The 135546-nt window shown below is 54.1% G+C and overlaps 8 protein-coding genes across 20 annotated transcripts in view; 5 read left to right on the top strand and 3 right to left on the bottom strand.

The window, feature by feature from the left end:
• The first annotated feature begins 9709 nt into the window (after positions 1-9709).
• On the top strand, positions 9710-21043 carry FURIN (furin, paired basic amino acid cleaving enzyme). Of its 2 annotated transcripts, none has more exons than XM_032391997.1 (16): positions 9710-9796; positions 14223-14556; positions 14957-15055; positions 15170-15265; positions 15613-15741; positions 15852-15928; positions 16200-16288; positions 16797-16969; positions 17387-17599; positions 18034-18134; positions 18217-18320; positions 18409-18526; positions 18620-18799; positions 19221-19345; positions 19463-19573; positions 19776-21043. In XM_032391997.1, exons 2-16 carry the CDS (start codon positions 14383-14385, stop codon positions 20363-20365), a joined length of 2379 nt encoding a protein of 792 aa, XP_032247888.1. In that variant the 5' UTR covers positions 9710-9796; positions 14223-14382; the 3' UTR covers positions 20366-21043. The 2 variants fall into 2 exon arrangements, with proteins under 2 accessions (XP_032247888.1, XP_032247887.1); XM_032391996.1 differs by lacking the exon at positions 9710-9796 and adding an exon at positions 10528-10621.
• Positions 21044-22825: 1782 nt separating this feature from the next.
• On the top strand, positions 22826-32472 carry FES (FES proto-oncogene, tyrosine kinase). Of its 3 annotated transcripts, none has more exons than XM_032391998.1 (19): positions 22826-22969; positions 23476-23691; positions 23911-24084; positions 25396-25492; positions 25621-25804; positions 27149-27286; positions 27361-27480; positions 27575-27697; positions 27894-28080; positions 28202-28285; positions 28860-29069; positions 29396-29518; positions 29924-29977; positions 30444-30562; positions 30829-30923; positions 31005-31128; positions 31343-31500; positions 31597-31719; positions 32116-32472. In XM_032391998.1, exons 2-19 carry the CDS (start codon positions 23485-23487, stop codon positions 32256-32258), a joined length of 2463 nt encoding a protein of 820 aa, XP_032247889.1. In that variant the 5' UTR covers positions 22826-22969; positions 23476-23484; the 3' UTR covers positions 32259-32472. The 3 variants fall into 3 exon arrangements, with proteins under 3 accessions (XP_032247889.1, XP_032247890.1, XP_032247891.1); XM_032391999.1 differs by having other exon boundaries at positions 25621-25795; XM_032392000.1 differs by lacking the exon at positions 29924-29977.
• A 10057-nt stretch (positions 32473-42529) lies between these two features.
• MAN2A2 (mannosidase alpha class 2A member 2) lies at positions 42530-60647 on the top strand. 3 transcript variants are annotated; one of them, XM_032391983.1, is made up of 24 exons: positions 42530-42608; positions 42877-44050; positions 44605-44862; positions 44934-45078; positions 45198-45369; positions 45792-45919; positions 46133-46306; positions 46726-46912; positions 48961-49138; positions 49442-49644; positions 49834-50016; positions 50192-50306; positions 50538-50605; positions 50750-50915; positions 51492-51728; positions 51959-52081; positions 52402-52516; positions 52768-52901; positions 53052-53193; positions 55231-55364; positions 55626-55700; positions 57140-57334; positions 57497-57607; positions 58092-60647. In XM_032391983.1, exons 2-24 carry the CDS (start codon positions 43919-43921, stop codon positions 58242-58244), a joined length of 3528 nt encoding a protein of 1175 aa, XP_032247874.1. In that variant the 5' UTR covers positions 42530-42608; positions 42877-43918; the 3' UTR covers positions 58245-60647. The 3 variants fall into 3 exon arrangements, with proteins under 3 accessions (XP_032247874.1, XP_032247872.1, XP_032247873.1); XM_032391981.1 differs by lacking the exon at positions 55626-55700 and having other exon boundaries at positions 42877-43079; positions 43903-44050; XM_032391982.1 differs by lacking the exons at positions 49834-50016; positions 55626-55700.
• Positions 60648-66857: 6210 nt separating this feature from the next.
• On the bottom strand, positions 66858-68486 carry HDDC3 (HD domain containing 3). The gene is made up of 4 exons (XM_032391954.1): positions 68349-68486; positions 68001-68056; positions 67650-67890; positions 66858-67333 (listed from the first exon to the last, which is right to left on the bottom strand). The coding sequence occupies exons 1-4, from the start codon at positions 68458-68460 to the stop codon at positions 67203-67205; spliced, it is 540 nt and encodes a 179-aa protein (XP_032247845.1). The 5' UTR covers positions 68461-68486; the 3' UTR covers positions 66858-67202.
• A 2706-nt stretch (positions 68487-71192) lies between these two features.
• Positions 71193-84348, top strand: UNC45A (unc-45 myosin chaperone A). Of its 2 annotated transcripts, none has more exons than XM_032392030.1 (20): positions 71193-71366; positions 71548-71709; positions 71948-71984; positions 72284-72459; positions 74397-74489; positions 74824-74991; positions 76201-76369; positions 76672-76842; positions 78104-78275; positions 78866-79166; positions 79983-80077; positions 80276-80417; positions 80763-80903; positions 81067-81194; positions 81295-81361; positions 81782-81895; positions 82105-82220; positions 83023-83140; positions 83247-83402; positions 83550-84348. In XM_032392030.1, the coding sequence occupies exons 1-20, from the start codon at positions 71316-71318 to the stop codon at positions 83805-83807; spliced, it is 2835 nt and encodes a 944-aa protein (XP_032247921.1). In that variant the 5' UTR covers positions 71193-71315; the 3' UTR covers positions 83808-84348. The 2 variants fall into 2 exon arrangements, with proteins under 2 accessions (XP_032247921.1, XP_032247922.1); XM_032392031.1 differs by having other exon boundaries at positions 71194-71321; positions 83550-84347.
• Positions 84349-84493: 145 nt separating this feature from the next.
• Positions 84494-91799, top strand: RCCD1 (RCC1 domain containing 1). 3 transcript variants are annotated; one of them, XM_032392034.1, is made up of 9 exons: positions 84494-84944; positions 85605-85613; positions 86149-86335; positions 86420-86798; positions 86923-87044; positions 89366-89464; positions 89836-89991; positions 90496-90525; positions 91074-91799. In XM_032392034.1, the coding sequence occupies exons 3-9, from the start codon at positions 86161-86163 to the stop codon at positions 91223-91225; spliced, it is 1113 nt and encodes a 370-aa protein (XP_032247925.1). In that variant the 5' UTR covers positions 84494-84944; positions 85605-85613; positions 86149-86160; the 3' UTR covers positions 91226-91799. The 3 variants fall into 3 exon arrangements, with proteins under 3 accessions (XP_032247925.1, XP_032247924.1, XP_032247923.1); XM_032392033.1 differs by lacking the exon at positions 85605-85613; XM_032392032.1 differs by lacking the exon at positions 84494-84944 and having other exon boundaries at positions 84974-85613.
• A 15278-nt stretch (positions 91800-107077) lies between these two features.
• PRC1 (protein regulator of cytokinesis 1) lies at positions 107078-130090 on the bottom strand. 4 transcript variants are annotated; one of them, XM_032392108.1, is made up of 15 exons: positions 129751-130090; positions 122626-122758; positions 122275-122397; positions 119617-119850; positions 119365-119535; positions 118743-118892; positions 117868-118015; positions 116737-116873; positions 114753-114848; positions 113340-113486; positions 113034-113144; positions 110698-110808; positions 109986-110162; positions 109626-109667; positions 107078-108149 (listed from the first exon to the last, which is right to left on the bottom strand). In XM_032392108.1, the coding sequence occupies exons 1-15, from the start codon at positions 129759-129761 to the stop codon at positions 108078-108080; spliced, it is 1863 nt and encodes a 620-aa protein (XP_032247999.1). In that variant the 5' UTR covers positions 129762-130090; the 3' UTR covers positions 107078-108077. The 4 variants fall into 4 exon arrangements, with proteins under 4 accessions (XP_032247999.1, XP_032248001.1, XP_032248000.1 ...); XM_032392111.1 differs by having other exon boundaries at positions 108067-108149; positions 110063-110162; XM_032392110.1 differs by lacking the exon at positions 109626-109667 and having other exon boundaries at positions 110063-110162.
• A 3663-nt stretch (positions 130091-133753) lies between these two features.
• Positions 133754-135546, bottom strand: part of VPS33B (VPS33B late endosome and lysosome associated) — an 18674-nt gene continuing 16881 nt past the window's right edge. For both annotated transcript variants that reach the window (XM_032392077.1, XM_032392075.1), the window contains exons 19-23: positions 135500-135546; positions 134882-134983; positions 134631-134706; positions 134428-134544; positions 133754-134133 (exon numbers count right to left, since the gene is read on the bottom strand). The exon at positions 135500-135546 is cut by the window's right edge and continues 27 nt beyond it. In XM_032392077.1, coding sequence (XP_032247968.1) covers positions 134054-134133; positions 134428-134544; positions 134631-134706; positions 134882-134983; positions 135500-135546 — 422 coding nt within the window. In that variant the 3' untranslated portion in view covers positions 133754-134053. The remainder of the gene's footprint in view (positions 134134-134427; positions 134545-134630; positions 134707-134881; positions 134984-135499) is intronic.

Below are 135546 nucleotides of genomic sequence, written 5' to 3' on the forward strand. Positions count from 1 at the left end.
ACATACCGTAGGCAGTGAAGGTGATGTTCGAACAAAATCCTGAGCGAGATGACCAGTCTAGGGCACATGGGTGTTTTGCAAGAGAAGTCCAGGTAGAATGGCCAGTGCAAAGGTCCTGAGGTAGGAGTGCTTTTGGAGAGACTGAGAAATAGCAGGGAGGCCAGTGTGCTGGAGCCAAATGAGCCAGGTGGAGAACTATGGGAGATGAGATGGGGTCAGGAAGGCCCAGGGGTAGAGTAGATGGTGCTTGCAGATGTATGGCTTTGGTAAGGCAAGAAGCCAAATTTTTTAAATAGGAAAGGGTTAGACTCTAGCAGAAGCTCCAACCCAGATAAAAAGAATACCCAGATCCAATCATGGCGAACCAAGTAAAGACCACACTGGGAACTGACGATGGGACCAGCATTTCTGGAACTCCAACAGTGCCTGGCACGTCACGTGGAGCCAAAGAGACAGGGCAACTTAGTTTTATAAACAATTGTATTGACATAGGAAAATGGAAACCAAATTATTATGTAATTTGGTAAGAGGCTTCACAGAAAGGGCTGGGCTTCCTTGGGCCTAGGGGGGGCCGGGGGAGGGTGTCAGTGTTCTCAGGCCTGGATCTGAGGAAGGGTGCAAAGGTGGGCGTGGAATGGTACCCTCCCTCCCCGGCTGCCTTGGGCCTGGGCGTGCCTCCCAGGACCCTCGCCAAGAGAGAGTTTTTGGCAGACAGCGGGAATACCTAGACATGGAGAGGGCCCAGGCATTCATTATGTGAACCTTCCAGTGAATCAGCCCCAGCAGCCTGCTTGGCCCTGAGGGTCCTGATCCTTCAGGGCTAAACCCCCACCCACCCTGGGGCGGCCATTGAGGAGGGGACTTCACTGGGTCATCCTCTTCATCATCAAACTATTGCTGCCCATTGCCAGGAAGCCTTTGCAGCTCAGACATGCCCTGTGACCTGATCCCTAGGCTTGGGCGGAGGCTTGGGCGGAGGCTTGGGCGGAGGCTTGGGCAGAGGCTTCTGGCTCCGGGCCTACCTGACCACCTTCTCTCTTGGACCCGGAGCTACGGGGAGCAAGGTCAGGCCCAGGACAGGGAAAGAACAAACAGGTAGTGTGGCAGGAGAAGGGGTAGGAGGTGAAGTGAGGCAGGGCAGGAGTCGGGGTAAATAGTAGGCCATGGGGAGGTGATGGCCATAGAGTCTGCACTTTTTTTTTTTTCTTTCTGCACTTTTATCTTAAACACTGCCTAGCCCCTGCCCGGCCCCAGCCCAGCAGAGCTGGCCAGGGACTCCACGGGAACATGTAGAGCTCCCAGTCCTCCGCCAGGACCTGACAACATGTCATTGTTACAGTCACGGACATAGATCGTTTTCTTCTAAAAGGTATTTTTGGCTTGTGTTGATTTGCTTTGATACTGAGAGAGAGGAGGCAGGATCACAGGCTCAGCACACTTTTTTACCCAGGACTTCAGGGAGAGGGTCCCTTGGGAGTCCAGGTCCCACCAGGGACTATGACCCCCATGTTCCCCTTTTGCCCTCTGCTCTAGCCCCATATATCCTGCCTAGCGCAGCCCAGCAGGGCCTGGCCAAGGTGCGCAATTATGGCCAGAATCTGATGTCAAAGAGCTTAGTAAGGTCCCTGCCTCAGCCCCCAGCCTTTAGAGTGGTCACTGGGGTCAGTGACATGGGTTCACCACTTCCTGTACATGTATGTGACCCTGAGCAAGTTATTTCATCCCTGTAAAACCAAACAGTCTCATCTTTAAAATGGGCAGTGCTTCCTTCATAAAGGATTACATATGGCCCCGCATGTAAAGGATTCAGCACGGTGAACACACAGCAAGTCCTCAGTGAGTGTTGGCCATTACGATTATTTTCATCATCGTTACTGTCGGCCTGACCACCTTACAATCTACCGTTGACACGGGATTTCACTGCCCGAGTGTGCGTTTGTGTTTGTGCTTGTGTTGGCATCAAGCAGTCCTTGTTAATCGCTGCTGGCTAGCAAGAACGGAACAGAGGCGGATTTAATGCGTAAATGATGCGCTGAAGCCAAGCGAAGGCCAAATGATGTAACAGCCCACTGTGTAAACAGAAGTATTGCAGTAATTCAAATAGAGAAAAGTAGTGGGAGCACTGAGTCATTCGCAGCACACGGCAGCATCCGTAGGCATCTCAAACCCAAAAGGAGCGCCGTTCTCATTGGTCAGTCCCACGTCCCCACAAGCGGCGATTGGTTTCAGCCAAACAACATCATCCTTCCCTTTAGACAAATGTTCATTTTGAATTGTATTGAGTTTGTAGTTTTGATTGTATTTATTATGTGAGTTTCTCCAGAATGTATTGCTAAGTAAAAAACAAATTGTTGGGCGCCTGGGTGGCTCAGTCGTTAAGCGTCTGCCTTCGGCTCAGGTCATGATCTCAGGGTCCTGAGATCGAGCCCCATGTCGGGCTCCCTGCTCCGCGGGAAGCCTGCTTCTCCCTCTCCCACTTCCCCTGCTTGTGTTCCCTCTCTCGCTGTGTCTCTCTCTGTCAAATAAATAAATAAAATCTTTAAAAAAAAAACAAACTGTTATATGCCACCTTTTGATAAGAAGGGGATAGTACAAGAATATACATGGAGAGAAAGATGAATGTGTATGTGTATATATATATATATATATACATATATATATATTTTTTTCTTTCTGGAAGGATAAATCAGATCTAGTAAAAACTGGTGCTCAGGTGTAGTGGGGGGCCGTATAGAGGGGGCAGAGGTGGGATCCCTTTCTGTGTATTTTTCTGTATAGTGTTGACCTTTGGATCATTCTGGATGGATGGCTGCATAAGAAGTGTGACAAGGAATGTACACCTAATAGAACAAAAATAATGTACCTCAATCAGCATTGGGGAGGCTGCAGGGGTCTCTCTCCCGTAAAGGGAATGTACAAGGCTCGGATTAGAGGCACACTGTCGATGATAAAGGGCCCTATTGCTTCCCAGGAGAACTATCTTCCTAGAATACTATCTGGAAGTATTCCTTATGTCTAAACAATGAGAAGGTCAGGAAGATTAGCCCTGGCAGGACTCTCTGAAGAGCGAGCCCAGAAAGCACGATGCTGTGGCCGGTGCTGGGAGATGGGGTGTAGCCACCTGTCCCCCATGTGGCCAGCCCGCCAGGTGCCCCTTCGAGAGCCCTGCCCTCTAGTGTGCCTGAAATGGCTCCTACAGCCCTGCAGGCAGGCATCAGGATGTGGGGTGGCTGCTGTCGGCAAGGCCCCACCAGCCCCAACCAGCCTGGTCCATTTGCCCCAGCGGGCTGCCCCCATATTCTGCGAGTCATGCTGTGAACAAGACAGGAAGACTGCCTGCAGGTCTCTGACCTCAGAGAGAAGAGGGCGAAGGAGCAGGTAGCTTGCAGAATGGGTACAAGTCACCTCACGGGCCACCCAGGGCCCAGGCCACCCCAAAGGCCGCCTCGAGCACAGACAGCAGTGCGAGGAGGCTAGCAACTCTCCTGTCCAGGAAAGAAAAAAAAGTCTGACAGCCCCAGAAGAGCTGCAGTGAGGGCAGAGAATTTGTGCCTGAGAGCCTGGTTTTAGGCCAGTGTGGAAGCATCAGGAAGCATTCCTGCCTTGGAAGGAAGGAGGAGGCCGCTTAATCAGAGAGGCCATCAATTCCGGCCAGGTGCCGGGCTGAGCACTTCACAGGTATCAGCTGATGCTCGGGGTAGATTTTTATCCCATTTTCCAGAGGAGGGAACTGGGGCCCCAGGAGGTGACGTAATTTGCCCAGGGGGCCTTCAGAGCGGGATCTGGACGGACAACCAGCACACCTGGAAGGCCTCCCGCAAGGTGTGCGGGGGGGGGGCAGGGGGGGTCAGCGGCGCAGCAGGACGCACGTTCAGAAACGGCAACACGGACTCCTGGGAGGATGCGGCCAAGCGGGCCTTGTCCAGAGTCAAAGGTGAATCACAGCCAAGCAGCCTGCGCCACGACGCCTGAGGGAGCTGGCTTGTGATTCAGCCTCTGCTAGAGGCAGAGAGCTGAGCGGTTTAAGTATGTGGGCTTTCCATTATGGGTCCCCAGGTTCATACCGTGGGTCTCCCTCTTCCGAACCGTGACTGCCAGCAAGCCGTCCGGACCTCAGTTTCCGAATCTATAAAATGGGGATACTGACGGAACCTGCCTCAGGGGTGTTCTGAGCCATAAATGAAGCCACGAGCACAAGCCCGGTCACAGAACCAGCGAACGAGCGCCCTGTGACTTCCAGGCGTTCACTGAAAGCAACCCTGTTGCCCAGTCACTTGCTAGGACGCCCACATACGGGTGGTTTTGGAGGACATCCCCGAGCCCCCCGAGCAGCCCCCGCGGCAGTGGGATGACTCCAGAGCCGGCAGCCCTGGCCAACTCTTGGCCTGCAGAGGTGCTGGTTTCTCTAGGTGATGAGTGACACCCCATCCTTCCAGGCTTGCTCAGGAGCCCACAAACCCGCTGACCAAGTTATGAAAGTCACTCAGCTTCCCCAAGGCAGACCCCTAGCCCACAGGGGACATGGGAGGGTTGCTAACGGTGCTTCCCGCGCAGGGCTTTTGTGGGGCTCCCACTCTTGCCCCCTACATGTCTTCTGCCCACCGTAGTCAGAGAACCTTGCAAAGAGGTAAATTAGTAACAGTTCCCCAAAACTGTCCAGTGCTCTGGGAATTCATTTCAACACCCTGACTGACCTGCCACCGTGCTCCACAACCTGGCCTTGACCTACCCTCCCATTTCATCTCTTCCGCTCTGGCTGCCCCCACCCCACCAAGAAGTGTCTGCTTCCCAAGCACACGAGCTCACGCCCAGGCCCGTGACCTCCCAGTTTCCCTGGCCTGGGACGCCCTCTCTCCAGATCTCCACATCACTGCCTGCTTCTTGAGCCTGGGCTCCAATATCACCTCCTCCAAGAAGCCTTCCCTGATCACCCTAGGGACAGCGGCCGTCGCCCTCCCCCAGGCACTACCGAATTGCCGTCTTTATGATTTGTGTTCCAGAGAACTTACGGTGATCTGGACTCCTCTTGGAACCTGGCTTACCTACCCGCCGCTGTCTGCCTCCCTTACCACAACTGGAGCGCTGGAGGAGGTCCTGCGCCCAGCAGGTGCTCGGTCAATGTCTAAGGAACGAACGTATGAAACGCTTGGTGCACAATCAACCCTCCACAAACAGGGTTTCATGGTCCCAATACCTTAGCCTCACCCGAGTCCTCCCCTCGCTCCCCGGCCTCACTCACGGGTTCTTGAGAACCTTGGTTGGATGTCTCCATCAGCTAAAAAGCTCTCGAAGCCCCTCATTGTTTGCAATGACTCTCCCTCCTGGGCATCTCCAGCACCCCGCCCTGCCAGGTGCACCCCCTCGGGCACTAGGGCTGGTGCCTTTAATGGGCAGGTGGCCCCCGTAAGGGCTCTCTGCTCCCTGGGTGTTCCATGCCCCACTGAGCAGTAGCGCCCACCCTCCTCCTGTATTAATTGACTTTCTCCCCAGCAATGTTTGTTTTAGGGATTAAAGTTAGTGGAGGAGCCTGTAAGGTCCAGAATCATCTGTTCCCTTCCTGGCAGCCAGCACCACATTTGTCATTTCATTTCCCCAAGCCCCTGATAATACGGTTCCAGACACGTTGGTTTGATAGCATCCTCCAAGAGCAGAACTCCTGCGCTTCCCCTGAGCGGGGGGACCGGCTCTCACCGGCTTCACTCTGGCTCTCCCTCCTTTCTTAGGTCAGCCTTGAGGCCTGTGATCGTCTTCTTTTTTTTTTCTGTTTTCTTCTTAAGTACCACATTGATCTTAAGGACCCTCAATTTATCTGTCATGGTCAAGAAGCAGGCTAGTGCATGTTAGTAAATTTTCAAAATAATGCCTTTCAAGCACTAAAACTTGAAACAAATACATTTTAAAAACAGGTGAATCGAGATATGATTGACACACTCTAAACTGCGCGTGTTTAAAGGGTACAACTTGATCCATTTTGACGTCTGTACACACCCATGAAACCCTCCGCACAATCCAGCTAATGAAGTCTGCCCCGTCACTCTTGAAAGTTTCCTCCGGCCCCTCCTGGCCCCTGCTCCCCAAGCAGCTACCAGTCTGCTTTCTAAACACGTATTTACGGCAAAGCTGTCTCCCCGACCCTAGGAAACAGTGTGATCACCGTGGTTGTTCTTACCTGGATTCGGCGTTATCGCGAATGTTACCGAAGAGATGCCGTAGAAACACCTAGGACTGTTTGCCCTGGACACTAAATGGCCCCATTGTTGTGCTGCTATGACAGGCGGTTTGGGGCCTGGCAGTTTTCTCCCTTGTTGCCAACTGTCTCCGCACATAGACAACTCCTGCTGTCTCGCACCCGGGCTCACCAGCCGCCTCCAGCACCATTCGCCTTCCTCACTCTGGACCAGTGGCTCTCTGCTGGGGGAGACTCTGCCCCCCCCACCCCGGGGGACATTAGGCAATGTCTGGGGGATGTTTTTTTGGTTGTCACGATGGGGCGGTGGTGCTCCTGGCACCTAGTGTTTAGAGACCAGGGATAGTGCTAAACATCCTACGATACACAGGACAGTCCCCACAAAAAAAGAATGATCCGGTGGCCCAAGTGTCAATAGTGCTGACGTTGAGAAACCCCATTCTGGATGATGACACACTGATTGGAAAACTCAACAAGAAGTCATGAAAATGGACTGAGGGAGAAGGAAGGGCAGGGGTCTGTTGGAGCTGCAAGGGCACGGCAGGGTGCAGATTTTCGGGGACACTGGTGTCCTCACAGGCACCTCCTTCCAACCCTAGCAGAGGTGGTCGCTGGCTTCCCGAGGACAAGCTCTAAGGGACGCGGCACTGAGGCACCGGGACCCCGCATGCAGCAGGTGCTCAATGAATGTCAGCCAGGCTAGACTGCACTCAACGCACCTGTCAGGTGCCCAGCTGTGGGTAACACTGGCGGGGCACTGAGGGCGAGGAAGAAGACACGAAGTGGGCAGAGAGAAGCCATTAAGCCGGTAATGACCTGGGGACGTGGCAGACCCACCCCAATAACTAGGAAAATGAGGAGAGCTGGCCGTGCTGGGTTCAGATGTCAGCACTTCTGGCTCCTCCCCCCACCCACAGACACCCTGTTGGCCTGTCATATAAAGGAGGTTTTCCCAAAGTGGTTTAGCCAGAACTGGAGAGGCCCTGCCCCGTGACCAGATAGGAGGAGCCTGGCTGTCGCCCCCGGCGGGCGGCGGAGGCGCTCGGGATGGACCCCAGGTGTTCAGGCGCTAGCTGGTGAAGTATGGGCGTGCTTTACTCAATTTTGCATGACTTCAAGGTTTAATTATTTTATTAGAAAAGTTACTGTAGACATTCCTGAAAATGCAGCTAAGCAAAAAGGAAGAAAACAAAAAAAGCTCTCAAAATACCACCCTTTCAGAGAAAGTACCAGTTATTTTGTCAGGGGCCCTAACATGCACGCACGAATGGGTCTGATTAAAACCAGGTGTGGGTGCTGCTGTGGAGGGCTCTGAGGTGCCCGAGAGCGGGGAGGAGATTTGGGGAGAAGAGGACCCCCCCCCCGGGAGCACTCAGGGGACATGGGAGTGTCTGGGTGAACGTAGCCACAGGACGGTGGTTGCCCTCAGGAGCCTTGCAGATTCGCCCCACTTTGAAGATAAAGAGCGGCCTGGCTGGCTGGATCCTTCCTCCCAGAGCCTTGCTGGGAAGGTGGGAACCCCCTTCACAGCCCCTTCGTCTGTCGGGCTTTACGCGGCAGGCCCTGCTTCCCCCACCCCCACCCCCCCAAGGCTTCCTACTCCAGGCTTCTGTCATGTGGTCCCACCATCTTATCAACTGCTGTGTAAAACTGATAAACGGATCCAGAGACCCTTGGGCTCTTAAGGCCCTAAGGCAGTGTGTGTGTGTGTGTGTGGGGGGGGTGACACCTGGGCTTCAGGGGCCGCTTAGCTCCCTTAGGCGTTAAGGCCTCAGGTAAATGTTTGGGCATGATCCAAAGAACAATACATGCCCCCAGGACTTGTTTCAGGGGAGATAAAGGAAGAAGTTGGCTAACGATCACCAGCTGTGGCAAGGTGGGATTCTCTCCGGAGGGGCCTCGTCTCAAGGAGAGTGGCTTCCAAATTCATTTTAGCAAAGAGGACTGTTGCAAAATACGATTGTATGTGAAACTCCCAAACTGGAGAGGGACGAAGGTAAAGATGCTCTGGGCAAAGTAAGGACAGGTGCTCACTTGCTCAGTCCTCGCCCCCCTCCTCCCCTCAAGTGATGCACCGCTGAGCAACACAGCTGAAAAGAGTTCCACCTCCTGCCCAAGGCGGGATTGGAGAGGCAGGCCCTGCCGGGGTGGCAGCCCTCTGAGACAGGGCCAGCCCCTCCTCCTCCTGAGACCCGCCGCAGCGCCCCTGGGGCCAGCCTCCGGGATGGGTGGGGCACCTCCAGGCGGCCAGGATTGCTCTCTCTCTGCGGTGACCTTTCTTGCAAGGCCAGAGGACAAGTGGGAAGGGCACTAGGGAACTCCGAGCCTAGGTGGGGCTAGCCCAGTCCAAATTTCCTCTCAATGGGGTTCTCTAGCTCATAGACTAGGGAAGAACCATGACTCACTTCCTGCCTCAGTCTGACTGCACAAGCATTGTTCTCCCAAATGCTGCTCTGCCGCTGGTGGGACTACCCCAGGGTGGCCCCAGGAGTCTCAGCTCCTTGGGAGGGAAGTTCCCACCCCGAGCGGGAGCGAACCCAGACTTAGCCCCCAGCCCGACTTTCGGAACCCCACACTGCAACCCGAGTTTCCAGTTTCCGCGGCATCTGAAAGGGTTCCCAGTGGTACCTCATGGCATTCGTTGAGGATCCTCCCCGCTTTACTGAGGAGTAAATGGAGGCTCTCAGAAGGAAGTAACTTGTCCAAGGGGGCGGGGTATGCAACAGTGCCCCGGGGATCTGGACCCGGGCTTGCCAGTTGACTTGCCACCCAGTGACCTTAGGGATATTACTTGACCTCTCTGGGCCTCAGTTTCCTCTTCTGTAAAATGTAGACATAAATGCTACATGAAAGGTGCCAAAGGAAAATGTATTGTACCCACCTGGTGGGGTTTGTGGGGAGAGAGAAGTCAGTTAACACATGGAAAAGAGCCGAGAATAGCACCTGGCCTATAGAGAGCACTGGGCAGCGTTCGGTTTTGTCATTACCCCCTGTGTTGAGGACACCATAGGATAATACTGTCCTGCCAGGTAACCTCACAGGGAGCAGGAAGGGATGGGCAGAGACTGCTCCATGACCTTGGAATAACCCAGCCCGGGGAGCTCTTGGCCACATTTCCCCTCTTTTCTTTCTTAGCTCAAGCAGTGGCGGCCTCAGCCAAGTAGCACAGACGTTTTCTAGGGCAGGGACCTAGGGAGGGAGAGGAGCCCGTTGGTATATTGCAAGTAGCTTGGATTCGGACTCTGCCAGGGCCCAGATCTCGCCCAGGCTCTGAGGCCTGCTAGTTGGGGGACCTCGGGCAAATTATTTAACTTTGTGCTCCTCAGTTTCCTTATCTGTAAAATGGGATTAATAATGTCGGCCCAGAGGGATTATGTGGATTAAATAATGTACTTAAGAAGGAGGTAATGTAAAGTGACTGTCCCAGTGCCTCGCCCGCGGTTGGTGTTTTTTTAAAAAAAAAAAAAAAAAAAAGTAAAAGGCGTGGGCTGCTGGTTCAGCTTCTCCACCTGTCTATATAGACGCAAACAGTCGTGACTCCCCTAACAGTAGGCCCGGGAAGGTGCGCCTCGCCTCGCTGAAGTCTGACCTCAGGGGGAGCTACCCCAGGTCGGTCACCCCGGGACACTTAACTGGGTCATGCCCAAATTCCTGGCTCAGGAATGGAGCAGTCGTGGGGGGTTGGGGACGAGAGGGCCGGCTCCCTCACAGTCCAGCCGACACTGAGCTCCGAGTGCCTCCTTGAGCCCTTGTGTGCCCAAGCCGAGGGTTCCGAGTTCGGGTCTCCACCGCCGCCTGCCCCGGGAGCTTGGGGCGCGCAGAGCGGGGGGCGGGGGCGCGGGCAGCGGGGCCGTGGGGGGGGGTGTGGGGACGCGCCGGGCGGCCGCCTGGGCTTTGGGATCTCCGGCCCCACTTTCTACCTGCCCCTACCGGGCGCCGGAGGCAGCGGGCGCCCCAGAAGGCCGCAGGGCCTGGGCTCGGGGCCCGGCGCTCTGGGTGCGCGCGGCTCCGGCTCCGAACGCCGGCCGGGGCGCAGGCGGCATGGGCGGCGGGGCGGCGGGGCGGCGGCGGCGGGGCGGCGGGCCGGGAGCGCGGAGGTGGCGCCGCGAGGGGGAGGGGCGCGGCGGCGGAGGAGGAGGAGCCCGGGCCGCCGCAGCCGCTGACAGCGACGGGAGTAAACAAGCAGCGTCGCCGGGGCCCGGCCGCTGCCCCCGCCCGCGCTGGAGCCCGAGCCCAGGCCGAGCCCTGCCCCTGGTCGCGGGCCGCGCCGAGGACCGCCCGCCGCGCCTCCCCGCCTCCGCGCGGTGACGCTGCTGCTGGGCGCGGGGACGGCGCCGAGCCCAGGCCCCCGCCGCCGGGCTCTCCGCTCGGCCGAGGGGCGCCCGAGCCGCCGCGGCGCTCGCCTGGAAAAGTTACCCGCCGGGGCTCCCTCGGGTAAGCGGGAGGGCGCGGGGCCCGGGGAGAGCCGGCCGGACTGGGCCGCTGTGCCCCGGGAGCGGGCCCCGGCGCCCCGGCGGGGGAGGGTCGGGGCCGTCCCGACCCGGGCCCCCCCAGGCCCCGGCCGCTGCGCCCGGCGTTCGGAACTGGCCCGGGGGCCGGCCGGAGGGTGGAGCCGCGGGGGGCAGGAAGGGCGCCCTGCAGCCCACCTGAGCGCGCCGGGCCCGCCTCGGCCCCCGGCCCCCTGCCCGTGCCGGTACTTTTCCGCTTGGGGCCGGGGCGAGCCCTCTGACCTCAGGAAGCGTCTGCGGGGGCCCCCGCTGGGGGCGGGATGGGGAGAGAATTCCAGAGGCGCCGGGTGCTCCCGCCTCCCCGCCGGCCGCCGGGGGCCGCCGCCGGCTCGCCCACTCCGCGGCCGGGGAGGGGAGGAACGGCTGGTCGCCGGGCGGAGGGGATCATTCCCCGGCCCGGCCTCGCCCCCGGCCGCACACCTGGGCGACGGAGCCGCAGGTGCGGGCTCTGCGGGCTCCGGGAGGCTGGCTCAGGTGGGTGCTGGGGCTGCCTCCCGCCGAGGCCTGGCGCAGGCCCCTGCTGCCCCCGTGGGGTGGCTGGGCTGCGGGGCTGCCTGCTCGCCAGACAGGTCTGACAGCAGTCACTTGTCTGGTGTGTACCTGCTCCCCGCGTGGCCCGGGGAGGGGGTGCAGACCCTCTGCCGCGAGAGGGTGTCGGAATTCTATTTTGGACTCGGGAAGCGTGAGGGGAACCCGGGTGATGTGGCCTAGTGAGGGCTGGGCAGCTGCTGGCCAGGTGTGGAGGGAGCGCAGGGGACTGGCCAAGCTTGACGCGTCTGGACCAGAGCAACCCAAATTGTACTGTTTCCTATATGGGGCTTTCACGTGAGATTTGATTTTTTTTTTTTTTTTAAAAAAGGATTATGTGGCTTTAAAGAAAAGTTTGAAAATCTCATATCTAGCAGTTTTTACCACCAAGGAAACTGAGGCCCAGAGAGAGGAAGTAACTTGTTTGAGATCACACAGCAAATGAGCAGTAGAGCATAGACTGGAAATCAGAATTTCAGGGGAGCCTCTCAGTTCCCGTAACAGGACCTGGCTTGGTGTCTCTGCTAGAAAGAGGGACTGGATCCTGTACACACCAGACCCTCAGTGCCTGGGAAACAGCGTCCGGACCTGGGGGTAGGTTCAGTTTGAGGCCTCAGAGCGGTGTCCGAGGTTCCTGGGACCTCTGGAGAAAGGGCTTTGCCTAAGAACACAGCCAGGAAGAGCACTCCCAGCACTCTGTGGCCACAGCCCAGAGCTCAGTCCCATGTGAGGGGGCATCGCAGGAGGCTAGAAATACAGCCAGCCTGGGGGGGGGGGGGGGGGGTAGCGGAAGTGGGGGTCAGGGGGGGGGGGACAAAGGCGGGGGGGGGGGGGGGGGGGGGGGTGTTTAAGCGGAACTGGGACTCAGAGGGTGAGTCAGAGTCTGGGATGGGGGTGGGGAGAAGCCCATTCATTCATTGTTCTCAGAGCCTGCTCTTTTGGGAGGGAGGGAGGTGGGAAATCTTCCCTCCCTCCAGGATGCTGAGGTGGGGCTGGGGGGGTGGTCTTCGGGGCTCTGTGGAAGCCATATCCACAGCTCACCATGGCTAGGGATGCTGGGCAGAGGGAGGCAGGCCCTTTCTTGGGGGATAGTTGGGTTGTGCCGGAAGCCTGCTTGCTTTTTGGGTGCTGCAGGGTAATTAACTAGTTGGTTAATCACCTTTAAGGCGAAGCAGCTGCAGCTCCATTCACAATGTGCTGGAACCCAGGCTAGACCCAGATGAGCCCGTCTTGATTTGGGGGCTTTGGCGGGGCTCACAGCACTGTGGTCCGGGGCAGCTTTACTTGCCATCTGGACCCAAGAGGGGGCTATTGCAGTGGGCAGAAGAGCAGAAGAGGCCTTGTTCCTACGTGGCTCTGCCCTCAGGGCCCCACATCCTCTGTTAAATGAGGGGCGTGGGGTCTCTTCACACCCTAGGGCCTATGTTTGGCCACCCAGCCATTGCTAAGACTGGCTTTCTGGAACTTGGATGCCCAAGGCATCATGGGCCTGTCCTGGAGCCCCGTGGACTCTGCCCCATCCAGGGTGAGGAGGAGCCGTATTGTGGATGCCTCCTGCCATCAGCTGTCAGGTTATTTTGGTGTAAACTGAAAATACCCTGGGAATTGTGTGTTGAGTCCCTCCCAGGCTGCAGGGTGGGACTGCAGTAGGAGCGGCCAGCAAGGCTGGTTGTGGCTGAGGGTAGCCCCTGGAGGGGCAAGGTTTCCCAGGGGCGAACCCGCCTGCCCAGCTCCCCACGGCCTGGGTGAGCTGGGGAGCTTCATTTCAGCCGTCTGGCAGAGTGGCCTCCTTTGGGGCTGGGAGTGGTGGGGGCATCCGGGGCCCTGTGGGCAGGCCCTCTGCTCAGTGAGCTTGGCACTGAGGCAGGATACCTCCAACAGCCCCACTGGGGCCTCCCCCAGCTTCTCCCCACCCCAGGGGCTTGGCTTCTGGCTAGTCAGGGGCCCTCTGTGGGGACAGTTATGTGGCCCCGAGCAGAGAGGTCCCGCTGTCTGTTTGCTGAAGGAGGAAAAACAACACGCAGACTATTGATTCAGCCTCACCTTGGTGCTCCTGGCTCAGCAGCCAGTGTTTGCCCTGGCTGCCTGGGCTCGGATTACGCAAGGCTGGTGGGCGTGGAGTGCAAGGGGGCTGCCGGGGGCCTCTGCGCCCAGGACCTGCGCAGGGCAGGGCTGGGTGGCCCCAGTGTTCCCCAGGAAACAGCCTCAAAAGAGTCTGGGCCCCTGACTTTGCTGACGGACACTGGTCTGGGGTCTGCCCGTGGAGGGAGGTGAAGCCACTGGGATCCCCTGTGCTCAGCCCCCGAAGCCCCATCCCTCCTAAGGTCACCCGCTGTTTCTTCCCAGAGGGCTGTGGGTCTTCGTGCAGGTAATTCCCTGTGGCTAGGTCTGCTTTGCTGAACCAGGAACCCCTGGTGAGCTGGGTAGACACCACCCATTAAAAAACTTTGAAAAGCCAACATTTTATAAAATATACCTAGGTAATTTGGAAAATATACAGTGGCACAAAGAAGAAAATAACAGTTATTCATAATCGTCACCATCTTGAGAGAATCGTTGGTTAACGTTTTAGCATGTGTCCTTCCAGATTTTATTTTGTGGTTATATATAAATACACACTTATAAATAGTTCTTTAAAAACAAAATGGGGTCATGTATACATACTGCTTTATAACCCATCTCTTTTTCACTTTGATTGCGGTGAACATTTATTCTGTTGTTGTTTCTGATTTTGGATGACTCAAGCCTGATACTCTTCATCCCACTTCCGTATTCTTGTGTGGAGAGAGGCTTGGGAGCTGTGTGTGTGTGTGTGTGTGTGTGTGTGTGTGTAGGGGGGGTCCATCTGGCTGGCTGGCTGACCTTGGAGGGGCTGGATTCTCACCCGTCTCCCCCGGGGGCCCTTTTCAGGCCTAGATTGAGCCATGGGGGTGGCTTTTGCACATGGCGGGGGCGGGGGGACTGACTGTCTACCCTTCTTCCTCCCTTGTTCCCCTCAGAGCCGGCGGCCCTCCTCCCCTCCCAGCCCTGCCCTGCTCGGCCCCATGCCCCCGCCAGTCAGCCCCGGGCCACAGGCAGTGAGCAGGCACGTGGGAGCCGAGGCCCTGTGACCAGGCCAAGGAGACGGGGGCTCCGGGGTCCCGGCCACCGGCCCCCCCCATGGAGCTGAGGCCCTGGTTGCTATGGGTGGTAGCGGCGGGAGCCTTGGTCCTGCTGGCAGCCGACGCCCGTGCCCAGAAGGTCTACACCAACACGTGGGCCGTGCACGTTCCCGGAGGCCCGGCCGTGGCTGACAGCCTGGCGCGCAAGCACGGCTTCCTCAACTTGGGCCAGGTAGGTGCGCCGACTGCCGGCTGGCCTAGGCGCGGGTCATGGCCAGGGGTGGGCTCAGCGAGGGCAGGGGTTCGGGCACCGGGACCGGGACTGTGGGCTTATCTTCTCAGGGCCATCTGGGTAGGAGGCATGTTCTGGGTGGCTCTAGGGGGATGGGAGCCGTGGCTGGTCCCGCCCTTGGGCTTCCAACAGAGGTTGTTCAGGGGAGCAGACTCTGCCCGGGAGGGTGCGTCCCTCTCCGTCCCCTGCACCCCCTGGCCGGGGCCTGGGCAGGGAGCAGATGCCCCACCACCCCCTGGCGTCGTGCGCCTCCCCTTGCAGCCGGCTGTCCACCCCCGTCCGCTGCCTCCCGGGGACTGCCAGATGGAAAGCCCAGCCCAGGCTCCCTGCTCTGTTGCAGATCTTCGGGGACTATTACCACTTCTGGCATCGAGCGGTGACAAAGCGGTCCCTGTCGCCTCACCGCCTGCGACACAGCCGGCTGCAGAGGGAGCCTCAAGTGAGTGCGGCCCCAGCCCCTCCGGCTGCCACCCTTCCCTTGCCGCTCTCTGGAGCCGCTTGAGCCCCCCCGCCCCGCGCCCCACGCCCACACCGGCCCCCCTCACTCCTGCAGGTGCAGTGGCTGGAGCAGCAGGTGGTAAAGCGAAGGACCAAACGAGATGTGTACCAGGAGCCCACGGACCCCAAGTTTCCCCAGCAGTGGTACCTGGTACGTTGCCGCCTCGGGTCGTGGGTACTCCTCCCCGGCGGCACCCATCTGGCCACTGAGGGCTCCCGCGGGACGCTGAGGCTGATGTGCAGGCCTCCCCTCCTTCTTCTTCTTTCTCTCTGCCCAGCACTCCCTCCCCGCCCCTTCCCGCGAAGCCTGGGGGCTGCCCTTCCAGAGTTCTGGGCACTCCCACGGAGCCCAGGCAGCCAGGGATGGCATTGCGGGCGCGGGGGCAGGTGGAGAAAGAGGTTTCAGGGGTGGTGAAGGGATTCTTCAGGGTACCCCTGACCTCACACGGCCAACCACATCTCGTAAGTGCTGGGGTGATGGGGCGGGTGTCTCTGCAGTCCGGCGTCACCCAGCGGGACCTGAACGTGAAGGAGGCCTGGGCTCAGGGCTACACGGGGCACGGCATTGTGGTCTCCATTCTGGACGATGGCATCGAGAAGAACCACCCAGACTTGGCAGGCAATTATGTGAGGAGGTGGGGGAGGGAGGCAGCCGTCCCCGGTGAGGGGTGTCTCAGGGCAGTCCTGTTCTGCTGGTGTGCTCAGACTGTTCCTGACGATGGCCATGTCCTCTCCAGGATCCCGGGGCCAGCTTCGACGTCAACGACCAGGACCCTGACCCCCAGCCTCGGTACACACAGATGAATGACAACAGGTAAGCGACGGCAGGGCCCCGGCCCCTGCCTGCCTTCTCCTCCCTTCCACTGAGGAAGCAGGGTCGAGCCCGGGCTAAGACCCATTCCCCCAGTGGGCTGACGTTTCCATGGTCTTGCTGCAGTTCTGGTCAGAGCAGGGGTGGCCACAGAGCGGAGAGCGTGGGAGGGGACAGAGGTCGTGGCAGGAGGGGCGTGCCGGCCCGTCCCGCCCCTCAGGCTGCGCCCGCCGTGCTCTGTCCGCCGCTAACGCTGTGCTCTTGGCCCCGGCAGGCATGGCACACGGTGCGCGGGCGAGGTGGCCGCCGTGGCCAACAACGGTGTCTGCGGTGTGGGCGTGGCCTACAACGCCCGCATCGGAGGTGGGTGTGGGCCTTGGCCACCCTGTCCGTGGGGAGGGCCCTGCGGGTGGGATTCTCTCCCATCCGGCCAGTGCCTGTCACTTGCCCACCGTGGATCCGTGGATCCGTTTGGCCACGTGGCTGTTCCTTAGAGGCTTCTCGACAGCTCAGAACTGAGCCCCCTGTGCTGCGGGGCAGGGCAGGGCTTCTTAGCAGGAGCCTCCCTGAATCCCCACCAGCCCCACTGCGTCCTTACAGGGCAGGCCTTGATCGCCACACTCCCTAGGGAACCCAGAGGCTCCTTCTAAGCCAGGCTCTGTGGTTGAGGGCAGGGTGTGTTCTCTTTTTCCCTTCGGGCTCTTGGCCTGGAGAGGCAGAGAGGCCCGGGGGCTAGGGGCTCAGGGCTTCCCAGCACCGGCCTCTGCCTTCCCCTGCGCATCCTCCGGGTGCAGGGCTGGGTGTGCTTTGGGGGTGCCCCTGGCGGCTAGACCCACGCAGCATCCCTCTCCTCACCCCCCTCCGCGGCCAGGGGTGCGCATGCTGGACGGCGAGGTGACGGACGCGGTGGAGGCTCGCTCACTGGGCCTGAACCCCAACCACATCCACATCTACAGCGCTAGCTGGGGCCCCGAGGACGACGGCAAGACCGTGGATGGACCCGCCCGCCTCGCCGAGGAGGCCTTCTTCCGGGGGGTTAGCCAGGTGCGGTGGGGGTCCCTGCGCAGCCCCGCGGGCCAGGCCGGGTGCTGTCTGCTCCCTAGTTTTTTTCCCCATGTTTTTCTGTTCCTGTTCGTTTATTCTCATGTTACACCTTAGTTTATACAAGGCTTATTTATTAAAATGCTAATGGACCAGACAGATAGCAAAAGAGAAAAATAAGTGGAAATCACCCATCGTTCCAGCCCCCGCAGTCACCGGTCTGGGCAGTTCGGTGGCAGCCCGGGTCTGTTGTTCGGCGCAGACAGACAGACTTGCACAAGCGCCCGACCCAGCAGGGGTCTCACGGGGTGCGGAGCAGGGCGGCGTGTGCGGACGAGGGGCCCTGTCCCCCGGCAGCACCCTCCCGCCAGGCCCCCCCAGGCCCCGTCTGCGAGTGACCCCAGCCCGCTCTGTCCGCAGGGCCGCGGGGGGCTGGGCTCCATCTTCGTGTGGGCCTCGGGGAACGGGGGCCGGGAGCACGACAGCTGCAACTGTGACGGCTACACGAACAGCATCTACACGCTGTCCATCAGCAGCGCCACGCAGCTCGGCAACGTGCCCTGGTACAGCGAGGCGTGCTCGTCCACACTGGCCACCACGTACAGCAGCGGCAACCAGAACGAGAAGCAGATCGTGAGTCCTGCCCGGGGGGGGGGAGGTGGGGCCTGCCTGCTGGCTCTGCTCAGGGCCCCCTTCCCGGACCACGTGTGGCTGGGGGATCGGTGGCTCAGTCGTCGTGGGACGGGAGCCGGGGCGCTCTGAGACTGGGAATGGGGCCACGGGGCTGTGCGAAGCCCCTGAGAAGCGTAGACTCTCTGAAGATGCGCACGGCTCTGAACGGTCTCCAGCCTGGAGCTCAGCCCCTCGTGCCTTGGGAAACAGGCCCCGGGAGGGCCAGGCGTTAGCCTGTTCACAGCTAGTGAGCGAGGCAGCAGCTGGGCCTGAGGTGTCCTGGCCCCGGCTCCCCTGCCATCCGTTGGTGCTCTGGGCCTGTGGGCAGGGGGCGGGCAGGTGGCCCCTCTAGTCCCTGCACTCATCACGGGCCCAACGCACCGTCCTCCCGGCAGGTGACCACGGACTTGCGGCAGAAGTGCACCGAGTCTCACACGGGCACCTCGGCCTCGGCCCCCTTGGCAGCCGGCATCATCGCTCTCACCCTGGAAGCCAAGTAAGCAACCTCGCCCCCCCCAGTGCCCCCTGCAGGGCAGCCCTCGGCCTGAGCCCCGGGCCTCACTCTCCGCCCTTTGCAGTAAGAACCTCACCTGGCGGGACATGCAGCACCTGGTGGTACAGACCTCAAAGCCCGCCCACCTCAATGCTAACGATTGGGCCACCAACGGTGTGGGCCGGAAAGGTGAGGACAGGGTGGCCCAGTGCGCGGGCTGGGGGCGAGTAGGGGGCCCTCTGCCTCCCAGATGACCCTGCCTCCCCTGCCCCCGCAGTGAGCCATTCATACGGCTACGGGCTGTTGGACGCGGGTGCTATGGTGACCCTGGCCCAGAACTGGACGATGGTGCCCCCCCAGCGGAAATGCATCATCGACATCCTCACCGAACCCAAGTGAGGCCTGGCCCGGGGCTGGTGCCGGGGCGGGGGGGGGCCGGGGTGTTGGGGGGGGGTCAGGCCGGCAGACTGTCCCTGCTGTCTGCACAGGGACATCGGGAAGCGGCTGGAGGTGCGGAAGACGGTGACCGCCTGCCTGGGGGAGCCCAGCCACATCACACGGCTAGAGCACGCGCAGGCCCGCCTCACCCTGTCCTACAATCGCCGTGGCGACCTGGCCATCCACCTGGTCAGCCCCATGGGCACCCGCTCCACCTTGCTGGCCGCCAGGTGCCTGCCCTCTCCCCTGCCCAGCTTGTCCCGTTCCTCACACTCGCACACGTTCACCCTCCTGGACTTGTCACAGGGTCTTAGTGGCCACCACGTTCTTCTCGGTGCGGGTGCTATTGGCACTTGAGGAGGGATGGTTCTGTCCTAAGGGACTGTCCCGCATCGAAGGAATCCCTGGCTTCTAGTCGTTACATGCCAGTAGTGCGCCTTCCCGTGTGTAGCAAGCACCTTGCACATTTCCACCAACCTTCTGGTGGAGAACATCTGGCCTACTGGCAAACAACAGCTACAGGCATTTCCGGCCCAGTGGGGTTGGCGCTGCACTGGGGGAGGGTGTGTGCTCCATGTGTTGGGGCCCTGGTGTCCCCTGGCTGGGGTCTCCCGGAGGCCTCCAACAGCCATGGGCACCCTTCTCCCGCAGGCCGCACGACTACTCCGCAGATGGGTTTAACGACTGGGCCTTCATGACAACCCATTCCTGGGATGAGGACCCCTCTGGCGAGTGGGTCCTGGAGATTGAAAACACCAGCGAAGCCAACAACTACGGTACTGGGGATGTTTGAGGACTGAGGGGGCAGCAGAGACGGGAGCCGGCGGGCCCTGGGATTCCAGGAGCGGTGCTAGTGCTCCCTAACTCTTGCCTCCTCCCCCACCCCGGGATAGGGACACTGACCAAGTTCACCCTCGTGCTGTATGGCACGGCCCCCGAGGGGTCGCACCCGCCTCCCGAGAGCAGCGGCTGCAAGACCCTCACGACCAGCCAGGCCTGTGTGGGTCAGTAGTGGTTGCTGCTGGGGTCTGGGGGCCTGGGGTTTGGGGGGGTGGGTGCGCCCAGAGGGGACCTGTGCTGAAGCCCAGGGCTAGGAGGAAAGGGGGTTTGAAGAGACCTCGGGGCGGCCGCGGTTACAGGGCTGGAGGTGGCTGGGGGCCGCCACGCCTCCTGAGCTGACGCGCACCTCCTCCCCCACTCCGGCAGTCTGCGAGGAAGGCTTCTCCCTGCTCCAGAAGAGCTGTGTGCAGCGCTGCCCGCCGGGCTTCACCCCCCAAGTCGTCGATACTCACTACAGCACGGACAACGACGTGGAGATCATCCGGGCCAGCGTCTGCGCCCCCTGCCACAGCTCGTGCGCCACCTGCCAGGGGCTGGCCCCCACAGACTGCCTCAGCTGCCCCAGCCACGCCTCCCTGGACCCTGTGGAGCAGACGTGCTCCCGGCAGAGCCAGAGCAGCCGCGAGTCGCCCCAGCAGCGGCCGCCGCCGCCACCCGCCGAGGTGGACACGGAGCCCCGGCCGCGCGCAGGGCTGCCGCCCTCACACCTGCCCGAGGTGGTGGCCGGCCTCAGCTGCGCCTTCATCGTGCTGGTCTTCGTCACTGTCTTCCTGGTCCTGCAGCTGCGCTCCGGCTTCAGCTTCCGGGGGGTGAAGGTGTACACCATGGACCGCGGCCTCATCTCCTACAAGGGGCTGCCCCCCGAAGCCTGGCAGGAAGAGTGCCCATCCGACTCAGAAGAGGACGAGGGCCGGGGCGAGAGGACCGCCTTTATCAAAGACCAGAGCGCCCTTTGACGAGCGCCTACTGCCTGCCCCTTCAAGCCCATCCCCTCCTTGGGCACTTTTTAATTCACCAAAGTATTTTTTTATCTTGGGACTGGGTTTGGACCCCAGCTGAGAGGCAAGAGGGGCAGAGACTGCTTCCCACCCCACCTTCGGGCCACTTGGCTGCCTGAGGTGGGGCCCCAGGACCAGCTGGGGAGCCGGGGAGGGCCTCACCCCCACCTCCAGCACCCCTTCCGTGTGGAGAAAGGAGTGGAACCTTTAGGGCAGCTTTCCAAGGTCCAGGCCCCAGCCGGGGTTTTCTGCGGAGTGAAGAGGGTCAGCCCTTCTCTTTGGGGATTCCTGACCCGGGCTGCAGCTCTCTCCCTACCCTGTTCCCTCTAAAGCAATAACGGTCCCCATCCAGGCAGCAGGGAGGCTGGCCTAGGGGGTATTTGAAGGAGGAGGCCACCTCTCCAAGGGCTTTTGTATCCCCGACCTTGTCTCCCACGTCTGGTGAGCCTCTTGAGGCAGTGGCGATTAAAGGAAGGGACCAAGGCCAGGCAGGTGCTTTAGGGTGGGCATGTGAGCACACGCGCGTGGGTGTCCCCTTGCCCACCTCCACCACCGCTGGCTGCCCGCCGAGCCCCGTGCTGGTGTCCTGACCACCCTACCTTTTCGGGCCCCCTCCCCTCCCCTCCCCTCCCCTCCCCTCCCCTCCCGCCAGGGCCCAAGTCCCTGTTTTCTGAGCCCGGGGCTGCCTGGGCTGTTGGCACTCACAGTCCCGGAGCCCCTGGGTGGGTGGTGGGGAGGGACGGTGGCCCAGCCGGCCTCTCCCGCCTCCCACCCGATGCTGCTTTCCCCTGTGGGGATCTCAGGGGCTGTTTGAGGATATATTTTCACTTTGTGATTATTTCACTTTAGATGCTGATTTTGGGTTTTTTTGGTTTTTTTGGTTTTTTTGTATTTGTAATGGGGGTAGCAGCTGGACCACCCACCTTCCCACACCCACTGTCCATTCTGCTGTTCCCCCGGCTACGCTGGCCCTGAGGTGCGGGGGGCTGCAGCATGTTGCTGAGGAGTGAGGAGGAGTTGAGCCCCAAGTCCTGAAGAGGCAGGCGGGCAAGCCAGGTGGGCCCTAGGAAAGGGGATCGTGGTGGGAGGGGCAGGCTGTCATCCGTGTTTCAGATGGGGCTCATCGTGCCAAGGGCTCATGGGTCACTGGTTCTCCAAGTGCCAGGGGCGGGCAGGTGGTGGCACTGAGCCCCCTCCAACACTGTGCCCTTGTGGAGAAAGCACTGACCTGTTCTGCCCCCTTAAGTCCCCCTCTTCTGACGTGCCTTTCGCACCCCTCCCATTAGGACAATCAGTCCCCTCCCATCTGGGAGCCCTCTTTTCTTTCTCTCCCCTAGCCCTTCCTGGCACCCAGCCACCTGCCCAGGGGTGTCCCCTCCTCTCCCATCCCCCCACCCTTGTGGCCAGCCTGGCTGATTTTGTAAGATACTGGGTTGCTGCCCAGTGATTTTTTTTTTCTTGTAATTTAAACAGGCCCAGCATTGTTGGTTCTATTTAATGGACACGAGATAATGTTAGAGGTTTTAAAGTGATTAAACGTGCAGACTATGCAAACCAGGCCTGGTCTCCAGTGTGGTGATGTCGTTCTTCCTAGGACCCTGGGACTGCATCCGGGATGGGGGCGGGGATTGGGGCCAGTTCATGTCCTGCTTGCCTCTAGGTGGGCCCAAGTCAGGGCTCCAAAGGCCGTCTCCCACGGAGTTCTAGGGCCTCCCTGGGGGAGCAGTGGGCTGTGGAAGGAGGCAGCAGCTGGGGACAAGCCCCAGGCTGTGGGACATGGGAACCCCAAGAGTAGGACAAGCAGAGGGCTTGCACCCCCACAGGCCTGGTCTCCAGCAGGGTGGTGTTCCCCCCCTCCCCTGCTCAGGATCTCCCTTGGCTGTAGGGCTGAGGTCTATGGTGGAGCCGGACTGAACCAAGATAGATGGTTTTTGCTGGCCCGTGTCCCGTCAGGAAACTCCGTACCTGTCCACTCCCCCATCCCAGCCAGCACCCCCTCCCCTGGCTTCCCTTGGGACAGGAAGCCCCTGCCTCGGGTAGGGGAGTGGTGGCCGGTTCCCCAGGACCTGCGCCTGAGAAGGAGGCCTCTCCTCGGCGATATTTACTTGGAAATTTTATTCAAACGTTGGCTGGCGCCTGAGCTCTCCTAGGGGAATCCGATGGGGTGGGGAGGCCTGGAGCAGGCTTCCCCCTTCCCCTTCTGGGCCGCCCGGGCCGGGCGCCAGGCCCCCACCGCGCGGCGGCCGCTTCCCCGCGCTCCCGGGCGCTGCCCAGGCCCTGGGGGCGCCGGCAGGCGGCTCTCCGCGCGGCCATTCTTCCCCGGCCCCCTCCTCCCTTCCGTTTCCGCGGCCGCGCGGCGCGCTGGGCAGGGGGGCCGGCAGGCGTCGGGGGCGCCGGCCCTCCCGCCCGCCCCTTCCCCTCGCCGGGCCCGCCCCGGCCGGCCAACTGAAACCGCGGCAGGAGGAAGCCGAATCAGGAACTGGCCAGGGTCGCCCCGGCCGCAGTCGGGCCGGAGTCGTCCCCGAGGCGTCCTCGGCAGCCCCGGAGCAGCTGCCCGCGCGGGTAACTCCTGCCCCGAGGCCCAGGCGGCGCGGGCGGGCGCGCGCGCGCGGGGGTGGAGGGGCGCGCGGGGGGGAGGGGCGCGGGGGGGTGGGGGCGGGGGGGCAGCGGCGGCCAGGGGTGCCGAGAGGGGGACAGTCCCCCCGCCCCCCACGGTGGGGTGCGCGTGGCAGGGCAGGGGCCCGGCTCAGGCTGTGGCTGCCTGAAGCCCGGCGGAGGGTCCCGGGCACGCCGAGCCCCTGGCAAGGGAAGGGTGCCCGGTGGGAGGGCCTGGGGAGGGAGGGGTCCCCTGGCGCCAGGCCTTGGCCCGAGACACGGGAAGCAATGAGGGCCCGTCCCAGGCCAAGTTGCCCGTTTTGGACCTCGGGCTGCATTTCAGCAGGACAGGACCCCACCTCCTGTCTGTCTGCAGCTCCTCTTCGCCCCACAGCCCCCAGCCTCCCCGGCTGGCCCCTCCGTCTCTGGCCGCTGCCTTACCCAGGGCTGGGCTGCCCTGTCTCTGTCCCCAGGACGGCACCATGGGCTTCTCCTCCGAGCTGTGCAGCCCCCAGGGCCACGGGGCAGTGCAGCAGATGCAAGAGGCCGAGCTGCGGCTGCTGGAGGGCATGAGGAAGTGGATGGCCCAGCGCGTCAAGAGCGACCGGGAGTATGCGGGGCTGCTGCATCACATGTCCCTACAGGACGGTGGGGGCCGGGGCATGAGCCCCAGTAGCCCCATCAGCCAGGTGGGGCTCCTGCGGCACCCTAGGCCTCCTCATCCCCTTCCTGCCTTCGACTGAGGAATTCCTCTGGGTGACGGTTCTGTCCGTCCGCCCGCCCCCTTCCTTTCCTGGAGCCCACTGGGCAGGGCTGGGCAGGGCTGGGCAGGGTTGGGGAGTCGGCAGGCCCGGGCTGGGGAGCCATTGTGCCCCCACTCCCTGTCTCGCCCGTCCTGCGTCGCACAGTCCTGGGCAGAGCTCACCAGCCAGACGGAGGGCCTGAGCCGGTTGCTGAGGCAGCACGCGGAGGACCTGAACTCAGGGCCCCTGAGCAAGCTGGGCCTGCTGATCCGGGAGCGGCAGCAGCTGCGCAAGACCTACAGCGAGCAGTGGCAGCAGCTGCAGCAGGAGCTCACCAAGGTGGGTCGGGGGCCCTGGGCTCCCCCTGGCCCCTGCTGCCCAAAGGCTGACTCTAAGGGGCTGCTTTTGCACAAGAGCCCCTGGATTCACTGGGGGAAGTGCAAGTCCCTGACCGCAGGCCTGCCCTAGCTTCCGTCCCGCCTCCCTGCCCTTAGGCCCCTGTGGCAAGGCCTCTCCGTGCATGCTCTGCGCCCTGACCGTGCGCCCCAGTAAAGCGCGGGGAGTAAAGGGGAGCGATCCAGCTGGCGGCTGCAGGGCGCGCAGGATCAGTGACCCCCTCCCGCCCGGCGCCGGCGGGCTCTGGGGCCTGGGGGAGGAGTGGCTCCTCGAACGGCAGCGGTGTGGCCCCCTGACACAGAGGTGTGAAGTCGGCCCGCCTGCGTCTGAGCCCCGCCCTGCTGCTCCGTCTAGAGGCCGGGCGGTCAGAGCTGTTGGGCTGAGCCTGCCCGGTGCAGTGTGCCGGTCTGCACCCCCCCGCACCACACCCCTCCACCTGCGCCACCCCAGCCTTCCCACGGACCCACAGCGGCCCCTGGTGGCCACTGGCCACCCGCCGGCGCTCTCCCCAGAAGCGCATCTAATTCCGGGTCGGCCTGCTTTTATGGGGTACTTCTCCTAGAACCCAGCCATGCCCGTTTCTTCGTTTCCTGTTACCTGGGGCTGTTACAGAGCTAGAGCGGCAGAGCTGAGTGATTTCAGCAGAGACTGTATGAGCCTAAAGTGTTTACCATCTGGCCCTTCAAGAGAAAGGTTCATCTCGTCTTTCAATTAAGTTGTTATACAGACGGGGAAACTAAGGTTTAGAAGACAGGGACGGAACTTACCCCAAGGATCCCAGTGCATACACAGGGGAACTGGGATAAGAACTTTGCTGTTGACCATCCATTGTTCCTGCCACCCAGAACGTAATTTGCAGGACTTGCTGCAAAGTGATAATGCAGGGCCTGTTGTCAAAAAATTATGAAAGAGTTTCAAGATGTCATCAACAGAGCGTTAAACCAAGCCCAGGCCATACGTGCCCGCAGCTGGGGCCTCCCTGCCACCAGATACCACTCTAGGTCAAGGAGGGCCAGGTGTGGCCTGCCCGGCCCCCTCTCTGCCTCGCGCAGGGGCCTGTCCTCAAGCCAGCTCCTCTGACCTAGCTTCAGCGGCAGAGGTTGGGCCCCAGAGGCGTCCGGGGCCTTCCCGGAGGACAGACTTAGATGCGAGGCCTGCCAAGACCGTGGGCCGCGTGCAGGGCTTCGCCTCGGGCGGAACTCTCCTGTGCCCCGGGGACCCGCTAGCCCACGCCGGCCCCTCCTCTCTCCCCAGACGCACAGCCAGGACATCGAGAAACTGAAGAGCCAGTACCGGGTCCTGGCGCGGGACAGCGCCCAGGCCAGGCGCAAGTACCAGGAGGCCAGCAAAGGTGCGCGGCTTCCCTTCCTGGGAGAGAAAAATCCCGAGCCGGTCCTGCCCTGTGCACCGGTGCCCAGGGGGTGGGGCCCGCCCGGGGCCTCTGAGCCGTCCCCCACCAGCCCTGTCCTCCCCCGGCAGACAAGGACCGTGACAAGGCCAAGGACAAGTACGTGCGCAGCCTGTGGAAGCTCTTCGCTCACCACAACCGCTACGTGCTGGGCGTGCGGGCCGCGCAGCTCCATCACCAGCACCACCACCAGCTCATGCTGCCCGGCCTGCTCCAGTCGCTGCAGGACCTGCACCAGGACATGGCGTGCGTCCTGTAAGCCCGCGGCCGCGGCCCGCCCCCCCAGCACCCCGCGGCCCTGCCGCCAGGCCCGGGCAACCTAGTCCCTGAGCGGGCGAGCGGGAAAGGCCGCGTAGTCACGGGGGAGCGGGCCCTGGGCCGGGGCGTGGAGCCCGTCAGCGTCTGTCCGGGCCATGCTATTCCAGAATTCCTGCTGCAGGGTTTTCTTCTTGTGTGGAGCACCAGTGTGGGCTCTGGGGTACAGCAGGGACAGCGGAGACGACAGCGCCTGTCCTCTAGGGTTATTCGTGGTATCGGAGAGAGATGAGAGCAGCTACGATGGGTAGCATGTGAGAAAAATCAGACAAGGAAAGGCGATGGGGAGGCAGGGGCGCAGGGCGGGCAGGGAGGAGGGACAGCTCTCAGTAGAGTGCTCTGGGAAGGCCTCAGAGGTACCAGAGCAAATGGGGGGGCGGTGTTCGGAGAAAGACCATTCCAGAAAGAGGGAAGAGCAGGTGCACAGGCCCCGGGGTGGGAGAGCGGAGGGTGCCTGGAATCCAGGAGCAGCGGGACGGCGAGTGCAGCCCAGGCAGAGGGCGGGGAGGGCGGAGCGGGAGCGAGGCCGCTCGGGTCCAGGGCTTGGGGCGCTGCTGGTGACGGAGGGGCCGGCAGGCCGTTGTGAGGACTCGGGCGCCGCTGTGTTGAGAAGACACTCCAGGGGGCCGGGCCGGGGCGGCTGCGGGAGCGCGGACCGCTGGGCCAGTGGTGGTTCCTGGGCGCGCTCCCACGGTGGAGCTGGGGCCGCTTCTCTACGGACCGGAAGTGAGGTGTGAGGTGGAGCCAGGGACGATGGAGCTCCTGCTAACTTACGTGGACAGGAAGGAGAGAGACGGGTTCAGGAGACAGGCGTTGACGTTTCAACTCACGGAGTTAGGGTGTCTAAGGGACGTCCGGGGGGACGCTGGCGTATGTGCGTGGCCGCGTGAGGCTGCAGCTCGGGGAGGGCCTGGGACTGGACACGTAGGTGTAGGACCAGCAGCACATGGGAGCCCAGAGCCCCCGCCGTGGGGCTGGCTGCCCGGGACAGGTGCACCCATGCTCCCATTCACCGAGCCGTCCGCGCACACCACACGCTCTGCACACCAGCTCTCACCGGGTCCTTGTCACCATGCCCAGCATCCCCATCATACGCACCAGGAAGCAGAGATAAGGGAGACATTGAGTAACTTGCCTGTGGTCATTTGGCTGGTAAATGATGAGGGGGAGAGGAAGGGTCAACCCCCCGGGGCGGACTCCTCCAAACCCAGCGTCAGGGGCCCCGTGCTGCCCAGCCCGGCCCAGCCCGAGGCCCCACTGACCAGGGCTCCTGTCCGGGGGCAGGAAGGAGATCCTGCAGGAGTACCTGGAGATTAGCAGCCTGGTGCAGGACGAGGTGGTGGCTATTCACCTGGAGATGACTGCCGCTGTCGCCCGCATCCAGCCCGAGACCGAGTACCAAGCCTTCCTGCGACAGTATGGGTAAGCCCCTCCTTGATCCTGCCGGGCACCAGGGCTTCTGGCCTGTTCGCTGACGGGGCACCGTCCCCCTGAAGGTCCGCACCCGACATCCCGCCCTGTGTCACCTTCGACGAGTCACTGCTTGAGGAGGGCGAACTGCTGGAGCCAGGGGAGCTGCAGCTGAACGAGCTGACCGTGGAGAGCGTGCAGCACACGTGCGTGCTGGCTGGGCGCTGGGCCGGGGCGGCCGGGGGCGCGGCCGTGCGTCTGCGGGGCACGGCTCGGACACCGCTCTTCCTCCGGGCACAGGCTGACCTCGGTGACAGACGAACTGGCTGTGGCCACCGAGACGGTGCTTAGCCGGCAGGAGGCGGTCACTCAGCTGCAGCACGATCTCCGGAACGAGGAGCAGAACACCCATCCCCGGGAGCGGTGAGCGGGTTCGCCCACAGCAGCCTCCTGGCCCGCCCCCCCCCCCCCCGCCCGCTGGCCCGCCAGCTGTGGGCTGCGCCCCTCTCCCCGCCCCGCCCCCCCCCCCCGGCCCCGCCTGCAGGGTGCAGCTGCTGACCGCCAGCTGTGGGCTGAGCCCCTCTCCCCCCCCCCCCCCCCCCGCCCGCCCCGCCTGCAGGGTGCAGCTGCTGGCCAAGAAGCAGGTGTTACAAGAGGCGCTGCAGGGGCTGCGGGTCGCTCTGTGCAGCCAGGCCAAGCTGCAGGCCCAGCAGGAGCTGCTGCGCGCCAAGCTGGAGCAGCTGGGCCCTGGGGAGCCCCCACCCGTGCTGCTCCTGCAGGACGACCGCCACTCCACGTCGTCCTCGGTGAGCTGCCTGCCACTGCCCGCCGCCACCAGCCTCGCCTGCCCGCCCGGGGCGCGCTCCTCATTTTTGCCCTCCCCCTCCCCAAGCCTGGCCACCCGCTGACGTCTGTCCCTGGCCTCAGGAGCAGGAGCGAGAAGGGGGAAGGACACCCACCCTGGAGATCCTTAAGAGCCACATCTCGGGAATCTTCCGCCCCAAGTTCTCGGTGAGTGGAGCCCAGCCTGGGCCTGCATCTCTGCCCTTCTCTAAGCGGGGGGCCAGGCCAGGGGTCTCCGACACGTACCCGCTAAGCCCTTCCCACCAGGGTGTTTGGGGTTCATCACTGCGTTGCCCTAGAGAGGCGGCTCTGCCCAGAGGGGACCGCTTTTATCGGGGAGTCCCCGTCTTCCCTGGGATTCCAGATTGCATATGTCCCCAGGTCTTTGCCAGTCAGCCCCTCCTTCCCCTCCACCCCAACGTGTGCTGCAACCTTGTTGTTCCCCCCCCCGCCCCCCCCCCCCGACTCCGGAGGGAGGAGTTGGGCGGCGGGGGCCCGGAGGAGAAGGCAGAAGCCCGGTTTGAGATCGGCCAGCCTGGGCTCCCCCTCCCAGCTCTGCCTGGAGCGAGCCCGGCTCAGTCTGGTGCCTGCTCGGGGGCGCTAACGCCACGCAGGTGGTCCGTGAGCACGAGGGGCTTATGTGAGAGAGACCCCCCCAGCTGACCCCGTCTGTCCCGGTGGCCTCCCCTGGCAAACTGGCTGAATGACCCTTCCTCGCTTCCCCTGCCCCTGCGCCCGCCAGCTCCCCCCGCCCCTGCAGCTCGTGCCAGAGGTGCAGAAGCCGCTGCACGAGCAGCTCTGGTACCACGGGGCCGTTCCCCGGGCAGAAGTGGCCGAGCTGCTGACGCACTCCGGGGACTTCCTGGTGCGGGAGAGCCAGGGCAAGCAGGAGTACGTGCTGTCCGCGCTGTGGGACGGCCAGCCCCGGCACTTCATCATCCAGTCGGCGGACGTGAGTGGGGCCTGCCCTCGGGCCTTCCCTGCCTCGCCCCCCGCCCCCCGCCCCCCCAGCAGGGGAATGGCCGCGGGAGGGGAGGAAGTTGCTGCGACATCCCACGCTTGCTTGGTGGAGCTGCAAGGGGCCCCGGAGAGCACCCAGTCCGTGCAGCGAGCCAGAGGCACAGTCTTCAGCGCGGTCCTCCCCCGAGGAGGGCTCCAGGCCGTGGCGCGGCCTCAGAGAGCGCCTGCCCTGCCCGCTCTGCCTCCCGTCTCTCCTCTCCCAGGGCTCAGGCCCCCCAGCAGAGGAGGCCGTTGACCCTGGGTTCCCCTGCCCCGCAGAACCTGTACCGACTGGAGGGGGACGGCTTTCCCAGCATCCCCTTGCTCATCGACCACCTGCTGCGCTCCCAGCAGCCCCTCACCAAGAAGAGCGGTATTGTCCTGAACAGGGCGGTGCCCAAGGTGAGCTGCGCCCAGCCCCGCGCACGCGCTAAGCCGCGCAGCGTCGGAGCAGGAGGGGATCCCCGGTTCCTGTCTCCGTGCAGCCTGCAGCGTGATTCCTCACGCCTCAGGGGGCCAGCTTCCCTCTAGGTTTGGACTCTCAAGGCCACGCCCGTTCCGTGGGACGCACACACATATGCACATACACGCAGAGCTGATACTCCCTCAGTTAGGGGCCCCTGCCTGGTCCCCAAAGTCATCTAAGTGTGATCCTGATACTGTCCAACCCCCATTTTTCAGACCAGCAAACCGAGGTGCTGAGAAATGAAAAACATAGCATTGGTGGGGGATGTCTGGTCCCCTGCAGGGCCCAGCACCCATTCCCCTCACTGACTTCCGACCCCCCCCATCCTCTCCCTCCGCCAGGACAAGTGGGTGCTAAACCACGAGGACCTGGTGTTGGGTGAGCAGATTGGGCGGGTGAGTCGAGTGCCCTGCCAGCCCCCTGGCTGCCTGATTTTCCCTCCCCCACTTCCGCCAGCATCCCCGACGCCCCCTCACGCGACCCAGGCCCTTTCTCCTCAGGTTGCTCTCATGTGCGTGGGGTGATACGCTTTGTTCACATGAGCTATAAAATACCTGCTAAAGAAAAAAGTCACTTTCTTAAGAATCAGAATGGTTTTTCAACCCAAGTGAAAGAGATTTGGGGGTTTTCTGTGTCACTTCTCCCCGTGAATGTGGCAAGTCTGAGGTAACCTTCTCTGCCTATCCCGTGTGTACCCCCTTGGCTCCCCACCCAGGGGGTAAACTCCTGCGGAGCATGGCTGAGCAGTCCGAGCGTGGGGGCAGTGAAGGGTGGGTGGCGACAAGATGAGGACAAATCCCCGGGAGTGAGGAAGAGGACCATGGTCCAGGGACGACTGGTAGGAGCCCGAGACCCTTTCAGGGGAACTTTGGCGAAGTGTTCAGTGGACGTCTGAGGGCCGACAACACTCTGGTGGCGGTGAAGTCTTGTCGAGAGACACTCCCACCTGACCTCAAGGCCAAGTTTCTACAGGAAGCGAGGTGGGTGATAAAGTAACAATCCCACAGTTGCACATACAAAGGGTCCCTCTGTGCGTGGCATGAGGTAAAGTGCTTGACTTAATTCTCACGCCCCCGCCCCCCGCACCGTGCAGGTGGTACCCCCCACTTAGTGCCGAGGGGTAGAGGCTCAGTGACCCACCCAAGGTCACATGTCCAGGTCTGCTGGTCTCAGAGGCCATGCTCTCCTCTTCTGCTGCCTTCTCCCATCCTCCCTCGGTCTCCCTGGGGTTCCCGGGGCTCTCCAGGATCCTGAAGCAGTACAGCCACCCCAACATCGTGCGTCTCATTGGCGTCTGCACCCAGAAGCAGCCCATCTACATCGTCATGGAGCTCGTGCAGGGTGAGCAAGGAAGCTGGTCTGCAGGGGTGGGGAGGAGGCTGCTGCCTAAGGTTCACCCCGGCTTCCCCTGCCCACCCCCAGGGGGCGACTTCCTGACCTTCCTGCGGACTGAGGGCGCCCGCCTGAGGATGAAGACCCTGCTGCAGATGGTGGGGGACGCGGCTGCGGGCATGGAGTACCTGGAGAGCAAGTGCTGTATCCACCGGTGAGTGAGGGGCGCCCACTGCAGCCCCACCACCACCACCTGGCGCACCCCGCCGCTCCCCTCAGGGCAGGCACATGCTGCAGACCTGCTGGTTGCCTGTCCCCGTGGACCAGGAGTCCCAGGGGTGGGGGGAGCAGCTTTGTTCATGGCTGTGCCTGGAGCGCCGGCCTGGGCAGGTGCGGCTACCGCATGGACGCTCTCCTGCCCTACCCAGGGACCTGGCTGCTCGGAACTGCCTGGTGACGGAGAAGAACGTCCTGAAGATCAGTGACTTCGGGATGTCCCGGGAGGAAGCCGATGGGATCTATGCAGCCTCAGGGGGCCTCAGACAAGTCCCCGTGAAGTGGACGGCCCCGGAGGCTCTTAACTACGGTACCTGGGCCTTACCCACTCCGGCTGTCCCCAGGCCAGGGCCCTCACTCTGGCCAGCGGACGTGGCCAGCCCACTCACGCCTCTTCTCCCTGCAGGACGCTACTCCTCTGAGAGCGACGTGTGGAGCTTCGGGATCTTGCTCTGGGAGACCTTCAGCCTGGGGGCCTCCCCCTACCCCAACCTCAGCAATCAGCAGACCCGGGAGTTTGTGGAAAAGGGTAAGGCCGAGCCACACCGCCTTCCCAGGGCTCCGGCCGGGCCCCCCCAGGCCCCTGACCGCCCACGGGCGCAGAGCGAGAGTCCTCCCGTAGCTGCCGCTGAGCGAGCCCCCGTGTGTGCCAGGCCAGCATATCTCATTCACTCTTCACAACAAGGGAGGGAGGGCTTAATACATCCCTTTTAGAGCCGGAACAAGCAGCCTTGCAGAGGTCACCCAGCTGGCACACGGTGGGACCGAGATTCGAGCCTCTGTGTCCTTGGGGCCCTCGAAGAGTGGCGCCCCGAGAACAGTGCCTCTTAATAAGCAGCTCCCATTGCTCCAGGAATGGCCCCGGGGGCTGCCGGGTCCCCCCGCCCGCCCTCACAGCCCGTGTGTGCGGTGCCTGTGCCCACAGGGGGCCGCCTGCCCTGCCCCGAGCTGTGCCCCGACGCCGTGTTCAGGCTCATGGAGCAGTGCTGGGCCTACGAGCCCGGGCAGCGGCCCAGCTTCAGCGCCATCTCCCAGGAGCTGCAGAGCATCCGGAAGCGGCATCGGTGAGGCCGGGCCCCCTTCTCAAGCCAGTGGCCTCTGCAGGCAAGAGTGTACGTCCACGCAGTGTGGCTCACACGGCCGGATGGCTCCTCCCCGTCCTGGACCCCGGCCACTGGCGTCCATGCTGCCGGCGGCCATGCGGCTCTGCTCGGCCGGGCCTTCCTCTTCCGGGCGGAAGTAATAAAAACCACTTGTGCCCATTGAGTGCTCTTGGCATGTGCGCTCCTCCGGACAGCAGGTCTGCGGAGGAGTCGGGGGCCCACGCTGTGGCCGTGGGAAGGGGGAGGACGGGCAGTGCTCGCGGGGCGGAACGGACCTGATCCGGCAGCCCCTGGAAGCGAGACGCGGGGAAGAGGGAGACGGCGTGCGGGCTTCTGGCACCCAGAGAGGGTCACGGGCAGAGGAGCAGAGCTGCGGGAGGAGTGGGGAGGTGGGAGACGTTGCGTTTGAGGGGCCTGTGGGGATGTAGGTGTGACACAGAAGTCCAGAAGCCCAGATGGAGGCAAAGGCCGGCCACTGGCGTTGGGAAGTCCTTAGCGGACAAACGTTAGGTGTGTGCTGCAGTCATTAGGAGATTCAGGAGAGAGGGGCAGGGAGTCAGGGAAAGTGAGTTTCCCTAAAAGGGGACTGGGGTGACTGAAGAGAAAGAACATGCTCCCCAGGGAGTTCATCCATCAAGACAAGTCTACTGAGCAACAGGACAGCAGAGCGCGGAGCCCTCACCTCCTCCTCTAAGTCTGTAAAGGCCCCCTGAAATCTATAAAATCATCAGAAACCTTCCCAGCAGCTCCAGAGAAGGGCAAGAAGACAAAGAGGTATGAACAAACTGAAAAACCGAAACCAGGAAAGATCTCTCGCACCAAAGAACAAAGCAACAAGAACTTTGAGGTAAAATGGCCATCCCTCAAGAAAGCTAAGGAAGTAGATCACATCTACTTCCTTAGTAGGAAGGAGATCAAAACACTATAACTTGCGTGAACAAGAGGAAATCAAGTTAGAGTGTGATTAAGAAAAAATACTAAAAAGTCTTTATAATTGAAAGTGATAAAAAGCAGAACCAAGGAACTTTTGCTTCTGGGTAGGATGTGGTAGGTCTCCACGGGCCACTGCTCCCGTTGCAACAGCTAGGAGGAAACGAGACGAAATCATCTTTTTAATTTTTTAAAAAAAATTTTAAAGATCTTATTTATTTTTGAGAGACAGGGCGAGTGAGCACAGGCAGGGGAAGAGACAGGCAAAAGGAGAGGGAGAAGTAGACTCCCCGCTGAGCAGGGAGCCCGATGCAGGGCTCGATCCCAGGACCGTGGGATCATGACCCGAGCCAAAGGTGGATGCTTAATGACTAAGCCACCCAGGTGCCCTGAAAGTCATCATTTTTAAAGAGAATGAAGAGTGGTGGAAGGAATAGGACCAGATGAACAAAATTTCCAGGGGGAAAGAGACCTTCCAAGGTGAGCTGATGATGGGTGGTTACTTTCTTCTCAGACATTCGTTGATCTGGGCCATCTCCAATGACCAGCATTGCCCTGAGCAGGGAGACTCTACTGAGGAGAAGAGAAATGAACAGTCTGTGGTTCTTGCAGGGACTGTCGTGGGTTGGGCACTAGAGGAGGCTGGAATGCCAAGCCAGTTTTCACCACAGAAGATTTGCTGAGTTCTGGAGCACTGTGGGCAGCTGAGTACTGGGTGGGCTGGAAAGGCAAGTCCCACAGTCTTGCAGTGTTTAGAGGGAGAGGGGCTGAAACAAAAACTGGTCTCCCCCCTCAAGATATTGGCCAGATTTTGAACCTGGTGGTCTTGGAGGCTGAAGAGCTAACCTCAAAATCTCAAAAGAGAGGGACGCCTCGGTGGCTCAGTCGGTTAAGCGTCTGCCTTCAGCTCAGGTCATGATCCCAGAGTCCTGGGATCGAGTCCCACATCAGGCTCCCTGCTCAGTGGGAAGCCTGCTTCTCCCTCTGCCTGCTCTGCCTGCCAGTCCCCCTGCTTGTGCTCTCTCTCTGACAAAAAAAAAAAATTAAAAAAAAAAAAAAAAGTCTCAAAAGAGAACTTGAAGGACTAGAGAGATATAGGCTGGCCAGGCTTTCAAACCCAAATCCAAGAGGGCCACTCCTAAGGGACAGGGACAATCCAGAAAAGGATTGAGTTTTACTGGAACTATAGCTCTGCCCCAACTCAGCTCAATACTTGATTACATCGAGGTGAGTGGCTTCCCTGGGATGGGGGATAAGGGAGAGGAATAACATAGTCTGTAGTCCTACCCTTTTTTTTTTTAAAGGTTATTATATATATATATATATTTTTTTTTTTTTTAAGATTTTATTTATTTGACAGAGAGAGACACAGTGAGAGAGGGAGCACAGCAGGAGGAGAGGGAGAGGGAGAAGCAGGCTTCCCGCCGAGCAGGGAGCCCAATGTGGGGCTCGATCCCAGGACCCTGGGATCATGACCTGAGCTGAAAGCAGACGCTTAACGACTGAGCCACCCAGGCGCCCCATAAAAGTTATTATATATTTTTTATTTTATTTTTTAAAGATTTTATTTATTCATAAGTGACAGAGAGAGAGAGAGGCAGGGAGAAGCAGGCTCCCCGCTGAGCAGGGAGCCCGATGCGGGACGCGATCCCAGGACCCTGGGATCATGACCTGAGCCGAACGCAGACGCTTAACCATCTGAGCCACCCAGGCGCCCTATATTTTTTATTTTAATTCCAGTATAGTTAACATAGTGTTAAATTAGTTTCAGGTGTACAATATAGTGATTTAACAATTCTGTATATTACTCAGTGCTCATCAATATACCCTTCTTTTATACACAACATGCAACCTACAATCAGAAATTATAAAACATGCACAAAAGGGGATAGAAAATGGGGCCAATAAACAGGAGAAAAAAGGAACAATAGAAGCAGACCCACCGATGATCCAGATATTGGAGTTGGCAGACAAGAACTTAAAAATAACGATGATTAATGTATTAACTGCATGAAAAGACAAATAGGAGCAAATATAGAGAATTTTAGCAGGACTGAATCTATTTAAAAAGAACCAAAGGAGCAGGTAGAACTGAAAATTGCCATCTCTGGCATTATGTGCTCCTTGCATGAATTTTATAAAGGCTCAAAGGACTAAAACATAAAGTCACAACCATAGGAATTGGACACAGAAGACAGAATAGAAGGTATCTAAACTGAGGTATAGGGAGAGAAAAAAAATAAAAGAATGGAGAAAGCAGGGGTACCTGGGTGGCTCAGTCGGTTAAGCATCTGACTCCTGATTTCAGCTCAGGTCATGAACTCAGGGTCCAGGGATAGAGCCCTGCATTGGGTTCCATGCTCAGTGGGGAGTCTGCTTAAGGATTCTTTCTCCCTCTCCGTCTGCACCCCCCCCCACTTTCTCTCTCTCTCTCTCAAATTTAAAAAAAAAAAAAAAAAAGACTGGAGAAAGCAGAGCCTAAAAAACACATGAGATTCCAGTATATGAGTGATGGATATTCCAGAAGGAGAACAAGGTTAGGACCAGAATAAACCGGAAATGACCCAAATGTCTCTATAGGAATAAGGAAGAACAGACCACAGGTGCTTGCACCAACATTGACAAACCTCAAAGACATGTTGAGGAAAGAAGCCAGATGTGAAAGAGTACCTTTTTAGGATTCCATTTTATGAAGTTCAAGAACAGGCAAAACTAAGCTATAGAGAAGTCAAACTCGTGGTTTGGTCTGAGGCGTACCGATGGGAAGAGGTGTGAATGCAGGGTCACAGCCCCACCCAAGTGTCCTTACAACTCTGCACATCTCTACGTAGGCTGTGTAGGCGAGACTTGAGGCATCTGACTTGAGTCTTGACAGAATGCACTACAATTCCTCCTGGAGCAGGGGGCCCTAAGCAGCCGGGTGAGGAGCCTCCCCATCTGTGGGAGACCACCATGAGGCCATTCCTCATCCCATTCCTCTAGTTTTAGTTGAGTACAGGGCTATTCACCTGCCCCCCACTCCTCGTAGAGAGCAGCCTGAGGCCGTGCAACTGCTTGGCTGTAGCTTAGAGTTGGCTCCTTGGCCACAGAGTGACCTACCCCCATACCTCCTGTCCCGGTCCCTCCAGTTCAATGTCGTCCTGTGGAACTAGGGGTGTGAGAAGTTGGCACCATGGCCATGGCACCATGCTGGGCTTGCTTTTGCTGTCTGTGAATAAAAAGCTGTCTGGATGCACTGGGCCTTGTCGTCTCCTTCCTGGCTGAGTCTATGATGTGAGGCGGTCTATGGGCCTTGTGACAGCAATAGTGACCCTTGTGGCCCTGTTAGCCACCACACTGCCCTCAGGGACTACCTGACCACGTGACCAATCTGGCACTTTCTGTGGGGCCGATAAGGCCACAATCTCACTTTGGAGAAGAGACAGGCTTCTACGGACTGTGAGGTCAAGTATGGGAGAGAATTCTGCCTCACTTAGTGTCCACGTCGTGCCGACGTGTTTGGTGACATCAGAGACAGGTGGTCTTTGGCCATCATCCCTGATCCCAAATAAGTTCCATCAGTGTTCTTTTTTTTAAGATTTTGTTTTTAAGTAGTATCTACCTCCAGCATGGGGCTCAAACTCACAACCCCCAGATCAAGGGTCACAGGCTCTAGCGACCGAGCTGGCCGGGAGCCCCATCCATTGGTGCTTAGAGTTAGAAGCCAAAGAGGGAGTTTCTTGCAGAGCTGAAGAAAGCACACAGCAATTACTGCTCACTCTCTTCCTGTTACTACGGATGGAACACTCCCTAGTGATCAAGGGCAGTCAGCCACTCCAAAATCCGCTGGGATCCACTTACAGTGAGTGAGAAAGGAGGAAATGAGAGAGAGATTTGAACAAAAGTCCAATGAAACCATAGAAGCATGGCTCATCTGACTAGCCAATGAGGATGCTATGCAAGTTCCACAGGCTGACAAGGAATGGAAGTCATGCGGGTGCTTCACAATTGACCCCAAACTCCAAGCCCCCCTGGCTACAACCGTCCCGGCCAATGTCATGGATGTGAGGGAGGACAATATAAAGATAAATCAGGGCTTGTGCAGGGGGTCTTCACAGCTATAATGAAATGGTGGCCTATCCAAGATGAATTCCTGTCATCCAATGAGCACCCTCAGATAGTACTAGAAGAGGCTACCCCTTCCTTTTAGTGCCCTGGAAACCTGGATTCATAATGGAGATCGTGAGTGCCCAGAAAACAAAATAGTCACCCAAAGTCGGCTGGAACATATGCTCAACACCACCAGGCTGTGGGAGAAATGGAGCCTTCTCTTGCTTTCTGAGGATGTCTCCGGGAAACTATTCAGCTACCGCATGATAATTTTTCCAGAATGGAAGCCTTGGCAAAGGCCAAGATAATGTACCCCAGGCCAAGGTAGGGGAGAGAAACCAGGCCATTTGGACCTGGCTATTGTGCCAGGGGTTCCCGAAAGAGGAAAGTGATAATCTTACTGTGACAAAAAAATTATCTCTGGTTATCATGCCACGGGACGGCCATGGGACTTAAAGATGTGGGCTGTAACTGGGCCAGCTTTGGTGTGTCCTGTGAGCAAACAGGAGAGACGCCAAGAAAGCCCTGACCTCCCCACTGAGGTTTGTGCTGTTCAGACTGTGGTTTGACCCAATGCTTTCTGCACTATCCTTGACCCCCTTCATAGACAAACTGGGGCTAGGTTGGAGGCCAAGGTCCTTTCGTCCCCAGGGGAGACCAGAGGCCCTATGCAGTGGCCAAGGTGAATTAGAAAACTGAGAGCAACGAAAATTCCCAAAGCCTCGCAGGCCTCCTGTGGGCCTCTGTGATACTGGGACATACTCTCAGGCATGGCCAAAAGCTTCCCTCACTAGATTTGGACAAACTGGACGCTGGATTGCCGTAGTTTTGGGGTGAGTCCTTTTGAGCCAACACCCACCCAGGTGGTTGTAACTAATACTGTTGAATATATTATGGGAGTGGATGTTTTGAGTATGTGTGTTAACGTCTCTTGATTGTAAGGGATGTTCCCGATGGGGAAATGTCACAATCAGGATCATGGTCATTAGGATAGGGACCAGGGGTCACCTCCTCTAATGGAGCCAAGTGGTTACCCCGAAGCAGAGCGGGATACGGGGATGAAGGAGGGAACTACTGTCTCGATGAAGGAACTAGTAGATTTAAGGGGGCTCAACGACCTGATATCTCCTTGTAATAGCCCTAAGTGGCCACTAACAAAGGCCAATTGCCTGTGGTGCATCACAGATTATTACAAGTCACAGAGCTCATGGCACAGACTGAAGACACCTGGGATGTGGTGGTGGACATTGTTTGCTAATGCCTTTGTTAGCATCCCATTACATCCAAAGGATGAAAATCATCTTGCCTTCATTGGCTTGGGTTGCAATACACCTTTACAGTGATGCCACAGGACTAGCCGAATTCCCCTGTGATTTGCCACCAGTCCTAACTCCTGTAGGAAGAGCACTATGACAACAGATTGCGTGGAACACATGTTCCTGTTCACAACCCATGGAAAGCATGGTGGTTATCTTGTGTGTCCACTTGGCTGAGCCATGGTGCCCAGATCATGGTCAAACATTATTGTGGATGTTGCTGTGAAGGCTTTTTTAGTTGCAATTGACATTTAAATTGATGGTCTTTGAGTAAAGCAAATTTCCCTCCATAACGGGGGTAGACCTTATCCAATCAGCCGAAACCCTGCAGAAAACAAGAGACTGACCTCCCCCAGTCAAGAGGGAATTCTGCAGCAGATGGTCTTTGGACTTGAACGGCAACATTGGCTCTTCCCTGGGTCTCCAGGGTCTCAGCCTTCAGAACTGAAGTGTAGCATTAGCTCCTCTCTGGGTCTCCAGCCTGCTGGTCTACCCTCTAGATTTTTGACTTGCCAGCTTCCATTATTGCGTGAGCTTATTCCTTCAAACACACAGACACATCCATACATCCTATTGGTTCTTCTCTGGAGAATCTTGGCTAATACAGGCTACCCATGGAAAAGGACCCTTTGACCATGAACATCAGTGGAACCAACAAGCTGGTTAGACCTGCACCACCCAGGTAAGAACTACAGCCACCTGGATCCATTATCACACAGGACGTGGCCGCACAGCTATAACCCAGGGCCTGGCTAATATGCCCGGACTACTGCTATACAGTGGAGTGATGGAACTCTGGGGCATGTAGTCTGGGGCACCGAACCTGGCTGGTCATGACAAATAGACAAGATGCGTCTCCTACTTCCTGCTCAATGGTACTGCTGGGCAATGACTGTTCTCGGCAGCTTTTTTCCAGAGATGGACAATTCCTGTCTGCACGGTAGATGTGGGCCCTACCATTTAAAGACTCCTAAATGGGCCGTGTTGCACATTTGGGTTCTCCAAACACATCCAATCAGTGGTGCTTTCATAGCCAAGAACACTGGGCAGTGGGTAACTACCTGTGGCATTCCCCGGACATTGCATGCCCTGTATCACTGACAGGTAGCAGGTGCCAACAAAAAATGGAATGTACTCTTAAAGGAAAAACTAAAAAAGATAAGTAGATGACTGAAGCTCAGCTCCCAATGGAGCCCACCCTTGAGACGAGGCGGTGTGAATTCCGAACGTGGCAATTCCAGGAAAGGGCGGTTCTCACTCAGATAGTGTTTAACTATAAGGTTGAGAGGGAGAAAAGAGGCCTCAACTGGTCTCCTTTACTCTTTCTTTTCCCCTCTCATCCCTGCCTCCAGGAAACCAGGCTCCTGGGACCTACAGCAGCGAAGAAGAGCCGGGGGTGGGAGATCCTAACCTGGTGTTTCTCCTACTGCCCTTGTTATGGCTGAGGACATTAGGCCTATACCGGCCTGCCAAACACAAACCAGTCTAAAGTCTGTAGTACAAGTGGTGATGGACAGTTCTTTTGCTCCCCGAACTTTGTGCTGGCCAGTCAAGGCAGCATATTGATGGCTTCTAACACCTCTCGCTGCTCTCGAATTAATGAATTAGGACAGGTGGAGTGATCTATCTCTCGGCTCTAAGGTTGATCCCCGGTGGCATCTGGGATATTCGTGGTTTGGCTCCGAGTAGGGAGCCTGGCTGTGGTCGGTCCTCCACGTGGGCCTGATCACCCTACTGGGAGGCACAGTTGCGGGCACTCTCATCTGATGTTAAGACAAATAGAAAGGATTTGGTCCAAGCTCCCATCAGTACAACTAACTCTCTGATGGAGTGGCTATGCTCCTGAAAAGAATTCTTAGCTGGAGAAATGAAAGGTTGGGGTGGCAGGAAGTAGAGTCATAGGAAGCAGCTCCGACACAGCACCCTGATGCCCTTGTCCAGCTGCCGATAGGCCACGAAGGTGAGGCTCGACCACAGAACCACCCAAGTCTTGGCAGAACGCATTATGATTCCCCCTGGAGCCAGAGGACAGAAGCAGCCTGACAGTGTGGGGACACTGCCCCCAGGCCCTCTCCCAGCCCTCCTCCTAGTTCATCTGAGTGCCAGGCTTTCCACCCGGCCCCTCCCTCCACTTCGAGGGCAGCTGCAGGCCGTGAAAGTGTCCGATTGTTGTTGAGTTGGCTCCTTAGCCACAGAGAGACCTACCACCTCGCTGCCTATCATCTGGTCCCTCCGGTTCACTCTGGTCCTCTGGGGAAAGCTGACACCATGCTGGTTTTGCTTTTGCTGTCTGCGTGAGTAGAAAGCTATCTGGATCCATGGGGGCTTGTCGACAAGTCTCCTTACTGGCTGAGGCTACAGAAATGTGGCAGGCCCACCTAGCAGCTTCTGTAGGGACCCTCGTTAGCCACCATGCTGCGCTTAGGGACTGCTTGACCTCTTGACAGAGGGGAACATTTTGGGGTTGATGGGAATGTTCCATTTTGATCTGAGTGGTGATTATCCTTGTGCATACATTCATCAAAACTAAGCTGTACACTTAAGACTTGTGCCATAGACTGTGAATTATATGTCAATTAAAAAAAAAAATCACCAGGGAACAAACAGGAGGTCTTGAAAATTATGATCGCGGGCGCCTGGGTGGCTCAGTTGGTTAGGCGACTGCCTTCGGCTCAGGTCATGATCCTGGAGTCCCGGGATCAAGTCCGCATCGGGCTCCCTGCTCAGCGGGGGGTCTGCTTCTCCCTCTGACCCTCCTCCCTCTCATATGCTCTCTCTCTCTCTCATTCTCGCTCTCTCAAATAAATAAAATCTTAAAAAAAAAAAAAAAGAAAATTATGATCGCCAAAATGAAAAATTCAACAGAAAGGTTGGAAGATAAATTTCCCAGAACACAGGGCAAAAGACAGAGACACAGGGGACCATAAACCTAGCCTAGGTCTAACACCATAATACCAGGCCTTTCGTTCGTAAATAAACTTAGAAGAATGTTTGTGGTGATAAAAGAGATGGGAGTTAAAACAATGAGATGACAGTTTAAATCTGGTTAATCAAATAAAAAACTGTGTAAGCAATATTCAACAGTTTGTCATTGATAGCACAATCCTTTGGGGGAGCAATAGAACGCCAAGTATACTCAGTCACATCGGTCTTTATCTTTAAAGCCCAGGTAACCTCACTGTCGCCAATCTGTCCTAAGGTAATACTATAAAAAGAAAAATGTGGAATTCATGGAGATGTTCACTGCGGTATGGTTTATGATGCTGCAAAATTATGAACCACACAGATGCCCAGGGAAAGGAGAACCACCACGAAAATGATGTCTTATTGACGGGGTGGCAAGCACGGAAAGGGATCGTGATCACTGCAGGCACCCACGGGAGGCAGCACCCCTTGGGCTGGGGAGCGTAGCCGCATCAAGTTAAGGCGACCCGGAGCGGACCAGGGCGGGCCCGGAAAATGGGCTTCACCGTTCGGCAGCTGAAATGGAGGAGGAATGTTTGTACTACTGCTTGGCAATGCGCTTACGCTAGTAAGAGCCAGAAAGATAAAGTTGCGCGCCCCTCGCGGAGGTTCCGCAGCGCGCCGAGGCCGGGCCCGGGCTGCGGCTGCGCACTGCGGCCCTGCTGCCGGCGCCCCGGGGCGGTGGCGGGGAGCGCGCGGGAGGTGCCAGGCCGGCGGGAGGGGGCGGGGCGGGGAGGGGCGGGGCTGGCGCGGAGGGGGCGCGGCGCGGCTGTCTCCGCCCCCCGCGCTGGTCAGCCGGGCGGCCGCGGGAGGCGGGAGGGCAGGCGCGGCGGAGCATGCGGGCGGCCCTGGCCCCGCGGGAGCGCGGCTGCGGCGCGCGGAGCGGGCGGCGACGGCTGGGCTGACGCCCGCCTTCGCCTGCGTCGCTGCCTCCGCGCGGGCCGCCGGCCCCGGGGATGTGAGGGGCGCAGCTCGGCCGGCGGGGCCCGGAGCGGCGCGGAGGCCGGCCGCGGACGGTAACGCGCCGGGCGGACCCGGGGGAGGGCTCCGGCTGCGCCCCGGGCCGCGGCCGGGGTGGGCGGCAGTAGCGCGAGCGGCGCTTCGGGTCGGAGGCGGCCCGCGCTTCCGCACCCGGCCGTTGTCTTTGCGGTCCCCGGGGCCGGGAGGGTCGGCGAGGGCCGCGGCCGGGAGGGCCGGGAGGGGGCTGGGCCGGCCGGCGGGCGGGCCACCGAAGACCCGGTGGCAGGTGCCTACCCACCCTGTGACCCAGCTCTCTCCCCGCAGCTCCACCCACTTTGGCCTAGACCCAGCCTCCAAGGGCTAAAAATATTGCCCGGAGGCTTCTGAGCGGAATCAGATCGTGCTAAGTAGGGCACGACGCACAGAGGCGACAGAGCTCCTCGGCCCCAGGGCGGGAGCCAGTCTCCGGAGCGGCGGTTCCGCCCACGCTCGGCCCAGCAGCTAGCGGCCTCCCTCCACCCGAGCAGGCAAGTGGGGGCCCCGCGGGCGGTGGCAGGGGGCACTGGTCCTCTGAAGTTGCCCCACAGCGGAGCAGCTGTGCCCAGCCTCTCCCTAGCCAGGGGACCTTGGGCACCAACCACTGCTGGCTTCCCAGGGGGTCCGCCAGGTGCTCTAGAAGCGAAGGCTGAAAGTTACCCACTGCAGGAATCGGAACTAGCCGGGAGAAGACGCAGGGCCCGCTGGATGTTAGAAACAAGCTGCTCTTGCAGCTTTGTAAACTCCTTCTGTTTTTCTTAATGAGAGAGGTGCTGTGCCAGGCACTCTCTGGTGAGCATCGGTCTGATCCAAGAGGAAGAAAGGTTTCCCTCTCCGTTTCCTTAAATTCAAACTAAATCCCAGTTTAGTCCTCTGAAACTAGAAGCACGTGGCCAAGCAGGCTGGACACCCACCTCCTTTGACTGGCTGTGTCCTTCCTGTAGGCAAGCTCTACGGGAAGCTAGTCATAATCAGGAGGTTGTGTGGTGCACTCTGGAGTCAGAGCTGGGACGTTTGTTATCCAGTCGTGTTACCCTGGGAAGGAGCATCCTCTGCATCCTAGGGGCTGAGCTGCCACCGGGACCAGGCAGGACGTGCTTCAGATGTGCTCCTCGCGCTTTCCAGTGTCTCAGCCAAGAGAGGAGGCTCCACAGCCAATGTTGGGATTTGGTGCTTAGGAACTCGCTTTTCTTCGGAGTCAGGCAAATAGGTGTTCCTTGAGAGTAGCACTCGGGAACTCTTTGGGGCATTTGGTGGAAAGACCGACAAAGGGATTTTGCCTGCTGGAGCCGCATATGGTGTCCCTCCTGCCAGGTGTGTGGAGGCCAGCATGAAGCTGAAAAAGCAGGTGACAGTATGTGGGGCCGCTATCTTCTGTGTGGCCGTCTTCTCGCTCTACCTCATGCTGGACCGAGTGCAGCATGATCCCACCCGTCACCAGAATGGCGGGAACTTCCCCCGGGTGAGTCATGGCTGCTTACTAATCTCTTCATATACAAGTCCTCTGAGCTCGGGTCGAGAGTCAGTGTCAGCCCAGGACAGGAACACTTCTTCCCGATCGGCAGATTTTCTAGACACGCGAAGATAAAAACAAGGATAGCAAAAAAGGAAGAAGGAAGGAGAAACATGTACTGCCGCTCTGTCCTCCTGAATTCTTGGCAGACATTGCTAATGGATTGCAGCATTCTTTCCCACTAAGCCCGGATGCAGTCCTTGTCAGCACAGTGCTCCAGACGGGCCACACCGGTTGTGGAGAATAGGCAAGCGAGGTGAAATCTTCGCCCTTCTGGGAGTCAGGGCGTGAGGGTACTCCCCAGCCAAGTGGACTGGGGTCCTCTGTAGTAATTTGCAGATCTCCCCTCATCTGGCCAGAGCCATCCAGGCCCGTAGGCTCCTGGTTCTGCCTGCACTTGGGGAGGGAAGGATCACAGTCAGGCCTCGGGTGGTGGGCCCCATGCAGAGAGCCTCCCTGTGGCACCAGGAGCCGTGGGTGATTGCTTTCTGGTGTTTTGGCAGAGCCAAATTTCTGTGCTGCAGAACCGCATCGAGCAGCTGGAGCAGCTGTTGGAGGAGAACCATGAGATCATCAGCCACATCAAGGACTCGGTGCTGGAGCTGACAGCCAATGCGGAGGGCCCGCCCGCCCTGCTGCCCTTCCACACGGCCAATGGCTCCTGGGTGGTGCCCCCAGAGCCCCGGCCCAGCTTCTTCTCCATCTCCCCTCAAGACTGCCAGTTTGCTCTGGGGGGCCGGGGCCAGAAGCCAGAGCTGCAGGTACGGGGTCAGCGGGGGTGGGGAGCCCTGGTGGTTGTGGATGGGCACTGAGCTGCTCCCTGGCCTGGCAGATGCTGACCATATCAGAGGAGTTGCCCTTCGACAACGTGGATGGCGGCGTGTGGAAGCAAGGCTTCGACATCTCCTACGGCCCGCACGACTGGGACACTGAAGCCCTGCAGGTGTTTGTGGTGCCTCACTCCCACAATGACCCGGGTGAGGACCCAGCAGAGCCCTGGGAGCTGGGCTGTGCAGGGGGCTTTCCGGTGGCAGAGGTAAGCGAGGGGCCGACGAAGATGCTGGCGTCCTTAGGGGACCCTGTGTTGGCTCCCCAGGCTGGATCAAGACCTTTGACAAGTACTACACGGAGCAAACCCAGCACATCCTCAACAGCATGGTGTCCAAGCTGCAGGAGGACCCCCGGCGGCGCTTCCTCTGGGCAGAAGTCTCCTTCTTTGCCAAGTGGTGGGACAACATCAATGCCCAAAAGAAAGCAGCAGTCCGCAGGCCAGTGCCCACTGGGGAGGCCCTACCCTCTGGGCCCCGGGATGAGTGCCAGAGCAGCTGGAGGCCAAGCTGTGGGTGCCAGGGTGGCAGGGAGAGGAAGGGGGAGCAGGGCAGGGAGGAGTGATAGTAGAGGGGCCGAGGCTAAGAAGACAGTCACTGGTGTTGGGAGAAATCAGAGTCAGAGCAAAGAAGGAGCACGGGGCCTGGCCCCGGGAAGCGCAGATGGAGGTCCAGAGAGAGGCAGGGCCAGGACAGCATGGAGGTTGTATGTGGGGAGAGGAGGGTGCACATTTGTTCTGTTGGTCCTGGGGTTGGGTGAGCGGGCTTGGTGAGGCCAGCGTGCACAGGTCCTGGCATCTTCTGGTTGGCAGGACTGGGCAGAGCATCCCTGCCCCGTGCTGAATGTGCGTCCTTCACTCCAGGCTGGTGGGAAACGGGCAGCTGGAGATTGTGACAGGAGGCTGGGTGATGCCGGACGAGGCCAACTCCCATTACTTTGCGCTCATTGACCAGCTCATTGAGGGACACCAGTGGTTGGAGAGAAACCTCGGTGAGTCTGGGCTCAGGAATGAGAGTCTGCTCCCATAGCTGGGCCTAGGGGACAGCAGGGGCCTGTGAGGCGCAGGGGTGGGGGTAGGGGATTCCTTTGTAAGCTGATTCCACCAGCCTGGGCCTGGCGTGATGGCAAGAAGAAAGCTGGGTCCCCAGGACAGGAGGCCCGGTCCTGAAGTGTTCAGGACCTCCGGCTCCCGTGTCCTCTCAGGTGCGACCCCACGCTCTGGCTGGGCAGTGGACCCCTTTGGACACAGCTCCACCATTCCTTACCTGCTGCGCCGTGCCAACCTGACCAGCATGCTGATCCAGAGGGTGCATTACGCCATCAAGAAGCACTTTGCTTCCACCCACAGTCTGGAGTTCATGTGGAGGCAGACCTGGGGTAAGACCAGGTAGGGTGGAGGGGGGGCGGGGTTACAGTTCTCCCTGGGGAAGGACAGGGGGATGAGAAATAAGACCCGGTGTCCTTTGGAGCACGCCAATGAGCACTAGTGCAGACAGCCAGAGTGCTCTCCTCCTTCAGGGGAGGTCAAGGGTCACGCTGATCTCTGGCCTCTGCGGGGCCTGCTCTCTGTCCTGAGGGTCTGAGTGTCCCACCCCCTGGAGGAGCTGTGGGCTCCAGAGCCCTCCCTGTGTCCCGAGCCTCGGCCCGCACATCTTCTGCAGCCTGAGGTCTGGTTCGGGCCTCACCTTATGTCAGAGCTTCCCGTAGCTGGAGCAGATCCCCGCCCTGCTGCCACCCCCACGGCCAGCTCCAGAGGCTGCCTGCTGGTGGCCGACCGCCCGCTGTGTCTTCTCCAGACTCGGACTCCGACACGGACATCTTCTGCCACATGATGCCCTTCTATAGCTATGACGTGCCCCACACCTGTGGCCCGGATCCCAAGGTCTGCTGCCAGTTTGACTTCAAACGCTTGCCGGGTGGACGCATCAACTGCCCCTGGAAGGTGCCACCCCGGGCAGTCACAGAGGCAAACGTGGCCGAGAGGTACTTGTCCCCGGCCTGCGCTGGGCCATTTCACTGCAGGGAGGAGCCGGGAGACCTGGCCTCGCTCCAGGCTCCGCTGCACGGGGGTGCTTTGGGTCGTACCTCTGTAGAATGGGGGGTGGGCACAGGTGGTGAGTTCAGGTCCACAGCCGCTAAGGTGCAGCGCCTTTTCTGAGCCTCCCTGGAAAACTAGAGCTGCCCTAGGGAACCCCCTTTGCCAGAATGGTTTTATTTTCCCAAATGAGTATGTTGCCCAGCCAGAGCTGGTTGACTGAGTCAGAAGCGAACAGTTCTCAAAATAGGTAAAGTTCCTTGCCCTGTGGCCTAATGTGCCTTCATTTAGCGCGGGCATCCTGCCTCAGCCCAAAGCTGGCCAGGATCCCCAGCGCTCGTGGACCTGGAATCCCACTCATCCTGCCCAAGGGCCCCCAGCCTCAGAGAAAGCCCACCTGCCCTCTTGAGGGTCGTTAGGGACCCCTAAAGATGTCTCCGTTGCTGAAGTCAGCGCCCCCTCCCTGGGAAAGGGCAGGTTAAGAGTGACCTAGAACAGTGGGTTGGCCGGAACCGACCGGCCTTGAGAATATAACAAGTTGAACTGGTTTTCATGTTGCAGTAACTCTGATTTCCATGATGTTCCAGAGGTGAAACATGTGACCAAAGGGAAAGAAAGTGGTCTTTTGTTTCTGAAACCCAGAAATCTGAATGCCGATTCTAAGCAAGAATCTGGGGCTGTTAAGGCCTGGTTATTTCCCAGAGCGCATCTGTGACCTACAGATGCCAGCCCAGGTTTGCAGAGAGCAAGTCACGAGAGTAACTACGTTTTCTCCTTTGAAAGGCTTAGTAGGCTGAGAAATTAGGGGAAAATGGTGTTCAAGGAGTCCTCTCTCGAGAGCAAAGTAGAAAAGTACCAGCTGGATCAGCACAGTTAAGTAGATCAGTGGCTGGTTGAACCATGGTACCCGCAATGTGCCAATTATTAGGTGGGTCTGAAAAGAGAAAGGGGCTTTAATGAGAGGCTGCAAGGCTCTGTTTTTCTATTGATTTTATGAGTAACTTGACTGAAAAAGAAAATGATGAATGTGTGTTTATAGTTTCTGCTATAAGCCAGGCACAGTTCTAAGTGTTTAATATATATTAATTCGCTTAGTCTGTTTTAAATTTCCTAACATCATGATGGTAGGTACTGATATTCTAATTTTATAAAAACTGAGGCCCAGAGAGGTTAAGTAACTTGCCTAGGGTCACTCAGCCTAGTCCATGTGGAGCTGGCATGGTCTGGCTCTGATTCTAGGCTCTTTGGTGGTGTGCTGTGTTGCTCCCTGGTGGGCAAAGTGAAGCTGGAGTGTCAGGATCGGGATCCTACAAGATCTCAACAGGTTGTGTGTGATGTGGGTCGAATCTAACCAGATGAGATTTACTAGATATAAACGTAAGGTTCCCCGCTTAGCCTCAGAAAACAGCATAGAAAAGTTCAGGATGAGAAGGAACTTGAACCGCAGGCACGGGAAACATGCACGCTGGCTGACGTCAGCCCCGTGGGGTGACCGTAGGGCTGCCAGAGACGCCCCTGTTGATGCGCCCGCACGCCGGTGGCCCGCCTGGACGCCTGCATCCGGTGCCGGGCCCTGCGCTCTGAGGGACACAGGCACAGGGTGCTGGGGAACCGCTGGAGATGGAGGGACCCAGGCGACAGAGGAGCTGGGCTTGCGGAGCCTGAAGGGAAGGCACAGAGGACGTCTTGCATACGTCTGAAGGAGAACCCCAGGGGAGGGGAGTGCTGTGTTCTGCGTGGTGTCCAAGGGCGGCCCTGGAGTCCGGGACCTGTAGCCGGAAACTGCAGCCCAGCCTAGGAAGACCTCCCCTGTTGTCAGAACTGTCCAGAGAACACGGGGCTCCCAGGGACAGGTTTCCCACTCCGGGAGGTGCCCGCCGCAGGCCCCGTGACTCCTCGCTGGGTGTGTTCAGGGGCCCTCTGAGGTTGGCTCGGCTCGGTTCCTCTTCCGCCCAGACTCCACTTGGGCCCGTGCCCTCTCCCCCCACCCCTGCAGGGCCACGCTGCTCCTGGACCAGTACCGGAAGAAGTCCCGGCTGTTCCGAAGCAATGTCCTCCTGGTGCCACTGGGGGACGACTTCCGATACGACAAGCCCCAGGAGTGGGATGCCCAGTTCTTCAACTACCAGCGGCTCTTTGACTTCCTCAACAGCAAGCCCGACCTCCACGTGCAGGTGGGAGGGGGCACCGAGCTGGGGGGTGGGTGGGGGGTCCCTCCGCAGTGCTGCAGCCTGGCCTGGCAGGTTACCAGCTCCAGGGCAGGAGTTTGTGCCCGACTCTTGGGCAGGGGTCTCCCTTTTATGTCAGAATTCCTTCCTGGGCCCCCCGCGTCTGCGTGCGGGCCAGCAGGGTAGGACGTGCCATGACTGCCTGTGCGTAGGCAGAGTCCGTACTCCTGGCGCCCAGCTGCAGCACTCGGGGCCACAACTCCTAGAAACTCTGGAACTGATGGGAGCGGGTTTGGGGGGTCTCCACAGGCCCAGTTTGGCACCCTCTCTGACTATTTTGACGCTCTGTACAAGAGGACCGGGGTGGAGCCAGGGGCCCGGCCTCCAGGGTTCCCTGTGCTGAGCGGGGATTTCTTCTCCTATGCGGACCGGGAGGACCATTACTGGACCGGCTATTACACGTCCCGGCCCTTCTACAAGAGCCTGGACCGGGTCCTGGAAGCCCACCTGCGGTGAGACTCAACCCCCTTCCGGGCCGGAGGGAGGAGAATAAGCCTTTGGGGTTTAATGAGGAGCTGGATCGGCTCAGAATGCACTGGAAGGGCCGGCAGAGATGTGGTGGGAAGAAGGGGGCGGGGCTTGCTGAGCGGCCGGCCTGGGAGTCGTGTGGGCGGGAGGCTGACCAACCCCTCTCTGGGCAGGGGGGCGGAGATACTCTACAGCCTCGCTGTAGCTCACGCCCGCCGCTCTGGACTGGCGAGCCGGTACCCGCTCTCCAACTTCGCCCTCCTGACGGAAGCCCGGCGCACTCTGGGCCTCTTCCAGCACCACGATGCCATCACCGGCACGGCCAAGGAGGCCGTCGTGGCAGACTATGGCGTCAGGTGGGGGCTCTCCTCCTCCGCGTCGGATCCACGCCCCGGCCCGCTGTCCTAAAGAAAGGCCAAGCTGGGCAGTCAGTGGGCAGGCCTGCCGAGGGCTCTTCCTGCTGGAGAGGCGGACGGTCTGTTGGTGGCTGTCTTCTTCATGCCCACCCCCTGCCCCCTCTCCCCCCCCCAGGCTCCTGCGCTCCCTTGTCAACCTGAAGCAGGTCATCATCAATGCAGCTCACTATCTGGTGCTGGGGGACAAAGAGACCTACCACTTCGATGCCGAGGCACCCTTCCTCCAAATGGTGAGCCCCACTTCTCGATCCGCTCGGGGCGCTCTCGGGAGCGTGCAGTCCCGTCCAAGAGCTGCAGTACGAGGGTGTTGCTCTTCTTTTCCCACCTGCCCTGGAGTGAAAGATCGGTGCCCAGTGCGGCTGGTGGTCCACAGCCAAGACAGGCAGGGGCTGGGGAGGAGGCAAGGCTCTGAGCTAGGCCAACCGCAGGACGGTTCTTCCTTCCCACCCATTTAATCCCAGGATGACACCCGCTTAAATCACGACGCCCTGCCGGAGCGCACAGTGATCCAGCTGGATTCCTCACCCAGGTGAGCCAGACCAGGCCAGGCGCGGAGGCGAAGTCACTCTGGCTCCCAACACCATCTCCCACCCACACCTGCCCAAGCACCGCAGGACTCGGCGTGGGTGCCCGGGAGCAGTGGCCTCCGAGGTGAGCCTGCCTCTCCCCGCAGGTATGTGGTGCTCTTCAATCCCCTGGAACAGGAGCGGCTCAGCGTGGTGTCCCTGCTGGTCAGCTCGCCCCGGGTGCGTGTCCTTTCAGAGGAGGGTCAGCCCCTGGCTGTGCAGATAAGCGCACACTGGAGCTCTGCCACCAACGTGGTCACTGATGTCTACCAGGTGAGCGGGGGCCCCCAGGGTGGCCCCAGCCCTCGGTGCTGACCCGGGGCCTCTCTCTGCCTGTGACACCAGCCTCCCACCCTCCCGCTTCCTGCCCAGCTTGGGGACAGGGGTCCTGGGGAGGGGGTTGCCCAGAGGACAGTCACTCCTGGGACTTGAGTCTGTTCTCGAAAGGAAGGCGAAGTTTGGTAGGTAGGAGAGTACTAGAAATGGGGGCTAGGTTGCCCTGCCATTCCTTCATTCAGCAAGCGTTTACAGAAAGTTTAACGTGCGCTTCCCGCTTCGTAGTTGCTCAGGTATCAGGTGAGACTCCTGAAAGTGACCAGAGGCAAACGATGTCACCTCCACTTTCAGAGGCGGGGGGGGGGGGGGGGGGGGGAGGGGCGGCGCGTACCGAGGCCCCAGGAGGTATCAGCATTTGCTTGGACTTTCTCAGTGAGGAAGTGAATGCCCCAGGCTTAGAATCCCAGGCCCGCGTCCAGAACGGATGCCCACGCCGCCGTGGGCCGCGCTGCCTCACCCCTCCTTCCTTCCCTCCCTCCCTCGCCCCTCCCTCCCTCGCCCCTCCCGCGGCAGGTGTCTGTGCCCATGCGCCTGCCGGCCCTGGGCCTCGGCGTGCTGCAGCTGCAGCTGGGCCTGGATGGGCACCGCACCCTGCCGTCCTCCGTGCGCGTCTACTTGCACGGCCGGCAGCTGGCCGTCAGCAGGCAGGACGCGTTCCCTCTGCGCATCATCGACTCGGGCGCCAGTGACTTCGCCCTCAGCAACCGCTACATGCAGGTCTGGTTCTCAGGCCTCACCGGGCTCCTCAAGGTAAAGGGCCAGGGCAGGGGGCTGGGGAGGGCGTGCCTGGCGGTGGGCCGGAGCTGAGCTGCCGCCTGACTGGCGGGGTGGGGGGCCGCGGAGTGGGCCGTCTTGGCTCCCGGGGGGCACAGCATGGGGAAGCTGGGCTGGCTCCTCGGGGAAGCTCGTCCGTGCCCTCCCAGGGGGCAGGCCTGACATGCTGGTGTGGGGCCAGGGGTCAGGGCTGTGTTTTTTGGCAGAGCATCCGAAGGGTGGACGAGGAGCAGGAGCAGCGGGTGGACGTGGAGTTCCTCATCTATGGCACCCGTGCATCCAAAGACAAGAGTGGAGCCTACCTCTTCCTGCCTGATGGGGAGGCCCAGGTACTGTAAAGACGCCTCAAAAACTCAGCAGGCCCTGGGAGGCCCTGCTAACGGAGGGTCCGAGGAGCCCTGTGAACTGAGGCAGTGGGGAGGGGCACGGGCCTTCTCCCAGGGCCATCCCTGCCTGCCGGGGGCTCTGCCCGCGCTGCCTCTGGGAGGTGGGGTAGGCTGAGGAGCGTCAGCTGGGGCCTTGGGCCAGCTCAGCCTGGGGTCTCCGGCTGGAGCCTGCTGGGAACGGGTATTTCTGCCAACGCTGGGCGGGTACCTCCCCACTCCGCCTTCCGTGCTGTGGCTTCAGCTGCCGCCTCCTCTGTCCCCAGCCCTACGTCCCCAAGGATCCCCCCGTGCTGCGTGTCACCGAAGGCCCTTTCTTCTCCGAGGTGGTTGCCTACTACGAGCATGTCCGCCAGGTGGTCCGGCTTTATAATCTGCCAGGTGAGCCCGCTTGATGAGGAAGGTCAGAGTAAAGGTCAGGGCTGCACGGGGCTATGCCACGCTCTTCCTTCTGCCCGTTCTCTGCTCATGTGTCTGTTCCCAGCAAACGGATCATCTGAGACGGGGATGACGTTAATTCTCTTGCAGTGAAGGTCCTCCAGAAATGCTGGGAGTTGCCGGGGGCTTGTGCGCGGCCTCCCCCAGCGCATCTCTCAGGCCTCTCCATGCTCTTCCTTTGTCCTTCTGCCCAGGGGTGGAGGGGCTGTCTCTGGACATGTCATCCCTGGTGGACATCCGCGACTACGTCAACAAGGAGCTGGCCCTGCGCATCCACACAGACATTGACAGCCAGGGTGCCTTTTTCACGGACCTCAATGGCTTTCAGGTGATTCCCGGGGCCCTGGGAATCACCAGTGTGCCCTGATGGAGGAAGAGGAATCCGAGGCGAGAGTGATCAGGGACTCCTTCAGACTGGGAACGCCTGGGGCCCAGATGGTGCCCGGACGCCCTTGATCTGCTGGCTTTGCTGTCCCAGGTGCAGCCCCGGCGCTACCTGAAGAAGCTGCCCCTGCAAGCCAACTTCTACCCCATGCCAGTCATGGCCTACATCCAGGACGCACACAGCCGCCTCACGCTGCACACCGCCCAGGCCCTGGGGGTCTCCAGCCTGCACGATGGTGAGTGGGGAGCGGCAGCTAGGGGGCTATGGGGAGGGTGGAGGACGAGGCAGAAGCCCATCTGTGTCCCAGGGCCTCTCCTCTCAGCGGGCGCCACCCCTTTCCAGTCCGCGTCACCTCCGTGCTTGGAGAACGTTAACAGCTCCTGTCACACACGGCATGGCAGGAAGGCAGACGTGTGCTGTCACCCTGTCCCCTAGTGGAGGCAGCCATGGAGGTGACCTGGGGGTGGGGGTCCTGTTGGGTCCCTTTAAGAAGCACCAGGTTATTGAACAGTGATTCTTAGCTGAGCTGTGCAGCCCCCGTCTCCTGGCCAGGGCTGGAAGTAGGGACGGTCGAAAAGTGCATCTGATGTTATAATGAAATATTTAACAGGGGTGCCTGGGTGGTTCATTCCGTTAAGCGTCTGACTCTTGATCTCTGTTCAGGTTGTGATCTCGGGGTTGTGAGATCGAGCCCCATGTTGGGGTCCACGCTGGGCATGGAACCTGCTTGAGATTCTCTCTCTCCCTCTCCCCAACCTTTTACTCTTTTGCTCTAAAAAAAAAAAAATTTTTTTTTAATTAAAAAAGATTTAGCAAAGGAGAAAAATATATAGTGTTTTCCTACTAACGGTTATTGAAAGAGAGAATGGTGTTGCGTTCTTAATTGAAACAAAGCCATGAGGAGTGCTGGGCTGGAGCTGGGCATGCTGGGCAAGCTGAGGTGGCTCCGTGTGCTCAGGGTAAAGGGAGCAGTTTGCACTTGGCCTCTGAGGCCTTCAGATCGTCCACGTTTGGGTTGGAGCCTTTGTGCGGGCTGAGCTGAGAGCACTTGGTCCGGGCTGTGCTGGGGGCCGGTGGCCGGGGCACTGGAGGCCTGACCCCCTGCTGAAGGAGCGTGTCCCTGCTGCCCCTTCGCCCAGGGTCGCCCTGCTGTCAGACTTTGCCCGCCTGTCTGTGCTGTTGGCTGCTAGCTGAGCCCGGTGTCCCCCCCCCCCCTTGGTTCTCTCTGCCCTTTAGGGAAACAGGGTGCTCAGATTATTGTTTGTTGTTTTGTTTTGTTTTTTAAAGATTGTATTCATTTACTTGAGAGAGAGAGAGCAAGACAGCACGAGCAGGGGGCAGAGGGAGAGGGAGACGCAGACCCCCCCCCCCCCCCCAGTAGGGAGCCCAACATGGGGCTCGATCCCAGGACAAGATCACGGCCTGAGCCAAAGGCAGACGCTCAACCGACTGAGCCACCCGGGCGCCCCAGGAGTATTGTTTTATACTCCTGGGGTCATTTTAGGACTTCCGGATATCTTTCCAAAAAAGGTTGCTCAGGGTAGACACACTTAGGAACTACCGAAGTCAGAATCGGGCTGGGGAGAGGGATAGGGCCACTGAGTAGACTTCCTCGAGAGATTCTTAAAAAAACAGGTGCTGGGAAAAATCCTCACCCCGACATATGTCAGCTTTGCGGTGAGCCCCTTCCCCAAGCGTATTTTACAAAGAAACCCTAGGCGATCATCTGCCATCTCTTCCCCCCTGGGCACCGCTCAGTGATACCTCATGTGAGCTTGTGTCTGATCTGCCATCTGCCTGCCGTCCGCGCTCCCCTTGTGACGGATGCGGCGGCCAAGCTGGAGTCCGTCCCAGTGTAGAGCAGGGGCGGCCGGGCATATTTGTCACAGCAAAGTCTGCCCGAGCTGCGTGGCCTCAGGCTTCTGCAGCGAGCGCTGGGCCTCCCAGAGCAGTTCTGTGTTGGCTTGCTTACTTGGTGCAAGTGGCCAGTCCAGATGTGGTCCCCAGCCTGAGCTCCCGGCCCTGCCCCTGGTCCTGAGGCACAGCGCCCGCCTGCCCGCTCTGGGCCTGTTGCTCGCTCGTCTGTGACTCTGGCCCTTCGCTCAGCCCCCTTCCAGCCTAGGTCCCCTGGCGCGTCCTCTCCCGAGTGACTGCTTCCGGCGAGTTCACCGGGCGTTTCCCTCGGGGCCTGTGGTGGGGATTCTTCTTCCAAAGCCCGACATCTGCTTGGGGATGGGGGTCGCAGGCCGGGGCTCACAGTTGACGTCCCCAGGCCAGCTGGAGGTGATCCTGGACCGACGGCTGATGCAGGACGACAACCGGGGTCTGGGCCAAGGGCTCAAGGACAACAAGAGAACCTGCAACCATTTCCGCCTCCTGTTGGAGCGGCGAACCCTGGGCAGTGAGGTAAATTCTGGGCCTCCCTCCCCAGGAGCCAGGTCAGGCTGGTCCCTTGGGCGGCAGGGCTAGAGGCGGGCGAGGGGTAGTGAGTGTAGGGCTCTTCGGGGGTGTGGGGAGTGAGTGTGACGCTCTGCTGCTCCATCCCAGCCGGGCACCTCCGTCTCCCACAGCACCTCCCGCCATCCTCTGCGCCCCCCACCCCCACCGCGTCCTCTAACCCTCCTGCTCCGGCCGCATTCATCTCACGGCTTTCTTTGCCCCCACCAGCCTGGCTTTTTCTCCAAACTGGCAGCCATGTTTAGGGACTTGGTCTTTCAGGGCAGCAGGAGCGGTCACCTCGAGGTAAGGGCCAGCGATGGGGTGTGGAACTAGCGTTAGTGAGTCGTAACCGGCGTTGGAGCCTGCGGGTGACAGGGCCTGCCACTCAGTCCCCCGAGTCTGCGGCTCCGTCCTCACTCGCCAAGGAGATCCTGAGCACTTGCTGTGCTTTGGGCCTGAGAGGGACACAAACATCTGCGTTACTCTGCCCTCTAGGACTTCGCTCAGGGGAGGGGGGGGCCAAGCTCTGTGTGCAGAACTAAGGTAGAAATATGCCCCCTGGTGCTGAGGAGGGAGAGAATGCCGTGAGCTGGGGGACAGAGGACCGCTTCTGGAGGACGGGTCGGCCAAGCACAGCTGTGGTGAATCGGGGTCCGATCTAATCCCATGAACCGAGGCACAGGCGGAAGGCAAGAGAGACGGTGTGAACGGGGAACAGCAGTGAGTTCGCTCAGCTAGACTAGAGCTGCTTGTCCAGTGTGGTAGCTTCTAGCCACGTGTGGATATTTAAATGAATCAAAACTAAATACAGTACCAAATTCAGCTCTTCATTCGTACCAGCCACGTTTCAAGTGTCCCACGGCCACAAGTGGCTAGCAGCCACTCTACCGTCCAGCGCAGGTATAGTGTTTCTGTCTTTGCAGAAAGTTCTAGTGGCTGTGGCTGGGCTAGCATGAAGTTGGGGGTGGTTTGGGGCAGACTGCAGTGGGCCTGGAACAGCTGGTGGGAGACTTTCTGGACTTTATGTTGGAGGCCAGGGAGGGACCAGAGCAGGAAGGCTCTGCCCTGAGCATGTCGCTCTGACAGCAGGAGCAGGGTGGATCTTCAGGGAGATTGGAGGCCAGTGATGGTTTAAAGCAGGAAATGTCAGTGGCTCGAAGTGAGCCACGGGAGGGAGAGGTTGTGGGTGGAGGTGAGGACACTGCTGAGCGGGGGACAGAGGTCAGGGGAGGGGGAAGTGAGAGATTCTGGGCGATTGGAAGGAGGGTGGTGGTAGGGACAGAAGTCCAGAATATGGACAAGTGGTGATCTGAGAGAAAGTCCAGGTCAGCCCCCTAAACAGCAGTCCTCGGTGGACACAACTGTGGGGACCCCTGGGCCCAAGGACCAGGGCCGGTGCTGTGGACATGGGGCCATACGTGGAACCGCAGGATCACTCTGGGTACCCCCTGCGTCCTTGTGAAGCACACGTCTGTCTGACTCCCATTCTCCTCCCTCCCTCTGAGAATCTGCGAGACGGGAGATGGTGCTCAGAGTATGGGGTGTGTGCTTGTGGTAACGTCATAGAAGCAAAAACCCTCAAAAGTCGTAAATAGTCCTAAGTTGTGTGAGATGGAAAGTGGCCACGTGTGTGTGAAGGGTCCTGGAGCCTCCCAGACACGTCGGGGAAGCTCTTTCCAGAGGAACTGACCCGGGCGCGCGCTTACCCTCCCCCTCCCCCGCATCTCGGGCCCACCTTGCAGGTCCAGGACGGCCGCTCCACCAGCTACCCGTCCCTCCTCAGCCACCTGACCTCCATGTACCTGAACACCCCAGTGCTTGCCCTGCCCGTAGCCAAGAGGCAGCTCCCGGGCCCCAGTCTGCGCTCGTTCCATCCCCTGGCCTCCTCTCTGCCCTGTGACTTCCACCTGCTCAACCTTCGTACGCTGCAGGCCGAGGTGAGTGTCCCGCCCCACTCCGCACCCCAGGGCCAGGCTCCAGCCTTTCCGCACCCGGACTCCTCCCGGGCCCAGTACTGCCTGCTGGGTAGCCGTGCTCTTCCACCTGGGAGCCCTGAGTGCCCCGGCCCCCCCACCGCCCCTTGTGTGTCTGTCACCCAGGATGACGCCTTGCCTTCGGCGGAAACTGCGCTCATCTTACACCGCAAGGGGTTCGACTGCGGCCTTGAGGCCAAGAACTTGGGCTTCAACTGCACCACAAGCCAAGGCAAGGTGAGCGCGGCCCAGGTATGGGCAGGAAAACGGGAAGGCTGCCGTGAGGGGGGCAGTGAGGGTGGGACTGGGGGTGGGGGTCCCTCCAGGGCGTTTTGGAGAGAAAGGGAGAAGCTGTTGACGGGAGAAAAGCAAGCGAGGCCTGGTGGGGGCACGTTCTGGGGCAGGGCATCCAGCCGGAGACGTGGGCTCCGTGAGCAGAGGCCGCTGTCAGACGAGGTGGGAAACCCCAGAAAGAAAACCCCAAAAGCCACCACGCTGCTATTCGGTAAGCTCTATTCATGGCTTAAGCCGGTGCTGATAGGCACCTCCGCGTGCCACGGCCCGTGCGGGCACCAGCGGGTCCAGCGTGGACCCAGACGTGGTCCTCAAGGTCCCACGTGCAGGGAGGCACCATGTCGCCTCCGTGAGGCTCTTCAAGAGGTGACCGGGCGTATAGAGGAAGAGCGCCCAGCACAGCCCCGTACTGTGTTCCTCTCCACAGGCGGCCCTGGGGAGCCTCTTCCACGGCCTGGACGTGGGTTTCCTGCAGCCGACCTCCCTGACGTTACTGTACCCTCTGGCCTCACCCTCCAACAGCACTGACGTCTATCTGGAGCCCATGGAGATCGCCACCTTCCGCCTCCGCTTGGGCTAGGGCTTCCTGTGGCCTGAAGAGAAAGTTCATCCACAGAGACTGCCTCTTACACAAGGTCGGGTGGGACAAACCGGACGGGTATCCTGTCCCGATCTACCTCTCAGAACTGTGACACGCGGGGCTCCGCCCTCATTTTCTGTTTATCGTTGCTTCTGTGTCCGGTGGCAGCCCCAAGCCCCGTGTCGGGTAGACAGGGCAGACACTAGTGAGATCGTGACAAGAGGGCCCTGGGTCAGAGTGCGCGGTGCCGGCCTCAGCTTTGGGTTATGAGTGGCGCCCAGTGGGGCACAGGCTCAAGCACCCATCGTTGTCCCATAATGGGATGGAGGAGAAGCAGGGTCAGAACAGGTAGGGGAGGCTGAGTGGGTAGCAGCCCAGCGCCGGGGTCACTGGAGGCAGGACCTGGCTCTAGGGGGACCCTCTGGTTACGGAGGGACTGCTTGTCCGGATGTGACCAGCAGGAGCTGAGTGACGGCTGGGAGGAGGGGGATGGGGACCCAGAGTTAGCACTGGGGCAGCAGAGGAATCCCTGCTTTCTGTGACGGTTCCGCTATAAGAGCTCCCTGGCCTGCACGCCCCGGCTCGGGGCTGTGGGGTGGCAGGAAGGACTCGCGAGAGACCATGTCATGGCCAGAGCTCAGAGGACGCTTCAGATACCAAACCTCCCCCCCACCTCATCACGGGCACTTGGTCTGTGTGTGTTGATGTGTGGGATGGTGGCAGGGACGTGGGGGTCCTCCATCCTCCCTGACCCCTCTTTGGTTCCCGTACTCTGGACACCACTGTCCTCGGGAGCTCCTTCCCATCCTGGGGGCATTTGGTCTGGCACACCTCCTTTCCGTGGAGAGAAAGTGGAGCCTCCAAGCGCCCATAAGTGCGAGCAATTTGAGAAGGCTTTCAGCTCCATCCCTACATAGGGGGGTTCATCCTTCTACAGAAGTGTTTGACTCCTGGCACGGGGACTGGGGATACATAGCGTACATTAGGGAGTACGGGTGCTCATCAGCCTTCATTTCAGCTTCGATTAATAGAGAAAAGTTTCTGATCGTCTCTATAGATGCTGAAACGATATTTGGTAAAGTTTAAGATCTATCCCTTATTAAAAATCTTAGTTAAGATTACAAAGAGACGTCCTCATCTAGATAAAAAATCTCTATCACAAACCAGCAGTTAATGACATTCTAAAGAACCACAAGCATTCCCATACAAGTCGGAAACTAGGACACTCGTTAGCAGTGTCACCCCCGCAGGAGAGCAGGGGAAGGAGAGGAAGTTACAACTGTCATTATTTGCAGACGATAGCACGGCCGACCTATAAAATCTAAGAGAGTCAGCGGGAGACCTACTAAGATCATTCTGTAAGCGGGCACAGACGACAGACATGATGCTCCTGGAAAGATTTCGATTCTCTCTGAATCAACCCATAAATTCAGTGTATTCCAGCATGGTTGGATACTTTGGGAATTTGATAAGTTCTCAAGTTCATGTGGAAGAGTAAATATGTGAGAATATTAAATTCTGATGCTGGTGAGTCGGGGGGGGGGGAGCGCTGAGGGGGTGAAGGACTGCCCAGGAGTGGCCCCTGTGACGTGGGGTGGGCTCGGACAGACAGGCTCGTGGAACAAAAGGCAGAGTCCAGAAGCAGACCCCCAGGTAGACAGGAACGTAGTAGGATAAAAGGAGTATTTGAAGTGGGGGAAAAAGATGGATTGTTTAATAAATAGGAGTTTAAGACAACTGGCCCTCAAAGTAAGAGTTAGATCTGTAACTCACAGTTGCCACAAAAATTAGTTCGAGGGAAGAAACCAAAAAAGTTCCAACTACAAAATTACTGAAGGAAATACAGGAGATTATTATATCTCTGGTGTGGAAGGCTCTGTTTTAAACATAACACGAAACCTAAAAGCTCTAATAAGGGAAAAGATAAACAGATTTTACCACCCCAAAATATTGAAAGTTTGTGTATGATGGAAAACGTCATGGTTACAACACAAATGACAGATTGGGAGAAAATGTTTGCTGCACTTCCAATATTGATGAGTTAATTACTCCAGGAGAAAAGCTTGCTTTGGGGTCCTTGGAGAGGGTCCCCCGGGCCTGCTCAGTCACTCCCCGAACAAGAGTTCTTCCAGATCATCCAGGGCTGTTGTTGCCAGCGTCGGGCCAGGGCACATGGAAGCCTGTCTAAATCGTTGTGGAAGAAATAAGATTACCAATGTGAGGTGCTCAGCACAGAGTGCCCGGTACCTAGAGGAGCTCAATAAATAGGAACTGTAATCTTATTAGTAAAGGACGCTAAGCAGTTATATCACAGTAGGTGGTATTTGCTAGTATCATGTGACTTGTAATCAAATGATAAGGGAGACTCTGTGAACCGCGCCCCCCCCCCCCCCCGGAAATGAGCAGAATAAAGGCTCTTACCTTTGGAGGTCTTAGATGTACCATGGAATTATTCATCTGCCAGGAACAATGTTTAATCCTGCACACTGGCCTTTTAAAACTACTCCAGGCAGCGGTGTTCAAGATGTGGTCCAGAATCACCAGGAGTGTTTGTTTCAGGCCCAGCTTTTTGGCCTGTCCTGGCGAGGGCTGCCCCTCAGCCTGGATGTGGGGATGAGGGGCCCATGGAGCAGAGACCGAGCCTCGTTGAGACAGCCCTATAACGAGAACCAGAGACAGACCTTCCAGTTGTGTGTGGGAGGGAAAGCCAATTCCGGGGCACCATCTACTGAACCCATTTCTGGGGGTAGCAGTCAAAGAATCTGCATTTTTAACAAGCTTCCAGGCGATTCTTTTGCACACGGTAGTTTGGAAATGGGCCTATGATTTTAAGGCAAGCAGCAGCCCTTTACCACGGAGCCCTGGCACTGAGGCCTCCATTCTGAGGGTTATAATCATAATTAGAACCAGGACATGACACAGAGGCAACTTCAACCCCTGGCACTAGAATTCTCTTCCTCCCTGCACCCCTCCAGCCACTTAGAACTACCCCATTTCCACAAAGAAAGGAACTCTGGGAAGGCGGACTGAAACCAAGCACCATGTCCTCCTGTGCAGGGTGAGCCAGGCACGGACTGTGCTCTGACTCAGCTTCCCTGGGGAGTGGGCAGAGAGACCCGCAGAAAGAACAGCGTCTCAGCGGAAGCTCACCTGCCTCCCCCACCATCACAGCAGTCGGCTACCTGCACTCACGCCCTCATGGAGGAGGAGAAGCACAGTCCGGGTGGTGGGAACGAGGCTCACCGCCCAAAATCGAGATCTCTGTTTTTCACTAACAAAAATGTGTACACATAAACACTTCGAGGGGCAGGTCTCATAGCAAGAACAGGTGAGGGAGGAGGAGGCCAGATCCTTCAAGACAAACCCTGATTTTACTTAGGGTCTGTGGGAAATCAATTCAGAACTTCTTAACGGTTACCAGGACCAAGTGGATCTGCAGAGAGTCTCTGTCCAGTCTGGGTCCTGACTTTGGACCCTCCCCCAACTGAGGATAAGCCTGAACTGAAAGTGAACTCTGTGGGCACAGGAGACCTGGAGGGGTGGGAGATGAGGACTTCCCAGCCCTTGGAACATGAGAGGGTTGAAGATTTAAAACCCAGCACGGAGTGTGGAAGCCTCGAGGAGCTCTCCGGGGGGGGGGGGGGGGGGGGGGGGGGGGGGTCCGGGGGGGGGGGGGGGGGGGGGGGGGGGGGGGGGGGGGGGGGGGGGGGGGGGCGACGGGTTTCCCTATGGGCGCGCTGAAGGACTTGCATTGAAACCAGGGGCGTGAGCACACCTGCACTGTTACCTCAACTCCTGATGCCTCGGAATGGGGAGTGAGAGAAATGCAAAAGCACAGTCCTCCTAAGACCGGAGGAACTCTCCTTTTGACCCAGCACTGAGAACAGCGACGGCCCTGAGCAGATGGGAAGCTGCACAGCTCAAGGGAAAGAGCAGTGGAGGGGAGCCGTGCCAGGCTGTCGGAGTCCATGTGGGACACACAGGTAACCGAGAATGACCGAGGAATGCCGAGAGGCCAGAACCAGGCCAAGTGAGGAGGACAGGACGAGAAAGCAGAGGCTGCGAGGAAAAACATGACAAAATGTAAACAGCCCCAAATGATAGTTTATTGAAATAGAGTCGACATGTGGGAGAAACACTGGATTTGGTGCAGACGACAAAGAGGGATTTGGAAAACAGAGCTGAGGAATCACTTGAAGATACCACAGAGCTAAAAGGAAAATATAAAAGGTTAAGAAATATGGCAGACAGGGGCGCCTGTGTGGCTCATTTGGTTGAGCAACTCTCAGTTTTGGCTCAGGTCATGGTCTCAGGGTCCTGAGATCGAGCCCTGTGTCAGGCTCTGCATTCGGGGGGGAACCTGCTTGAGAGTCTGTCTCCCTCTGCCCCTCCCCCACTGTAGTGTTTTCTCTCTCTCAAATAAATATGTAAAATCCTAAAAGAAAAAAAAAAGAAATATGGCAGATAGACTTGGAAGCATTGACAATGTTTAGTAGCACTTTTAGGAGAGACTAGTGAGTAGGGAAGAGGAAACCATCAAAAGGATAGTGGGTGCGGTTCTTCAGAAATGAAGAAAGATATGTATGAGTCCTTGGAATGAAAGTGCTCAGGAAGTTCCAAGAAAGGGATGTTTAAAAAAATCCTCCCTTACATATATTGCAAATAAAACCTTAAAAATCAACCAGAAAGAGACTCCAAAAGGAAAGACCATCAAAATGACAGCAGACTTCTAGTTAGCATCAATAGATAACCTGGAGTCCATGAAATAATACAATCAGACTTTGAGAACATAACTGCCAACTCTGGATCTGGTGTTAGCTATGCTCCCATTCAGAGTGAGGGAGAAATGGCATTCCAAACATGCAAAGGCTAAGAGTTTGCAGTGTACCAAACTTAAGTGGAGGAACAAAGGTGTTCTTCAGAAAAAAAAAATCCAGGGTGCATAAACCAATGGTGGGTAGACCTAATAAGTATTGGCTATAAGCTATAATACAGCTTTAAAAGAGGCAAGAATGAATATTCCAGATAGCAACAATGTTAGGTATTATTCCTGGGGTCCTTGTTCAGAAGAAATAAAAGCACACCTCATGATTCATATGCACAAAGAAATGGATGACGATGTTCACTGGAGCGTTACGTGGTGTGGTGAAAAGCTGGAAACAAAACCTGTCAGAAAGGGCAATGCATAGTGGCACCTGACTGGCTCAGTTGGTAGAGCATAGGACTATTGATCTTGGGGTTGTGGGTTCAGGCCCCACATCGGGCACAGAGCTTGTTTAAATAAAAAAAAAATTTTTTTAAAGGAATGCATAGGGACGCCTGGATGGCTCAGTCAGTTAAGCATCTGCCGCCTTCAACTCAGGTCATGATCCCAGGATCTTGGGATCAAACCTCACATCAGGCTCCCTGCTCAGTGTGGAGTGTGCTGCTCCCCCTGCTTGTGCGCTCACACGCTCTCTCTCTCTCTCTGACAAATAATAAATAAAAAAGGGAATGTGTAAAGAAAATACTGTCCATTCATATAATGAAATACTAGAAAGTAGTTTAAAGGAGTGAGCTAAACATTCATGTGCATTGACAGGGATAAATCTCAAAAGCATTGCTAAAGGAAAAGAAAGTTACAGGGGTGCCTGGCTGGCTCAGTCGGTAAAGCATGCAACTCTTGATCTCAGGGTTGCAAGTTTGAGTCCCACGTTAGGTGTAGAGATGACAAATTAAAAAAAAAAAGTTAGAGTGATACATACTTACGACAAAATACTCCAAAACAAGTACTATAAGGCCAGTCTTTTCAACAAATGGTGTTGAAAGAAGTTCTACTAGGGGTAAAATGCTATCAAACAGCATCGCCCACTACAGAAAAATCGATTGAAAAGAGTCAATGTGGCAAGCTAAATTATTAAGAAGCGGCCACAGCCACCCCACCTTCAGCAACCAGCACCCTGATCAGTCAGCAGCCATCAAGGACACAAGATCCTCCACCAGCAAAAAGATTACAACTCACTGAAAGCTCAGATGATGATTAGCAGTTCTTTGGCAATAAAGTATTTTTATTTTTTATTTATTTTTTTAAAGATTTTATTTATTTATCTGAGAGAGAGAATGGGAGACAGAGAGCATGAGAGGGGGAGGATCAGAGGGAGAAGCAGAATCCCCACTGAGCAGGGAGCCCGATGTGGGACTCGATCCAGGGACTCCAGGATCATGACCTGAGCCCAAGGCAGTTGCTTAACCAATTGAGCCACCCAGGTGCCCTGGCAATAAAGTATTTTTAAATTAAGGTACACTGTTTTCTTTTCTTTTTTTTTTTTTAAAGATTTTATTTATTTGTTTGAGAGAGAATGAGAGACAGAGAGCATGAGAGGGAGGAGGGTCAGAGGGAGAAGCAGACTCCCTGCCAAGCAGGGAGCCCGATGCGGGACTCGATCCCGGGACTCCAGGATCATGACCTGAGCAGAAGGCAGTTGCTTAACGAACTGAGCCACCCAGGCGCCCAAGGTACACTGTTTTCTTAAAGACCATGCTACTGCACACTTAATATACTACAGTACATGTGTAAACATAACATACACACTGGGAAACCAGAAGTTTCATTTGACCCGCTTTATTGTGATATTCCCTTTATTGTCGTGGTCTGGGACTGAACCCGCAATATTTTCGAGTTATGCCCGTAATCTCAAATGGCTTAGGGGAAAAAGTTACTGTACTTCCAACTTTTAAGTTTCTGATTGTTTAAAAATATATATTGAGTTAAGGGCCCCTGGGTGGCTCAGTCGGTTAGGTGTCCTACTCTCAGTTTTGGCTCGGGTCATGATCTCATGGGTTGTGAGACTGAGCCCGGCCTCAGGCTCCCCTCTCATTGGGGAGTCAGCTTAGATATGCTCTCCCTCTGTCCCTTCTCCTGCTTGTGCTCTCTCTCTCTCTCTCAAATAAAATCTTAAATATTTTTTTTTTAAGATTTTATTTATTTATTTGACAGAGAGAGACACAGCGAGAGAAGGAACACAAGCAGGGGGAGTGGGAGAGGGAGAAGCAGGCTTCCCACGGAGCAGGGAGCCTGATGCGGGGCTCGATCCCAGGACCCCGGGACCACGACCCGAGCTGAAGGCAGACGCTCAACAACTGAACTACCCAGGCGCCCCTCTCAAAATCTTAAAAAAAAAACTTGAAAAAAAATTTTAAAGGCCTAATAGTGTGGCAAAAAGGGGAATTATGGTCCTGATTCTGTCACTGTTCCACCTGTTTGACCATTAACAAGTCTTCTCACCTCCCTGAGCTTCATATTTTGTCTCTGTAAAATGAGAATAGCCCGGCCCTGCGCTACTGCCTTGTCCGGTTAGTATACAGAACAGATGAAGTAACTAACACCTGTGAAGAGGTTTTTTTATACAACATCAAGCGCCCTGTGTGACAATTTACCCCTGCATTCTGTAAGTAACAGGATTTTCATTAAATGTCCTGAAACCTTAATTTTAAGCCACTTAAAAGCTGCAGATATATATATTTTATTTGATATTAAATAGATATTATATATATATATAAACTGCAGGTTTATCATATATACATTTATTAATAGTATAATAATAAATATACTATCTGTTAATATATAAAGTATATTACTATGCTATTAATAAATTATTGATTTATTATCGTTTATATATAAGTATATATGTAAATATATGTATTCAAGTGTAAGGAATAAAGTTTTTAAAAGTCCTGTAATCCTACCTCCCCGCAATAATTTATTAAACTAAAACCAGAATTCTCCAAAACATACCACATCCTGGCCAGCCTTAAGAGGACTACACTGAACTTTGAACTTTGCTGATCCATTTACCTGGGACTATCCTGAAACTCGTTTCCTTTTAAAGTCGCCTTCTTGCGGCCCTTCGCCATTTTTTCCTGCAGAAACTGCGCTGGGGTCTTCTTTGGGTAAATAACCACCGTGGTCTAGCACGAAATGGTCTTTGACTTAATTTCCTCGCCAATAAGCCTCAGCGGCTCGGCGGCGACCAGAAACCCGTCACCTGCAGACCCCTGCGCACGGACGCCACCTAGCGGCCGGCCGCTCCTCCCAGACCCCGCCCACACAGGCCTCCGGGGGCGGGGCCGCCCCGCGGCCACTTCCGAAGGCGCCCGGAAGTTCTTGTCACTTAGCAACCAAAGGACCCGGCGGCGTGATAGGGCTGAGGTCTGGGACGGCCTGCAGACGGCGACGAGTTTTCGGGGCGGTCTGGGGTGAGGGACGCGCAGTACCCCCACCGGCCCCGTCCTGTTGCTGCTGGCATGCAGGTGGCATTCCTTTCCAAAACATCTGTCATCCCGTCCAACTTTCTTAAAGAGGAAGACTACCATTTCTTGAACACCTATGTGTCAGGCTCCGTCTGAGACGGGACCTAGTCTCACCCTAGTAATCACACAGCCTATTTCACTGATAAGGAAGCCAGGCTCGGGGCGGGGGCCGGGGGGGTGGGTCCGAGGCCCTCAACGTGAGCGACCTGTCCCTGGGGGCACGCAGTCGGTACCCTGCCCTGCCGAAGGGCAGGTATCCCGCCTACCTGCTCCCCACTTGGCAGGCTGAGGAAGGAGCAGCAAGAACTTAAAGCTTTACCCAAAATGCTTTATTTTTCCATAATGACTTATGAACTAGTGTTTCCAGAATGCCCGAGTCCCCGAGGGGCCACGGTTCACTCATACAGAATAGCAAACAGACCCAAGGCCTGGAGAAAGGGCAGTAAGTGCATTAGGATTGGACGGGCTGCCTCTGATTTCCACAATCCAGGGCTCAGCTTAGTCGGCAGGACACATTCAGAGTGAGAAGAGACAAGTATTTTTTGGCCTCTCGTATCTGGGCTGAACCAGTCAGGGAGGGAGATGGAGAGGCAAGGAAAGGCTGGAATAGGAATCCTTTCTGGCCTGGCCAAGGCTGGAGTCTGGGCCCCTGATGGCTCCAAGCAGGGCTCAGAGTGTCAGCCCCCGCTCCTTAAACAGCTGCTTTAGAGCCTCTTCCAGCTGTCGGTTTGTTCCCTGGAGCCCCTTCACCACTTGCGCTGCCCACTCGAAGTATTCCTGGACTCTATGTTCAGACCATCCTGCATGAGAATGGACAGAAAACTGCTCACATGGCATCCAGGACAGCATTGTACTTTGCCCACTTCTGCCCACTTCCTGGAGGGCGTGGTGCAGGGCCACGAGATGTTCCCGATGGGATTTGTCCTGAGAACGTCCCCTTGGCCCAGTTACTGCACTTCTACCGTGTGAAAGATCAGAGTGGTCTAGTAGGATTAGCTGGGGGAATCAACAAGAAGGCCCACGCTCTTTTTTTTTCCACTGGAACTGACCAACCTGTGCCCCCAGAAGGAGGACATCCCGCCCCTTTCCCTCAGAGCAGGTGTGGGGGGCGCGTACCCTCTGGGGTGCAGCGATTCAGGTCCCTCAGATTGTACAGCTTGTCTGCCAGCTTCACCAGTTTGGCCCCAGGGCTGCTGTGGGGTGCCCGCTCCACCTGCAGCCGCTTTCTCTCCAGCTTGGGCAGAGTCTTGTCATCTGTTACTTCCTCCACCAGACGCCGCACCTGAGCGCCAAAGTGCAGCTCCACCTCATCCAAGGTAGTGTCTGTGTCCTCCACTGTGTCATGGAGCAGGGCTGCCTGGGGACAGGCTTCCCCTTAGCCCTGTGACTCCAGGCAAGGGGTGCCCAGGGCCGAATGCGGTCCCTGATCCCCACCCTAGCCTCCTAGGGGAGAACGAGGGGAGTTACCTGTAACACCACAATGTCAGTGATGCCCGCCTCATGGGTCAGGATCCGAGCCACACCTGACGGGGCAAAGCAGGAAGTCAGACCTGAGGGAGTCCCAGGCTGCGTGCTGCGGCTTTTGCAGAGCCAGATGTGGCCTCTCACTAGCCACATGGCCTTTACTCTCTTTGGGTGTCAACTGTGCAGAGGAACAGTCACGCCTACCGCCCCGGGTTGTTGTGAGACTTACACACGGAAAGTGCCCGGCACAAAGCCTGGTACAGAGTAGGTGCTCGATGAGGCGTCGGCCCTCCGCCCGCGTCCCCTTCCCGGTCCCCACCCGCTAGACACCGCTGCGGTCGCTCCGCCCACCGATAGGGTGGTTGATGTAGGGGGTCCCTTCGGGGTCCTTTCGCCGCTGCAGTCGGTGCTTGCGAGCCGCGAAGTCCGCAGCCTCCACCAGCTGCGCGGCCTCGGAGCCCATTGCGCGGGTGGGGCGGCCGCCTGACGTCCCGGGAGCCCCTGGAGCACAGATGGGGCGTCCGTAGCGCCCCCTGGCTCCGCGGAGGCCGGTGACTGGGGAGTCTGACGCACGCAGGTTTCTCTGGAGCTGACGTCCTGGCGGAGACAGCAACTGGTGTGGGGAGCTGCCCTCAGCATCGCAGCCCCTGGTTCACACGCTCTGCTGGGGGTGCAAGAAGGACCTGCCTCCCTGGGAACCCACAATCTCGGGGAAGGAGGAAGACAGTGTTCTCACAGTGCGCTGGATTCAGGGCAGGAAGACACAGGGGACCGTGGTACTTTGGAGGAAGGGCAATTCACCTAGCCTCCCGGGGTCAAAGACAACCTCTTCCAGGAGGATCCTCTCCTCCCATGAAAAGACAATCTTCAATGTCAATGCTCTGAAAATTCTCAAAGTGTTCTAAAAATGGTTTTCCCTGCAGGGAGGGACTGGTTGGAATGGGCATGGGGGCCTCACCTTTGGGCCCAGAAGACCCTACGGCCTGACCTTCTGGAAATTGGAGCTTACACTAGAAGCCTGCCTAATTGCTTCAGGTTTAGACTCCCAGGCGGCAGTGATGTTTCTGCAAGAACTGTCTTCTTTGTTCTCAGGTGCTGCATTTCTTTCTTGTACCATAAGTGTTCCTGCTTCAGTCCCCAGACACCTGCTGTGGGCCCCTCAGATGATAACTGTTGTCATGCTGTTCTGGGAGCATGGCACTGTAAGGTCTCCATAGACTAGAATAACAACACTACTGGCTGGTGGCCTTGGGCCTTCTAGAGAAATTCCCTGTCTCGGCAGATGGCATCTATGAGATTTAAGGGGTAAGAGAGACCTGGAGACCCTGGAAGAGCTTTTCCTGTGAACTGGTTTGCAAAGTATAGTACTCCAATCAGACTGATAGCTTTTATGTTTTGGCTGGTAGCTGGGGCAGACAAGGGCTCAAGGGAAAAGTTAATGGAAGGACTTGCCCTTGTTTTTCAGCTAGTCTTAGTGGTTGCCATGATTCAGAAGTTAGGGAGGGAAGCTCCAAACGCTGTAACTGAGGTCCCTGGGGCCTGGAATGGAACGACCAGAATTCCCAGGGCTTACACAGCAGCCTGGAAATTGAGAGTGGGTAGAGAGAAATATACCTGGCTCTAAATGCTTGTCTGTTCTTCAGCCTAATGCCTCAACTTCTCTCTCATGCCTTTCTGCCCTCTTGTCTGCTGAACTTTTTCCCCTTCAGCTCAGAAAACCTTAGGCAGCTGGGAGACACAGTCCCCACGTTTTCCAACAGAAGATAGAAACTTGGTCACTTTCATCTCTCTCCAGAGGTCTGTGATAGAAGCTTCAGGTTTGTGTTACTGGCGCCCAGAGGCCGTGCGGTTTTGATTATTTCCCTCCTGTCTGCAGCCATGGCTTAGAAAGAGAGATGTTGGGGTTCCTAAGACCAGCGCTGAGGTGGAGGTGACCTCTCATGGGCTTTCAGAGGAGGCTGGGCCTTTTGCTGACTGGCCTGACCGTGGGGCCGCTGCTGCTCTTCAGCTGGGTGCCGCTTGCTCAGCCGACCTCTCTCTCTCTCAGGTACACCTCCTCTGCGCGCACCCCTCTCCAGGCCCCTGCAATCACTGCAGGGTATGAGCTGCTTTGGGCAGCCGGTGGGGGCGGGGAAGGGAGCCTGCCCTTTTAATAATGGCTGATCATTTTCACTCTCCAGAAGGGTTGGAGTTGGGTGTGGGCAGGCCATTCTTGCCTGTCTCCAGCCCCTTTGCTCCTCCCTTCAGCATTGGCCCACCACCCCGACTTGTGCCAGACCACCTGGGACGCTGATGGCCGCTACTACCCCGGTTTTTTCTGTCCTCGGCTCTCTGATACCCCGGAGGAAGCCTACTGCTGCCACCTGCAGGCTGCAGGGGGCTCCTGCTGCACCCGGGCTGAATTTGAGGCCTTGTACCAGGTCAACCTGTCCGCCCTTCCGCCCCCACCCATCCTCAGGTGAGAACTCCAAGCCCCAGAGCCACTGGGACACTGGCAAGGGGTTCCAGCATCCGGAGTTCTGTTTTTAAATTCTGGGGCGGGAGGCTTGTAACATACAGACGAGGGGAGGGGCCGACTTCAAACAGAAAATCGCGTGAATACATAATGACGGTTATGCGAAAGGAAGCTCAGGGGGCTGTGTAAGCGGGTAACAGGGAGCCATTGCATGCAATGCGGGACTGGGGTGAGGTGGGACGGGTGTCTTGTAGTGGATTACAGCCATTATAGTCGGGGTTTTCAAAACTGAATCTGTCCATGGATGGCTTCACGGCACCTGTGAGCCCCCTGAATTTCTATTTACGAATTCTACATTTATCCGGGGAGAGGGGTGTCCCGAGCTTTCTCCGGACCCTCAGGGGCTCTGTAACCGACAGGCTGCAGCAGGAGGCGCGCGGCTGGGGCCAGCACCCTAATACTCTCCCCTCTCCTACAGGGGCCGGGGCCCGCTCCTAGCCCTGGGCCTCTATACCCTGCTGCTCGTGGCCCTGATGACCGCCGACCTCGTACACTTCTGCCGCGGTCGGGGCGCTGGCCGGCGCCGGGGCCCCCGCCGGCCTCCCTCTGGGTCCTCCGCCGCGCGCCCCCTGCAGGTCCCGGTGGGAACAGACTAGGCGCGCCCACGGCCTGTCTGCACCGCGGACCCGAGCCCCGCCCACCAGAGCCCCGCCCACCGGCGCGCTCTCGCCTTGGCCCCGCCCCTCCCCTGCCTCCGCCTCTAACGCAAGACCGGGGCGGGGCAGCAGACGCCAGATTCCTGAGCCTGGTCCCACTCCGCCCCAGAGACTGCGCCTGCGCGCGCCCTGGACTCCTGCTCCGCGATGACTGTGAGTGGTCCAAGCACCCCCAAGCCCCCGCCGGTCGCCCCCGGGGTGCGTACCCATCCTCCCGCTCCATCACCACTTCCCACCTGCTCTGACCATTCCCCGGCATCCTTCTCCCCCAGTCTTGGCCCTCCACGGGACTTGCCCCTGACCCCCGGTCTCCTTTCTCCCACCTCCCCCGGCCCTGGCCTGAGCCCACCCCCGACGTTTCCACCCATTCCCTCCACAGGCCAGCGCGGCGGAGCAGCTGCGGAAGGAGGGCAACGAGCTGTTCAAATGCGGGGACTACGAGGGCGCCCTGACGGCCTACACTCAGGCCCTGGGTCTGGGTGCTACGCCCCAGGACCAGGCCATTCTGCACCGAAATCGGGCCGCCTGCCACCTCAAGCTGGTGAGGGAGCCTGCTGCTCTTCTTCTGCCCTCCCTGGGCCCGGTTTGCCCAGCTCGCTGTTGTTTGGGTTCCGACTGGGCATTCACCTTCCCAGGCCACCTGCGCTTACTTGTCTGATGTCTTTTGGGCCTCGGGGTGGTGGGGCATCTAGTGGCTCTAGAGCACAGCCCTGCTGCCCAGCTAGTGCCCTGAAAGGGAGACGACCAGCCTCTCAAGCTCCTGTTCCTTTTCTTAACAGGAAGATTACGACAAAGCAGAAACTGAGGCATCCAAAGGTAGGGGACTGTGGGCTGGGGTGCAGAGCTGTGGGGCTTCTAATGGTGGGCAAGGACTCTGGGCCCACTGCACCTTCACATTTTCCTTTCCCTTTGGCCCCAGAAACACCTCTGCCTTCTTTCTTTCCCACTTCCTCGGGCATTTCCTTCTCTGCAGCTACCCTCACCTTTCTGAGGCTGGAATACTGAGCCCCACATCTGTCCCCCCACCTTCCTCGGGCCCTCAAGACCTTTCCCTACTGCTCTTGCCTGGAGACAGTGGCCTCATGGGTGCTGACAGAGCTCCCGTTTGTGCTCAGCCATTGAAAAGGACGGAGGAGATGTCAAAGCACTTTACCGGCGCAGCCAAGCCCTAGAGAAGTTGGGCCGCCTTGACCAGGCTGTCCTCGACCTGCAGAGATGTGTGAGCCTGGAGCCCAAGAACAAAGTTTTCCAGGAGGCCCTGAGGAACATCGGGGGCCAGATTCAGGAGAAGGTACATGAATGACTGAGAGAGAGGCAGAGAGAGAGAGGCATTGACAGGTGGTAGAGGGAGACTGGTAAATGGATCTGGGCAAAGGATGTAAACACAGGAGATGCTGACGGCAAACAAGCTTATGGAATGATGCTCAGCCTTGCTAGTGGTTAGGGAGAAGCAAATGGAAATAACAGCAAGGTGCTGTCTTTTCGGTGGTCTGTTTGGCAAACTTTTAAAGTATATACATTTTGGTAGAAGGGAGGCAGACGCTTAAGTGGTGGGCTTGCTCATGACTGCCGGAGTTGGTATATATTGGCACAGCTCCTTCGGGGAGTGCCTGAACATAGCTCTTAAAATTTTAAATGAGCGTACCCTATGATCCAGTATGTTTACCTGCTGTCTTCCCTGGAGAAGCCTTGCCCATGTACACGAGCAGGCGTGTGTGTTTATTTCAGCGTTGTTTGTTCTAATGAAAAATTGGAGCTTGGCTAACTGCCCAGCAATAGGGGAATGGCTAAATAAGTGGGGTACTGCCCTTACTGTGGACTCCTATATCATAGTTGCCAAGAATAGGTAGATTTACGTGTATAGATGTGGAAAGAAAATACTTATTTTTTTTGTTTGTTTTTAAAGATTGTATTTATTTATTTGACAGAGAGATAGAGCACAAGTAGGCAGAGTGGCAGGCAGAGGGAGAGGGAGAAGCCAGCTCTCCGCAGAGCAGGGAGCTCGATGCGGGGCTCGATCCCAGGACCCTGGGATCATGACCTGAGCTGAAGGCAGACGCTTAACCAACTGAGCCACCCAGGCACCCCAGAAAGAGAATACTTCTTAAATGAAAAAAAGCCAAGTATGCTGTAACACACATAGTATGATACCATTTATGTTGAAACAGTACCCCACGTACACCCTCAAAAGTACTGTGTTTCTTCTGTGGGCCCACTGGGGTGTATAAATCTGAAGAAAAATATTTTCAGAGATATGCGTCAAAATGATAACAGCATGACCCTTGGGGAAAGGAGTGGGATTGATAGAGTTTTTCAAAGAGATTTTGCTTCATCCATTAACTTCATGATACAGAAAGAGACATTCTTGGTATAGTACATATGTTAAACGTTACTTTAGGAGAAAAGGACCTAAAGCCCATCGTGAACCACAAGCAAGCTTGAATTAAGCAGATCATGTGATGTTACAATGCTGTCACAGTGAGAGCACGTAATACGCTGGCAAACACCTTACTGAAAGGTTGAGACTTGGGAAAGCAGGTCGTTTCTTCCTCCATGCCAGCTCTGTTCGGTCAGCAGGAGCTGCCTGAGCCCTGTGTTGAGATGGATGAGGAAGCAGGTTGGTGGGCCTGGCAGAACGTTCCATGCATGACTGATTGGTCATGTCCGCCATGGATGCAAAGGGGGAAGCGGGGAGTGGCACACATGCTAGGTACGTGCCACCATCCATGCCCTGGGCCGTGGGGCGGGAGAGGGCCTGTGATGATCTTGCTCCATCAGATGATTTTTAAAAGTGTCAGAAAGAGAATTCGGGAGTCCCAGGGAGCGTTTGCAGCTACCTCGTGGCCCGCTGACTCCCTTGCTGCAGGTGTTAATGCTGGGTTGAGTGTCACGGGCAGAGCACCCACACTGCCACAACATGGAGGGCACCTCCGGGCGGGGGTGGCCCCGCGGCTCACAGGCTGCCTTCCCTTCAGCCCTGGCGCCGCCCCTGCCGCCTGAGCGGGAAGTAGCTCAGAAGGGAAAACAGGCGCGGGACGTTTGGGTGAAGCGGCCAGGAGAGTCTCTTCGTGCCCAGGTGGCATGGTGCGAGCCCGAAGCCCAGGTGTCCTGGCTGTGCCTCCTAGGGACAGGAGCCAGGCCCTGGGAGGAGCAGAAGGGAGCACACAGGGAGTGCGCGGTCTCTGGCGGAAAGAGTGACCTCCTCCGTGCCTCGTTGGCTTGTCGTAGGTGCGATACATGTCCTCGACGGATGCCAAAGTGGAACAGATGTTTCAGATACTCTTGGACCCACAAGAGAAGGGCACCGAGAAGAAGCAAAAGGTATAGGTCTGGACTGAGCGAGTGGGGGCAGAACTCCCACTCCAGCCCCCCCTCCCGCCCCCCCGGTGGTGCCCTCGCTGTGAGCCTGGCCTGCTGTGGTGCATGGTGCTCCTCGGGCCACGCAGCCGGGCTCCCAGCGAGAACGTAGGGCCTGAGGCCTGCGTGTGTCCTTCTACTTACTTACTGGAGGAAACTGAAGTTCAGAGAGGTTACATTTATGACGAGGTCACTCAGCTGCTAAATGGAAGCTGCGCGGTCCAGCGCTCAGGCTCGCGGCTCGCCCTGGCCTCTGCCGTGGGTACTGTCCACATGATGGTGCGCTTCTTTGACCTAGGCTTCCCAGAACCTGGTGGTGCTGGCCCGGGAGGATGCTGGGGCTGAGAAGATCTTCCGGAGCAACGGGGTTCAGCTCCTGCAGCGCCTGCTGGACACGGGCGAGGCCGACCTCATGCTGGCGGCTCTGCGCACGCTGGTCGGCATCTGCTCCGAGCACCAGTCACGGGTAGGTGGGGCCCGAGGGCCAGTTCCTGCCTCAGTCAGGCCCTCTGTTCCTCCACGCACCCACCCACCCTTCCACCCCTCACTGTTCCCGGAAGAACGGAAGGCAGAGTACAAGGAGACCTGTAATGAGAGGAAAACTTAAAATGGCTCCAAAAAAGCCATCATGATCTGGGATGAACTGGGGCCTGTAAAAAGCGGAAGCAGCCCAATGGCACCCTGAGCCCGTACTTTAAGTAGGCTTGAGCTAGGCTTTCCTGGAGCCGGCTCAGAGACGCCTTGTTTGGACTCATTCATTGTACGGTAAAAGCAAGCTGCTGCAAGGAAAGGGGCCCCGTCCTTCCCTAACCATCAAACTGACATTTCCCCTGCAGGGGTGTCCTCCAGCCAGTGACGTGGTCAGTGATGTCACCCACAGCATCTGTACCGTTGAGACAGGGACCAGATAGGAGGGGCTTGACCCTGAACTGGTTGTCAGCGTAGATGGGACATGTCCAGCACAGACACTTGTGCAAGAACAGTCCTGCCCTGGTGAAGTCCAGGCCCTAGCTGTTGCCTGAGCTGGCTGGACCAGGGGACAGGAACTCAACCCTTGGTTCCTTTGAGAGGTGCCCATAATTCTGAGATCAGAGATGGAGCTATGGGATATTCCGTGGAAGCTCTTTAGGCGAGACTCAGGCTATATTTCTGGGTCTCCCAGGACTAAGTAAAGCCATGGGAATTCCGTCTACCTCCTTCAGCCTTCCTGCCCATCCCAGGTGACCCTCTGGGATATCCAGCTTAGAAATGGGCTGGAGAGGCCTTGTCGTCTGTTCCATGCATGTCCACATCCTCAGGCTGCAGACAGAACCTCAGGGTCACCATTGGAAAGGAACCAGGTGTCCTTGGACTTGGGAGTTACGGAGCTTGTCCAGGCTTCTGGGGTTCTGGGGAAACACGAACCAAAGCAGCTGTTCCCGGGGTCACAGTGTTCCTTGTCTCTGACGACCTGAGGAGAGGTAGTGGTGGATTCCTCTGGAATGTTTCCTTTAGGAAGCCGTTCCCACAAAACAATCCTGGTGTTACCCCGGGTCACATAGTCAGGCCCACTCTGATTCCACTTGGCCTTCCACCCAGATGTTTTTTCCCCTTCTGGCCATACTCACGACCCAGTTAGGGATCCCTGTGGCTGCCCTGCACCAGCTGGAGGCTCTGTCCCCTCTCTCCCACCCAGACGGTGGCAACCCTGAGTGTGCTGGGAACTCGGCGTGTGGTCTCCATCCTGGGCGTGGAAAACCAAGCCGTGTCCCTGGCTGCCTGCCACCTGCTGCAGGTTATATTTGATGCCCTCAAGGAAGGCGTCAAGAAAGGCTTCAGAGGCAAAGAAGGTGCCATCATTGTGGGTGAGTAGAAGCAGGTCTGTGGTCCTTTGGGTGTTGCGATCATGGAGGGGAAGGGGCTGAGCCGGCCACGCCAGCTCTTGGGGGACCACACTTGCCACCGCAGGTTGTTCAGGAATCTGGCTCAGTGACAGTATTTTACTCCAGATTCGAAGCAATGAGGGTATCTACGGGGAAGGCTGGAGCCCAGCCCAGAGCCCAGGATGCTGGTCTCCCCTTCCTGTGTCTCCCTGGCCTATTGGGAAGGTGAGGGGTCAGGCAGGGCTGCACCACTGTGGGGCTCACTGATGCCTTCTCATTGCCAGATCCTGCCCGGGAGCTAAAGGTCCTCATCAGTAACCTCTTGGAGCTACTGACTGAGGTGGGGGTCTCCGGCCAAGGCCGGGACAATGCTCTGACCCTCCTGATTAAAGCAGTGCCCCGGAAGTCTCTGAAGGACCCCAACAACAGCCTCACCCTCTGGGTCATTGACCAAGGTAGGTGACCAGTTTTGAAGAGGGGGAAGGAGACTGAGCGTATCTGTTACATCTTGCTTGGGTGACTGTACCCGGCCGTGGGTCTGCACCGAAGTGCACCCTGTGGCCTGCACTGTGGCCTCAGGGGCCCAGAGCGAGACCCTTCAGCCGTGCCCGTGTGCACATGCGTGCGCTTCGAGCAGGCCTGCCAGCGCATCAGCAGGGAGGCTGGATCGGCTTTCTGTATCTGAGGTGTTCCCTAGTGAGTGTGCATTAGCATTACTTCTGTACTCAGAGAAAAGTTTACTATTTAAATTCACACTTCTTGGGACGCCTGGCTGGTTCAGTCAGTGGGAACATGCAATTCCTTTTTTTTTTTTTTTAAAGATTTATTTATTATTTGAGAGAGCGTGCCTGTGATGGGGCGGGGAGGGGCAGAGGGAGAGGAAGAGAATCTCAAGCAGACTCCCCGCTGAGCACAAAGCCAGACGCAAGGCTCGATATCCCGACCCTGAGATCAAGACCTGAGCCAAAATCAAGAGTCATCCACTTAACCGACAGCCACCCAGGTACCCCTGGAACATGCGACTCTTGATCCTTGGGGTCATGAGTTCAAGCCCTGCATTGGGCAGAGAGAGTACTTAAAAAAAAAAAGAAGTATTAGGGCACCTGGGTGGCTCAGTCGCTTAAGCATCTGTCTTTGGCTCAGGTCATGATCCCAGGGTCCTGGGATTGAGGTCTGTGTCAGGTTCCCTGCTCAGCAGGGAGTCTGCTTCTCCCTCTCACTCTGCCCCTCCCCCCCCACTCGTGTGCTTGCACGCACTTTCTCTTTCTCAAGTAAATAAAATCTTTAAGAAAAAATACATATGTACATATGTGCACACATATATATACAGTAATCAATTGACACTTTTCTTTTCCCTTAAAAAATAGATAAGGAAAGTTTGGCAAAGTCCCTCCATGAGGACGTTTATCGGGTGCTCATCTTTTGGTGTCCCCATAATGCTGGGAAGCCTGGATGGTACTTTCCCCTTTAGTTTTACAGATGAGGAACCCGTGGGCAGGGCCAGCATGCAGTCCTCACTCCACGGGCCTTCCCTGACACCCCAACTATCCCTGGAGGCGGTGGATCAGCCCCCAGGGCTCTCCGAGCCTGCCCTGCACGCGGCTGTCCACGCTGTGTACCCTCGTCTCTGGGAGGCCCTGCCTGTCCGTGCCCCTCCCAGGGAACCTCCTCCCTTTGCCTGCTTTCTGCTGCCTCCATAGCAGTGTGTCTTTTCAGGCCTGAAGAAGATTCTGGAGGTGGGGGGCTCTGTGCAGGAGCCTCCCGGGGAGCTCGCGGTGACCGCAAACAGCCGCATGAGTGCCTCCGTGCTGCTCAGCAAGCTTTTTGATGACCTGAAGTGTGATGCCGAGAGGGAGAATTTCCACCGACTGTGTGAGAACTACATCAAGTAAGGGAGCCGGCCCCGCGGCCCGTTGCCAGGGGCGCCGACGGGGTTGCGCTCCTTGGGGAGGGGCAACAGTGAAAGGGTTTCAACCAGGAGAGCAGCCTTGGGGAGGCCTCGCAGGGACCACACTTCTTTTTCCAAAGTGGCCTCCCCGGGGGACGTTCTTCCTCCATTCTACGCCGCAGCGAACGTCCTCGAGCGCGCGCTGTGCATACTGAGCACTTCGGGGTGTGCGTTCCAACACCGCAGTGCAGCACGACAGTCCAGCCCGTAAGGAGCTTCCAGCTGGGACTGAGGACAAATCCTGAAATAAGCAGAGCACTTTTGGATCGTCAGAAGTGCAGGAAAGGAGCTAAACGGTGGTGTGCGCGAGAGTAACCTAGGTCAGATGTACGATCAGGGGAGGCCCGAAACCTTAGCGAGAGAAAATGGGCCGCCGGTGCCCAGGGGCATGTGCCCGAGGTCCCAGGGGCAGCTTTCCTTGCTGTTCCTGCCCAGGTAGTGCAGATGCCGGGCCGGCGGACGGGAAGGGAGGGAAGGAGAGTCCCTTTATGCCGGCCTTGGGGTGACCACTGTTACCCTGTGCCCCTCAGGAGCTGGTTTGAGGGCCAAGGGCTGGCCGGGAAGCTGCGGGCCATCCAGACGGTGTCCTGCCTCCTGCAGGGCCCATGTGAAGCCGGCAACCGGGCCCTGGAGCTGAGCGGCGTCATGGAGAGCGTGATGGCCCTGTGTGCCTCCGAGCAGGAGGAGGAGCAGCTGGTGGCCGTGGAGGCCCTGATCCACGCGGCCGGGAAGGCCAAGCGGGCCTCATTCATCACGGCCAACGGCGTCTCGCTGCTGAAGGACCTGTACAAGCGCAGCGAGAAGGACAGCATCCGCATCCGGGCGCTGGTGGTGAGCGGGCAGGCCTGGGTTGGGCAGGCCCGCTGGCAGGCAGGGGCATTTTTTGGGTGGCTGGTGTGTCCGGGTGTGGCTCCAGCACAGCCTGGTGAAAATATGGGCTATGCAGGGCCTTGTCGAGGCCAGAGGCATGAGCCCTGGCTCCTCCTACCACAGGGCTCGTGGTCAAGTCAGGGACACGAGCCTTGTCCACAGAGGACCCCCGAGAATGCAGGACGGCACATGCTGCCCCCTGGAGGCGGTGGGAGAAGCTTCAGGAGGAGACGATGGAGGAGGGGGACTGCTGGGCCAGGCTAGTTGGCCCGGCCGGGTGGAGGGGCCGTGTGGAAAGGCTCAGCCTCCAGGTGGCCCCAGATGCTGGAGCTTTGGGCTCTGGTTGGCCTCCATGAGCCTGCTGCACCTCGGGAAGGCTGGTCCTCCTCCTTAGGGCACTTAGTGCTGGGTGTCTCCATCCCAGAAGGATCTTGCCTTGCCTGGGGCACCGGTCTTCTCCGCACACACGTGTTAGCTTCACCTGTAAAGAGCTCTGTATGACATGGAAAGGAACCGAGCAAATCCCAGTGCAGATCTGGGGGGTTGGGGTCCGGGACTGCACAGTGGACAATACGTCAGTCTCTACCAGATGTGTCACCTGACCGCCCCAGGAGCTGATTTGCTGCCAAATGCTCTAGGTAGTAGCCTGGTAGGGATGTGTGTGGCCTCCAGAGGGCCCGGCAGAATGTCGCGGAGAGAGCCCATGCCGGGTGTGGAGGAGCCCAGCTCTGCCTCTATCCCTAGAGACCGACGGCTGGTTCTCGCCTCTTCCCCCAGGGCCTTTGTAAGCTCGGCTCGGCTGGAGGGACAGACTTCAGCATGAAGCAGTTTGCTGAAGGCTCCACTCTCAAACTGGCCAAGCAGTGTCGAAAGTGAGTTATTTGGTGTTGCCATGGCTCCCCACCTGTCAGCTAGGCCTCGAGAGGAGGGTCTGGGTGGAGGATGGGGCCTCCCCACTACCCTGCTGTCCCCCAGGCAGACCCTCCTGGATCCTGCCACGTGAACTGCTTCGTGTGTAGAGGGGAAGTCCCCCAGTTCTGATGGTTGCCCACTACCCTGCACATCCCCAGGTGGCTGTGCAATGACCAGATCGACGCAGGCACACGGCGCTGGGCAGTGGAGGGCCTGGCCTACCTCACCTTCGACGCCGACGTGAAGGAAGAGTTTGTGGAAGATGAGGCTGCCCTGAAGGCTCTGTTCCAGCTCAGCAGGGTAGCTCCTTGGGTTTCTCTAGTCATTTGGGAACAGTATCTGCGATTAGAATTGACCAGGTTTTCTTGGCAGATCTCGGGAAGTGGCTCTCATGGCCCCAGGGTGGGAGCTTTGGCAGCCTGCGTGGCCACTCCGTAGCCTGGGCCTGCGGGGCTGCACCGGCCGCGTCGGGCAGGACAGTGTTTCTGGGGGAGTTAGGGAAGTTGCGTGTGTGAGCTCCCAAGAGTCTGGGGCCAGGGTGGGCCTGGGAGCTTCCCCCATTCATCCTGCTGCCCCGGTGGTGTAGCTGAGGGCGGAAGTGGAGGCCCGGGGACGGCCACCTGACTGCCCCTCTCCTGCGCGCAGTCCGAGGAGAGGTCAGTGCTCTTTGCGGTGGCCTCGGCACTGGTGAACTGCACCAACAGCTACGACTGTGAGGAGCCTGACCCCAAGATGGTGGAGCTGGCCAAGTACGCCAAGCAGCATGTGCCCGAGCAGCACCCCAAGGTGAGGGAGCCGCTGAGAGGCTTTGGGGGTCTCCGCAGCAGCCGCCCGTTTAAGTGGGTTTCTTTCCCTTTGTGTTCCCGCCCATCAACTGGGGCTGTGAGGACGGTCTCCCTCTCCCTGTCCAGTCAGCTGGGGCCCCTCTGCTAAGCTGCCTCCTTCCCAGGACAAACCGGCTTTCGTGCGGGCTCGGGTGAAGAAGCTGCTGGAGGCCGGCGTGGTGTCGGCCATGACGTGCATGGTGAAGACCGAGAGCCCCGTGCTGACCAGTGCTTGCCGGGAGCTGCTCTCCAGGTGAGCCAGACCTTGCCTGACTCGGAAGCAGGGGCGCGGGGGGGCCGCCCGCGTACCTGCCGCCCAGAGCCCCCCGCCCACCCGCACCGTCTCCCCGCAGGGTCTTCCTGGCGTTGGTGGACGAGGTAGAGGACCGTGGCACTGTGGTGGCTCAGGGCGGGGGCAAGGTAAGCTGCCTTACAGATTCCTTCCCGATGGTCTATAAGGCATGACGCAGTGGCTGCCACAGCAGAGACGAGGCTGGAACACAGTATGAGGGACCCGCAGGAACGTGTTCCTGCTGAGAGAGCCATGCTGCCGGGGGCGGGTTGGTGCCCATCGAGATCCGGACTCTCCTCCTTTCTCCCGTGTCATTGGCCTGCGTGGCCCGCGGCCCAGCCCAAGCCGCAGCTGGCCCTTAGTGTTTGTGGAAGAGTTTGGGCAGCTTGAGGAGAGGCCTGGGAGAGAGGAAGAGGGTCTGGGCGGGAGTGTCGACAGGCCTGAGGGAGGAGAGAGGTGAGCGCGCCACCGTCAGGACCGGGCTGGTGGTTTGGGCCTTACCCTCCAGGGCACATCTCAGACCCTGACGGCTCGGCTCATCCCCACAGGCTCTGCTCCCGCTGGCCCTGGAAGGCACCGACGTGGGGCAGACGAAGGCAGCCCAGGCTCTTGCCAAGCTCACCATCACCTCCAACCCGGAGATGACTTTTCCTGGCGAGCGGGTGCGTGTCCTGCTGCCCCAGCCCTGGCCTCTCCTCCACCCCTCCCTGGGCCCTAATGGCCTCTGACCCGGGCTGTGGCTCCTCCTTGGGACAGACAGGAAGCCCCGGGGTGGGGAGGGCCGCCTTCCGTCTGGAGGTGGCCTCTCACCTTCGGGTTGGTGGGTTGGTGGGGGCTGGATGAGTGGCCCTGACAGGTGGCTGTATTACAGATCTATGAGGTGGTCCGGCCCCTTGTCTCCCTGCTGCACCTCAACTGCTCAGGCCTGCAGAACTTCGAGGCACTCATGGCTCTCACAAACCTGGCGGGGATCAGTGAGAGGCTCCGGTAAGGTCCCCAGGGCAGCACTTTACAGTTGGAAGAGCACCTTTCGGTCACTGCCTGACTTGAGCCTCACAGGGGCTTCCCTGTAGCTGGGGAGACAGGCCAGGAGGTTTGACTTGTACCTCGGTCCACCAGTGCGCAAGGCCCGGGGCAGTGCCAGTGCACGCTCTCGAGTCAGACCGCCTGGGTTCACGTCCTGACTTCACTGGTTGCTAGTGTGTAACCGCAAACAAGTGCTGCTCTGTGCCTCAGTTTCCCCTCTGTGGAATGGCATGGGTGTAGCACCTACCTCAGGAGTGGTAGTGAGCTTTAAATGAGAAAATACACGCAGAATCACCGAGTACGTGGCACCTGGCTCGCTCCCAGCAGTGTGGCCAAGTGGTATGCGTCAGCTGTTACCGAGAACGGTGACATTGGGCTCCCTGTCTGCACTCAGCCTCAGTTTCTTCTTCTGCAAAATAGTAATAGTAAGCGTACCTGCACCTTCACCGTAGGGCCGTGGTGAGGATTAAGAAAGAGTCCAAGCTCTGGGTCAGGGTAAGCGCTTAAATATTAGATGTTAGCAGCACTGTCGCCAGCTCCCCGGTCTCCGAACGCCTACCTTAGAGCATTTTCCACGGTCCCAGGCTACCTCCTAGGCCTGGTGAAGAAGCTGGAAGCCACCGCAGCTCATACCTGGTGCAGGAGGGTCTTTGGACACTGCCCGAGGTCCTTGACCCGGGGCTCGAATGCATGGGGATGCGGGGGTGGGGGAAGTGGGTGCAGGAGCTCTGAGGCTGCTGACCTTTCCACCCTGGCCCCGCAGGCAGAAGATCCTGAAGGAGAAGGCCGTGCCCATGATTGAGGGCTACATGTTCGAGGAGCACGAGATGATCCGCCGGGCAGCCACGGAGTGCATGTGTAACCTGGCCATGAGCAAGGAGGTGAGGGCGGGTCCGGGTGGTCCTGACGGGCAGGTGCGCAGAGGTACCTGTGCCCCGCCTGGCTTTGCCGCAGCTCACTCAGTCCCCTCCCCTCCTCTGGCCACAGGTACAGGACCTCTTCGAAGCCAAGGGCAATGACCGGCTGAAGCTGCTGGTGCTGTACAGCGGAGAGGAGGATGAGCTGCTGCGGCGGGCCGCTGCTGGGGGCCTGGCCATGCTCACCTCCATGCGGCCCTCGCTCTGCAGCCGCATCCCCCAAGTGGTCAGTGCCTCTTCTCGGCGGGGGAGGGGATGTGGGCCTGGAACGCCCTGCATGGCGGCCGGTGGGGGGGCATCCCAGGGCACGTGGGAGTGCTCCTGCCAGGTCTGAGCCTGCCGCTCGGTGGTGATGCTGCCCTGTTTCCCGCAGACCACACACTGGCTGGAGATCCTGCAGGCCTTGCTCCTGAGCCCCAACCAGGAGCTGCAGCACCGGGGTGTGGTGGTGGCACTGAACATGGTGGAGGCCTCCAAAGAGGTCGCCGGCACGCTCATGGAGAGCGAGGTGCTGGAGATCCTGTCGGTGCTGGCTAAGGGCAAGGAGAGCCCCGTCAGGAGAGCTGCTGCGGCTTGCCTGGGGAAGGCCGTGGAATACGGGCTTATCAAAGCCAACCGGGACGGCGAGTGAGCGGCTGCCTCACGCACACGCCACCTGCTGCCGCGGAGGAGCGAGGGCGGACACAGCTTGGCTGCTGGGGGCTGGGATGCTGCACGCGGGCCTCTCCTCCCTAGCTGCCCCGATGTCCTCTGCGGAATCGGGGACCACGGTCCGTCTGGGCCCTGCTGCGCCACCGCTGCCTCCAGCCTCCCGCGGCGGGGCCCCCCGTAGCAGTGCAGCCCGCTAGGGACGCGCGCTCCCGGCCCTGGGAAGGGCACGGCAGGCAGCCGCAGCAGCCAGGAGCCTCACCCGAGCGCGCTGGCGGGAGCACGGCGGCCCTCCGAGAACGAGGCCGTGCACGTCAGTCGTGCTCCCCGTCCGGAGGCAGGGGCCTGGCTGAGTGCGCCGCCCAGCTACACAGCGCAGCTACCTGCACGGAAGGACTCCGGCGGTTCCTCACCCTGCAGCCTGCTGAGCGCTTTTTAATCCTGCTGGAGGATCAGGGTAAACCTAGGAAGCTAATAAAAATCTCTTCATTCGCGTGGGAATAAATGGCTTTGGACTCGTCGATGCTGGTCCTTCAATGCCCTTGTCTCTGTACTGAGCGTTCCCAGTGGCCCCCCCTGGGCAGTGCGCTGGATTTGGGGTTCGTGTGTCGTCCTGGCCTGCTCTTGCCTCACGGAAAAACCCTGTAGCTGATCCAGGGGAGAGCGAGAGCTCCACCGCCCGCCGGGGCAGAGAGCCGCGAGAACCCGCTTCCGTTCTGGGAGTCCAGGTTGAAGCTCATTGGCTCGCAGAGATGAGTGACAGGCCCCGAGCCAATGGAAGGCCAAACTCGCCGACGCGCCCGCCTAGTACGACTGCTTCCGGTTGGGCATCAGCCCCTCTCGTGTGGGTCGTGAGCTGCCGCCGTCCGGGGCTGAGGGGAGCGGCGGGTGCCCGTGTCGCCGCGGTCGCTCTTCGCCAGCCCTGGAGCTCGGATTCTAACCCGAGCTTCGTGCGGGCCTGCAGGGGGCGGGACCGTCCGGCCCACCTCTGCCTCGGGTCCGCGCCCACCGGAGGTTGCCCCACCTCACACCCGAGGCTGCAGCGGCACAGCGCACACCCCCGGGCCGGCTCGACAGAGCTCGGGCCGGACAGGCCGCGGCCGGGACGGCGGGTACCGAGGTGAGCACCGCCCTGCGGCCGCCCGCCCCGAGCGGTGACGTCACCGCCCTCGCCGGCGATTGGCCCGGGGAGGCTGCGGCAGCCAATGGGCGCCTGGGCCGGGGGGCGGCTCTTCAAACATTTCCTCCGCGGCGGCCGGCACCCGGGTCCTGGGCGGCTGCCCTGCATCCCCGCTTTTCCTCCCTCGAGACTGCCCGCCGGGAGGAGCTGCCCGAGGAGGGTGGAGGGCACAGGGTCAAGATCAAGGTCAGAGGCCCCCTTGGGTTAGGAGCCCAGGTCTGGGCCAAGGAGCTTTGGTCGCAGGAGGGACCCCATAGCTGACTTCAAAGCCGAACATGCTGTACGGAAAAAGCGGCGTTGTTTTTGTGACCACGGGACAGTGTATTCGCTTCCCGATTTATGTGTGAACTCCCGGGGGGCAGACAGCCGTCTTTCTCATCCGCCCAAGGGAAGGCAACAGTAAATGCTTGCAGAACGGATGAATGACTAGGTGAGGTCCAGGTGAAGTGGTGTTTATATAGGTCCCTTGAAAACCAGTAAGTACCACTGGACTTTCTAAAATCAACTCTAAGTACTGGATTTAATAAGCCAGTACTTGCCTTGTGCCTGTCGTGATCTGTGCCAGTACGTGAACCGTTGGTTTCCATCTGTTCCACACAGTTCCACAAGGTGCGTACACAGCACGCTCTCCTATCCCTGCCTTTGTAAAACTGAAGAAACTGAACTGGGCTCAGAAGGCTTGAGTAAATGGACCGAGGACACAGGCACAGAGGCAAACACGTGAGCCCTGGAGTTGGTGGAACCCGCACAGGGCGCTGTCTCCCAAACGCTCTGCTTTGCCCTGGTGGGAAGAGCACTGTATGTGGAGTCGGGGGGCCTTGATTTCGGCCTCTGCCCCTCTTGGTCCTAAGTTACGTGATTGTGTAAGGGTTACTTTCTCTGGGAGTCTCCTCTGTCAAATGGGGGTAATTCTGGTTCCCAAGATGACATGGGATAATGTGCGTGACACTGGGAGCCGGAGGGGCTCACATCCTAGGACAGCGTCTAAGGGGGAGGCCACTTAAATGCCGGGTGCCTACTCTGTGGAGCAATGAGCTTGCTTGAGTCAAAGGGAAGACAGGGCAAGTGCCCCATTCTGGGCAGCCCAGAATCTTCCTCAGTCTGGTGGGATTCCTAACCCTGTCCCGCCTCCCACCCCGTTCAGGTGGCGGCCAGCATGGCCGAGGAGCGCCGGGGGTCCTGGTTCGGCTTCGGTTTCTGCGGCTTCGGGCAGGCGCTGGGCTCGGGGCGCGGGCGCCAGGTGCACAGCCCCGAGCCGCTGCGGACTCCGGGCGCGGGCGCCGACGTCCGCCGCGTGAGCGCCAGCTGGAGCTACACCGCCGTCGTGACCCGTGAGCGCCCCCTCCGCCCCGCCTCCGCCCCGGGCCCCGCGTGCGTGGCGCGGCCGCTCCCCAGCCCGCTCTCCGCTCTCGCAGGTGGAGGCCAGGTGCAGCTGTCGGGCGCGGCGGGCGGCGCGGCGGGCGGCTGCAGGGACGCGTGGGCCTCCGAGGCGCTCCTCGTGGTGCTGCGCGCCGGCCCGGAGCTGCAGGCCTGGGCGCCGGCTTCCGCGCTGCGCGGGGAGCCCCTGTGGACCCACACGCTGGTGCCGGAGGCCGAGGGGGCAGACGGCGCGGGCGCTGAGGCCCAGGCCGGGGCGCTGCCCCTGCTGCCCGGCGCGCGCGCCTACGTGAGTCCGCGGCCGCCCTTCTACCGGCCCCTGGCCCCGGGGCTGCGGGCGCGCCGGCTGGAGCTGGGCGCCGAGCACGCGCTGCTGCTGGACGAGGCGGGCCAGGTGTTCTCCTGGGGCCAGGGCAGGTGAGGGGGCGTGGCCGGATGTGGGCGCGGGGCGGGGGCAGATAGACGTGGCTCCGAGGGGGGACCCGCGCGTGTGCTTGGGAAGGAAGGGGAGGAGGACCCGCTTGGGCTCTCCCTTGCGCAGGCACGGGCAGCTGGGCCACGGGACTCTGGAGGCCGAGCCGGAGCCGAGACTGCTGGAGGCGCTGCAGGGCCTTCCCATGGCTGAGGTGGCCGCCGGTGGCTGGCACTCCGTGTGTGTGAGTCGTAAGTGACATAGTGCCTCTCCGGACAAACTCAAGGTCTCCTAGGCTCCAAACCTTCTTCCTCCTCTTCCAGTGTTGGTGGGTAGTCTGGCCAGGCCTCCTTCCACGTTCATCCCATACTAATCAGCCAGGTCTGTCAGGACTCCTCAGTGCCTCTCAAAGTCAGCGCTCTGCCCGGGCTATTTCCCACTCGCACCGTGACTGTTGCAGATGTTTGCTGTCTTCTTCTTTTTTTTTTTTTAAGATTTTATTTATTTATTTGACAGAGAGAGACCCAGCGAGAGAGGGAACACAAGCAGGGGGAGTGGGAGAGGGAGAAGCAGACTCACCGCTGAGCAGGGAGCCCGATGTGGGGCTCGATCCCAGAACCCTGGGATCATGACCTGAGCTGAAGGCAGACGCTTAACGACTGAGCCACCCAGGCGCCCCAATGTTTGCTGTCTTCTGATGGTGGGCTCCCTACCTCTCCCAGGCCTCCGCCTCCAGCCAGGGCTGCGTTTCTAAAACACTCCGCAAGGGCGCAGGAAGGGGTGAGGAGGCAGCTGAGCTGAGGAGAATGGAGGAGAAAGGGTGCAGGGCGTCAGGTGGCCATGATGTGTGGCACACAGTGACACGCAGATGTCCACAGGGAGGATGATGGTGGTGAGGGTGAGCCCAGAATGAGGACCTTCGTTTGGGATCGTAAGTCCACCGCCCTGGCAGGCCACTCAGCTGTAGCTGATTGCTAGGCTGTTGGGTGAGGCTGGGAGCAGGTGGTCTTTGCAAGGGTCTGCACCTGGGGCTCTGGCTGCCGCTTCTGTCCCCGGGGGTGCGGGGCAGCTTTAAAAACGTCGTGTGCCTGCACCACCACCCCCACAGTCTCCTGTCATGGGCCTGGCTTGGCAGCCACGCGTGAAAACTACTGGACTGGAGGGACGGGAAGAGAAGACTAGAAACAGCCAGATGGGAAGTCTCCCATTTCAGGTTGCTAGAAATTTGAGGTCTTGAGTTTGTTAGCGTGTTTGGAGCACAGATGCTTCAGGCCAGACTTGCTAAGTTCAGATCATCACTGTGCCCCTTGTGACCTTGGGCAGAGCACTTCACTTCTTCGTGTCCCCTGTTTTCTCATGAATAAAACAGGGATGTTGTCCTATAACCCTCTGTAGGGCTCTTCTGAGAATTAAATGATTATATTTGAAAAGTGCTTAAAATCTGGCACAAAGTAAACATTTGATAAAAATGAGCTGCTGTCATTAGTGAATTTTTACATGAGAGGCAAGGAAGGTGAGAGCTTCCAGAAAAGGCCTTCACTGGGACCAGTGGTGGGTGGGGCTGAGGAAAGGGGTGTCGTGGGCTCAGTGGGTTTGAAACGGAGGTTGTTGGGAATTTCCAGGGATACATTTCTGAAGTGTGTGTGGTGGCGTGTTCCGTGAAAGTTAAGTTTATGCGAAGCAATCTCCAAAGCAGTCTAGACCAAAGAAAAAGGTCCACAAGTCCAGCTTGACAAGAAACGGTTTACTAAGGGAGCTTCCGGACTCGTCTTGGGCGGCTGCAACACAGCTGTGACCGCAGCCCCCCTCCCGTCAGACCTGCCTTTATAGCCCTAGAGGCTGGGAGCCCGTGCTGGGCGACCACCCAGGAGGAGAATGTTCGAGAATAGTTCTGTGTCTGTTCCCTCTCCAGAGCAGATCCAAGGACCTTATGCCCCAAGGGTGTTCTTAGGGTCTATTATGTGTGTTATTTAAAAAAAGAAAGTGTGTCTGGGGGCTGTTCTCAAGGAGGCTTCGTTCAGGTCTCCGAACTGTCGTCATGGCAGCGTTGTGCAAGATGGCGCTCGGCCGGTTCACACGTGGGAGGTGGGGCGGGGGCAATTTAGCAACAAAGGGAAAAAGTGAAACTGGAGAGGAAGATCCAGGAGACCCTGTTTAAAGAAAAGGACGGGGGCGCCTGGGTGGCTCAGTTGGTTAAGTGACTGCCTTTGGCTCAGGTCATGATCCCAGGATCCTGGGATCGAGCCCCGCATCGAGCCCCGCATCGGGCTCCCTGCTCGGCTGGAAGCCTGCTTCTCCCTCTCCCACTCTCCCTGCTTGTGTTCCCTCTCACACTCTCTCTCTCTGTCAAATAAATAAATAAAATCTTTAAAAAAAAAAAGAAAGGACGCTGGAAGCACTTGAGGGGCAAGGGAGCCTGTAAGACCAGGAAGCTGCTGGGGCCTGTGGGAGGGCTGCCTGGGCGGGGCAGCATTAGTGGGTAATGCGGGCGTTTGGACGGATTCAGGGGCCTTAGGAGGGTGAGGGTGTGGTTCACAGTCTGTTTAATGGGTCCCTTGCATCTCTTTTTCAGAGACTGGGGATATTTATATCTGGGGCTGGAATGAGTCCGGGCAGCTGGCCCTGCCCACCAGGAGCCTGGCAGAGGATGGAAAGACAGTTGCAAGGGAAGGTGAGGGTCAGTTCTTCCACGCATGCTTCTGTCCTTCCTGACTCCTGGCCACATGCTGGCCTGAGACCTTGTAGTGCTCAGAAGGGACACGGGACATCCTTGGGACCCCAGGACCCTCTGTAGGACTCCGGGCTCTGGGGAGGGATGGGGGTATGGCAGGGCTGATGCCTGCCTCCTCAGCGCACTCCCCCCGACCTGTCAACTCCAGCACTTCTGGGGAACGCGGGGGCTGGGAGCGGCAGCCGCGGTGTCGATGGCAGGGGCCCCGTGGAGCTGTCGTGCCGCCTGAGGTCCTGGATGGCTGAGGTGCAGCCGGTGCTCCACGTTACCGGTCACCATCCTCCTCACTCTCTCTTGCTGCTTCTCTGAAGCCAGCGGACTGAATGAAGGTGGCCCCAGCGGGGGTGAGGACGGAGCCCCGGCCCCCTTCATAGCCCTCCAGCCCTTCCCAGCTTTACTGGATCTCCCCGGGGGCGCAGATGCAGTCAAGGCCAGCTGTGGCTCCCGGCACACAGCCGTGGTGACAAGTGAGTGGGGCTGGGCGGGCGGCTGACGATGGAGCAGGAAGGCCTCCTCGCCATCCCTTAGCTGGTGCTGCAGACAAGGCTGTGATCCCCTTAAAAACTTCGACTTTGAGTGTCTCTGACAAGTACTGAGTAGCCGCCTCCCTCAGCGAAAACAGCCCCAACCCCCATGGGACTTTAACGGTAGCCCCCCAGCTGTCAGGCCGCGAAGGCCCCTCCTTCTGGAAGGACGCTGGTGTTTGCCGGCCGCTTGGTCTGAGCGGTCCAGGTGCTAAGCCTCCTGAACTCGGTAGCTGAGAGAGCCCGGCTGACCAGTTGGCATCCAGGAAGGTAAACTTCTGACACCTGGATCCTCTCCCGCCCCGGGTGTGATTAGACAGTTGTTAGAGAGTATGCTGTGCTATGCCGGGCAGAGCTCAGGACACTTAGAAGGTGCTGCTCTGGACCGTGGCAGGTCATGCTAGACAAATGCCTTGTGACAGCCCCTTACTGTCCTTCTGGTTGTAGGAACTGGCGAGCTGTACACCTGGGGCTGGGGTAAGTAAAAGGTTTGTTTGTGTGATGCTTAAACCAGGGGAGGAAGGGGCCCGGGGGCAGAGGGCAGGAGACCACAACCACGCAGCAGTCGGAAGCAGGGGCCTCGGCCTGACCCCTGGGAAGTCTGGGACGGAAATGCTGCGTATTCCCTTGCCTAGAACAGATCTAAGCGCACCGAAGTCAGAGACCACATGGGAGAGAGGTAGATATTAGTACTTCCCATGTATCTTTCTGAAAAATTGTCTTGAGGGAAGAGTTAGGCAGCATTTATGACACCTCTCTTGGTCTGGCACTAGGGTCTGGGGTTAGGAGCAGAGAACCTGGAAGAGCATCTTGCCTGGCGTGGCTGGTGGCAGCTGCCTCTTGGGGACCTGGGGGGTGGCCTGGCCCCGAAGGCTCTGTGGCGCTGGCCTGAATTTCCAGAGCAGACACCAGCGGAGTGGTGGCTCAAGCCCTGCACTTTGGTTGATGGGCTGATTTTCCTTCCTGGAGGGGAAAAGCCCCAAGGCCCAGCGGGGAGGATGGCCAAGCGGCTCATTTCCCTTTAGGTAAATATGGACAGCTTGGCCACAAGGACACGACCAGCTTGGATCGGCCCCGCCGTGTGGAATATTTTGTAGATAAGCAGCTCCAAGTAAGGGCCGTGAGCTGTGGGCTCTGGAACACGTACGTGTGTGCTGTGGAGAGAGGGGAGAGCTGACAGCCACGGGTAAGGGCGTGAAATGAATGTATAGTTAATGATCCAGTCACACCAGTGAACCTCACCCCAGCCAAGGAAACCATTGCCGGCACCCCAGAGGCCCCGCGTCTGCCCTCACCGGAGAGCCGTGTCGTCAACTTTGTCCTCGTGTTAGCGACACCTAAGGAGCTCTGGAAGGGCATGCCCGAGGCCAGCACTGCAGACACAGTGAAATCCGAACCTCTGGGCGCGGAGCCTGGAGGGGGTAGATTTCAAAGCTCCCCCAGCCAACCCAAGGTGATTTGAGGTCGTGCCAAGATTGGGGACCAGCAGGGGTCATCCTGGTCATCTTTTCTTACCTATTTTCACTTAGAGTTGTATCACCCTTGTATGCATCCTTGTTCAATAGAGTTTAGTTTGTTTGCTTTGAACTTTATGTAAATGAAATCATTTTGGGTATGTTCCTTTGTGTCTTGTTTGTTACCCTTCTGCCTTGTGCCCTGCAGTTCATTCATTTTTATTGTTAACGGTATTCCATCCTGTGAATACACCTCCTTATATATTCTTTTGTTGGTCATTTTTTCTTTTATTGAGTTAAAATACTCATAAAAATATATTATCCTAACCTTTTTTTTTTTTTTTTTAAAGATTTGATTTATTTGACAGAGAGACAGCGAGAGAGGGAACACAAGCAGGGGGAGTGGGAGAGGGAGAAGCAGGCTTCCCGCGGAGCAGAGAGCCCGATGCGGGGCTCGATCCCAGGGCACTGGGATCATGACCTGAGCTGAAGGCAGACGCCTAACGGCTGAGCCACCCAGGCGCCCCTGTCCTAACCATTTTTAAGAGTGTATTTCAGTAGCAGTAAATAAATTCACGCTGTTCTGCAGCCAGGACCACCATCACCCCCCCCATAATTCTTTTCATCTTGTAAAACTTTTTACCTGTTGGGGCGCCTGGGTGGCTCAGTTGGTTGAGCATCTGCCTTCAGCTCAGGTCATGATCCCGGGGTCCTGGGATGGAGCTCCGAATCGTGCTCCCTGCTCAGTGGGGAGTCTGCTGCTCCCTCTACCCCTCCCCCCTACTTGTTCACTCTCTCATGCATGCTCTCTATCAAATAAATAAATAATAAATCTTAAAAAAAGGGCGCCTGGGTGGCTCAGTTGGTTGAGCGACTGCCTTCGGCTCAGGTCATGATCCTGGAGTCCCTGGATCGAGTCCCACATCGGGCTCCCTGCTTGGCAGGGAGTCTGCTTCTCCCTCTGACCCTCCCCCCTCTCATGTGCTGTCTCTCTCATTCTCTCTCTCTCAAATAAATAAATAAAATCTTTAAAAAAACAAAAAAAATCTTAAAAAAAAAACCAAAAACACTTTTTATCTGTTAAACAGTAATTCTTCACTCCCCCCCCACCCCCCCCCCCCCCCCCGCCAACCCCGAAACCTTCTGTCTTTCTGATTTTGACTACTTTGAGCACCTCATATTAATGGAATCCTACAGTATTTATCTTTTTGTCACTAGCTTATGTTACTTAGCATAATGTCTTCAAGGTTCATCCATGTTGTAGCATTTTGCAGAATTTCCTTCCTTTGCAGGCCTGAGTAATATTCCATCGCAAGTACTGACCACATTTTGTTTATCCATTCGTCAGTTGATAGACACTGGGTTGCTTCTGTGTTTTAGCTACTGTGACTAATGCTGCTATGAACATAGGTGTACAAATATTTCTTTGAGACCCTATTTCTAGTCCTTTTGGGTATATACTCAGAAGTGGAATTTCTGGATCATATGATAATTCTATTTTTAATTTTTCGATGAGCCTACATACTGTATTCCACAGAGGCTGTACCATTTTTAATTCCTACAACAGTGTATAAGGTTCCAATTTTCCTACATCCTTGCCCAACACTTGTTTTCTGTTTTTCTTGGTAATCGCCATCCTAATGGTTATAAAATGCTATCTCCCTGTGTTACTGATTTGCATTTCCCTAATGATTAGTGATGCACTGTTTCATGTGTTTATTGCCATTCATATGGAAAATGCCTATTCGAACGCTTTGGATGTTTTGATTTGAGTTATTTGGTTTTTGTTGTTGAGTTTTAGGAGTTCCCCCTGTGTTCTGGATATTAATTCCTCATCGGATATGTGATTTGAAAATATTTTCTCCTGTGGATTGCCTTTTTACTCTGTTGATGGGGTCTCTTGATGTAAAAAAAACAAAAAAACTTTAATTTTCATGAAGTGCAGCTTGTTCTTCTTCTGTCACCTGTGCCCTTTGGTGCCCTGTTAAATCACTGCCAAATCCACCATCAGGAGGCTTTTGTCCTGTGTGTTCTTCCAAGAGTTTTATTGTTTTGGGTCCTACATTTAGGTCCTTGATCCATTTTGAGTTAATTTACATGTATGATATTAAATAAGGGTCCGAATTTGTTCTTTTGTGTGTGATTGTCCAGTTTTCCCTACACCATTTGTTGAAAAGACTGTTCTTTTCCTATTGAATGGTCGTGACACCCTTGTCAAAAATCATTTGACCATATATGCAAGGGTTTACTTGTGGGCTCTCTGTTCTGTCCCAGCAGTCTGTGTGTCTGTCCTTAATGCACTGCCGTAACTGCTGTGATTATTGAAGCTTTGTGTCTTAGGTTTTGAAATCAGAAACTGTGAGTCCTCTAGTTTTGTTTTTCTTTTTCAAGAATGTTTTGGCTATTTGGGGTCCCTTGAGATTGCATATGAATTTTATTTATTTATTTATTTATTTTTTTTTTTTTTTATTTGAGAGAGAGAGTGAGAGAGAGAGAGAGAGCACAAGAGGGGGGAGTGGGAGAGGGAGAAGCAGACTCCCTGCCGAGCAGGGAGCCCAATGCGGGACTCGATCCTGGGACTCCAGGATCATGACCTGAGCCAAAGGCAGTCGCTTAACCAACTGAGCCACCCAGGCGCCCGAGATTGCATATGAATTTTAGGATTTTTTTTTTTTTTTTACGATTTTATTTATCCCAGGGAGAGTGCAAGCAGGGGGAGCAGCAGGCAGAGGGAGAAGCAGGCTCCCCACTGAGCAAGGAGCCCAATGCGGGACTCGATCCCAGGACCCTGGGATCATGACCTGAGCTGAAGGCAGACGCTTAACTGACTGAGCCACCCAGGCGCCCTCTTTCTTGTTTGTATTCATTATTTATTTATTTATTTATTTATTATTTATTATTTATTTATTTATTTATATTTTATTTATTTATTTGACAGAAACACAGCGAGAGCAGGAACAAAAGCAGGGGGAGTGGGAGAAGTAGGCTTCCCGCAGAGCAGGAGCCCCATGCAGGGTTCAATCCCAGGACCCTGGGATTGTGACCTGAGCTGAAGGCAGACGCTTAGCTGACTGAGCCACCCAGGCGCCCTCTTTCTTGTTTTAAATGTGAGCATTTATACCTATAAATTCTCCCCTTAGCACCACTTTTGCTGTGTCCCGTGAGTTTTGGTATGTTGTGTTTTCATTTTCATTTGTCTCTATATTTTAATTTGTCCCATGATTTCTTCTTTGATCCATTGGTTGTTTTAAATGTATTGGTGATTACGGGGCGCCTGGGTGGCTCAGTCGTTAAGCGTCTGCCTTCGGCTCAGGTCATGATCCCAGAGTCCTGGGATCGAGCCCCGCATCGGGCTCTCCGCTCAGCAGAAAGCCTGCTTCTCCCTCTCCCACTCCTCCTGCTTGCGTTCCCTCTCTCGCTGTGTCTCTCTCTGTCAAATAAATAAATAAATAAATCTTTAAAAAAAAAAATAAATAAATAAATGTATTGGTGTTTTCAACAATACTGTGAATTTTCGGTTTTCTCTGTTACTGATTTCTAACTTCATCCTGCTGTGGTCAGACAAGATACTGTGTATGATATCTTTATTAACTTTTTAACTTTAATTCCAGGATAGTTAACATACAGTGTTATATCAGTTTCAGGTGTACAATGTAGTGATTCAACTATTCCATACACTGCTCATCCTGATAGGTGTACTTTTAATTCCCTTCACCTGTTTTACCCATTCCCCTCCTACTTCCCCTGTGGTGACCATCTGTTTGTTCTCTACAGCTCTTTCTTGATTTGTCCTTTTTCCTTTTGCTTCTTTTGTTTCTTAAATTGTACATATGAGTGAAATTCTGTGCTGTTTGTTTTTGTCTGAAGGATTTATTTCACTTAGCATCATACTTTCTAGCTCCATCCATGTTGTTGCAAATGGCAAGATTTCATTCTTTTTATGGCTGAATAATATTCCATCATACACACACACACAGACACACACCCCACATCTTCTTTACCCATTCATCTATTTCTTTTTTTTAAAAGATTTTATTTATTTATTTGACAGAGACAGCTAAGAGAGGGAACACAAGCAGGGGGAGTGGGAGAGGGAGAAGCAGGCTTCCCGTGGATCAGGGAGCCCGATGTGGGGCTCGATCCCAGGACCCTAGGACCATGACCTGAGCTGAAGGCAGACGCTTAACGACTGAGCCACCCAGGCGTACCTACCCATTCATCTATCGATGGACACTTGGGCTGCTTCCATAATTGGCTATTGTAAATAACGCTGCTATACACATAGGGATGCATGTATCCCTTTAAATTCATGTTTTTGTATTTTTTGGGTAAACACCCAGTAGGGTAGTTCTATTTTTAACTTTTTGAGGATGATCTGTTTTCCACAGTGGCTGCACCAGTGGAAGGGTTCCTCTTTTGCCACATCCTTGCCAACACTTGATATTTCTTGTCTTCGATTCTAGCCATTCTGACAGTGTGAGGTGATCTCTCATTGTGGTTATGATTTGCGTTTCCCTGATGATGAGTGAAGTGGAGCATCTTTTCGTGTGTCTGTTGGTCATCTGCATGTCTTCTTTGGAGGTAGGTTGCCTTTTAGTTGGTTGTTTCCTTCACTGTGCGGAAGCTTTTTATTTTGATGAAGTCCTGATAGTTTATTTTTGCTTTTATTTCCCTCGTCTCAGGAGACGTATCTAGAAAAGTGTTGCTGCAGTGTGAGAGAGATGACTGCCTGTACTCCCTTCTAGGAGTTTTATGGTTTCAGGGCTCACACTTAGGCCTTTAATCCATTTTGAGTTTATTTTTGTGTGTGGTAAAAGCAAGTGGTCCAGTTTTTTGTTTGGGGGTTTTGGGGTTTTTTTTGTGTGTGGCTGTCCAGTTTTCCTAACACCATTTGTTGATGAGACTTTTTCCCATTGGATATTCTTTCCTGCTTTGTCAAAGATTAATTGACCATATAATTGTAGGTTTATTTCTGGGTTTTCTATTCTGTTCCACTGACCTATGTGTCTATTTTTATGCCAGCACCATACTGTTGATGACGACAGCTTCATGACATAACTGGAAGTCTGGAATTGTGATATCTCTGGTTTTGTTTTTGTTTCTCAAAATTGCTTTGGCTGTTCAGGACCTTTTGTGGTCCCATGCAAACTTTAGGCTTATTCTAGTTCTATGAAAAATGCTGTTGGTATTTTGATACGGACTGCTCTGTATGATATCTTTAAGACTTAATTTGTGGCCTAATATGTGGTCTATTGTGGGGAGTGTCCCATGTGCACCTGAGAAGAATGTGTGTGCTGCTCTTGGCTGGAGCGTTGTGCACATGTCCGTCAGATCTAGTTGGTTTACTGTGTTATGCACGTCCTCTGTTTACTTTTGCCTGGTTGTTTTGTCCGTTATTGTGAGTGGGATATTGAAGTCTCCCAACTGTTACTGCAGAACTGGTTTCTCCCAGGATCATAGGGGAAGAGAGGAAAAAATGAAACAAGACGAAACCAGAGAGGGAGACAAACCATAAGAGACTCTTAATCTCAGGAAACAAACTGAGGGCTGCTGGAGGGGAGGAGGCTGGGGAATGGGGTAATGGGTGATGGACACTGCGGAGGGTATGTGTTGTAATGAGCACTGGGTGTTATGTAAGACTGATGCATCACAGACCTGTACCCCTGAAACAAATAATACATTATATGTTAATAAAAAAACCTGTTTCTCCCTTCAATTCTGTTAGTTTTTGCTTCACATATTTTAATGGTCATTAGGTGTGTAAATGCTGATAATTTTTATATCTTCTTGCTGTATGGAGCCTTTTATTAATATGTAATGTTCTTTTTTGAGTCATGTACCTTTTTTGATTGAAAGTCTATTTTGCCTGATATTATTATAGCTCCTACTCTCTTTTGGTGTCTATTTGCCTGGAATATCTTTTTACATCTTTTCACTTTCAGCCTGCATATGTCTTGGATCTCAAGTGAGCCTCTTGTAGGCAGCATACAGTTGTACATGTGTTTTTAGCCATTATGCCAATTGCTGTCTTTTTTATTTTATTTTTTTAAGATTTTTTTTTAATTTATTTATTTGAGAGAGAGAATGAGAGAGAGAGAGCACATGAGAGGGGGGAGGGTCAGAGGGAGAAGCAGACACCCTGCCGAGCAGGGAGCCTGATGGGGGACTCGATCCAGGGACTCCAGGATCATGACCTGAGCCGAAGGCAGTCGCTTAACCCACTGAGCCACCCAGGCGCCCAATTGCTGTCTTTTTAAAAAAATATTTTATTTATTGGGGCGCCTGGGTGGCTCAGTCGTTAAGTGTCTGCCTTCGGCTCAGGTCATGATCTCAGGTCCTGGGATCGAGCCCCACATTGGGATTCCTGCTCAGCGGGAAGCCTGCTTTTCCGTCTACCACTCCCCCTGCTTGTGTTCCTGCTCTCGCTGTGTCTCTCTCTGTCAAATAAATAAATTAAATTTAAAAAAAAGAAGATTTTATTTATTTATTTGAGAGAGAAAGAAAGCCCGAGCAGGAGGGAGGGACAGAGGGAGAAGCAGGCTCCCTGCTGAGCAGGGAGGCCAAAGTGGGATTCGATTCCAGGACCCTGAGATCATGACCCGAGCCAAGGCACACGCTTAACCAGCTGAGTCCCCCAGACGCCCCCCAATCGCTGTCTTTTGATTGGAGAATTAAACCCATTTCCGTATAAACTAATTACTGATGAGGAGGGACTGACTTCTGTCATCATGCTATTTGTTTTCTCTACATACTGTCACTTTTTGGTCCCTTATTTCCTGCATTTCTTCTTTTGTGTTTAGGGTGATTTTTTTTTGGTAGTGAAATGTTTAAATCTCTTCTTCTTGTCCTTTTGTGCAACCTCATAGCTATTTCTTTTGTGGCTGCTGCAGGGATTACATTTAATATCAAAATTGTAACATTCTAATTTGAATTTATAGCAACTTAACTTTAGTAACCTGGAAAAACTCTGCTCCTCTATATAGCTCTGCCCCCACCCCTTTGTTGTTGATGTCCTAAAATTACATCTTTATACAATGTGTGCCCCAGAACATGAACTAATAATTCTTTTAAATGCATTAGTCTCCCAAATCATGTAGAAAATAAGATTTGGAGTTACAAACCAAAGGTACAGTGAAACTACCTTTTACATTAATAATTGTTTTTCTTTGAATGAATTAGTTTCTTAAGTCACATGGACAACAAAAAGTACAGTTACAAGCCAATTGTACAATAAGAGATTTTATAATTGCCAATGTATTTACCTTTATTGAGGTCTTCATTTCTCCCTATGGCTTCACGTTACTTGATCTTGTTGAGGATGGCTTGTATGTGATGATTCGCTTCTCTCTCGCTGCTTTTAAGTTTTGCTCTTTGTCTTTTGAAAGTTTGTGATGTGTCTTAATATGGGGCTGAGTTCATCTTACTTGGGAGTTCATTGAGCTTCTTGGATGTTTATAGTCATGTCTTTCTTCAAATTCGGGAAGTCTTCAGCCATTATTTCTTCAAATGCTCTCCTTGCCCCTTTCTCTCTCCTCTTTCCGGGACTCCCATGATGTAGGTGTTGGCCTTGAGTTGACGTCCTGGAGGTCTGTTAGGCTCTGTTCGCTTTTGCTCAGTCCTTTTTTTCTTTCTGCTCGTCAGTCTCAATCATTCCCATTGTCCTGTCTTCAGTATCTGATTCTTTCCTCTGCCTGCTCAACTCTGCCTTTGACTCCCTCTGGTGAGGTTTTAATTTGAGAACTGTACTTCGCAGCTCCAGAATGTCTTTTTAGGTTTTCCATCTCCTTAATGATATTTCCGTCTTGTTCACACGCTTTCTTGACTTTCTCCACATCTTCCTTTAGCTCTTTAAGCATGTTTAAGACCATTGTTTGAAAGCCTTTGTCAAACATGCCTGCCATTAAGCTTTTCAGGGACAGATCCTTTATTTTTTTCTTTGAATTGGCATACTTTCCTGTTTCTCTGTAAACCTTTTGACATTTGTTGAACAGGGGACATTTGAATCCAGTAATGTGGTAACTCTGGAAATTGGATTCTCCCCTTTCCAAGGATTGCTGTTTTTTGTTATTTTTTTTCTTATTGTAAGCGGTCTCTGTACCAAGAGTCAGCCTGAGGTGTAAACTTTGTCTTCTTATGTCTTTTCTAAGCCTTTCCTTGGGCATACACAATCCCTTTCTAATTTTCCCCACATATGCAGAAGTTTTGGAATGCGCCAGTCTTTCTTTTTTTTTTTTTTTTTTTAGATTTATTTATTATTAGGGAGCATGTGTGTGCAGCATGGAGGGGAGGGGCAGAGAGAGAGGGAGGGAGAGAAGATCTCACGCTGACTCCCTGCTGAGTGTGGAGCCCATTGCAGGGCTTGGTCTCACAACCCTGAAATCACGACCTGAGCAGAAATCAGAGAGTCGGACATTCAACCGACTGCATCACCCAGATGCCCCCAGTGTGCCAGTCTTTAATGTCTGGCTCCTTCTAAAAGGTGAAAAGTGAAAAATGAAGGGGGAACCAAAAGGCACCAGCCCTTCAAATCTCCTGGAAGTCGCGTGAACCCGAGTGGGGACAGGCTTGCAACCATACGCGGCGGTACCGCAACCCTGGCCGCCTGCCTCTCCGCACCCCCGTGATCAGAAGCAGCACCCAGCACACAGAGCCCTGCTATTTGGAGGACAGGTTCCTTTTGCCCACCTGACTCTTAGAACTGTGTGGCGGCTGCGTGGGGAATATTTGTACAGCTGCTGCCAGGTGGCTGGGGGGGGGGTGGCCGCTACTGTGCAGAGCTGAAACCGCCCAGAGTTCATCACAGTTTTTACCATCCCCGCCTCCCCCTGCAAGTGGCAAGCCTTCAGCAAACTCGAGTTCCAAAGCAGTTACACCAAACCGATTCTGCCAGCGCCATTGTCGTCTAGGTGCGGAGATGGGTACTTCCTACTCTGCCTTTTCCCAGAATCCTCTCCGATGGTCATTTTTGTTTCTGATTGTTGGTCACCAACCTCGTGCACATGTGTCCAGGTTCATCTGCAGAATATTCAGAGTAGAACTGGCAGCCGAGGTATCTTTACCAGAGAACTGTGTAGCCCCACCAGCAGCGTGGGGTCCGTAGCGGCTCAAACACCGGGCGGACATGCGGCGGTTTCCGTTTGTGTTTCCCCCAGTACTAGGGAGGTCGGGCAGCTTTTCATTTATTTATTGGCCATTTGGAGTTTTTCTGTCTTAAATGCCTGTTTCCGTTTTCTGCCCTTTTAAATTTTTCTGTATTTTTCTTAGTGATTTGTTTTCTTCATTTATGTTAGGTGCAAGTCCCTTAATGGTTACATGTTGCGAATGTTTTCTGCCATGTTGGTTTGTCAGTCTGGGTGGTATCTTTTGGTGTTAACCAGTTTGTGTTAAATGTTACTCTGTGCCAAGTAATGCTCAGAGTGCCCAACTCGCCATTTTTTTTCTTTTATGGATGTTTTTGATGTCCTAACTAAGAACTCTGCCTAACCAAACACCATGAGTGTTTTCTGTTCTAAAAGAAATATTGGTTTAGATTTTAATGTTTAGATCTTTGATCCAAGTTTTGCCTTGTAAGGAGTGAGGCATAGGTAGAGCTTTGTTTGGCATGTGAATATCTAATTATTCAACACCATCTGTTGAAAATACTATCCTGTCTTGCCTTTGCACCTTCTTCAGGAACCATTTGACTACATTTGTGTGGGTCTTTATAGACTCACTGTTCTGTTCACTGACCCGTTTCTGTCCTTTCACCAATAAATGCCACCTTGTCTTGATTGCAATAGCTATATTATAACTAGCCTCAAATTACATAGGGTGAGTCCTCTAAGTTGGTTCTTTTAAAAAATTCTGAGGCTATTCTAGTTTGTGTTTCCATATAATGTATGTTAATGTATCTGTATCTACCAAAAATATTCTGCTGGGACTTTGAATGGAACTACATTAGATCTATAGATCATTTGGGGGAGAACAGATATTTCACTATGTTGAGTCTTCCAATCCAAGAGCATAGTATATGTGTTTAGGCTTTATCTCTTCCGTCAGTATTCTACGGTTTTCAGCAGACAGATACTAACATGTGTTGTGTTTGATTTATACCTAGGTGTATGTAGTTCATTGTTTTGGAGTTATTTTAAATGCTGTTTTGCAAATTTTAGTTTTTGATTGTTGATTGCTAGTATGTAGAAATGAGGTTGGTATGTATGTATGTAGTATGTAGGTTAACCTTGTGTTCTATGGCCTTGCTAAGCTACTAATTGGAGCTTTTTGTAGGTTCCTTGGAATCCACACAATCATGTCTGTGAATAAAGACAGTTTAATTTCTTCTTTCCAATCTATGTGTCATTTTTTTTTTTTAAGGAAGGAGCATTTATTTATTTAAAGATTTTATTTATTTATTTGACAGAGAGACAGCGAGAGAAGGAACACAAGCAGGGGGAGTGGGAGAGAGAGAAGCAGGCTCACCACTGAGCAGGGAGCCCGATGCGGGGCTCGATCCCAGGACCCTGGGATCATGACCTGAGTCGAAGGCAGACGCTTAACGACTGAGCCACCCAGGCGCCCCTATATGTCATTTCTTTCTTCTTGCCTTATTGCACTGGTTAGGAATTCCAGTATAATACTTTTTTCTTTTAAGATTTTATTTATTTGAGAGAGTGAGAGAGCACAAGCTGGGGGAGTGGCAGGCAGAGGGAGAAGCAGGCTCCCGGCTGAGCAGGGAGCCTGACACGGGACTCAGTCCCAGGACCCCCCAGGATCACGACCTGAGCTGAAGGCAAACGCTTAACCGCCTGAGCCACCGGGCGCCCTCCAGTATAATACTCAATAGTAGTAGTGAGAGTAGACCTCTTTCCCTTGTGATCTTACGGGGAAAGCATGCAGTCTTTAGTCGTTATATGTTACCTATGAGTTGACTTTGGTAGATGCCATTTATCAGGTTAAGGAACATTCCTTTTTTTCCTAATTTTCTGGAAGTTTTTATCATGAGTTTTGTTAAATGCTTTCCTGCGTCAATTGATACGATCATGTGGATCTTCTTCTTTGGTTTGTTAATATGGTAGATTACAGTGATTTAATTTAAAAATTATATTGTTTACATACCACAGAGTTCACCCTTTTAAGCTACATAACTCAGTGGTTTTTGGTACATTCACAGTGTGCAACAACCATAACCACAATCTAGTTTCAGAACATTTTCCTAACCCTCCAAAGCAACCCCTTACCGATCAGTAGCCACTGCCCATTTACCTCTAGCCCCTGACAACCACTACTCTCACTTTCTATTTCTATGATTTGCCTATTCTAGATGTTTCACATAAATGGAATCATACAACATATGGCTTTTTATGTCAGGGTTCTTTGACTTAGCACAGTATTTTCAAGGTTCATCCATGTTGTAGCGTGTATTCCTTTTTATGGTTGCATAATATTGTGCGGATATACTTTGTTTATGAACAGTTGAATGATTTCTACGTTTTTGCTATTAATAACGTAAACATTCGTAAATATATTTTTGTGTGAACATGTTTCAATTGGGTATTAATACCTAGGAGTGAGGGCCGCCTGGGTGGCTCAGTTGGTTAAATGTCTGACTTTGGCTCGAGTTCTGATCTTGGGGTCCTGGGTTCGAGACCCGCATCTGGCTCCCCGTTCAGCAGGGAGTCTGCTTGTCCCTCTCTCTCTGCCCCTCCCCCTGCTCATGCTCGCTCGCTCTCAAATAAAATCCCTCGCCGAGCAGGGAGCCCGATGTGGGGCTCGATCCCTGAACGCCGGGATCATGACTGAGCCGAAGGCAGACGCTTAACCAACTGAGCCACCCAGGCGCCCCATAAATAAAATCTTAAAAAAAAAAAAAAAAATACCTAGGAGTGAAATTGCTGGGTCCCATGTTAAGTTAACTTTTTAAGGAAACACCAGACTTTTCCAAAGTAACTGCCCCATCTTACATTTCCACCAGCAATCTAGAGCCAGCCTTGTCAGGGTAAACCCTACTTTGTGATGATGTGTATTCTTTTAGGTTATTGGATTCAGTTTGCTATAATTAAGGATTTTTGTGTCTGTTCACAAGGGATAATAGTCTGTAGTTTTCTTGTTTTGTGTTTCTGTGGTTTTGATACCAGGGTCATGCTCATAAAATGAGTGAAAAGTGCTGTCTACTGTTTTCTGGAAGAAATTATATAGAATTAGTGTTATTTAGAATCTACTGGTAATACTACCTGGGCCTGGAGTTTTCATATTCAGAAGGTTTGCAATGATGGATTAAATTTCTTTGATTGCTGTAGGACTATTCGGATTATTTTTGGGGTGAGTTTGATAATTTATGTTAGGGAATTTGTCCACTTGAGTTGTCAGATTTCTGTGCATGGTTTATAATATTCATTCATGATCCCTTTCAAGTTTGTAGAATCTGTAGTGATAGCCTTACTTTGATTCCTAGTATTTTTTTCTCCTTATCCCTTAAAGTTTACCATTTTTTTTTTTTTTTTTTAGAACCAGATTTTTATTTCCTCTGTATTGCTTTGGTCTTTTCAACTTCGTTGCTTCTTGCTCTTAAGTTTACTTCCTTTCTTCTTGTGAGGTTACTTTGGGTTGTTTAATGTAGAAGCTTAAATTATTGAGACTTTTCTTCTAATATAAGCATTTGATACTGTAAAATTTCCTCTATTGATTTAACTACATCTCAAACTTTGATATTTCGTATTTTAATTTTCAGTTGAAAGTATCTGAATTTCATTTGAAACTTTCTTTTTTTAAAGATTGTATTTGGGCATTTTCTGAGAGGGTTTGTTGTTGTTGTTGTTATGGTTTAATTCCATTATGGTCAGAGAACATTTTGATCAGTTAAATTTATAAAAAATTTGGGGCACCTGGATGGCTCAGTCAGTCAAGTGTCCATCTAACTCTTACTTTTGGCTCAGGTCGTGACCTCATGGGTTGTGAGATCGAGCCCCGAGTTGATCTCCATCGCTCAGGGGGGAGTCTGCTTGAGGATTTTCTCCCTCTGCCCCTCTGTGTGCATGGGCTCTCTAAAATAAATCTTTAAATCTTTAAAAAATTTGTTAAGGCTTATGACCCAGAATATGGTCTATTTTGGTGACTATTCCATATGCACTTTACAAAAGAACATGTTTTCTGCTGTTGCTGGATGGTGTTCTGCAATTAGGTCCAGCTGGTTATTGGTGGGATTAGTTTCTTCTAGAACCTTGACTATTTTTTATCTGGTAAATTTGTCCGTTTTTTCCTTTCAGTTCTATTGGTTTTTGCTTTGTGTATTTTGAAGCTGTTTTAGGTGTATAAACATTGAGAACTGGGATGTCACTGAAAATGGTGTAGGGAACTCCAGGGCTCTTTCTATAAAAGCAGCTAATGAACTGGCAGAAACTGTCAGTCAACTTGGAGAAGGGACGATAGTTGGGACAGGCAACAGACATACAAAAAAGCCTGGGAAGAAAGAAGTTGGGAAAGGAGATACGTAGGGAAAGGCCTTTTAAAGCTCCCACCGTGTACTGAGGAACTGAGAAAGCACAGCCCACACCTAGGGCTGGTGTAGACGCTCAGAAAAGCCTGAGAAAACATCAGGTTTCACTCAGGCTAGTCTTTAGGCTCCACACAAGCAAGAAGTAGAGGCTGAGACAGAGTTGTCTCATGGCTAAGCCATGAAGGAATGTGCCAAATGTGATAATTTTTCTTTTAAAGTTTATTTTTAGTAATCTCTGCACTCATCATGGGACTCGAACTCACAACCCCAAGATCATGAGTTGCATGCTCCTCCCACTGAGCTAGCCTGGTGCCTCTCATTTTTCTTTTAATAAGTGAGTTTAGCAAGCAGGATACAAGAGCAATATACAGAAATCAACTGCATTCCTAGAGGCAGGCAACAACCAGGAATTGTAATTTAAGAATATCACAGTAGCATCAATAAATATGAAATACTTAGGAATAAATCTGACAAAGATGTGAAAGATCTGTATATATGACCTATAAAATATCGGTGAGAGAACATCTAAAATGGAGATGTCAGTTCTCCCTAAATTCTTCTATAGATTCAATAATCCTCGATTTTTTGTAGAAACTGACAAGCTAATTCTGAAATTCATATGAAAATACAAAGGACCTAGAACAGCCAAAGTGGGGACGCCTGGGTGGCTCAGTCGTTAAGCATCTGCCTTCGGCTCAGGTCACGATCCCAGGGTCCTGGGATTGAGTCCCACATCGGGCTCCCTGCTCGGCGGGAAGCCCGCTTCTCCCTCTCCCACTCCCCCTGCTTGTGTTCCTGCTCTCGCTATCTCTCTCTCTGTCAAATAAATAAATAAAATCTTTAAAAAAAAAAAAAAAAAACAGCCAAAGTGACTTTTACAGGTATAAGCGTCTGGCTGGCTCAGTAGGTAGAGCATGTGACTCTTGATCCCAGTCATGAGTGCAAGTCCCACATGGGGTGTGGAGCCTACTTAAGTGACAGAAATGAAAAAATAAAATTAGAAAGCTAACACTACCTCGTTTCAAGAATTAATATTAAATCTTCCGTAATCAAGACCATAGAGTATGGGCATTAGGACAAATGGATACAGCTGAGTTTTGACAGCGGCACAAAGGCAGCGCAGTGGAGAAAGGCCAGCCTTCCAACTGACGTTGCTGGACAACTTGATATCGGTATGCAAGGAAGATGCACTTGAAGTCAGACTTGGAGCCACACACATAAATACACAGAGCCCAGAGGGGTCACAGACATAAATGCAAAACCTGAAATTTTAAACTTCTAGAAAACCGTTACCTCTTGGATTAGGTAATGATTTCTTAGAACAAACGCACAATCTAAAGAGAAACGGGACTTTATCAAAGTTAACCCTCTGTTGTTCAGAAACACTGTTAAAAGAAGGAAAAGAGAAGCCACAGACTGGGAGAAGATTTTTGCAAAACCTAGGATAACAGGACTTGATTGGGGCGATGGTCTCACAGGTGTACATATACATCAAAATTTATCCAAGTATACACTTCCAACGTGTATTTTCTAATCAAAGGCTGTTAAAAAACCAAAGGGCCAGGCAACCTCACCCTATAAAAGCTAATCCTGTTAAGGGCAGACGACAATGTAGCCATAAATTTCCTAATATGACTTCAGCCCCTTTATATATCAGGAGCTGGATTTTTTCTCAAAATAAAATATTTTTAATTTAGAAATAAGTGCATAAAAGAATATAAAAATCACACTCCTGACTAAAAATTTCTTGTATGGGGGCGCCTGGGTGGCTCAGTCATTAAGCGTCTGCCTTCGGCTCAGGTCATGATCCCAGCGTCCTGGGATCGAGCCCCGCATCGGGCTCCCTGCTCATTGGGAAGCCTGCTTCTCCCTCCCACACTCCCCCTGCTTGTGTTCCCTCTCTTTACTGTGTCTCTCTCTGTCAAATAAATAAAATCTTTAAAAAAAAAAAAAAAAAAAAATTTCTTGTATGTTTTTAGTCTTTTCTGTTTTCCACAGACCAAACTGACCAAAAAGTGATTTGGGGGAAAAAAGAAAAACCACCACCATGTATCATCTTTTTGAAACGTCAGTATACGCATTAATTTATTTTCAAGAATATATTTATATTTTTAAAAACAGGACATGTATGCGTCTAAGCAGCATGGCTGACACAGACCAAACCCACGCCGTAAGCTTTTGAGAACCATTGAACGTGCTGACGGTAGAACTGGCACGGGCGGGCAGGGTGAGAATAAATAGTGCTTCGGGGAGAGCAGTAGTGATCGGCAGGGTAGGTGAGGAACTCCCCAGTACTGACATGTGCAAAGTTCCAGATCTCCGGGACAGAAATGGCCCAACCCGTCCCGACCGCCTCCCACCGCGGCTGCCAACTGCAGGGGGCAGACGAACTCCGGCCCAGTGGGCACAGGGCTGGGGGCCTCGACCCAGAGAAGACTACAGAAACAGCGTTCAGGTGAGCGTGTGTGTTCGTACACACCCCACAAAGGGCATTGCACTATATAACCAAACTACACAGTTGAACAAAGGAGCTCCCAGCCTCCCTGTCACCTCTTTGGCAGTAGGTCAGGCCACCTCAACTTCTGACACACAGACACCCTCATCAGGAGGAAGGCTATCCTGTGTGGTGGAGACAGATCTTTAGTGAGAGCAAAGCTATCACAGCTATAGCATTAATGGAACATCCCTAAGCACAAAAGATGTGAATTACTAATTCTAAGGGTTCAGGCCGACATTACTTCCTGTCCCATGCCCCCAGGGTGGGCACAATCATTTTCCTACACAATGGGGAGATACAAGCCCTTGCTCGTGCTTCGGCAAGTAGAATTATGGGGCAAAGAAATCAGGTTCCATCTGCTAAAATTTGCACTTACCACTATGAACTAAGTTTTAATGTATTTCTTGGGTCAAAACAAAATCAAGTTTTTGAAGACCCACTAAACCTCTGATGGATCTTCATCTGTAACTCTCATTCACGTCTGTCGTTAGGCCCATGGCAGTGGAACCAGATTTTCAAGCACACCTAAACTCAAGAAAAATCACCCCTGTCTAATCAGATCTAGTCTAAGCACAGGAAGCCACAGCAGCTGACTGATCAGGGCTTCTCAGGACTGGATGTTGGTCGAATTGAGGATTCGAGAAGTAGCGTCAGATTTGGAAGCCTTTGAAAGTTCTCGCTGTTGAAAAATAAACATGGTCAGTGGCACTACGGACCCACTCCCACGCGCCCCGCCCTCGTGTGCACGGGCGTGTGTTTCTCCGAGCCCCAGGTCCCTCTCCAGCACGGGTCGTGTTAGGAACATCAGATGAGAGACTCTGAGCACCATTCTATTAGTCACAGATGAAGCACGTGCACATGGTGACCCTGGACCCCTTTCCTTAGCCAGTACGTTCTGTTAAAACCTCACAGAAGAGAAATCCCTTACACTTCACAAAGTACTCTCTGGAGTTATCAAGGTGGGCAGGCAACAACCTTTGGTCTTTTGAGCCCTTTATAAAGCAGGGGGCCAGACCATCTATCTACCAATCCCTGGGGCTGAGGGCCTTGTAACCTGCTGGTGATTTGATCTCATGCTGGAGCACATGGAATAGAAGAAGATAAAGCACGAATGACCACTGAGTAAGAGAGAGGTTAGTCGAGGTTAGTCCGCTGGCTTTGGTACTGCCTGGTGGGGTCTACCAGCCATAGCAACCCAAACCAGATAGACCCTCCCTCCCTCGGCCTTGCCATAAAGATAAGCAGGTACATTTAAGCCCCAAGGGGATGACACGGGGCTTGGCTAAGCAAGCAAGAGAAAGCAGGACCCTCTGTCCAGCAGTCAGCTAGCCAGAGTGACACACTTCTGTAAATAAAGCCCTACCAATCGTGTAATTTGAAAAAAGTGCCATAGTATGAAGCTAGTTTCCGAGCTCCAGCCTCGGGCACCTGCCCCATTCTCCGTCACTGCAGCAAGGTAGTCGGCAGCATGCGGGAGGAGCAGCCCCCCCCCTCAACAGGAAGACACGGAGGAGAGAGCACACATTGTTAAGTAAAGGGCACTGCAGTTAAGTGTTAGTCAAGATGGAGTAGGTTACTAGGAACTGAAGAGTGTCTGGGGAAAAACCACTTTTCCAGAGCCGCGTGTACGCCTGAGCAGCTCAGAGGCAAGGATGCAAGCAGTGGGGAGCTCACAGGAGACAGAAAGTTGGCAGTTCAGCCCCAGGCGGTTAGTAAGGCATATACTCCAGGAAATAATCAGCACACAGGCCAAGAACCTCATGATAGCACACAGCTGGGGCTCCCCTCCCCACGTGATGGGGCCTCTATTCTTTCCAGCACACTGGAGGCCTCTGATGTCACAATTGGGGAGGGTGACGGTCTTCTGGTGTGAAATACATCATAAAAAAAACTTTGCCTGACTTTAGGTAGGGCTGAGAATCCAATTCAAGTCTGAACAGGTGTTAATCAGCAGGTTAGGCTGTTGGGACTTAAATCAGAAAGTATTTTTGATTTCTGCGTTAGGAATTCCTGCTTCCTTTGTAAAAAAAGGTTCTAGGATAGTACAGCTGAGATTGGTTAGTGTAGCTCTGTGCCCAGATGGGAATTAAGCCAGCAGATGTGACAGAGGAGTTTGGAAAACGGACATGGGACATGCAGGGATTGCCATACAGACCTGAAGCCCAACAGTGGAGCTGTCAGAGAGGGACGGATCCTTCTAAGAACAAAGAATTAAGACAATTACCAAGAACTCCACCAAGAGAGCACCAGGGCAGTGATCAGAAGTCACCTCCTGCAGCCAGGGAATGGTATTTCTTAAGCAGAAGGATCCAGGTTCAATGTCGAGTTGCTACTGCCAACTTCCTTCTTATATATCCCCTTAAACCACCCGACCCCATGCCACGGTCAAGGCAGGAAAGGGATTCTCAGCCTCCAAAGAACTGTCCTAATCGTCCGGGTGCCCTGGGGAAGAAACCCGCTCTGCCCCAACTGTGTGCTCCCCAGAGACTGGTAGATATTAGAAAAGGTGAATTACCGCAAACTCAGAATAGGTGCTGGCAACAGAATTAATGCTGAAGTTGCGCTGGAGGGGGGCCGAGGCGGGGTACCCACCGCTCAGGATGCTGCCATTGAGCTCCAGGTTCTCCTTGTTGGCTCCATGCCTCCCAGCACGGGGTGTTTTTTTCCCCGAACAAGTGGAAGTGATGACTGGCTGCAAAGAAAAGAGAGAAATCCGTGCATCATGCTCATAATGACCACACACACCCACACACGCAGGCACGTCTGCACGAGCAAGTGGCCAAAGGCTAATAATGTCTTTATATTATTCATGTCTCTACTTGTGGTTTTAAAAAATATATGAATTCTTAATGGTTTGCAGAGTACCTCTCTTGAGCCCAGTCTGTAAAATACTTGGAAGACACATTTAGCCCATATTCCCTACCTCTCCTTACGTGAGGGTACCCCGACTGTCTCGTGGACCAGGGTCGTCGGACCTCACTCAGCAGCAGCTGAAGACCCGGCTTTGAACTGAGCCCACAGAACTACATCCCAGTGATTCCCATGATACTACTGGGGTTCAGAATGACCACTTTTTTTTTTTTTTTTTTTTGACAGATAAGCTAGCTTACTCTCAGCATCTCAATGAAAATTGAATCCAGGGATCTTAGAAACTGGAACAAGCAGGTGGGGCCCCTAAATAGGCTGGAGCTGTGTTGGTGACGTCCTTGTACGCAGAACATACTAACCTTGCTGCCAGAAGGTGGAAGTCGAGTCACAGGCGAACGGTAGACTGTCCCCCCGAAGACCGGCCGAATGCTGCTGTTGGCCGTAGCATTGGACATGGTGGTAGTGTTCAGCTAAGGAGACCAGAAGGACAGAACATATTTAACATGCTCAGCAGCCCATCCCTACACTAGAGAGAAAGGAATATAGGAAACCGTCTAAGAAAGATGGGTTTCCATGGTTAAGAGCTTTGAGGAAACCTGTGATAAGTGTTCAAAGCCGATTTCTATCTGGATTGAACTATAAAATGGTACAGCCATTTTGTTTCTAAATCTATCAAATTAGGTATTTACACAAGAGAAATGAAAGCAGATATCCATACAAAGACCAATGTACAAATATAGCTGCTTTTTGTGTAATAGCCCAAACACCGCAAACAAGCCAAATGTCCATCCACAGGCACGTAAGCAAATTGTGGTCGAGTCATGCAATGGACTACTGGTCCCCATTAAAAAGGAGTGACCTATTACATACGCAACCACATGGATGAATCTCACAAAGATGCTACATGAAAGAAGCCAGACCATAAAGGAATACATACTGTATAATCGCACGTATATAAAATGTTAGAAAATGCAGCTAGTCAGTGGTGACAGCAGGTCCGTGGCTGCTGTGGGGGAGCAAAGGGAACACAACCTGCAGGAGGAAACTTCGCGTGCCATGGATGTGTTCACAGGCTGGACTGTGGTGATGGTTTCGCGGTGTATACATCTGTCAAAACTTATGAAAGCATACACTTCACGTGCCAATTTTACTCAATAAAACTAAACTTAAAAAAAATAAACTCTAGGTAGGGGCACCTGGGTGGCTCAGTCGGTTGAGTGTCTGACTTGATTACGGCTCAAGTTGTGATCTCAGGGTTATGGGATCGAGCCCTGGGCTGGGCTCTGTGCTGGGAATGGAGCCTGCTTGAGATTCTCTCCCTCTCCCGCTGCCCCTCTCCCCCTCCTTGAGCATGGGTACGCACACTCTTTTAAGATAATAAATCTTTAAAATCTTTAAAAACTATATAATAACAATAGGGAACTAGTTTAATAAATGACAGCATGTCAGGATAGAATGTACAGCTAATAATAACGAGCGTGTATTTGAAGAATGTTTGATGCTATGAAAAAAAATCACAACCAATACCAAGTAGGGAAAAGGCAGAAATCCAAATTATATGTAATCTCTGTTTTGTTTTTAAAAATATATTATTTAAAAGCTTTTTTAAAATCAGGAAAAATATTCTCAGTGGTCCTCTTGGAGTTTATCGCAGGTGATTTTTTTTTTTCTTTAAGTAACCTCTACCCCCAGCATGGGGCTTAAACTCCTGGTCCCTGGATCAAGAGTCGCATATTCTACTGACTGAGCCAGCCGGGCGCCCCTGCACGTAATTCTTTAACTATCTATGTGTTAGAAAATATGAGCTGAGGAAAGAGAAGGGAAATAATGCTCTACTTCATTTATCAAAGAAAAGGTTAAAATTCTCCCCAATTTCCTGCTCCAGAGATTGAGGAGTACTGAATATTCCATTTACTAAACATGAAAGTCTTTCACAGAATACCACGGTCACTTGTTGGAATTCCAGGATGAACCTTTGAAGGTCTTCATCATTACAGACTGTTGGCAGTATGGTCTCCCCGGAGTTTAACCCGAGACCTCAACAACAGGCACACATCCGAGCTGACCGCTCCATGACGGTCATTATCGAGTTGCTGCTGGGGATAAGTATAGTCTTCCATTCATACTTTTAGAGGAACCCAAACCAGAAGGCCCCCAAAACCCTTTCCCATCTGTAGGGCAGGAGGCAAGAGGTGGCCAAGAGCCCTAGCCTCAACAGCCCCTCGTAAAGAGTGGTTCACAGGGGCGCCTGGGTGGCTCAGTCGTTAAGCGTCTGCCTTCGGCTCGGGTCATGATCCCAGGGTCCTGGGATCGAGCCCCGCATCGGGCTCCCTGCTCAGTGGGAAGCCTGATTCTCCCTCTCCCACTCCCCTCTGCTTGTGTTCCTGCTCTTGCTAACTCACTCTCTCTCTCTCTAATAAATAAATAAAATCTTTATTTATTTTTTTTTTTTAAAGATTTTATTTATTTATTTGACAGAGAGAGACACAGTGAGAGCAGGATCACAAGCAGGGGGAGAGGGAGAGGGAGAAACAGGCTTCCCACGGAGCAGGGAGCCCGATGCGGGGCTCGATCCCAGGACCCTGGGATCATGACCTGAGCCGAAGGCAGACGCTTAACGACTGAGCCACCCAGGCGCCCCAAAATAAATAAAATCTTTAAAAAAAAAGAGTGGTTCACAAAGCCTCATGTTCACCTTGCGCACTTTGCCCGGTGTGTTGGGTGCCAGTCCTCGCCGCTTGTTGGGGGTTCGGGGAGCACTGCCATAGAGCATCTCTGTCTCTGTCTGCTTCTTGTTCTTGAGTTGCTGTGTGGAAGTCAGAAGCAACAGTGATAAATCTCAGGAAGGGAATAGGCCTGAGATGGGACAGAAGCAGGGCCAGAAATCGAGTGCCCAGTCCCTGTACCCAGGGCTACCTCTTCAGCCACCCCTCATCCCTCACAGAGACCCTGGGCTGCTCACATTCCCCCTGTCCCTTTGTCCCCCACTATGCTCGCTCACTCTTTCTTGCTTGGCTCGCTCCTTCTCCAGTCGATGCATCTCCCATTGCTCCATCACGTACTCCATGAACTTCTGCCCATTCACCACAAATGCCTTCGAATGCTCCTGTTCCCACATTTCAATCCGTGCCTTCAATTCCTCTTCCAACTGGGATCATAGACAAGGACATGCTAATTACTTCAAATCTTTGGTATGAAGCTCGAATGAAATGATTCTCCCAAAGGAGGACCCCACCCCAGAGAACCATGAGCTGAACATCAAGTTGCTGGACCCATGTGGGTACAGGTCAGAGTGACCGGAAAGTAAAGCCTAGTAATGGTTTATTCATAACACACATGAAGGTGGGAAAAGGCAGGAACCCAGAGTCTAACTAGGGTTTTGGTGCCTAAAGCTGGAGGCAGCACTGGGGAAGATGAACAACATGAAATAGGCAGTGTGGGTTACGAGCACCACTATCTGGGTTCTGATCTGGAATCTACCTCTCACTGGCTATGAAAAGGTGGGCAAGTTACTGAAGTTCTCAGGGCATTTCCTCATCTATAAAAATGGAAATGATACCAACCTCATAAGGATGTTGTGACAACTAAATGAATTAATAAATGGAAAGCACTTTGCAACAGTATCTGGCACTTAATAAATGATAACAATTACTACTACTATTAAAATGGACAACAGTAGGGGCGCCTGGGTGGCTCAGTCAGTCGGGTGTCTGCCTTCGGCTTGGGTCATGATCTCCCAGTCCTGTGAGTGGGCCCTGTGTCGGACTCCCTGCTCCACGGGGAGTCTGCTTCTCCCTCCCTCCACCCCACCACCCTGCACTCTCGCACTTTCTCAAAAGCTTGCCTTATGCTATAGGCTGAATTGTATCCTCCCCAAATTTATGTTTAAGTGCTAACTCTCCCAGTACCTCAGAATGTGGCTTTATTTGGACATACAGGTAATGAAGTTGAAGTCATTTGGGGGAAAAAAAAAATGAGGTCATTGAGGTGAGTCCTAATCCAATGTGACCGGTGGCTTTGTTAAAAGAAAATTTGGATATAGATACAGAAGGAAGGCCATGTGAAGATACAGGGAGAAGGCAAGTCATCCACAAGTCAAAGAGAGAGGTCTCAGAAGAAACCAGCCCTACTGATATTCTGATCTCAGACTTCTAGCCTCTAGAATTGTGAAAAAATAAATCTCTGTTGTTGAAGCCCCCGGAAGTCTGTGGCACTTTGCTATGGCAGCCCTAGAAAGCTAAGAAACCTTGATACTCAGGTGCTTACACCAGGAAGGCTCAGTATATACTTACCATCCTTGCCTAAGCTTTGGAAAAGAAGACAGTTCTGGGGCAAGACAATTCAAAGCAAAGACTATACAAAAAAGTAAAGTATTTTGTAGCAAAGCGCCAACAACTCTTAGTAGCGATGTTACCTTGGGGAGTGTTTTTTGAAGCTTGGCTCGTTGCTTTTCTTCTTTTAGAAGATTTCCTCCACGGTTTGTAAATCGACTTGGATCTGAAGCTTTTCTCTGCAAAAAATACCTTTTAATTAGAGTAGGCCCTGAGATGATCAGACTAGTAACTATTGCTAAGATTCCTTGCTCTCATAAACTGATACATACTAAGGAGACTCAGAGATTTTCGCATTCCCACCCACTGTCAGCAGCGAGAAATGATGGTGTTCTAAGACAGGAGAGTGGGCTGTGAGCACCACAGGAACATGCAAGATCATCCACTGGTGTGTAAAAAAACTACGGTTTCCTTTTTAATCTAAAAGCAACAGAGGGGGCGCCTGGATGGCTCAGTGGGTTAAGCATCTGCCTTCAGCTCAGGTCATGATCACAGCGTCCTGGGATTGAGCTCCACTTGAGACTCCTGGCTCAGCAGGGAGTCTGCTTCTCCCTCTGCCTCTCCCCCTGGCTCTCTCCCTCTCTCAAATAAATAAATAAAATCTTTAAAAAAATAAGATAGGCTTTAATATGTAATGCACAATGTCACTGGCTCCCTTCCTTGGTTCAGATGTCAAAGATGACTTGTCATCTATAGGGAACATATGTGGAGGGACAAGGGAGAGGTCTACACTCGGGAGGGCTTGGTGGTGGCACCCCTACTTGCCCACTCACTTCTAGCATATTGACAATGCAGCTTAAATGTGCCCAGTTAGGTGGTTTATAATCCGGTGTTTATGAAATTAACACTCACAAAATAGGCAAATAAACATGTAAAGTGTTAGGCTTCCTCCTCTTTTCTGTTTTTTGTTACTGTATCATGTATACGGTACACCAGAACAGTAATTTAAGCCTGTAATTTGTGCATATAAGTTAGATTTATACACTCAAAAATTGGAGCAGATCATCAGAAAACTTTAGAAACAATCTTGACAATTTGGAGGCAAAGCTTGTAAAGAAATTGTTCCCCCTTCCAGACCACTTGATTGCTAACTGCCCATAAACACTAACTACAGGGGATGGTAATGCTTTTATTTTTCCTTAAATACTGGCATGTCCACAGACTTACTTATCTGGCTCTTTACTGACATTTACTACCCTTCCTTCTTGCTTTCAACCACAAGTTAAGGAGTAACAGTAGGACATCTGTTCTTAAACAGCTGTGAGATCTCACACAGGTCTCTCCATCTGAGTCCTCGTTTCCCTCCTATAACCTTGAAGGAGTTGAACTCAGATTCTCTAACGGTCCCTTTCAAGCTCTGAGGAGTCTCCGTGTGCCCTGCATGTCTCGTCTGGCTCAACCAAGTCCCAGCCCTGAGCTCAGAAAAGCTCTGAGGAAAGCTGTGAGTGCCAAGTCTGTCAGAAGAAGAGGAATTCAGACTATACAAATGTGCCCTAATACCCAGGCAACTTTCTAAGAAGACAGAAGTTGGAATGGTAGCAAATAATAACTGCCCCCCCATCTGCCCTCTCCTTCCTTTGTCCGGAGAACCTGAATTTATCTGTGGCAAAAGCTCCCCCAGCCTCACCAGCAGCTGGTGTGGTGTGCAAGCAGAGGGGCTGGGAAGAGCCCTCAGAGGGGCTGGAGGGGCAGTGCATGAAGCGCAACAGTGGGAGCTCTACAGCTACCCTGAACCTGAGGATAATGTCCACCCCTTAGTGGTGGGGGAGCCCTGGGCTGGAGAAGCCTGGGACACCACTGACTGTCGAACAGCTGGACCTGCCCTGTATGCTGTACCTCTGGACTTCTTTATGCAAGAATTCTACCTTATTGAAGGCATTAATTTAGTTCTATGCTCCCACCTATGAGCTTTGCAAACACAGATGGGTTAGCAGTAACTCAGAAACTTAGTGATGAAGACAGGGTGTTAGAAACCTGGTAAAGAGAAAGGAGAGTGGATTCTGACTCTGTGCAGGGCAGGCCTTAAGCCTTGATTTTACTTTAGGGAAACAGAAGCTAGGGCGGTACCTCAAACTCCAAGAAAAGTCTCCAGCTTTCTTCCCACTTCTGGACACCTTCAAAGAGTTCTTTGTGAACCTCATAGTAGTTTCTTAACCGCACAATCTCAGCATCATGGAGCTGGAGCAGATTTTCCGTGTAGTCCTCTGCAAGATACAGGCCCAGAAGTTTTAAAAAATTCCTCTAGTGTTTAGTATCCCAATTTACTAATCCCTCATCCTCATCCTCCCAAGATGGAAATCAGTTTTTCTTCCTTATAGTAAAAATGACACATGATTAAGTATATATTGTGGATGATAAAGCCAGCTCTGTCACATGATCAGTCTGGGGAGAGTAGGGAGTAAGGAGCTAGGGTGTAGGTTACAATGATGAAGATTTTCAAAAGTTCTGTGTCACTTCTTGCCTTATTTAGGTTTCCTTCACAGTCTTCCTTTCCATCCTGCTCACAGAAAATGTCTAAAAACTTAGTACAATCTCAGGGACGCCTGGGTGGCTCAGTCGTTAAGTGTCTGCCTTCGGCTCAGGTCATGATCCCAGAGTCCTGGGATCGAGCCCCACATCAGGCTCCCTGCTCCGCGGGAAGCCTGCTTCTCCCTCTCCCACTCCCCCTGCTTGTGTTCCCTCTCTCGCTGTGTCTCTCTGTCAAATAAATAAAATCTCTAAAAAAATAAAAATAAAAATAAATAAAAATAAAAACTTAGTACAATCTCATCTTTATACTCTGTTCAGGTCAGACTCGAATTCTGTTGCGCTCTTGGGGATGGATTCCAGGGGCTCACACATGGGCTCTGCTGTTGCCCTGCTGTGTGCCTCTTAGTGCATTTGCTGAACATTTATGTGCCTTCGTGTCCTCATCTCTTGAGCTGAGGATTAAGTGAGATAATAGCGTTACGGCTCTAACACTGCACGTGGCACGGAGTAAGCACCCGACAGACTCGAGCCTCACAACTACAGGCTACAGTAATTTACTACTTCAGGAATCAAGAGGCCCTTTATTTCCTAGTGGCATTTGCAAATGTGAATTATGCAGGAATGGCAATTTATGCTACATGGCTTGAAAAGGCAGCTGTATCTGTTTGGTAGAGGAAATACGTGCTGGTGAATGTCTGCCCTCAGGAAGACCTCCGCTTGTGTACGAACCAGCATAGTAGGGGGCAAAAGCCTGTCTCTGCTCCTGGCTGTAGAAACACTGGTCCCAATACTGAGCCAGCTCCACTCGAATTGCCTCAATCACTTTCTTCATGTTTTGCATCTTCAGTTCTTCCAACCGATCCACTTCCAATTGCAGCTGTAACAAAGAGACTTGGTAAAGGTGCTTGCCATACGTTTACTCTCACATAGGAATACAAAAGTTCAAAAGCCCCCCCCCCCCCGCCCCCGGCGTTTAAATAAAATTATAACACAAAGCCACAGAGGTAAATCAACACTTTTTTTTCTTAAGAGAGAGAGTGTGCATGCCCGCGCACAGAATGGCAGAGAGGGAGAGAATCCCAAGCAGGCTCCAAGCTGGGTGTGGGGCTTGATCCCACGACCCTGAGATCATGACCTGAGCCAAACTCAACAGCTGGACACCCAACCCACTGAACCACCCAGGTGCCCCAGTCAACACTTTTTATAACACTGATATCATGGGAGCCAGAAACCTAAGAAATGTCCACAAAGGACAGAAGATGAGCAGGCTACAGCCACCCTTGTCTAATGCTTGCCTTAAAAACAGGTTTGTGGGATGCCTGGGTGGCTCAGTTGGTTAAGTGTTTGCCTTTGGCTTAGGTCAGGATCCCTGGGTCCTGGGATAGAGCCCTGCATCAGGCTCCTTGCTCAGTGGGGAGTCTGCTTCTCTCCCTCCACCACCCACCCCACTCGTGTTCTTGCACACTCTGCGCACACGCTCTCTCTCAAATAAATAAATCTTTAAAACAAAACAAAAAACAGGCTCGCTCGAGGCAGACACTGTTGAAGACAATACACTTGACACTCGTAGAGACTGCTGACCCAGTGCCCGTTGGATTTCTTACCGCTTTCCTGACCTTGGCCTTTGACCCAGTCATGACCGCGGCCACAGCTTCTCTCTCTCCTGCAGGTATCTGCAGCCTGTCCCAGAGCTCTCGGATCTGAGCCCGCAGACCCTCACACACGGCTTCATTTTGTGATTTTCGCATTTCCAGCTGTAGCAAGGAGAGCCAATGGTTATGGCAAAGACAGCAGCACAAAGAAGGCCAGCCCTGTGGCTTCCCGCAAAGAAATGTCTGGACCCACAGACAGAAGCACTTTTACTAGATTGTGAAGAAGTGTGTTTTCATGACTTCTGAACACAAACTGTATGGCTGCCATTATGGTATGATCTCAAGCCCCAAGAATTAGGATTCAGATTATTAAAAAAAAATTAAATACTAAGTTAATTCACATGACTAATAGTATTTCATCCAAGATTTCAATTTCATTCTTAGAGCCACAAATACATTTTTTGTTAAAAAGAAGACAAAAAACCCCCCGAGGTTATATAATATTTACTATCTTTATCCTCCCTCATTCTTTTAACTTACACTGGCTTATTTAAGACAGAAGGACAAAACTGTCAGTTTTTTCAAATCTCTGGACACTATGGAGATCCCAGGCCATAATGTGAGTAGTCATTACCTGCCGAAGCAACTTTTGTAGTGTTGCAATATTCTCCAGAGATAAACAAAAGGCGTCTTCATCTTCACACACCACATCTCTTTCAAAGCTTGTGTCTGGGGTGTGATCTAATTCCTCCATACACAGGATGATCTGTCTCTTTATGTTGACAAACTCCTCACGTCTAGATGCCTATAAAATAAAATGATTACAAGTACCTACGTACAGGAAAGTCAAAACTGACTTTTAGGAAGTATGACTGCAAGCGCTTACCTTTGTTTCCCTCAACGTGGCCACGTGCTGTCTAAATTGGCTCAGCTCTTCTAAGCTGGGAACTGAGGTGCTGTCGATGTCATAGTGGGGCATGCAAAGAATTTCACACAGCTCTTGATCTTGTTCTTGAAGTAGTTTCAGTTCCTGTTTTCGTTCCTTTTTCTGTTTTCGCATCAGTTCTACCTGAGTGCGCAAATCCTTTTCTAGCTGCAAGATGGTCGTCTCTCCTTCTTCCTGCAGAAGACAATGTACTATTGTGAGAAGGTTCCAAGTGGATCTCTTCAAATGAAGAGAAGGACAATGGAAGAGGGCTAGGATGACAGGTCTTTTTTTTTTGTTTTTAAGATTTTATTTATTTGAGAGAGCGAGCGAGAGAGCGAGCCCAGGTGAAGGGCAGAGGGAGAAGCAGACTCCCCGCTGAACAGGCAGCCTGACATGGGACTCAATCCCAGGACTCTGGGATCATCACCTGAGCCAAAGGCAGACGCTTAACTGACTGAGCCATGCAGGCGCCCCTTGGATGACAGACTTTTAAGGTAAACTTACAGATAAGTCAACTCATGGCCAAAAAAACATGGCACAAACAGAGTTCCCTAAGAAAGGTCTCGAATAAGGAAAGGTACCAGGACACTTTTGCAAGAGGTGAAAAGTGGTTGGAAAGCTTGCTTTGAGTTAGCTATAGCATAGTATATTTAGTTCAAAACATGATGCTCATCCTAATAATCCTAAGAATATCACCTAACCAATAAAAATCAATAGTCCTTGCTCTACTCCAACTGATTAACAAGAGGAAAAAAAGTGGCAGTTATAGGACTTAAAAATTTACACAATTTTATTCAACATTCATGAACTAATAAAAGACTGTCACATAATTTAAGGGAGATCTATCACTGTATATCTAACTTCTCACCTAATTTCACATTGAAAGTTAAAAGAAAAAGACTAAAGAAACTATTTGTCTAAAATCAGTGATATAAAAAGAAGGGCCATAAGCACCCCCAATGTTCATAGCAGCAATGTCCGCAATAGCCAAACTGTGGAAAGAGCTGAGATGCCCTTCAACAGATGAATGGATAAAGAAGATGTGATCCATATATACAATGGAATATTACTCAGCCATCAGAAAGGATGACTACCCAACTTTTACATCAACATGGATGGGACTGGAGGAGATTATGCTAAGTGAAATAAGTCAAGCAGAGAAAGTCAATTATCATATGGTTTCACTTATTTGTGGAACATAAGGAATAGCATGGAGGACATTAGAAGAAGGAAGGGAAAAATGGGTGGGGGGAATTGGAGGGAGAGATGAACCATGAGAGACTATGGACCTGAGAAACAAACAGGGTTTTAGAGGGGAGGGGGGATTGGTTAGCCCGGTGATGGGTATTAAGGAGGGCACGTACTGCATGGAGCACCGGGTGTTATACGAAAACAATGGATCGTGGATCACCACATCAAAAACTAATGATGTATTGTATGGTGACTAACATAACATAATAAAATTTTAAAAAAATAAAATAAAATAAAATCAATGATATATATGCCATTTCTGTAGATTCCAGGAAATTCCACTAATGTTATGATCTGATTGCTCTTGGCTGCCAGGTATGGCTCAGTTGGTTAAGCGTCTGCCTTCGGCTCAGATCATGATCCCAGGGCCCTGGGATCGAGTCCTAAATCAGGCTCCCTGCTCAGCGGGGAGTCTGCTTCTTCTCCCTCTCCCTCTGTCCCCCCTCCCCCACTTGTGCTTTCTCTCTCAAATAAATAAAGAAAATCTTTTGAAAGGAAGGAAGGAAAGGAAAGGAAAAGGAAAAGGAAAAGGAAAAGGAAGAAACTCCCTCCTAGGCTGACTCCATCTAGATACCCAGGTAGTTCTTGCTGTAACAGAGAGAGGGACCCAAGAATCTTATAGCCATCCTGTGCTAGCCCTACATTCACAGCTATTGAATTACCTTCCCAAGCTCCACGTTGGTTTTCATTTTTATGATCCCAACACTATTTTTACTGGTCCTCCCCAGGGACATATTTTGGACCCTCTATCCTATCTGTTATTCATTTCATCCTTGCTGGTGTCTTCATTCAAGCCCTGCCTTGTGCTGGACCACCAACGGCAACCTCTCAGCCTGGTACACAGACAATCCTGCATGCTCTGAATTTGACTATGCTCTCCAGACACTCCAGCTCTTGAGACATTTCTCCTCAAGTAGCCATTCTGGCTGGTTCAGTGGTATACAACTACTGGGTATGAAAAAACCCACAAAGGCAGGTCTTTTGGTAACTTTCCCTTGTATCACCAGTCACTTTTGCTTCCTAGGTAGTGCCTTTCATTTTCTTTCGGAGAAAGAATAGCACAGTACTGTCTATACCTAGCTTTTCCTTAGAGTTAAAAAAAAAAAAAGTTATATGCCCCGCAAAATGATGGCAAGAGGAAGCTGGTTTTGATCAAAGGATTGTAACACTTATTAGCTGTTCCACCTCTCAACAGGGCAACTCTTTACCTAAGTGAAAGTTGCTGGAACTAATCAACTAGGTGGCAAATTCTGCCCGCTTTTTATGGCCAAGATTCTACAAGGAAATCTTCCATCTGCAGGCCCAAGTCAGAGTTCCTTCCTAAATCTCAGACCAAGCAGGAGCCCCCAAGGCCCGACCACGTACCTGCAATGGCTCGACGTGTAATTCGCTGCACAGGGTATTCAGCTCTTTTTGACAGATGGAAATGCTTTTGATGAGCCTTTCTTTCAGGCTTTCCTCTTCAGCAATCATCATATCCAGGAGGTCCTACAAGGGAGAAAACAGTCCCATAAAAGTTTGGGGCCAATGGGAGAAAAACCCCAAACCAACACCACCAAAGCCTTCATAATTACAAATTCTTAAGAAAGGACTTAAATAGAAACAAAACCAGGAAGAGCCTGTGACACTCCAGTGTCACTTCCCCGACCATCTCCAATGGGACACCAGTATCCGTACTGCTGTCCCACTGCAAACAGACCAGTACGACGCACTCACCTTGATATGCTTCTTTACAACCTCAGTTCTTTGTAACCGCTGGTCCTCTGGAATCCCAATTAATTCCCAGATTTCTCGAAGGTGATTCAGAGCTTTCTGGAGACATACTATCGACTCCTCTGCCAGCACCTCACTGAAAAGCAAAAGAGAAGCCAGGAACATGAGCCGCTGCCCCCAGACTAAAAGCAGCATTTACAGAAAATAGACTCCTTTCTCAGTGGCCTCAGGCTAAAACAAATTGAAAACATTCAGCTTTAACTGCTATTTTCAAAAACACCACAACACTGGCAAAGCAAAATTCGGTATCATCTTACACTGTGGAAATTCAATCTTCTTCTTCTTCTTTTTTTGAAGTAGGCTCCACACCCAGCGTGGAACCCAACGAGGGGCTTGAACCCATGACCCCAAGATCAACACCTGAGCTGAGATCAAGAGTCGGATGCTCAACCAACTGAGCCACCCAGGTGCCCCGGAAAGTCAATCCTCTCAATAATACTCAGAATCAGGACTTTCATCAACAATTCTACCCATGGCAGTACAATACAGAATTATAAAAGAAAAACAGACAGGGGCGCCTGGCTGGCTTAGTCAAGCAAAACATAGGACTCTTGATCTCAGGATTGTGAGTTCGAGCCCCACGCTGGGTGTAGAGATTACTTAAAAAGGAAAGACAAGCCACACAAAATAAACTCCCACCTAACACAAGACCTTGCTTGGTGAGAAGCTCCTATAAAACAGCCGGCAAGTCATTACAATTTTGTTGTTCTTAAGTTACAACTACTGACTTACAGAATGGCTAAAATTACAAACGACAAACATCAAGTGTTGGTGAGGATACAGAAAAACCAGGACCTTCATATACTACCTGTCTGGAGTGGAAACTGGTACAACCACTTTGAAACCTGCTGGCAGCATCTACTGAAGCCAAACCTCGCAGTTCCACTTTTACATGCGGGTGGGTGCAACAGAACCGAACATGCACATGGTAAAGACACGCACAGGAGGGTCAGGGCAGCACTACTCATAATAGCATAAGAGTAGAAACAACCCAGATGTCCACCAACAGAATAAACAGTACATTCCTACCATGGAATAATACAGCAATGCAAAAAGACTACATACTATAGGATTTCATTTTATGAAATTCTAGGAAAAAAAACTACAGTGAAAGAAAGCCTGGGATCAGAGCAGGAGATCAACTACAGAAAGGCACAAGGAAACTTTTTTTTACGGTGATGGAATGGTCCTAGATCTTGATGGTGATTACCTAACTGTATGCAGTGACCAAAATTCAAATTATACATGTAAAATGAGTTAATTTTACTGTATGTAAATTATACCTCAAATCTAAAAAGAAAAAAAAAAAAAGGAGGTAAGAGGCCCCTTAGGTGGCTCAGACGCTTGATTTCAGCTAGGGTCATGATCTCAGGGTTGTGAGATCAAGCCCTGCCTCAGTCTCCTGGCTCAGCATGGAGTCCGCTTGAGATTCTCTCTCCTTCTGCCCCTCCCCCCCACTCATGCATGCACTCTCTCTCTCAAATAAATAAATAAAATCTTAAAAAAAAAGGAGGGGGGTAAAACAAAACTAATGTGGAAAAAAACAAAAAAAGTGTTGGGGAAGAAAAGGAAAAACAGTTTAAGTGAAACAAGCGAGACAAGCAAGCATATATCATTACGTGATTGCATTTATATAAAATTCAAACACAGGCAAAACCAAGGTATGCTTTCAGCAGTCAGAACGGTGGTCACCATTGTCCTGGGAGGTGGTGACTGGCAGGGGTACAAGGGGCACTGGTTACATAGGTGTGTGCTGACTTTGTGAAAATTGAGTTGGGACTTGGATTTATGCACATTTCAGTATGTTAGTCTTCAGTTACAAAAAGTTTATTTTAAAAAATTGTTTATCTGATACAAATTTAACTGGGCACCTTGTATTTTATCTTAAAAAAAAAAGTTTAACTTTAAAAATCATAACCATTAGTCTGCTTCACATAACATTCAAAAAATAGAGAAATTTTCTCTCCTTTCTTAGATACAAATGGCTAACAAAGACACTGCTCTGGCACCAGGGGAGGTGGATGTGCTTTGCCACCAGTCAGCAGTGAGGCCTAGAACAAGTCACTTAAGCTCTTCATGTGCTATCCACAAGCGGGGGGCTCAAGGCTCTCATTGGCCCCCTTTGTGCCTCCGAGTATTCAGTGGTTCTATGAGTCACCAGCCTAGATCTCCAAGAATATTTTCACATCTAAGACATTTCTCTAGCCAAGAAATCCCAATTTAAAGGTTGCCTATCTGGGGCGCCTGGGTGGCTCAGTCGTTAAGCGTCTGCCTTTGGCTCAGGTCATGATCCCAGAGTCCTGGAATCGAGCCCCACATCGGGCTCCCTGCTTGGCGGGAAGCCTGCCTCTCCCTCTCCCACTCCCCCTGCTTGTGTTCCCTCTCTCACTGTGTTTCTCTCTGTCAAATAAATAAATAAAATCTTAAAAAATAAATAAGATAAAGGTTGCTTATCCAAAAGAAAAAAAAAAAAGGTCACCTCTCCTAGATGAAGAAAAGCTTTGGCACTCACAAACACCAGTTGCCTATACCAGATGGCCAGTATCAATACCCAGATAGCGAATAGTGTTTCAAAGAATTTATTATACTCGTTCATTTTAGAAACGTTAACAAGTAATTAAGGCATTTAATCTCAATCAACTAACGTTAATTATTCTAATCTCAATTAACTAAAATTTAACTACAGAGCCTCCCCTGGAACTCCAATTTTAAAACAAAAGAATGCATAAATCAAAATCCTAATCTTTGCATTTTATTAAAAATAACCTACAGTGGGCACCTGGGTGGCTCAGTCGGTTAAGCGTCTGCCTTCGGCTCAGGTCATGACCTCAGTGGCCTGGGATGAGTCCCACATCGGGCTCTCTGCTCAGCAGGGAGTCGGCTTCTCACTCTCTCACTCTCCCTTTATGCTCAACCTCACTCTCTCAAATAAATAAATAAAATCTTAAAAAAAAAAACAACAAGGGGCGCCTGGGTGGCTCAGTCGTTAAGCGTCTGCCTTCGGCTCAGGTCATGATCCCAGAGTCCTGGGATCGAGCCCTGCATCGGGCTCTCTGCTCCGCGGGAAGCCTGCTTCTCCCTCTCCCACTCCCACTCCCCCTGCTTGTGTTCCCTCTCTCGCTGTGTCTCTCTCTGTCAAATAAATAAATAAAATCTTTAAAAAAAAAAAAACAAAAACTACAAGATCTCGGCTGTGGTCAATATTCAATCTGAATGCAAAAGCCCAGCGTAGAGCCAGACCAGAGCAGCCTGGGGCGTGCCCTGAGGGGCACTACTTTAGGGAGTGCTCTACAGTCTCTTCCAGTCTGGCCCACCCCACCCTAGCCAACAGGCACAGCTAGGGCAGCTAGGTTCTCCTGAAAACAAAATCCAATCAGGCCTCGACTGAACTATTTCCCATTGCCCTCAGGAAACAGTTCAACCACTTTCAAAGGAAAGGATTTCTAAAACCCCTCTTCAGGTTTGTCTCTTAATCTCTCTCACCAGCTCACTCCTTAAGACTCCAGCCAACTGACCTTCTGAGCATTTCCTGGACACGCCCCTCACTCAGCCATGTGTAGCTCTCAGTTGTTGATACGGCCATGCTTCTGTACATTACCTTCCACCTGCCATTACCTTCTTTGGACAGCTGTGGATTCCTCACAGTCACTTCTCCGCCCGCCCCCCCACCCCCCCATCCACCCTGTAGACCATAGACTCAAGGGCAAGGACTACCAGATCTTATCCATCTTCATTTTACCAGACCCTAGTGCACAGCAATTGTTCAATAAATGTAAAATGAGTGGCCTTGAGTTCCTGCCAAAGGCTCATTATGCCTCTAACTTCCAGCTACCTTCAGTTTATAAGCTCTCACATATTGACAGATTTAAAAGCAGTGCTGCCTAGCTCTGTAACACATTCAGAGGGTAAAGTGATCACTTTTCTGAAGCATAAAAATCTAGCACATGGGAAAAGAATCTGAATAGACATTTCTCCAAAGAAGATATATAATGGCCAATAAGCATGTGAAAACACATTGAACATCACTAGTGAAATGCAACAACAGCCACTAGTGAAATGCAAACCAAAACCACAGAGAGATACCACTTCACAGGCACCAAGATGGCTATAATAAAAAAGACAGTTAAAAAAGAAAACAAAACAGTAGTAAGTGTTGACAAGGATGTGGAGAAATCGAAAGCCCTCATCCACTGCTGGTGGGAATGTGAAAATGGTGCAGCCTCCTTGAAAAACAGTCTAACAGTTCCTCAGTTGAACACAGAGTTACCATATAACCCAGATATTCCATTCCTTAGGTATTTACCCAAGAGAAATGAAAACATGTCCACACAAAACTCATATACAAATGTTTATAGCAGCATATTTATAATAGCCAAAAAGTAGAGACAACCCAAAATGGCCATCCACTAATGAATAGGTAAATGTGATATACCTATCCAATGGAATGTTATCTGGCAATAAACCTGGAAAACATTACACCAAGGGAAAGAAGCCAGTCACAAATGACAATGTATCATAGGATTCCATTTATATGAAATATCCAAAATAGGCAAATGTATAAGAAACAGAAGTAGTTTAGTAGTTCTGTGGGGCTGGGGTGTGGGGGGGGAGGAAGGTGGGAAAAGGGACTGACCTCTAATGGGTATGGGCTTTTTGAAGGGATGATGAAAATGTTCTAAAACTGACTGTGGTGATAATTGCACAACTCTGTGAATGTACTAAAACCCATCAAACTCTATGCTACACAAAAGGTAAGAAATCATTCATTTGAGACCTTTTCCAGTCCAGTGATTTAGTTTCAAGAGACTGGGAAAATTGGACCTTTTTACAACCGTTTGTGTCCTTGGGAAGTATTTTTCTAAGTATCCTCAGCTTTTTGGTGATGTGTTAGAAGAATAAAAATCTCAAATTTGTACTTTTAGGGAAATGACCCGAATCTATTTACAGGCAGTATGTAATTGCACCAAGAGAATTATTATGCACAGCGAATGCACTGAGGCATCTTACGATCATACAACTTTTTGAAACATCGAGTTATTCATTCAAAAATACTACTTGAATGTTTATTACATACAAGGTGCATTCTAAGTGTTGGGGATTCAGCACTGAACAAAATTGACATCCCTGCCCTTTTGGAGTTTACATTCTAACAGTAAAAGAAAAGCGATCAATAAGCAAATCTTACATTAAATGGTGGAAAGTCCTCCCTGAGGTGACCTTTGAGCAAAGACCTAAAGGAGGTAAGGAATCAAGCCATGGGACATGTTGGGGAAGAGAGATCTAGGTAGAGGGAACAGCAAATGCCAACGTCTGAGGTAGGATAGAGCCTGGTAGGTTCAAGAAAGCGCAAGGACTTTGGTATGACTGGAGTAGAGTACAACAGGACTCCAGAGGCCTTTGTAAAAGGCAGAGAGGCTTTTACTCTAAAATATGAAATCATTGGAGGATTTTGGCTCCTGTGGTGACAATAAGCTTCAGGAGGCCAAGGCAGATGCAGGGAGACCAGTTAAAAGGCCAGTAGAACACAGCAAGAGATAACGACAGTGACCTGGACCAGGGCCGTGGCAGCAGAGCTGGGGGAGGAGTGAGACTGTGGCTGGGTTTTCAAAGTTAAGGCTAATCTTAGGAATGAAAGAAAGAGGTGTCAGGGTGATGTAAGAATTAGTATGAATGTTGTGAAGGGTGGAACATTTTTTAATTATTTGAAAACAGTACTGGAGTGAGAAGGGTCTCTAGAAGATTTGTAATTCCAAACACCCATTTTGCAACAGACCCAATAAGATTTGTTCAAGTAATGGAATCCAAGGGATGGTTCACTTTTACATTATAACGACAGCGTGCATGCTGCTTTTAGTTAGTGGCCCATTCATCTGCTGGAGGCTAGCTGTCCATTTGCTGTACAGACACTTGTTTTGGTTTTAACTGGCTCTGAGATCTACAAATCTCATGTCATTTAATTCTGTAAAAGCAATTTGGCTAAATTAGTAAACATAGCTAACTTTTTCCAATTAAGTCACAAACCAAAAAACACTGCAGATTACGTGCCAGATTTTTAAAAAATAACAGCTTTATTGTATTTTTAAAACCCTGGCTGTTTTTTCCAATGGTACCATAATTGGTACTCAATTCCCATTCTCCGGAAGGCAAGCACTTGAAAAAGAACGACGGGAATTAGTACTTATGGAGGGAAGAACTTTCTACAGCCAGAGAGCAATCAACCTGACCAGTAACTACAAACTAACAATGAATCATCACAGTGCCTCACCCACCCCTTTCAGAAAGTAGGGATAACGTTTTTAGCACAAGACATTTTAACACAAGAGCCCTATGCCCTGGTATTATCCTTATTTTAGAACAAAACTGACATCGCTGCCCTTTTGGAGTTGACCTTCTGAGAGCAAAAGGTGATAAATAAGCAAACCTTCCACTAAATGGCAGTAAGTGCTACGGAGGGAAAATCGAGGGGACGAGGGGGCTAAGAGACAAGTGACACTCGGCGTGGCGAGTCCGGCCCCTACTCCAAGCCGGCCGCCCCTTCCCCAGCACGGCCGGGGGAGTCGTGGAAACCACCGGAGAGGAATTCCTTACTGGAGCTCCTGAACTTGCAGGGAAACCCGGCTATCTGTCCGAGTCAGGCAGAACGTTAGCACTGCAGCCCGACCCCGCGGAAGACACGGATAAACGGAACCGCTGACCGCCTTATTTAAACGGAAGCGAGAAGCCGGACCACAAAAGACGCAGGACGTAGAACAGGCCGCAGGTGCCAAGAGGCAGCACCTGAGAGGCGGGCGGGGCTCGCGGACACCGCGGCGCGTCCGGGCCTCGGGAGCCTCGGGAGCCTCGGGAGCCCGCGGCCGCCGGGGCCGGTGCGCGGCAGGCCTTGCCTCCGCCGCACCGGGGCGCTCGGCCCGGGCGCCAGCTCAGCGCTCCCCAAACCTGCCGGCCGCGCCCGGGCCTCACTCGGCGCGGGCTGACGTACCACCCGCGCCCCGGGCCGCCTCGGGGGCCCCGCACCCGGGACGGGGGTCGCTCCCTCCCGCGTCCCCTCGACTCTCCCGCGGCCCGCACCTTCTCCTCATGGCGGACGCTCCAAGCAGCCGGCCGTCGAGGCCCCAGACCTCCTCCACGCGGGGCTGGGCGCAGCAACCTCCCACAAACACCGGCTGTCTTGCTTCAAGCCGCAGCTCCGGGAGCCGTTAGGTCACCGCGGAATTTCAAACCGAGCCCGAAGGCGGAGCAGCCCCGCGATTGGCGCCCTGACCGGTCGCTCCTCGCCAAGCCCCGCCCCCTGGCGGCGAGCCGCGAGCGCGCATTGGGTCCCGGCGCGCCGGGGTGAGGGGTGAGGGCTCGCGCGCTGGGCGTGGGAAACGCTCGCTCTCGGACTGGCGGTGGGGTCGCTGTCTGCGCCGGCGCCGGGTCTCGCCGGAGCCTGGAGGGCCGCCTCGGGCCGCCCCGCGTCGCCCCGCCCCGCGCCAGCTGCGGCGTGCGGGCCACACCCCGTCCCGGCGCTGTTTGGATTCGAAGCCCTGGCCCCGCCCGGAGGCCGCCGGGAAGGGGCGAGAACCGCAGCCAGCGGACTGGGCGGGAGCGCGCTCAGCAGGGAAGCCTGACGCTTTAACTCGTTTCCCCCGCGCAGGCAGATGGCGAGCCTGGAGCTGATCTCTGGTGGCAGCCTTGCCCACGTGCGGGAAGTCGTGCCCTCGAGGGCGAGGGAAGGAACGCTGCGTCCCTGCTCACGGGCCCGGCACCTTTCTAGCCAGCGATCCCATTTAATCTCCAGGACAGCCCCGTTTGGTATTATCGCCATTTTACGCAGGAGAGAACCGGCTCTGAACGGCTTGAGGGACTTACCCAGGTCACATGATTGGCACACAAATGGAGAGCACCTGGGCATGGTTCTTTCAAATTACAGGGGTTTATATAGTTATACGAAAACTTTAAAACTCAAAATCGACATCAAAGCACTTTTGTATCCTATTTTCGCTGAATGTATGCTACATCCCTAAATGCTTATATATAGCTTTGTTTTCCAGTGATTCAGTTGCATGATGTTGTGGCTGGAGGTACTTCGTAATTCAATTGTTTTGCTATCCGTGTGTATTTTTTTTTTTAAGATTTTATTTATTTTGGGGCGCCTGGGTGGCTCAGTCAGTTAAGGGTCTGCTTTCGGCTCAGGTCATGATCCCAGCGGCCTGGAATCGAGCACCCGCATCATCGGGAGCCTGCTTCTCCCTCTCCCTCAGCCTGCCTGCCTGTCTGCCTACTTGTGCTCTCTCTCTGTGTCAAATAAATAAAGAAAATCTTTAAAAAAAAAAAAAAAAAAAAGATTTTATTTATTTTGAGAGAAAGAGAGTGAGTGAGAGAGAGCACAAGCCAGGGGCAGAGGCTGAGCAAGCAGCCTGATGCGGAACTCGATCCCAGGACCTTGGGATCATGTCCTGAGCCGAAAGCAGACTCTTAACCGACTGAGCCATCCAGGCGCCCCATCAATGGATATTTAGACTGTAATTTTTACAAATAAATGTCTTCAGACATAAATTGCATCTTGCATTATTTTCTTACATTTGATTCCTAGAAGAGTAGCTACTGAACACTCTCCTTCCAGAAGGATTGAATTAATTTGCCCTTGCCACTATGGAAGCCTCTCACCCTCAAGAGCTCTGAGTATTACTGTCCTTTCAAATCTCTGCTAGTTTCACAGGCAGAAAGTGTCATTCCCTTGTTTGATTTGCACTTGCTGGATTATAGCTGAAATCGCACATTTTCCCCTCAGTGTATTGGCCATCTATGACTTCTGTGACTCCTTTTCATTTGCCTTTTCCATGAAGGAAAAGTAAAGGATGCTTGTTTGCTTCACCTGCAGGACCATGTTTCTCTCTTTCGGAAGGACTTAAGTGGAGCTTTTTTTTTTCTTTTAAACTTTTTTTTTTTAAACATATTTTCTTTATTTATTTGACAGAGAGAGAAACAGCGAGAGAGGGAACACAAGCAGGCGGAGTGGGAGAGGGAGAAGCAGGCTTCCCGCCGAGCAGGGAGCCCAATGTGGGGCTCGATCCCAGGACTCTGGGATCATGACCTGAGCCGAAGGCAGACGCTTAATGACTGGGCCACCCAGGCACCCCCTAACTGGAGCTTTCAACATCCTTTAACTCGTCAGCAGCACACCAAACATTCCGATGGCTGATGGAGTGAGCCGTAGACACCACTTTTTAAATTTACTTGCACTTTGTTGATTAACTTGAAAGTTATTCAGAAAGCTTCAAAAACTTGCAATCTTCAAGCACGTTCCCAGGGCCAGCATCCTAAGTACCCAGAGATAAGATAATTTTGCTATCATGTCTTCGCACTGTAGTTCTGAAGCCAACGAAGTCATAGAACCATTGGAAGATATCCACTCAGAGCATGTACTCAGCATGTAAAACACTGTGCTGTGTGTTTGAGCAGGACCCTGTTACAGGATTGGACAGCATTGTTCTAGAATGCAAGTGCGCTGCCACGGTCTATTTCCTTGGTCACAGGGTCGTCTGACTGCCACATATTCTTTATACAGACTAACAGCCCTCTCAGCAGTGTCTTTGATCTTACACAATAGCTTGACATAAAAATAGTAAAAATTCTAGCTGGATACCTGAAGTAAGCATTTTCCTTGGAATATGCACTGACACAGCACTCCTCTATGGAAAGAATAGTTTTGATGATCCAACAACACAGATTTGGATCTTTCTTTTAGTAAGTGGCAGATAGGAAGCCGAGCGACTGGGAGGGACAGTCTTGCAAAAGCCCAGGCAAAAAATATTAAGGATCTCTGACATGGGGATGGTGAGGACAGGATGAGCCAGAAGCATTTAGAAATAATGGGTAGTGGGACCAGCTGAATGTGGGGGATAAAAGAAAACATCTGAGGGCGCATCAGTCGGTTAAGAAGCTCTGGGTGGCTCAGTCGGTTAAGCAACTGCCTTCAGCTCAGGTCATGATCCTGGAGTCCCAGGATCAAGTCCCGCATCGGGCTCCCTGCTCAGCTTCTCCCTCTGACCCTCCGTCAGCTTCTCCCTCTGACCCTCCCCGCTCTCATGCTCTCTCTCTCTCATTCTCAAATAAATAAATCTTTTAAAAAAAAAAAAAGGCAACACACTGAAAATAAAACATCCGAGGTCAAGGTTAGAATTTCTTTCATGAACAAAACTTGGGTAGATGATGATGTCAATTACAGGAATACAAGAAGAGGAGCAGATTGGGGGATTCAAAGTGAGGACAAGAGGCTCAGTTTGAGAGTTTTTTAGACACGCTGAGTTTGAAGGGCCTGTGGAACGACCAAGTTGGAAATACTAGTGTGAAGCTCAGCAGGAAGATGAAAGCTTGACATCTGGAAGATGAAAGCTTGACATCTGGACAGAGAGGGCATAGGCAGAGACAAGTAATCCAAGGAGACAGAAGCACAACCCAGGAGACCACAGGAGGACAACAAAAGAGTGTCACGGAAGCTGAACAGAAGAAAGGAAAAGTGGTTATCAGGGAGGTCAAGTTAGAGGAGGACCAAAAAGAGACTGATGGATGTGGTTACAGTTCACAATTTTTAAAAGGTCAAGGGAGAGAAAGGCCACTAAAATCAGCAGTTGCGGGGGGGCACTGGTGACCTTTTTAGGAGCACTGTTTGCTGATGGCTGAGCCTGCTCTAATGGGACAATAAGAGACAAATGCTTAATACTGAAGTGCCTCCTGAAGTTAAAACAGTAACAAACTCATCTTTTCTAAAATATAAGCTCTACCTGGCTGCCTCAGTTGGTAGAGTGTATGACCCTTGACGTCAGGGTCATGAGTTTGAGCCCCACATTGGGCAAAGGTTTACTTATAAAGTATAATGAACCGCACAATTTTAGAACTGGAAGGGTGCTTACTGATCATCTATCTGATCGATCCCCCTCATTTTACAGTTGAGGAAACTCTGGTATAGGGCAAGTTTCAGGAGAGAAGCAGACCAGGCCCAGAGCTACTGCAGAGTCCAGACCACAGAACCCATGAAGCCCCCCTGTGCTTCGCTAAGAAGACAGAAGTGCGTGTTGAGAACTAAACATGACATTGGAGAGTAGAGGCTTTATTTACAATGATACTCAAACAGGACTTAGTAAACGGTATCTCTTCCTCCTCGTTATCTTTTCAGCACAAGCTGTACTTCATACACAAAACGGAGACATATCCTGGGGTCGGAAGTGAGCGCTCTCCTCAGATAATTTCTCTAAATCCCGAGTCAGTTCTGAGCTCCCCGGCTCTTAGTAGGGTAGTTGGTAGACACTTGGTTAGCAGCTGGGACCAAATTCCTGCATCCCGTAGGGAAACGTGTTCAGGGAAGACGTCAACACCAGCAGAGAGAACGTCAGGCTTTTACCTCACTCATGGCTTCCATGAGGCGAGCGCTGTTCGTGACCGCCGTTGTTAGAAAAATGAACCTGCACCCTATGGAGTCAAAAGCACCAGCACACATGACTAAGAGCAGACCAGAGGCCCCCACGACGAGCCCCGGCCAGCCCTCCAGTTCCATAGCCCTGACTGGACCAGAGCAGCAGGTTACAGACACAGACGTGTCAGTGCCACCCTCCTGGGCATGACGACTTGCTGCGCGTGGTGGAACTGGGCTCCCTGCACTGGAACCCGCAGCTGGACTACAGCAAGGGGTGCCCAGAGGCCCGCCGGGAAGCCTTCTGAGCACCGCCCTGTGTCCCCCAGGTCCCTCTTTCTGTTCTCTCTTACCTTTCTCTCTGCCCAGGAACCGGAGGGCTGAGATCTCCGAGAACGTGCAACCGCCCAAGAACACCACCAGGATGAGGCGCAACGACTCGCTGGAAGCCTTGTCCTCCTTGGTCATGTCTGCGGAGATCAGGCCAGACTCCGATCTCCCGTGGCGCCCCCAGCCCCCCTCCCGCCCCACCCTGACCGCAGGGCCAGCCGCGCACCTGTGAAGGCCAACTCACTGCAGTTGAGTAGCCGCACCACTTCGTCCAGACCCTGCCAGCTTCGTCGTTCCAGCACCTGGGAGGCCCGGGGTTCAAGTCTGAGACCCTATCCGGCTGAGGAAGGGGAGGTCGCAGCAGCCAGACTGTCACGTCTCTTGTTAGTTACGGGGGTGGCTGAAAGTTGGAATAGGCCAGGGACCAAGAGAAAGCAGAGAGTGAAACAGGAATGGCAGCGGGTCACTTATTCTCACCTGCTCGATGAGTCGGCAGCTCAGGGGCACGTAAGCGCCACTGAAGACATACGCCATGTCCCGTGGCACTTTCAGATCATACTCGCCATCCACACGTGGGATCTAAAGGGCAAAGGGGACTACGTGAGGCACGTGACAACTCACCTCCCCAGCCTTTTACCCGGTCAGAGAAAAGTACATCCCCCCAAACAGGTCTTATTTCAGCTAAAGGGAAAACCGGCAAAAGCCCTAAAAAAAAAACCAAAAAACAAAAAACCATAACCAAAGATTGAAACTTTTGTTCAGTACCCACTGATTCTCCTGAACGAGTTCCCCTGTGCTCCCTATGAAGGGCTGGAAATTAAAGATGCCCTGCTGCCGATCCCCTGGTGACAGGGGACATGTCTGTCACTGATGCGGCACTCAGCCTATCCTCTGGCCTTGGTGGGTGCTTGTTACAGGTTTATTAAGTGAATGCATCTTTTGTGTCTTGTCTCATTATTAAATTAAGCTCATGCTATGATGCTACCAAATGAAAGGATCTTTATAAAAACAAAACAGCAAAGAGATGTTGGGGATTCAAAGTACTCTGCAAAGGACTGGACCCATGGCTTCCCCATCCATCCTGAATCTACGTACCAAATTCAGCTTCTTGCTGATGGCACGGAAATTGCTCCTCTTGGCCA

Source organism: Phoca vitulina, unplaced genomic scaffold (assembly GCF_004348235.1).
Source record: "Phoca vitulina isolate PV1807 unplaced genomic scaffold, GSC_HSeal_1.0 scaffold65, whole genome shotgun sequence".
NCBI lineage: Eukaryota > Metazoa > Chordata > Mammalia > Carnivora > Phocidae > Phoca > Phoca vitulina.

Bases quoted from the DNA above. Each gene is read 5' to 3' on its own strand.
- FURIN (XM_032391997.1), top strand. From the start codon at position 14,383: ATGGAGCTGAGGCCCTGGTTGCTATGGGTGGTAGCGGCGGGAGCCTTG. The intron at 15,056-15,169 runs GTGAGTGCGGCC...TCACTCCTGCAG, and splicing joins GGCTGCAGAGGGAGCCTCAA to GTGCAGTGGCTGGAGCAGCA. The intron at 18,135-18,216 runs GTAAGCAACCTC...CGCCCTTTGCAG, and splicing joins GCTCTCACCCTGGAAGCCAA to TAAGAACCTCACCTGGCGGG.
- FES (XM_032391998.1), top strand. From the start codon at position 23,485: ATGGGCTTCTCCTCCGAGCTGTGCAGCCCCCAGGGCCACGGGGCAGTG. The intron at 28,286-28,859 runs GTGAGTGGAGCC...TGCGCCCGCCAG, and splicing joins TCTTCCGCCCCAAGTTCTCG to CTCCCCCCGCCCCTGCAGCT. The intron at 31,720-32,115 runs GTAAGGCCGAGC...CTGTGCCCACAG, and splicing joins CCGGGAGTTTGTGGAAAAGG to GGGGCCGCCTGCCCTGCCCC.
- MAN2A2 (XM_032391983.1), top strand. From the start codon at position 43,919: ATGAAGCTGAAAAAGCAGGTGACAGTATGTGGGGCCGCTATCTTCTGT. The intron at 49,139-49,441 runs GTGGGAGGGGGC...GGGTCTCCACAG, and splicing joins AGCCCGACCTCCACGTGCAG to GCCCAGTTTGGCACCCTCTC. The intron at 57,335-57,496 runs GTGAGTGTCCCG...TCTGTCACCCAG, and splicing joins TTCGTACGCTGCAGGCCGAG to GATGACGCCTTGCCTTCGGC.
- HDDC3 (XM_032391954.1), bottom strand. From the start codon at position 68,460: ATGGGCTCCGAGGCCGCGCAGCTGGTGGAGGCTGCGGACTTCGCGGCT. The intron at 67,891-68,000 runs GTAACTCCCCTC...GCCTGTCCCCAG, and splicing joins CTGACATTGTGGTGTTACAG to GCAGCCCTGCTCCATGACAC. The intron at 67,334-67,649 runs GTACGCGCCCCC...ATTCTCATGCAG, and splicing joins GAATCGCTGCACCCCAGAGG to GATGGTCTGAACATAGAGTC.
- UNC45A (XM_032392030.1), top strand. From the start codon at position 71,316: ATGACTGTGAGTGGTCCAAGCACCCCCAAGCCCCCGCCGGTCGCCCCC. The intron at 74,490-74,823 runs GTATAGGTCTGG...TCTTTGACCTAG, and splicing joins GCACCGAGAAGAAGCAAAAG to GCTTCCCAGAACCTGGTGGT. The intron at 79,167-79,982 runs GTGAGCGGGCAG...CTCTTCCCCCAG, and splicing joins TCCGCATCCGGGCGCTGGTG to GGCCTTTGTAAGCTCGGCTC.
- RCCD1 (XM_032392034.1), top strand. From the start codon at position 86,161: ATGGCCGAGGAGCGCCGGGGGTCCTGGTTCGGCTTCGGTTTCTGCGGC. The intron at 89,992-90,495 runs GTGAGTGGGGCT...TTCTGGTTGTAG, and splicing joins GCACACAGCCGTGGTGACAA to GAACTGGCGAGCTGTACACC. The intron at 90,526-91,073 runs GTAAGTAAAAGG...ATTTCCCTTTAG, and splicing joins GCTGTACACCTGGGGCTGGG to GTAAATATGGACAGCTTGGC.
- PRC1 (XM_032392108.1), bottom strand. The intron at 116,874-117,867 runs GTTCGTACACAA...TGTATCTTGCAG, and splicing joins TTTTGCCCCCTACTATGCTG to AGGACTACACGGAAAATCTG. The intron at 114,849-116,736 runs GTACCGCCCTAG...TATTTTTTGCAG, and splicing joins GACTTTTCTTGGAGTTTGAG to AGAAAAGCTTCAGATCCAAG.